At 39.3% G+C, this 144,179-nt stretch overlaps 5 protein-coding genes and 5 non-coding genes across 12 annotated transcripts in view; 4 read left to right on the top strand and 6 right to left on the bottom strand.

Moving 5' to 3' along the window:
* LOC140922346 (uncharacterized) overlaps positions 1-1,128 on the bottom strand; it is a 21,264-nt gene extending 20,136 nt beyond the window's left edge. Inside the window, exon 1 of the mRNA XM_073372336.1 lies at positions 648-1,128. Within this exon, the coding sequence (XP_073228437.1) occupies positions 648-1,128 (481 nt within the window). The remainder of the gene's footprint in view (positions 1-647) is intronic.
* Positions 1,129-37,025: 35,897 nt separating this feature from the next.
* On the bottom strand, positions 37,026-37,098 carry Trnav-cac (transfer RNA valine (anticodon CAC)). The gene has a single exon. It is a non-coding gene; the product is annotated as a tRNA-Val (tRNA).
* A 1,767-nt stretch (positions 37,099-38,865) lies between these two features.
* Positions 38,866-38,938, top strand: Trnav-aac (transfer RNA valine (anticodon AAC)). Its single transcript has one exon. It is a non-coding gene; the product is annotated as a tRNA-Val (tRNA).
* Positions 38,939-40,231: 1,293 nt separating this feature from the next.
* On the top strand, positions 40,232-40,303 carry Trnad-guc (transfer RNA aspartic acid (anticodon GUC)). The gene has a single exon. It is a non-coding gene; the product is annotated as a tRNA-Asp (tRNA).
* Positions 40,304-40,885: 582 nt separating this feature from the next.
* Positions 40,886-40,958, bottom strand: Trnav-aac (transfer RNA valine (anticodon AAC)). Its single transcript has one exon. It is a non-coding gene; the product is annotated as a tRNA-Val (tRNA).
* A 7,731-nt stretch (positions 40,959-48,689) lies between these two features.
* On the top strand, positions 48,690-94,563 carry LOC140922344 (uncharacterized). Its single transcript, XM_073372335.1, has 32 exons — positions 48,690-48,871; positions 59,212-59,324; positions 60,775-61,044; positions 63,632-64,030; positions 65,646-65,921; positions 66,390-66,794; positions 67,349-67,615; positions 68,694-68,829; positions 69,387-69,492; positions 69,934-70,048; positions 70,795-70,953; positions 71,352-71,525; positions 72,740-72,919; positions 73,305-73,475; positions 76,392-76,574; positions 76,848-77,216; positions 77,872-77,887; positions 80,392-80,794; positions 81,273-81,578; positions 82,339-82,574; positions 83,352-83,622; positions 84,534-84,668; positions 85,437-85,568; positions 86,344-86,773; positions 86,863-87,123; positions 88,627-89,016; positions 89,446-89,585; positions 89,983-90,142; positions 91,014-91,142; positions 91,874-92,125; positions 93,552-93,770; positions 94,162-94,563. Exons 1-32 carry the CDS (start codon positions 48,690-48,692, stop codon positions 94,284-94,286), a joined length of 7,110 nt encoding a protein of 2,369 aa, XP_073228436.1. The 3' UTR covers positions 94,287-94,563.
* Positions 94,564-96,543: 1,980 nt separating this feature from the next.
* On the bottom strand, positions 96,544-109,420 carry LOC140922235 (nuclear transcription factor Y subunit beta-like). Of its 3 annotated transcripts, none has more exons than XM_073372218.1 (9): positions 109,263-109,420; positions 108,508-108,968; positions 102,347-102,420; positions 100,368-100,433; positions 100,023-100,090; positions 99,239-99,368; positions 98,548-98,644; positions 97,652-97,731; positions 96,544-97,119 (listed from the first exon to the last, which is right to left on the bottom strand). In XM_073372218.1, exons 2-9 carry the CDS (start codon positions 108,944-108,946, stop codon positions 97,093-97,095), a joined length of 981 nt encoding a protein of 326 aa, XP_073228319.1. In that variant the 5' UTR covers positions 108,947-108,968; positions 109,263-109,420; the 3' UTR covers positions 96,544-97,092. The 3 variants fall into 3 exon arrangements, with proteins under 3 accessions (XP_073228319.1, XP_073228321.1, XP_073228320.1); XM_073372220.1 differs by having other exon boundaries at positions 97,652-97,728; XM_073372219.1 differs by lacking the exon at positions 109,263-109,420 and having other exon boundaries at positions 108,508-109,211.
* Positions 109,421-113,316: 3,896 nt separating this feature from the next.
* LOC140922835 (uncharacterized) lies at positions 113,317-119,720 on the bottom strand. Its single transcript, XM_073372862.1, has 4 exons — positions 119,605-119,720; positions 118,408-118,513; positions 114,991-115,172; positions 113,317-113,777 (listed from the first exon to the last, which is right to left on the bottom strand). Exons 1-4 carry the CDS (start codon positions 119,650-119,652, stop codon positions 113,685-113,687), a joined length of 429 nt encoding a protein of 142 aa, XP_073228963.1. The 5' UTR covers positions 119,653-119,720; the 3' UTR covers positions 113,317-113,684.
* Positions 119,721-121,468: 1,748 nt separating this feature from the next.
* LOC140922343 (uncharacterized) lies at positions 121,469-123,085 on the bottom strand. Its single transcript, XM_073372334.1, has one exon. It carries the CDS (start codon positions 123,068-123,070, stop codon positions 121,469-121,471), a length of 1,602 nt encoding a protein of 533 aa, XP_073228435.1. The 5' UTR covers positions 123,071-123,085.
* Positions 123,086-138,817: 15,732 nt separating this feature from the next.
* Positions 138,818-138,890, top strand: Trnav-aac (transfer RNA valine (anticodon AAC)). Its single transcript has one exon. It is a non-coding gene; the product is annotated as a tRNA-Val (tRNA).
* Positions 138,891-144,179: the final 5,289 nt, after the last annotated feature.

Here is a 144,179-nt window from a genome sequence, read left to right as displayed (position 1 = left end):
TAAGTGTTTGTAGAAGTAACTCATTGCATATTTGCTCTCACCCTTGACACCATTCAAAAGTGTTGTAAACATGTAGCGGTCGTATTTGACTTCATTTTTGACTAGTATCAAAGGTGTGGTCACAGCCACTACTCTTTTGACTTTATCTTTGACGTGCGTCAAAGGTAAAGTCAAAGTTACCAGCATATTTGACAACGCCTTTGATAAGGGTTAAAGGAATAGCAAAGCATTGATGCATTTGCCTTGATCTTTGACGCACGTCAAAGGAGAAGTCAAAGTTGTTACCAATTTGACTTCACCTTTACCGAGGTCAAAGGAGTAAGCACAGAGGTTATATATTTGGCGACATCTTTGACGCGCGTCAAAGGTGACGTCAAAGCCAATACCATATTTGATTTAACTTTTGACGCGTGTCAAAAGTGTCGTAAATCCAATTTTTCGTCCCGTGTTAGCTATGTCATTGATCCAATTGGTCACCTTTTCGCTGACATATTCCTCTAAATACTCCCTTGATCCTATTGCCGCCCCAAGGTGTTTCTGCCCTTGTACTGTTACGTTAATGGACGTGTCCTTGAAGGGTCCCCTGACACTTTCTTCCTTAGCTGGTTTTACGATGATCCAGCATTTCCTGTCGTTCGGAAAATAACCAAAATCCGGACCAAGGGTGCTAAGGGCATCCCACCACGTCCTAATTTCCATAATGGAGCCAGCTCCACTAGCATCATCTGGAAACCAACATTGCTTCACACTGGACGCTGCTTGTAGACTCGTAATTAAAGGCTGGATGCTTAAGGCATATTGACCCATAGCAAGCGGATCGCCCTGTGTTGTTCCTTCTGCTGATACGATCTCTTTCCCACCAATGACAAATAGCCGAGATGGCTGTCTGTAGGTATCAATAGCGTAAATTGCTATTATAGGACACAGAATCCGGATGTTCTGCAGTGCAGCTGCTCCGTTGAGTGCGTTGAATGCATTAGAGGCGTCGACGAAAAGTACGTAGTCAGTGTCATCTGATCCAAATATAGTATGCATAGCGTGTATTGCAGCCTCGCTTCCGGACTTTTGTCCAGCACACAGCTGGAGTGAGCCGCTGGCATCGACAACATCCTTCTTAACAACACTCATTACACACTTTCAACAAATTCTCCTTAAAACTTCTCCGACTCCTACTGGTCTAACAACACCTTCGCCTTTATCCAGTGGAATCAGACGGTTAGCTACCAGGGGCTCTATGGTCATAGGATCAATGTATTGTGTACACAGAGTCCTCGTCATTGTTGCTATTGCCTCACACAGCCTTGTCGATGACTGTTTAAAGGACTTGCAAGCAAGGATTCTTCTGAAGCCATTCGCGTCAACCCCAGACGGGCATCCTGCTCTTTTTGTTCTCAAGGCAGCTTGCCTGACCATCTCCCCGTTAATCTCTGTATACACGGATTCCGGATACTGGTCATCAATTAGCCTGAAAAGCAGTGAACCTAATTTAGCTGATTATGGATTGGGATGTTTCTGTTTAAACTGCGACATGACCTCATCTGTTAAAGACAGCACACCACCACTAGTTGTTTCACTCAGGAAATGCGGGGCTGAGTTGATTTGACCTTCCAGTACAAGCTTAGCAAAAACCTTAGATCTATCGGGCGGTTCCGACTCCTTGAGTTTTCGGATACGACCTTGAATAATTCTACCTTCGCGTAATAACTTATTAATTTCACCTTGCCTCCAAAGTATTAGGCGCTTAGACAAGACATCTTGATGATCTTTTGCCTTAGACTTCGGGCTTGGTTTTTGGAGTCCTACAGCGAGAAGCACAAAAGCTGCTTTCAGGGATATGTGCTGATTGTCGGAACCACTATTCCAGTCATTAATATGCAAAGTCACTTGATCAATAAAATCCCTTCCTATTTTCCCATACGGTACAAGAAATAACAATAATAATGATAATAATAATAATAATAATAATAATAATAATAATAATGTGAGAAACTATAGGCCAATAACATGTTTACCTATAATATGGAAAGTACTCACGGGGATCATAGCAGAGGATTTGTACCAATATCTCCACCAGAGCTCATTGTTACCAGATGAGCAGAAAGGTTGCCGAAAGGAGAGCAGAGGAACAAAGGACCAACTGGTTATAGATGGGGCAATACTTCGTGACTGCAAGCAGAGGAAAACCAACTTAGCAATAGCTTGGATCGATTATAAGAAGGCGTATGATTCTGTTCCCCATTCCTGGATATTAGAATCACTTGATCATGTAGGGGCTGCAGATAATATCAAGCGGCTAATGAGGGAAAACATGGAGTCCTGGAAAACACAACTAACAGCATGTGGTAAGGACCTTGGTGAAGTGTCCATCAGGAGAGGAATATTCCAGGGGGATTCCTTATCCCCTTTGTTATTTGTGATTGCAATGCTACCTCTCAGCAGTGTACTGAACGATTCAGGAGCAGGCTACCAACTCATTAAGGAAGAGGGCAAGATAACCCATTTATTGTTTATGGACGACCTGAAATTATATGGAAGAAATGAGAAGGAAATTAACTCACTTGTACATACTGTCCGGGTGTTCAGCAGTGACATTGGTATGGATTTTGGAATCGAGAAGTGCGCAACGATGGTAATGAAAAGAGGCAGGCTGGATAAGTCAGAGGGCATAAGATTGCCTGATGGAAGAATTATCCGAGGTATTGGAGATGATGTTGAAGGTTATAAATATCTGGGGGTGTTGGAGGCCGATGACATTATGCAGGACGAAGTGAAGAGAAGTATGAAGAAGGAGTACATTAGGAGAGTGAAGAAAACTTTGTCCTCAAAGCTAAATGCTGGTAATGTCATAAAGGCTATTAACAGCTGGGCTGTATCTCTACTTCGGTACAGTGGGGGGATTGTAAATTGGACAAAGAGTGAGCTTGCTGAATTGGATCGTAAGACCAGGAAACTATTAACCATCCATGGCGCTCTTCACCCCAGGTCCAATGTAAGCCGCTTGTACCTACCAAGAAGAGAAGAAGGGCGTGGACTAATTAGTGTTGAGGATGCCATTAATATTGAAGAAAGAAATATCAATGTCTTCGTCTGCCAGAGCCAGGAACGGTTGTTGAAAGCTGCATGGAAGAGGAAGAATGTCAATGAAATTGAAACGCCAAAGGAATATAAGGAAAAGATGAAAAGGAAAAGAACTGAGGACTGGTCTGGAAAGCAGCTGCATGGGCAGTCCAAGAGAGAGACAGATGACCTATCTGGTGTGTCTTGGGAGTGGATAAGAACTGGTGAACTGAAGAAGGAGACAGAAGGGCTTATTTTTGCCGCGCAAGATCAGGCACTAAGAACAAACGTCGTAAAAGCCAGAATCGAAAACCAAAATGTATCATCCACATGCAGAGTGTGTGGTAGCCACGATGAAACTGTGCAGCATATTTTGTGTAGTTGCCCCAAGCTTGCGCAGACAGAATATAAAAAGAGGCATGATGTTGTTGGGCGGGTCATCGATTGGGAGGTGTGCAAGGAATATGGAGTTAAGTGCAGTGACAAATGGTATGAGCATTCCCCCAAAAGCGCAGAAGAGAATGAGGAGGTTAAACTGTTGTGGGACTTTACCATCCAAACAGACCGTGAAATTTATCACAGGAGGCCAGACATTTTAATTCAGAAAAAGAAGGCAAAGGAAACAATCATTGTGGACATAGCTGTTCCCGGGGATAGTAATACTCTGCAGAAAGAAACTGAGAAGTGTGAAAAGTACCAAGACCTGGCAAGAGAGATTCAAAGGATCTGGAAATCAAGGACAAAAGTGGTGCCAGTGGTTGTAGGTGCATTGGGGTCAGTGTCAAAGAAGCTGGTAGGCCACTTGGAGCAACTAGGAATTAAAAACCGAACAAGAACGATGCAAAAGTCGGCACTCCTCGGATCGGCACATATCCTCAGAAAGGTGCTGGAATTCTGAGGTCTCGGGATGAGACTTGACTGGATATTTCTCCCCAGGGAAAATCCCTGTGCTAAATTTTACATAATAATAATAATAATAATAATAATAATAATAATAATAATAATAATAATAATATGAGAATGATCCTAATTTGATCTCAATTCCACAGTTCTTATAGGATTTATTTCATACACACCCATCACAGTAATAATAATAATAATAATAATAATAATAATAATAATAACAATAATAATGATAATGAACGAGATGCAGTTATATTTAAATGACCAAATATATATATATTTTTTGAAAATACTGGCACTCACTGGATACGCCTCAATTTCTCTCGTATTAAGAAAAATCCGTCCGTCCGTCTTACCGTCCTTCTGTCTACCTGTCCGTCCTCACCACAACACCTCACCTCAACTGATCGCAGGCTCAACTCCAAATGGATTTTTTTGGAAGTTTATTGACTGCAGCAAATTATAAATTTATCAACGGAAGCTTCGCTTTCAGCATTGGTTAAATCTGTAATATATAGATTTAGCCAGGGCTAAATGCGAAACTCCAATTAATAAATTCATAATTTAAATCAAACAATTAACTGGTATTCCACAATTTATTTAACTTCAGAGCACATTCATGTGGCGTTTGAGGGAAAGAATAAGTGATTTTAGAGAAAAATAATTTGCCAACAGCCCGAGAGTGAAACAAATGTTACATCGAGTTGATAGCCTTATATGTACATCCAAAACATGGTAATCATCTTCGATCACATTTAAGAGCCATAATGGCTGTTGATCACCATAGATAAATTCGGCCTTGGAAAAAAAAAAAAAGAAAAAGAAAAAGAAAACAAACTGAAATTTTTTGGCTTTCGAGAATTTTACTTTACAAAATCTTGCCAACAAATCTGGGTATATCATTTGTACATCCTTTTATATCATTTGTACATCACAGCTGAGGTGAAACAGTACTATGAGGCACTGTTTTTATCATACAGACCACAGACAGATATTTCACAATTTTGCAATACAAAATACAATTTGCACTAATTCAATGTTCAGGACGATCGAAGCACGCTTGGGCTTTCGGCTAAACCGTTTAAAAGAATTTCCAAAATCACCTATACGGCCAGTAGGTTCTCACTTTTGCAGTGAGAGCTGTAGTCGAGTGTTTGAATAAAGAAACACTAAAAAGAATTTATTATGTTTATTTTTTTTATTTAACGGTTTTATCGATGTGTAATCTTCAAAAGCGTTTGATACTCGCGGCATTTTGAGTACTCCTGCAAGCGATGTTCACTCAACGACTGAAGACAAACGGCACAGCGATTAAAATTACACGAGAGACTACTAACAAACAATAGAAGAAATATAATTCTGTGAAACATATGGAGAGACAACGATTTTCTTTCAAGAAGTCAAGTATAAAGTGTCTCTAAAAATCCCGAGTCTTAAAGCTTATGTTCATGTTTTAAGCCGGCTTCCCGGTGTTTGCTTTTTTCAAAGATGAACCTAAGGCAAGAAAATCGCTCAAAGCTTTCTTTTACAGGCAGAATTATATCTAAATATTCTTTGGAACCTTTTCTTTTTATTTCTGGTGAGAACTAAAAAGCCACATAAACTACGCTCGACTTCATTAAATTAGATATACATAAAAAAAAAAGAAACAAACATCAAATACAATAATTACTCAGGCTTACCATTCGAGATGCAGCTCCTGAAAGGTATCAAGTAAGGCCAAAAGTATCGCTTCAGACTTTTCAACCCTCTTACGCATCAAGCAAGGTGAAAAACGAAAACAATGCCATCCGAAATCGGATTTCCGACTTTGACAAGTGACGTATTTCTCAACCAAGAACCCAATAAACAAACTAGCCATGAATAACAGAAGACTCCTGATAGCAGCTGAATTTCATCTTGTACATCCAGTGGAAAGAGACAGTTAAAAACATCTCAATTTGATACAAAACTCTGTCAGCTTCAGCTGTCAAAGTAAACAAGATTCAAGATGCTGCATATATTTTTCCGCATGAACTTACCTGTCAAATTTTGAACGATCAGAGCTTAAAAATTAAACGTAGGGCCTGACCAACGCGTGACCATGGTGAGCAAAGTCAAAAGCAACTATCTTCGTTGCCGGTAATAGCTGGCTGAATTTTCGCGTCCGAGGTTAGTTTGAAATCAAAATTTTAATTGTGCGGACATAAAAACAACATATTTCATATGAATTTTTAAAAAAAATTAAACTTGAGCCTGCCATCATTGGACAACTAGTAACTTGTCAGCGGATAAGTACTTGACCTCGATGGGTCGGCACCTGAGCCCGCGATACGGTCAAGTGATACTGGTTAGAGGATACCCTGTTTTAACAGCCGTCAATCACAATATTGATGTCCAATATGTGTGCATTAGCAGTTTTCCTGTGCTCCCAAACTAGCTAGAAAGCATGAGATTGAACATTGATCACGATCTATTAAAACAATTAAATGGTCAGTGGACAGCTTCCAAATAAATCACGTCGCCTCGATGAGCTGACACATGAGGTCGGTCAGTGAGACAATCTCACGTGAGTTGACACATGAGATCGGTCAGTTGCTATCCTGTTTTGACGGCGGTCAATTGACCATATTGTGAATGTCAAATATAAAAGATGTGGATTTGCCAAGACGCGCCTGGGACACCCTTCCCTTCCTTTGATAGTCTCCCCTACCCCACCCGTACAATTTTTAGACGCGTACGTACGTACGTATGCTCGGTAAATAACGTGACAACCAAACGAAAAGAGGTTGGCTATATTCTATGAGAATGGGGCTCTGTCCCAGTCCCGCTCCGCGCGGTTGGGAGCCCCGCTATTACACTAGAAGTACCTTGAGTATTTGTTTCACACAGCATCCCAGTAAATCCGGACGGACAACTACATGTGTAATTAATCGACGCCACTGTGCAAGTACCGCCATTTCTACAGGGGTCGGACAAACATGGATCTGGAATGAGAAGCTGTCTTATTAAAAATTTAAAATTATTTCGGTGCAGTTGAAACTAAATACACCGTATAAATAAATGACGCCGCATGGAATGGCTTAGCTTGGACTGCATGAAAAGGAGGCTTTTGTAGGCTGCCCATAACAGTTCATAACAATGGTGTCTTCGAGTACCTAAATGCAATTCGAACAGCGTGATTCTTAAAGAACACCATATCCCAGGAGCTTCTGTGGCTGGAAGATATCCGTCATCATCATAAAAACAAAAAAGACCTTAAGGCCTGGTTATTCGCTTAAGGGTGTAAAAATGAGCGATGAGCTAGTGTACTAATACGTAAGTGTTAGGTCACATCAAACTCATAGTTGTACTAATTCGTAAGTGTTAGGTCACACCAAACTCATAGTTGTACTAATTCGTAAGTGTTAGGTCACATCAAACTCATAGTTGTACTAATTCGTAAGTGTTAGGTCACATCAAACTCATAGTTATACTATATACATACTGAGAAATACTCCATTGCATTGCAAATGTCAGCTAGAAGTATATATTGAAAGGAAGAGAAAAGATGCTAGATGCTAGGCTGAGAAACATGATAGCACCTTTTGCTTTCCCAGTGAAATCACCTCTGCATAAATTACATACTAATGACTTGTCACTACCCAAATCTGGGTAGTCGCTTCATTCTCGTTGAGGCAACATCCCTGGCGGCACGACCAATCAGAAGCAGCTGGAAGCACTATTTATCTCTAGGTAGTGTGGTGGCATTGCCAAATGTCAGCTGTTTTCTCAATCTCAAGCTGGCTAAGGCCAGTTTTATGGCCACCAACCCCCTCCCCCCCCCCCCCCCCCGCAGCCGAGCAAAACTTCACGAGAAATTATATGTGTAAAAAGGTGACCCCTTTGCCCGAGCCAAGAGCAGCCAAGAGCTAACAACAGCGCTAGCGCATACTCCGATTAGTGTTGTAAGAAAACGAAGGAAAATTTCGCTCGTGTGGGTTACCCTTGTGCAAAGGACAAGTTTTGTCCACAAAAACGAGGCTTTAGAAGGATCGAGCCTCTCCTCTTTAGGAAGAGATAGGGCTAAGATGCCAGCTTGTCGCAGCTACTACCTGGGAAAGTAAAAGAAATCTCTATTTTCATGTGGTTCGATACATGAGGGTAACACTCACTCTTCTTTCCATAGATTTCGACTCTAAGACAGGGCCGATCGATCCAAGTGAGTGGATAAAATCGCAGATATCTTGCAGATACCGGTCTTGGGAGAAGGTGTTGGTGGTCAATGGTGTGGTGGTCACCAACCCTTTGGAAAACCTTTGAGACAAAACGAACAAAGTTTAATGTTTTCAAACCTTCACTGTTCGTACGGAAATGCTTCATGAGTAAACAAATCCATTCATGTTCCTAAGTCGAATAAGCATCACGTATTCGACTTAATATACTGTGTTTAAATAATAGGCATGAACCTACTTTTGTTCCACTATTGCAAAGTCTTCTGGGAAGGAGTGATATGACTGAATTGAAGTGGAGAAGGAAGGGGAGTGGGGTAATTAAAAAAAAAAAAAAAATTGCTGCTAGAAAGAGTTAGTTTTCCTCCAAACTCTTTAGTATGTACGATTTGCACGCCAAATGTCTGTGAGCCAGAACTAGAACATTTTTTTACGTACAAATTGTACAGTGATTTCGGCAGGATATTAAGTAAAGACGTTTTTGAGCGACGCACGTCAACCGGAGGTGAAGCATTTTCCCTTTTAATATGCCCTGACGCTACCAAATTTCTATTCTTGAGTGTCTTTTTCGCTTATAGAGATGATTTGGACATTTGGGCAACATCACTTACCAAGATTGCAAGAAGTCCACTTCCGTTTGGGATTCGTCGCTCAAAAACGTCGTTTCTTAAGCTCCCTACAACTTGCATACTTACGTTACAGTTCAGTGATTTTGAATCACTGAAGAGTTAGCGCTTATCTCTCGACAACATAAATCAACCAATGATCACTTTCATTATTAATTCAAGGCATTTCTCCGCTTCTGAATGGCTCAAAAACTCACGAGAAATTTTTCATAATCAACTAGCGTTGACCAAATTTGGAAGACGTTTAAGATAAGTGGAAAAGAACGTCAATAGTACAGCAATAATTGCTAGTAAAATGGACTGACTGCCGAGAAGCCTTGGGGACGAGGTTGCGTGTTTTGATACGGCAGTACAAAATAGCTGAACTACTGCCTAAAGCTTTGCAAGAACAGCAAGAATATAACTCGACGGGCAGCATCTGTCATTTGGAGAATATCCTCAAAACGGGACATCCCTTTATCTCCCGAACAGAGAAACAGGCAAGAGCCCATTTTACAGTTATAGGTGGAAACGAGGCTGGAGTTGACCTTGCTTTGGTACAACCCTTCCTGTTTTATTATGTAAATCACACTTTTTTTACACTAACTGGCATTTTTAAGCACAATTAACATTTTAACATTAAGAAAGGAAGGAGGTTCACGGTATAAAAAGAAGGTCAACCTCAGCCTCACGTTTTCTCAAAAGCTGTAGGATACTAATCTAACAACTGCAAAATGGTCTATAGAAGACGAGAGCCTAACATTGATCGAAGTAAGCATTTTAGCTTGTTTTAAACTAAGAATTATTTTGAATGAATAATAAAGACTATTATTAGATTTGGCTTTCGTATCATCTAAAGAATTGTGAAGATCTCGGAGGATGTTATCCGCCTTGGCCTAAACACACGCGGCCTAGACGTAGTGTGTGTCAATATATTAATATTCACATGGACAAAATGGGATGAGTCGCCGAAACTCCCATGAACTAAAACAGCCCAAACTGCGGTCAAAATATAACAAAACAAAGCTAAGATGAACGTCTCCTTCTAATTCCTGGCCGGTTAAAGTGACATTTTGTTCAGTTTTACAATCGTAAGTACTATCCACTAAAAAAGAATTAAAGGCTAGCTAAAAAACAAACGGACCATCTCCACGAGCCTTAACGCGCCTTCACGCGAAGCGCTATAAATTCGAGAGTAATCGACGTATCCACTCCAAATTGCCATCGACTAATCAGCAGGTAACGTGTGCTCCCGCTTCGTGCTCGCTGGCTCCACAAAACCCATCGCAACTGCACAATAATCGCTCGCTCATCAACAAACACTCTTGATCTTTACGCTTCGATGTGACCACAAACTACCGGGATTAATACGCGACGTGGATATTCAAGTTTAGCGACCGCGTCCGTGCAACAATGCAGCATGCACTTGCTATGGGAGGCACATCCCACGTTGTCCATTTGAATATTAATATATTGACTTACACTACGTCTGGGCCGACTGTGATCACACTCAGCCTCATCCAATCATTGTTAATCCTTAGTTTTCAGACAACCAATCAACATAACCAAGACAGTTATCAAATCTCTAGAGATTCTCCCTCAAAAACCCGTGTGAAAAACCTCCATGGACATGGAATTCCGTGGAGGATTAGGACATCAATTTCCATGGAATTCCATGGAAATTTCTCCATAGATTTCCATGGAAAACATTAGGACACCAATTTCCGTGGAATGCCATGGAAATTTCTACATCTATATTTTTCATGGAGGATTAGGATATTTTCCATGGAATTCCGTGGAAAAGCTCCATGCAATAGAAACTACTCCATCGATTATTCCATGGATCTCCAGGGAGTTTCAGGGAATTCACAGGAATTAGACATTTAAAATATCCAGTGAATCAAATGGAATACATAACAGATTTTGGTCCACTGCAATTTATTTAATCAACATAAGGACCGCATAAATCTCTTTTTAAAGATATCAATCAAAAGTTAACATTCTTTCGGCGGAAACTTTGACATACTCTAGCTTAACAAGTTAATTTTTACTTGTGCCTTAGATACATGCAGTTTAGAATGCAGCAATCACATTGAAGTAGCTTATATGAAAAATCTAGATTTAATATATAGCAAGGAATCTTGGCCTGGTGTTTAAGAAAAGTAACAGGCGAACAGATGTATAATTCAGAGAAAAAAAATAAGCTAATACTTGAATGCACAAATCGTCAGTATGTAACACTTAAACATGGCTTTATTTAATGCGACGAAAAAGGGAAGTGCTACTTATTTTCCTCGATCAGAACCACTACGGTATTTAGTTATAGCAAAGTCCTACCTAATCCTTGGGGAAAAAACGCCGTCAGCCACAATTATAATTTATCAGTCTCTTGTATAGTTTTTACGCAGCAGGCATAAAAGTTCTAAATGTGATATTTCTTCTTAATACATCGAAGAAGTCCATTGAAGTACAGTCTTCTAATTCTAATTCTGCTAGAATTAGTAATTATTCTAAAGGATTCCGAAGGCAATTTGCAGGAAAGACCACATTCATATCTGTATGGACAAAAAAGATGGAAACTACATATTAAAATCGATAAACTGCACCCAAAAACATACCCTTCTAAATCTAGCAGAGGCAATCGAGCGGACGAATTCAGTTGAGCAACCAAACACGAGTTGTGTACATGTTAAGCTTACCTTCCTCTTTAATGTGCGATCCAGCTGAGTCATTGTTTAATCGAAGTTAATTTGAAAGAAGCCAAATGTAAGCAACCTCACAAGTGATATTTTGCGTTGAAAAGAACATCCTTTTCGGATGCATTCATTGCAAAGACAATCCGTTTACACAACACTGTCGTACTGCAGAGAAGTCGGCCTAAAGATTTGAACCAAGAAGACTGATCTTCTACGCATTTCTATATTGGTTCAAAAGCCCCACGTGATCGCGTAAGTCACAAAGCAGAGTGGCCTGGAAGCCAGTTCAAGCACCAAACATGGCGTCAACTCGACTGAGCTGAACAACGTCTGCGCATGTGCAGAGACGGGAGAGGTCTGGGATCTAAACTAGTATTGTTTGCAAAAGGATTTTCAAAACATCCTCACATTTTGGTGATTTTTAAGATGGATTCTGAATATTTAAGGTTCCCATTTAAACTAAAGGTAGATTATTTCATACTTTATCCAATTCTCGTTTCTACCTTTGTAATTTTTCTTCCACTTTTTTTCTATGAACAAAAGAAGACGCACGAACCAATTGTCCCTGCTATAAATAGTATAGTTTGCAAAAGGATTTTCAAAACATCCTCACATTTTTCCGATTTTTAAGGTGAAAGTACAGACTATCAACATGTTATCAGTTTTAAGAAATAGTCCGGTCATCATATCAGTGTCAGCATTAAGGGTACAATTTTTTTATCTTTGTCAGTTTCCTTGAATGATCGTCTTATTTTTATATATAGCTATTTCTCTTGTTATATCTCGCTTGGTTTCATTATAAGAACTGTAAGAACACACTTTCGAATTCCATTCTTTCTTCCACACTTGTTTCCCTTTATGACTCTTTCTTAGCTCAGCTCAAAAGAGCCATTATAAGTTTTTGGATATGGCAACAGGCAAAATTAATGTTGAAAAGAGTAAATGGGTAAGTAATACAGTCGATGCCTGCTGGTATCAATGACTTGAAGTTCTCTAAAAAAGCTTCATTACAGGAAAAAGAACAATCTGACTCTTTATAAACTTTCATTTATTTTTCTTTTCGAAGTCTAGATCTTCATCCCTTGATTCTTCTGCTTCATTCAAACCTGTCATAAATGGAAAACTTATAGTTAATACCAATACTCACATAGAGCTGAGCCAACTTGTGATTGTTTCTCAAACCTTCAACAGCTTTAAAATTTAAAAGGTTATTCATTAATAAGCTTAAATGTGCAAATAAATTTTAGACAAACTTAACCGAATAAATACTGATTCTACACCTTGACCAGCCCCTCTAAGCCGGCTGGAGCTTTATGTACAAAAAAGCTTCTTTGATCGAATTAAGATTTGTAACTAAGTTTATGACTTTCATGACTTCTTGTGTCTGTGGTATCTTCGCGCTCAAAGCCGGCTTTCTTGCCACCAAGAAACGGTCAACAACTATTATCGCTCGGCTACATTTCAAATATTTGCTCCTCCTCAACCAGAATAGAGTAATGTTTTAGTAAATGGTTTACGTACCATCGAAGAAAAGTCGCCCAAACTCCAGCACATTGCTCTTTTTTTTAATTTCTCAGTCATCTTTCTGCAAACGTACTGACAATATGCACCAAAACAATGAAAAACCTCGCCGGGACGTTCAAAAACATTTTCCTTGATCCCTGGATTACGTACCATTTCTTTCCATGAGTTGAATTTCTAAGGTATTCGTAGAATTTCTCCTTCGTTGGCATTCACAAATATGAGTTTAACAGATGGTCGAAGATAGAATAGTCTCAGATGCAAGAATTTCACTTTGCAAAAGTGCTTGGCGCACGGGCTAGTCAAGTAAACAAGTGATGTCACGGACATGCGTAGAACGTTATTCAGCCTGTCCGCGTCAACTCACGGCACGATCGTGGAGATGTCTGTCTTTAAAGGCTTTAAATTGTGGTCCCTTTCAGAGTTAATTGTACTATTCCGACGCTGTCGAAGAGTAAAGCAGTGAGAGGAAAATATTGCATTGTTCTCCCAGGTGAGGGAACCTTTGAAAAAGGGCAGCAGGCCTATTCATAGTCTGCTACACAGCCCTTCTTAGTGTCGTCACGCAACGCTCCTCCCCACTAAAAACGGCTGTGTGGCAGACTAGCCTATCCACGGATGCGGCAAAAAAAACTCTAATATTGCTTGTGTAGGTTCGCCGGAATACTCCATGCAAAGCAATCTCATCACTCAGGTTGGACTCGAGTAATAGGGAAAATCTTAACTCTCAACCAAAGACACTTTGATACCGAGAAGAGTTATGTGCCTGGTGGGATCATTTTCTACTGGCTATTTAAGTACGGGACCCATACATCGTCTTGTATTTACTATTCATACGGGATTCTGACTAAACTGATTAGGGATATTAAAGCACTGACTTGAAACGGTTAGCTTCTAATTAGGGTTACGGTTGTTGTTATATGAATAAAATCAAACTCCACCTAGCAGCGAGTTAATACTCCGCGGTAGCGTGGTAAGGCTACGAACTATGGATTCTACGCCGCGGGATCGGTTCTCGATCTTGCCACATCGAATTTTTCTTCTTTTCAAAATTTGCCACTGAAATTTTTTCCTTAAAAATGGAACGGTGGTTGAAGAGACTTACACTTTCATGGAAATTTGTTGATCAGAAATTTTAAGAGACTTAGAAATTTCATGTAATATATCAAACATGAGATGCAGTGTTTCATCACCAGATGAAACACCGAGAAGAGAGTTGAAAATACGACGCGCAGCGGAGTATTTTTGACGAACTTCGAGGTGTTTCATCTGGTGATGAAACACTGTGTCGAATGTTTGATATTTCTTCTCAAACAAAATCATTTTTGAAGGAGAAATTAAGGATGCAAATACTAAGCAGTGTTTCATCCGATTTCCAAACACTCATTAAACATTAATTTCCTTTGTATTTTCTTAATGAATTATTAATGAGTTTGAGAAATCAATTTCAAGTAGAGACTTGATCCCGTATGTCATAGCAAATACACGTCGGTGGCCCGGTCCTGTACGAATAGCCACTGTGTCAATATAATGAAGCAACTGCATGTTGTTAATAACAGTGATCTTCTCATATTTTAAATCCAACAGTGATTTTAAAAGATAAATGGCTGACAACCCCACTTAAAATTAATTTTCTATATTTATTTATTTTTAACAGGATCATTTTTTTGTTAAGCACACAGAACATTCCTCTTTATAGTTAGCAAGAAAATATCTTACACTGGAACTTTCAGCATCGGTGAAGAATACTTTTGCATTGTCTGTGTAATTTAAACTAAACGCACTATTCTGCTTTTAGAAAGCTTCCAAATGTTTCATGTTTTTCTATCCAATAATAGTGCAGACTTGAACATGTAGTTAACAAGTTGATGAGTTGCTTGATTACTGAATTTCTATGGATTTTCTCATACAAACTGCATGGTATTCTATCGAACTCTATGGACACGTTATGGCATTCCATGGAACTCCATCGGTACTTCAGGGAACCCCATGGCATTCCATGGAACTCTACGATATTCCATGAAATTCCATGGACCTCCATCAATACTTCATAGACTGACTCCGTGGAACTCCATGGCATTCCATGGAACTCCATGGTATTCCATGGAACTCCATGGATCCTCCCTGGATACTCCATGGAAGTTTCATGGAATTCCATCGATTTCCATGGAATTCCATGGATTTCGCTGATGAGATGATGGAATTCCATGGAGGTATTTCACACGGGAAAGGTCTAAGCATCCCTGCTATATTACTATAATGCTCCTGCATGAATGTAAAAAGTAAATCTAATAGGAGAACATTATCATCCAATTTAACCATGTTTCCGTGTCGTTTGAATAGATCAGCTTGAAGGCCAGGTAGAAACCTGATTTGACGGCCGCATCCCACCCTGGGTGAAACACCACATATTGTACAGTGAATTCGGCAGGAAATAGAACTTGCCCGACTTTGTCACGGCTCAGTAACTTTGTGTCACAGAAGAGTTTGCGCTTATTCCCGTTCGACACGAATCAGCCAATAAACAGTATTCCTAGATTTCAGTCAAGTAATAAAAAAGCAAGACATTCACCAAATCTCTCAAGATTCCCCCCAAAATGCCTAAAATATTATTTCGATACTACTGGCATTCCTGTATAAATATCAGCAAAATAAATCAAATTAGGGAGCATTACCATCTTAGAGCCATTCGTATCCCGATACCATCTCCATTGTTCCGTGTCGTTAGAATACAACAGCTTGAAGGTAGTAACCTGGTATGATGGCCTCGTCCCACCCTGGGTGGCAACACCGCAAATTTCAAATATTTCCCCCAGGTCAAGTTGAAGCCACCCAACCGAGTTGTTCCTTGAACACCAGCCATGCCCATCGGTTAGGTTAAGTCGACCATATCTAGCCCTTGAGTTATCGCTCTCAACTGAATAGCTTAACATCTGTGTATCAGGAAAGACGTTTCTATCGGCAACACCAATACCATCGTTGAAGCAAATAGTCGCTGAGTGAAGAAAATGTAATAATTTAGGCTTTATGCTTTACCGGATCACCCTCGGGCCAGCACAAAACTGGCAATACATCTGATAGGGTTGTCCACACATAAAATGGTAATTTGAAAGCGGTATCTGTAACAGAGCTTAAGGCTGCGCCACGCCGATCATAAAAACGGATAGGTTTCTGTGCTACTACTCGTGGCAGTGTGATCAAGGGCTCGCACCAGTCCGGTCTGTCTTTTACGTTGACATAACAACTTTCCGTAGTAATTAACGATAGAATACGAAAAATGATCAGCCAAGTAAATATTGGACGACAGCACCAGGTTCTTACCTAACCCGAAAGTAATCGTTAGGATTTAAGTAGAGCTTTGCTTGTAGGCTTGGCTCAATTTCAGTAACCCCTACTAACTCTTACAGATTAACCTGCAAAAGAATTTGTGCTGGTTCCCTTGGGAACTCCAGCTTAAGACAAGGACTAATTACTTTCTTATACCTTTTCTACGTGCATTATCTTTCAGTTGAACTTCAAGAAACAGCTGATTTATGGAAGCATATAATAAAGGCGTTTTTTCACGTAACGATTTAAAACGACGAACGTACCAGATAAGTGTCTGACGGTGTGGAATATCTAAACATATCATTCCTGTTGATGAATTATACCTATGGGAGATTTGTTTATTTACTTATCACTGCCTCAAAAAAGTGTTATTGCTATAAATCATGATACGCTTTAAGGTTTAGTTTGTTTATCCATTCTAGTGCAATATTGAATCACCCTTTACAGCCCCATAGCCTCACCTAAAGAATTTGCTGGGGCGACTGTAGAATTTTCTCCCGGTGAACCTGTGGAAATAATATACAAAACTTGCCCCAGTAAGGAGAGAGTCAAGAAATTGACATTTGTACCGAGACCAATTACTTCAAGGCACACCGCGGTCACGTGGGCGTTTTGGTCTCGCTCAGAGACTACCTCGTGAAATGTCATTAATTAGATCTAGGCAGTTATTTGTGGGATAAAAGGAGTTGCATGTTTAGAACAATCCCTCCTTAAACTCCTAGCAGTCTTGCGAACATCAGCTAGAGCTTAGATCTCGAAATTCTTTAGCCAGGTTTAAAAGACAAGCGTTTGGGTATGGCATCGTTAATTTTTATAATCTAAATGGAATTGCGTAGGGCACCGGTGCCCAAAATTTAGGGGTGACGAGACCATGTGAATAGGTGGGCTGGTGCCCGTTTTTAGCGGTGCCGTGTTCAGATGTTCTCTTCTCGCTGAGAATTGTGGATCGCTGAGATCAAGATGGGTCAAGTTCTCTCAGCAAACTAGACAGCAAAGTAACGTGGTCTGATCAGTCAACAAAGGCACTTATCCCGGAGTAATTAATCGATGAATATCGGTATCGATAAAATCGGATGCAATCAAGTACTTTTTATCGATTGATAACGGAAATCGGTGGAAATCGATAAACTAAATTGCCGTGTCAAATCGATATTATCGATTTTTCATGATTTTAACGATTTATAACGGAATTCCGCCATTGTTGTTTTTTGGCATGACTTAGACAGTAGAACTGAGAAAACACATCCACGAGTAACAGCTGATCAACAAACATGAAAATGAGAAATGTGGAAACTATTGCACACACAAGTTTCTCTCTAAAACTTTTCGTTTAGTAGATAATAACAAAAACCGTTCGGTTTTAAAATTACATGCAGTTCTCGCAGACGAGAAATACAATGTTAGTAAGGATTTCCTAACCTGAATTTCAGACATCCCCTCGAGCCAAAGGGATGTTTGAAATTCATGGCTTTCCCTAGATAGATTTTCACCGTTTCCGCAATCAATCGAGAAAAATCGATTGCTAACGATTTTTATCGATTTCGACTGTTATCTATTGGCTACTCCGGGATGTAACTACACCAGGAACCGCACCGACGTTATTTATGATATAGGGCGGCTGGTCTAAATCGTGAAAACTGGGTGCCTACAAACCAGAAGAAGATTTAAACCTGGTTTTGAAGAAAAGATAGATTTTTCGGATTTTTTTTTTAAGTGATAATTGTTTGATCCTTTGACTGCAACTCAGTTGTCAACAAATTTACTGTGGCATGAAATCAGTTTTCATTTTTGGATCAACAGATATAGCTTCCGATATAAATCGATGAAATCGGTAAAAATCAACGAGTGTGTCATCGATTTATATCGATTGATCGATACAGTCGGTATCAATCAAAGCGGATTTACCGATTTTTATCGATTGATATACCGATTTGTATTGATTCTACGGGCACTTATTGATCTAAGCGAGGAATCCATCCAGAATATGCGAAGACGTCAATAGACACCTCGAGGATGTAAAACGTTACAGCGTGGCTTGCATAAACAATTTTGCACTTTTTACTAGCTTTGTTACTAAAAATAGGGAGTGAGCAGGTTTACTTACCCCCTTTTCTCTTATATTGCCATAGCAAAAGGGTTACGATACATCCAAAATCTCGTCTAATTAACAGTTCGGGTGTATCTCGAATGCTGAATATCTCAAAAAAGAGATCTAAAAATCTCATTTTTCCCTAAAAATCTGACTTTCACCGAAAAATCCTAAACGTTTAACTCACAAATATCATGAGGTTGAAATATCCTTATCACGTCAGTAAAAACACCTAAAAGTTCTCGTGGACAGCGCTGTTTAGCACGGGCATTACAACTAGCGTCTTTTTTCCGTGACGTCTGTGGAAATCAATAATTGTGGGATCTAAATAGAATTGAATGGTAAAACCTGTGCATGAAATAAGCCATGAGGCCTATTTGCTCTGTCACTGATTCATACTACCAATAGCTTAATAAATGAATGTGTTCTTTGCAATTAACGCCAGCAGAAATATCATTTATCTAATTTCAATCTCTTTTTTTTTACCAATTTTACTGATTTGTTCAGCTCTAAAAGTTCTAAAATTCTTAAAATTTGCATGCTTAATTAATAATTCACCGTAATATCTCCAGCCTTTCATAAAATCTTCTTAACGTCTAAAAAATCTCATAAGAAACCCGGAGTTTTGCAGCTAGGCCTATTCACATCTGATGTCCGCCTTCTTCAAAGCGGTTGAACTGATGATAATTAATTTAGAGGTGTTGACGTCGATTTCAGAAGTGCCCATTAAAAAAACAACAACAACAACACAGAAAATGTCAATTTTGTCATATAAACGAGCAAATGACAGGCCAAAAGTTTTGGCACCGGTGCCCCCTGGGGTACCGCGCCCAAAACTCTTTTTGAGTAAACCGGGCTCCTTCCACCACCCCGGCTGCCTCTTTCCAGTCTTTACAGTTCTTGTTTTCACTAGCGACGGAGTCGGAGTCGGAGTCGGAGTCGGGATCAGAAGCGTAGATCTTATGATCTAGTGAAAACAGTGTTCCGATTCCGCTTATGACTCCGTCGCTTACGTAACGTTCATGGTCTAGTGAAAACCAGATGGTAGGAGTCGAAAGCAGAAGCAGAAAAAACAGAAACCGATCACAGAGCGTGGGAACGTGCATTGTGATTGGTTTATCCTTCCGCTTCTGCTTCCGACTCCGACAATCTGGTTTTCACTAGATCATAAGTGTAATGTAAAGATGAGGTCGGAAGAAACGTTGTTATTCTTCTGACTCCGATTCCGTCGCGCTCATAACTCCGCTAACGACTCCCATTTTTGATTTTCACTGGGTCATAATCCCTCTTTCGACTCCGCTTAAGAATTCGACTTCAACTCCCTCGCCAGTGGAAACCAGCCTTCAGCGGGCGTTTTATCTGTCCCCATCTTTGTCGAATGTATTCTTATGAAGTGTTTACCGTCACATGGGCACGCTAGCGCATTTTAGACATTTCTATTAAAAGTTACTTGTGTAGAAAATTATGCCAACATCGTTGTACCGTGAATTTTTTATTCGAAAAGCAGAGCTTGCTGCAGACACGCAACACATATTTCATTCTTTCTTGAATTTAGTTGGACGCGCAAAAAAGTATTTTTCCCATCTTCAAAGAAGTTTATTTCCTTCATATGCTTTATAATCTGATTAATGACTTTGATCATTTTCGTGTAATATTGAATACACTTAACCTGAAGAACTTGATCTTGCGGTTGTGGAGGTTCCTGTTGAGACAAAATTAGCAGAATCATTTCTTTTCTTTTTAGCTTTTTAAATATGTTTTGAGCGTTTTTAATAATTTTGTTGCAATGTTGCATTAAGCTCTAAAAATACTTATAATGAATCACCTGAAGAAGTAGCGGTTGGGAAAATTCCACTTGAGGAACCTTTGTCAAACATAAAACTATATATTTTTCACAATAGAGAACTATTCTCTCTTTAAATTGTTTTATCTACAAAATATATACTTTTTGATGCAGTTTTTAAAACGATGAATAAAAGTTTTTTGTCATTCGGTTTCAATGTTAAAAAGCGTGGACAATCTTACACCTCACCTGAGGAACTTGCCGGGGCGGCTGTGGAAGTTTCTGTTGAGAAACCGATGAACGTTAGTATATTCACTTCTTTCTAACTTAAGAGGTACTCTAAGTTTGACATTTTTTTCTAATTTTTGAAAAGGTTCCATTTGCCCTTTTTATTCAGATCAATGTTCAAAAACTTAAATGTAAATCTAAAATCCCAGAAACTCACTTGAAGAACTTCCTGGGGAGCTTGTGGAAGACCCTGTTGAGGAATCTGTGAAAGATAAGTATATTTACTTCTATCTGCCTTTAAGGATGTACTTGTGATATAGTTGATAATCAAGTAAAGGTTTTGTTCTTTATGCTGCAATAATTTTTGATAACTGACATGGCTAGAGCCAGAGACAACAAGTAAAAATATCCCACGATGATACAAATTAAACCGTTCAATAAGAGATTAACCGTTATAATTCCACTCGAGGGGTATAAAATAAACCTTACTATTATTCAATTCTCCGTTGCTGATTGGCTAAATTCTCACGGATAATTCATCATAACCAGCCACTGTTGACCAAATTTGGAAGAAGTTTACGAGATGCAAAAAATGACGTCAATTCCACACCATAATTGCCAGAAAACTGGAAGAAAGGGTTCTATTTTTTCTTTTTATCATTCGGATCCATTGTTAAAAAGCGTGGACAATCTTAAAGCTTCACCTGAGTATATTGCTGGGGCGCCTGTGGAAGTTTCTGTTGAGAAACCGATGAACGTTAGTGTATTTACTTCTTTCTATCTAAGAGAATTACCCTAAGTTTTAAATTTTTTTAATATTTGAAAAGGTTAATTCCTTTCGTCCTTTTTATTCAATGTTTAAAATCTTAAATCTTAATCTGAAATCTCAGAAACTCACCTGAAGAACTTCCTGGGGAGCTTGTGGAAGACCCTGTTGAGGAATCTGTGAAAGATAGTATAGTTACTCATATCTGCCTTTAAGGATGTACTTGTCATATACCGTCACATTCCGAAAATAAGCCCCGGGGCTTATATTTTTCAAAGGCCCTTTTTGAGGGGCTTATCTATGGAGGGAAATTTGCGTTTCAAAATCGATTAAGCTAGCCTTATAGTTGGAAGGAAATTGACCGTTTTTGCTTTATTTTGTAATTAGTTTGTATTTGAGGGCAATTTCCAAGTGCAAGCCCCCGGGGGGCTTATATTCAGGGAAGCGATTAAACGGAGGGTGCTTAGGGGGCTTATATTTGGAGGGGCTTATACATGAAGGGGCTTATTTTCGGAATTTTACGGTAGTTGATAACCAAGTAAAGGTTCCGTTCTTTATGCTGCAATAATTTTTAATAACTTGCTAGAGACGAGGAGTTAAAATATCCCACGATAATACAAACTAAACCAAACTCCAGGGGACTAACATAAACCTTACTTAATTATTCATTTCTCCGTTTCTGTTCATTTTCATTTTTTATTCAGTGATAAGAATCTCAAATCTAAATCTAAAATCTCGGAAACTCACCTGAAGAATTTGCTGGGGCCCCTGTTGAAGAACCTGCTAAAAAATCTGTGAAAAATATGTATATTTACTTAATATTTGTAAGTTAAAGGACGACTGTATAACTTGTATTTGTTGATGATCAGTTAAAGGCTTGGTTTTCTACTGCATTGTCTTATACGTCTGTCTTATACTTACTTCACTTGATCTTAAAGGGGTATTTTTGATACAGTTTGTTATTCGTTAAAACTAGTCAATGTATGCGATTACAAATGCCGATACTCTATGGAAAGGTTTTATACATCGGAGTCAGTGCTTACTAAAGCCAGGACTCAGGTAAATAAGGGAAAGTTCACTGAATTAATTTCAATTTGCATTATTGATATGCATTTGATGATAGGCCGACTTGCAAGATAGAAATGCTAAAAGGTTTAATCTCTTATAATAAGTTTCTTAAGCCTTAATGACATCACTGCTGTTGTTAAAGGTTATTTATATGCTAGCCAACTTGTTGATTTTATCAAACACCTTACTTTTTGAGTATTTTCGGCCTAATATATCTAGCCGGATTATTGATAACGTTACCGCCAAATGGACCTTTTGCGTCTAACTATTTTTTTTTTTCGGCCAAAGTAGCCATTAGTGCAACTACTGTTTTTTTTGTTTGTTTCTTTTTTTTTCTCTTCTCCTCCTTTCCTACTCCTCGCTCTTTCTTTTTCTCCTTTCTTTTTCCTTTGTTACCGTGATTTTGGAGCTTCTTAGAGTTAACAAACATTCCTTTTTGACGCCTTTTCACTCAAATAACTGCAAATTTCGTTAGGTTGGTTTTCAAAAAATCAGTTACATGTACTTTGAAGGAAATTTGGATTCTGCCAATAAATTTAAAAAATATATGACGTTATAATGACGCCAGATGACGTCATTGTGTCAATCACGTTATACACAGAAATTTCTGAAGGCTGCATTTTTTCGATCATGAGCCCCAAATTCGGTGTCAAGCGCAACACCCAAGTGAAAATTACAGCCAAATACGCAAAATACAGTTGACGGGAAAGATCATATTTCATAGGGGATATCATCTCACCTAGTGGTGTGAATAAGATAAGGCTAATAAAACCCAAGCAAGCCTTAAATATGTCCATGCATCACCCTTTTTTATCAATGCTGTTGTTGTTGTTGTTGTTTTTTTTTAACATTTCGTTGCCGTGGGGGATCGCTTCACGGCTTCAACCTCAGAAGAGTTCGCCAACATTTCACAAAGCAAGCGAGTTGGAAAAATTGCGATAAAGAATAAAACAACGCGAATACACTTTTAAGCGACGATTTCACCGCTGTAGCCGTCGTGGTATCTTAAACTCTCTGACTTGAAGCATTAACGGGTGGTGAAAAAAAGTTAGTTCCGATCACAGTACTAGAACCTTCCGTAGTTTTTGCTGTAGTCCCTATTATCATTATCATTTTTATTATCATTATCATTTTCATGATCGCTATTACCATCGCCATCAATATCACTGTCATTGTCACTGTCACTATCATTATCGTTATCATTATCATTATCATTATCGTTATCATCATAAATACCGTAAAATTCTGAAAATAAGCCCCTAGGCTTATATTTTTCAAAGGCCCTTTTTGAGGGGCTTATTTTTGGAGAGGCTTATATTTGGAGGGGCTTATCTACGGAGGGAAATTTGCGTTTACAAATCGATTGGGCTAGCCTTATAGTTGGAAGTAGATTTACCGTTTTTCTGTTGTTTTACTTTGTATTTGAGGGCAATGTTCCAAGTACAAGCCCCCGGGGGGCTTATATTTGGAGGGGCGATTTAACGGAGGCTTTTTTACGTCACCGGTTTGGGGGCTTATATTTGGAGGGGCTTATACATGGAAGGGCTTATTTTCGGAATTTTACGGTATATACTCACCACTGACACACGTTTTTTGATAACCATTATCTGTTAACACACAGCTCTGCCCATTAGGACAGTTTCCGTCCATACATGGGCTCGGTTCTGCAACATTGAAAATTAAAAACTACAGTTAAACAGGCTTATTTTGGCCATACCTCTGACAACTATATTAACTTGAGCGCCCGTTTGAATTGGAATAAGGTGTATGACAATCTCTGGAATTCATCTGATGCGAAGACACTTTAACCCATTGACGCCCGAGACTTTTTACGGTTTCGAGTGCTTTTTTTTTGTCTATAGAAACAATCTATAGGATTTAGTGACTCCTTATTTGGGGTTACCATGGAAAGTGGTACACAGCCATTTTTCACTTTTAATAGCTCCCTGCCTGATGAGCATCATTAAGCGTGACGGTAGCTAAGAGTCGTTTGCTCGTGGAAAAACGGCCGCTCCGAAACGAAGTAGCTTTAGGACTCGACTACTGATGACTCTCGCATATTTTGGAACTTGCGACCATTGAAGATCACAATAAGCGCGAAATTTCCGTGAGCTGTGGACTTGTTGACAGAAGTGGGGGTGCGAACGCTAACAACAATTCTGGTCATTTTCCAGGATGCAATGCAGTCTAGCCTCCCACGCAGAAATTCTAAGGGCTTTGTCACGTGCTCCTTGCCCACGAAAGTCTGCTGAAACGAGCAGTCAGTTTCCTTCGTTGGCATTGACTGATTATGACGCGAAAGCAAATCATTTACTGTAAGGGAAATCGACACTCGTAGGTCATCCGTGTAACATTTTTCGCGATAAGCCTCTCCCCAAAATATTCATCAGTATTAATTTGACTTTGTAGCCAGACCTAGTCGGGTGAGAAAACGCCGCTCGCATATGCTTACAATTTCAAATCAGCTGACTTTGAGAGCCTCAAGCTGCAGATTATACAGAGCTCAGCTATTGCGAATAGCGTTTCTTGTAACTAGGGTGTTGATGCTTGCTCGTCTAGCTGAAATCCGCCCTTTTGGATATTATTTAAGCTGAGAGTCAGGGACTCAAATACCCCACCTTGACAAGGAGATTCAACATCATCTGAAAAGGAAAGAATCCGCTAGATGTGCCGCCAAGAGGCACAACAGCGCTTTTTACCTTACTGATAAAAATAGGACCATGGTTTCTGTTTGATCCGTCCGTATCTACGAACGGAAGTGGTTGCTTGTTTCAGCAGACGTTCGAGGCGAAGGAAAGCGTGACGAAGCCCTAAGAACGTTTGCCAAGAGCAGGGTGTCCAGCGACATGGTTGTTCAAAAAAATAGGAAAATAGGAAACTCAGGATTGAGAAAATGGGAGAAAAATAGGGAAATCAATGGTACTTTCGTCGACAAAGATAGCCTCCCTGTACCTCGCCAGGGTTATAATAAAGGCTACGAGTCCTCAGCTTCTACGTTCACAAACTTTAGATCAACTTTCAAGGCTTAGAAGGAGTGAAAATGATCAGTAACGTTTAGTTTATTGGCCCAGTTACACTGTAATGAGAATGATATGCTTGCATTGACTATAGGTCAAGCGTGGTTCTATAACCAAAGGTGATCTTATGCAAACTAGTTCCCTTCAAGTGGGTAGCCAATCATTGAAAAGCTTCGAAGAGTGAAATTTCTTACGATTGCGTTGTCATTGACGGATCATATCGAACAAGGACAAAAAAGTCCTATATGGAAATCTTTCCTTCCATTAATCTGCAATGAGTAGCTGGTTGAGAACATGCTCGTTTAAGTCAAAAGACCACATAGTTTTAAGCCTTGGTCACGTGACCTCCATTTTTCTTTAAGTAAAAGCAAATGGCGTGTTATAGCCCCTATTCATACTTGTTGAAAACTGGGATCAATTTAGGTTTCTAGGAAACTGCCCACCTACCCCTCCCGTAAGCCATTATTTTGCCCTAGGTGAGAAGTAAGTGTTTATGTCAGCTTAGGGGAGGGGTAGGTGGGCAGTTTCCCAGAAACCTAAATTGATTCAAAAACTGTTATCCCGCCTTTTACGTTGAGATAAGCAGTACTTCTAGGTGACCTAGGCTAAGAAACAGATGCGCCTTTGCTATTCTATCCCCCACTCCACCCCGGCGTTACCCTGCGAGCAGAGGCTACATTTTCGCTTTGTGAGCTGGCGTACGAAAAGTAGCCTCTGCCGACAACCGTTCAAATCCGCCCTGAAATCTGGACGAATAAATGAAAAAAACGGGCTTTTTCCTGTTCTTTACTGGTTTAGCGCATTGCGTGAGTCTTGCGTAGCAGATCAGGGTTGTCGTTACTTTTTTTTATTCCCGCAAAACTCGCGCCATTTGACGACGGACCTGACGATTAATTTTGCTTGGGAATTGCGTGACGAATTTCGCGCATGCACGATAGAAAATTGAACGGTTGTAGGCAGAGGCTACTTTTCGCACGCCAGCTCACACAGCGAAAATGTAGCCTCTGCTGGCAGGGTACCCTCGCGTTATCTCCCAGGGAGCTGGTCTCTGCATTTATAGGGTATGTCAGTAATTCTCAATAGAGAGACAACGTCATGATTATGATCAAGATCATCATTATGATTATGATTACACTTAATTGGTAAATGCTTACCTCTACCGTTCGTACAGTAACGCCAAGTAAGGTCACAGTTATTTCTTACTTTTTGAAGTTGATACAGGTAAAATGAACCACAGTTTACGACACTTATCTCTTTTCGGCGGTAACATAGTTCTGATGGATTTTGAATACACAGTTGTAAGTTAACCACACCATCACTAGGTACGGGATGGTTTTCTATAAGGTAACCTTGGACTTTTCCACCGCATCTATATCTAGGTGGAGCATTCACTCGGAGGGCGTTCCCCGCGTTGCCAGTTATTTTGTACCATTTTGACCAATCATTACCAATCTCAGAGTCTCTTGAGTCGCACTTATCCGTGGAAGAATTGTAATTGATTGTGCGATCCCCAGAGCTCAACTCTTTGATCTCGATGCTATCCTGGCAAGGATTGTTTCCTAAAAGTAACATAAAGACAAAAGTTAGTGTATTGAGCGCTAGCCATGCAGTGGATCTTTACGGAATATGCAATTCAGGATGTCACGCAAGGTGACTCCACGAGACCTATCGAGCGCGAGCAAAAACACCTAGAGATCAGTACTGGACACCGATGCGGCCAATTTAATGAAAAATTACTGGTGGCCTTTAGGTTTTCTCCATTGTGAATTCTTGGTAAATATCCTTTTTATAGATTTCAAATGATTAAGTAATAGCTTCTCTCTTTTTTAATTTCTTAGTATTTTCTTTTTATGCCGAGATTTGTACATCTTTTAGCCTAGGTCCTCTTTAATAAAATATATTAGCTAAATAAAGAGGTCTTCCCCTTTACGAAAACACAAATCAATCAGTTATCAATCAAAAAAGAAGAAATTGCAAATTTATAAAAGATTAGGAAACTACTTTAACATCTCACGTTTGTGTTATCGAGTTTGCTGCAAATGCGCAGTGTTATCGAGTTTGTTACGAATGCGCAGGCAATTAAATCAAAACTAGGGATAAAATTGTGGCAAATCGTATTTCAGAATTTCTTATATACAATACGAGTCTTTGTCATCATCGACAACGACGGACGAACAACGACGAGTCGTTATCGCAAACTGGGTAGGCAGATCTGTCATTTCGGTCTGTGAAAAGAGTTGCCAAAATGGCTGACAGAGGCATTTTATGGTTGTGAAAAAATTTGAAAAAAGGTTCTGGTTTTTTTAATTACTATTATTATTTATTTATTATTTCCTTTTAAAGACATTGCATTTAAGCAGTAAAAAAGTAAAAAGGATGCAAAGCCCTGAGCCAATATGTCAAAGGAGTACAATTTGTTCATAGAAGGTATTCGACATTAGGGGGAACCTTTTCAGTCAAAGATGATCTCTCTTCGCATAAAACTTTGCTGCCCAGCCCCCTCCTCCTCACTGGTGGGGCGGGGGGGACGAATAGTTGCCTACTGAAACAAAGGCAGTGCAACAACGTTTAAACGGGTTTTGCGAACACGGCCGGATCTTAGTTATCCTACTGACCGTGAATAGACATGCGACGATACCTAGTGTTGTTTATCACGCTCCATTTAAGTTTGCAGAGATTCTGATTTTGAAACGACTGAAGCTGTTAATATGACAGTTTTGGACAGAATATGCTGCCAATTGCCTTTCTTCAGTTCTTGCTTAGCGTCCTCCATTATTCATGGATTTTTGACGAAAATTATAAAAATCCGAATCATAATGTTCGCTTTCGCTCCTAATGCTAAGCTGCGATTAAGGCCAGTCCGGGCCATAAGCATTTTTGGATACTCGATGACGTCATCAATAACGGCTTCTGGTGCAAGCTTTACTACTCTTATTTAAGCCTTAGCGGATTTAGTCCCCAGTTATATTCCTTGGAACCTTGCAAAAATAAAAGCAAAGAGTGACTAAATACAACAAGCGAATAGGTGATAGCTTCGTTTGTGACAAAACATGCCAGTCCAAACATGCCAGATGAACTATCATCTATTGACACTCTATTGTAAACATCTTTCATTGAAACGGATCGTCCATCCGAACATTAATCGGCGTCCATCAACTTCAGAAAAAGAGAGCTTTAGAAGCTAACTGCTGTTCATCGTAGCTACGGAACCTTGCCTTAAACTCGACACCATCATTCTTGTGACTGTCATCTGAGTGAAATTCAATATCGTCATCTTCATTTTCACTTCCATCATCGCCTGAAGGGGGTGGGGGGGGGGGGGGGGTTGGCGTCCGGTTCGTCATTGATACCATAGCCCCTGTTGAACTGGCAAGCTGGTTTCATAACAAGTGGATGGTAAAGTTTCTGCCTTCGCCATAGCTGTTACCTGGCTCACGGGCCTCCGCTTGACTGCTCTCCCGTAAACTCTTGCGAATTACGTCAGCTTCTGGCAGTCGCCTAAGCTCATCTCGCGAACGGTAAGGATTCCATTAAAGGCATTTCTTGAACTGGATGATGTAGCGGATACCAACTCCGAGGATGTGAATTAAACGAATAAAGCACTCCAAACAAACCGCCACCAAACACGCAAAATCCGAAAACCGCGTGATAAAGTTGTAATATTGGGCAACAGCGCGATGGTTTCTTAACCGTAAACCGCCACACAAATTCGACTGTCACCGCTAACCGACACTCAGAATTGGCTAAAACCGCCAAACCGCCAGAGTATAATAGACCCTCACTTAAAGGCCCTTTCCTGTGCTTTTTGTTTCGGACAGGAATTGACCTCTGAAGATTTCAATAAGTACCCTATGTACACAATCTTGGTGCGACTCACGTAAGGTTGCGGCAACGTTTTGACTTTACGTTTTGCTGGCATTCAAAACAAGCCTTGGTCCTCTGATATACTTCATTTACTGATCAGAGAACATCGCGCTCAGCAATGTGGTCAGGGTAAAATTGGTGGCATTTACTCGATATATGTGGGTTCATTTGTTTTTTACTTCTGCTTCGAGAGGTTTTAGAGAGGTTTTATAGTCAGGTCTTCCTCCCTCCTGAAAAACTGTACAAAATTCCAATACCAAATTCCTAATGGATCGATGTCGAAAATGTTTCTAATTAGTAGCAACGGCCGTGTCAGTTTTGTCAGTTCCGAGTGAAACTCTCAAGTGTCATTCTCTCCTGAGATAAAGTTATTTTGATTTCTTTGTTTTTAATTGAACACACATCTATATCAATATCTTAATCCCTTGTTAGGGCCCTAAATTTTTAGTCTAAGGTAAATTTCACCGATCAAGGTTTCGGAAGAAGGAGAATTCAGTTTCGAAGGCGTAGCCTTGCAAAGGCTAGTTTTACTCAGTTCTCGGTCTGAAGAAAGAAGCTTTTGTACTCAGTGTTCTGCGAAATGCTGCACAAATAATCACTAAAAACTGGTAGTGAAACTGTGTTTTCTTAATTAGAAACTCGGGCAAATTATGCATATTGGCACTAGAAATAGAGCCATTTTTTTTCTACTATCATGCTTTTTTATGGTCGTGTCAACTTTTATGTAGTATGTAGCCTGCGAGCAAGCTCTCCTTTTTGGGCAAGCGAAGTGAGCCTCGCGAGAACGCGCGAGCAGGGGCCGAGGAAAGGAGAGCTTGCAACGATCTCTCATAAATTTTCATTTCCACCCCAGAAACCCCGGGACTCCACAAAGCGTGAAAACTGTCACCGCAGACGTGCCGCAGATTAGAAAAGTGACAACGGCCTGTAGAGTAAGTTTAGACAGTCGAGGGCGTCTAGAATTATTTATTTATAAATCGCTTTCACAACAGCATCAAAGCAATGTTTTAATCACTGATATGTTTTTTTTCACGGGGACATCGAACTTCAACGTGTACACTCGAATAAGAACTCACTACTTTGATTCTTGTTTCGTTTACATTTGAAAAGTCGTCCATACTGCATTGTAGAAGACTACTCCCCATCGCAATCACCAACAAAAACATCAGATATTTGTTCGTCTGGAACTGGAGAATAGCGTTTTTCTGCACTGGTTCTCTTAAGTTTTACTCCAGTTGCTTCCAACTCTTTCTCTTTTCCTTCTTTACGGTCAAGTACATGTTTCTGAATTTTTCTACCCAGTAGAATTCAATCGAGCGAAGAAACCGACGGTGGAAGACAGCGCTTGACTCACTCTTCACTTTCACGCTCCCGGTTTTCAGTACCAAACAAGGCGCTTGACACAAACGAATACAACTGATGAAGGGTTTTCATTTTCCTTCCACAAGAACTACAAACTCGGTCCGACTTATCCTCGGCTCGTAATATTCTCTTTGCGAGAATTACATCAAACGAGCCCGTCTACTTTGAGGGCTGAAACAAGTTCTCGGTACCAATCTGATCCCCCTGAGAACCAAATTTGACACACAGACGAAGCGGGTGCCCGCTTGGCCTGTTATCAATCAACTTTGATTTCGGGAACGTCATTTTTCAGCCAATGGTATTTCCCTTCGTCTGGGCGAAGTACAAATGAAATTTTATGAGAGATCGTTGCAAGCTCTCCTTTCCTTTGCCCCCTCGCGGCTTCGCCGCTCGCTCGCGCGTTCTCGCGAGACTCGCTTCACTCGCCGAAATAGGAGAGCTTGCTGGCAGGCTATGTAGCATGAATATCAACATTTGAATATTTCCACATGAAAAGGAAAAATAAAACAAACAAGAGCTTGCTGGCAGGCTATGTAGCATGAATATCAACATTTGAATATTTCCACATGAAAAGGAAAAATAAAACAAACAAAAGGGATAAAGTCTCTTGTTTACTGAATCGTCCTTATGCGACCATAGAAAGGTGATCCCGTTGAAATAAATAGCGTCGTAAATAAAGTCAGAAGCAATGAGTTAGTTTGACTAAAGATAAGAAATATATATCTAGCCGGAGTTTTGAAATGGACCTCTTCCGTCAATCTAAAAGAGTGTTCCTCGCTCTTTGGTTTTCCCCTTTCTTTCCCCTGACTGGTGTGATTTTCGAGCTGGTTGGGAGCAAAAAACCTGCCCTTGGACCCTTTTTCACTCAAATAACTGCAAATTTCGTCAGGTTCATTTTCGTAAAAACGAATAGATAAATACATTATAAAGCTATGGATAAATACCTCCTTCATCACCTCCACCTCCACCTTGGCATTTGTAGGCGGGAATAAGACAGAGTAATGCCAATATAAACTGTTCGGAAGAAATAATCACCTCTGATTAACCAAGGGAATAGAAAAAAAAAAAAGAAAACAAAATAAAGAGGACATTTCAAAGGCGCACCTGAAACGTGACCATGTTGGTTTCTACCTCATTTTAACGCGCAATGCTGTTAAGGAAGGTCGACGTTCAATAATTCATTAACTTTACAATAGTTCAAGGGTTACCATTAACGATAGACGTCAAAGTTATTGTTCTTGTTATGTTATCGGTGTTGTTAATAATTAATTGATTGATAATATTCCCTCCTGATCCGTGACATTGGGTGGGATGTAATTTAGTTAGATTACAGTCATTACTTGATCTTCTAAATTAAGGTCAATTTTATCGTACCAAAACAACAATGCCATTAGAATGATGTTTACTAGTCAGCACAGCGCTTATTAATTAAACACTAGGGTTTGTTTTTAGAAACGGTAAACTACGACACTCTATAATCATGATAATTAAATATTCTAAAGACGTTTCTTTCAAAAAGCTAAGGTATAACCTTTTTTATGAAAAATCATGAGTGAAAGCAAATACACAAGCAAGACTATTCCAAATAAGAAAGTTAGTTTTGTTTGGTTTTGTTGGGCCGATTTGTCAACTGTATTTCGTAATCTCATCTGGAAAGTTCTGGCTTATTTTTCCCAGCAAAGGTGCCGATGAAATAAAGTAAAATAAACTTTTTATAACAAAAAAACAATTCTACTAATTCGTGATAAATATTTAAAACGACACCAAATAAAAGAAAACAAAAGAAGAAACGTCCAGCGTCTTTTATTTCAGTGCTTTAGGCTCTTTTGACATGATATATAAAAAAATTGAGAGGGTTTCATGAAGTAACAGGTGACAGCGTAGTGTTTGTCAAGTGGTGGCATAAATAACTGAGTTCGTAAACAATACCAAATTGTCTCTTCAGTCAAGCGTATTAATAGGGACAATTATTCAATTTCCAACCTCGGATAAGGCATTTCTAGAGTTCTGATCGGTTCACTCTATCTCGGTTATCAGCTCATGTACCTTAGTATGACCTTATATAGAAAACAACGAAATTTTTCTCGGACAAAGCGGCAAAGTAGATTTCGCGAGCTTTCTACCGACGAAACAACAGAAAAAAACACAAAACAAAAACAGAAAATGCCATACCGGCAGCGACAAAAAAAGCCAAACTTTGCTTTGAAATTATTTCATGAAATTATTTCATTTCATATTTCATGACGGCCCCACTGAAAACCACCTTTCAGTCATGATCAGTGGTTTTGAGAATTAAATTTGTGTTGTTACAAGCCCAAGTCGACTGTTTTGGTTCCCTCCGGTTATTCTTTTGTTGCCGTTGAAGCGAAAGCCTAGATATATAACAAAACACTTAATGTCAGGTCCCTCGGGAAACCAGTTAGTTTTGTTTACCCTCGAGTCCTGATGTTTCCCTCGACTTCGTCTCGGGAAATATCAGGACTCTCGGGAAAACAAAACTAACTATTTCCCTCGGGATCTGACATTAAGTTTATATTATCCATGCACTGGGGTTAACCCTTTGATGGACAATAGCATCCTACTAGGGAGGGGGTAGCAATGCCCCTGGGAGCTTCGCGCTAATGAGCCCCATCACCATAATAAAATTTAAGGTTTTGAGTTCAATGCTAATTAATTTCGGCGGAGTACAATGCCGGATAACTGCAAAGTGGACACAACTTAGCCTCTGTGGAGGGTGCACAAGTATGTCGACTTCGCCTATCTTTTGTTAAACACATTATACGGCCAGTCATGAATTAAGCTTCAGTATCGGTCACGTAAACTTAGGGACTTGTCAGAAATTAGCAGGGGGGAGGAGCGGGGGTGGAAACAGAGGGAGAGTCACAACTTTTTGAGACTGCATAAAAGGGAGGGGTCATGAAAAATGGGCCGTTAAAAGGGGGAGGGTTATGCAAACATGTGTCCGTGATCATGTAGAGGTTCACCCACAGAAGAAAAAAAGAAGTTCTTTATTTTGTATAAAAAACCTGGGAGAAATAGGAGAGTTGAGTGATCAGCTGTCAGAATCAGAGTCGGACTCTTAATGCAAGCAATCAAACAAGGAAAAAGGAAACAAACGAACAAACACAACGAAACAACTAAAAAAAGACCGTCTTGTTTCCAGCCAGACTAACTGAACTGGCGACCTTCCGCGTGTTGGGCGGACGTGATAAATTTACCACTACACTACGGAAACTGCTGTGGAAATACTGAACCAATTACTTCTTTAACTAATATCGAACATTACCAGCTAAGTACCGACTGTGAGTTAATCCTTGTATGCCCAGTGCTCAAAGAAAAGTTTGTAACGAAATTCAGGAAAGTAAGTACAGCACTAGGCTGTCACAGCCGTTCATTAAAAATGGTGGTGTAGCAGACAAGTATAGTACCACTGCATGAGAATATTTTCATCCATTCAGAAACAAGTGCATAACGATTGCTGTGCATGAACTGTTCGGCTTCAGGGTTCTCCAAACCGGAGCTTAGAAACAACAACAACAACAACAACAACAAAGGTAGAAAACGTTTTCTTCTAAAGTGTCTGCATCTAACTGCAAATGAAAGCTTGGTCTTTAAGGCAAAGTTTGAAAGCTCTTGATTATGTGGAGAGTGATTATTAGGTACGTAAAAACAAAGAAAAAGGGAAAATCAGGTGTATTGCAAAACACTGACAAAAATAGACACTGAGGCTTGTGGCTAAGGCTACCAGTGGTAGCCTTAGCCACAAGCCGTTGGCAACTTTCTGGCAACTTTTTCGATTTGAATCAACTCTCTGGCAACTTTTGTAAGCCTTGTTCCTTTTAAGAAAATTTCAGTTGCATAATGTTATAGATAACATTTTATAACGAGCAAATTAAACCTTAACGGCAACAACACCGAAACTGAACAGAGCCTGCTCAAGTAAGGTTGAATGCAATTTTTCCATGATATCAAGAGAAAGACTATGAGAAAAACATTGTTATAGGGGAGACTGAAATTGTTCTGTTTGCCTTTGACAATATTTGTCTTTGTGAAATGATTAGTACTGTGATTTTCAGGAAAACGAAAGACATGACTTAGCTATACATTTGAATGTCACCCGCAGTAGTTGCGTTCCAGAAAAAAAAATAGAAAAAAATAAAAGGGAGTAGCTTTAAATTGCATTATTGTACTTTACCAGCGGCACTTGTCATGTAAAAGTGTTTGTTTTTAGGAACGATAAACCACGGGGACACTCTATGTAATCATGTTAATTTAATATTCTAAACACGCTTCTGAAAGCTAAGTTATAAACTTTCTATAAAAGAGCATATGTAAAAGCAGTATACTCAAGCTAAAACATTTCAAATAAGAAAGTTTTTTGGTTTGATTTTTTTGCCCCGATTTGTCAACTGTATGGTTCTTGATCTCATCTAGAAAATTGTCATTCAACTTATTTTTTCTAATAAGGGTGCTAATAAAATAAAGAAAAATAAACTATTTATTATAAAAAATAATTCGAATACATCATAATAAATAATTAAAACGACGCCGAATAAAAGGAAAGAAAAGATGAAATGTCCAGCATCTTTTGTTTGAGTACTTGAGGCTCTTTCCACATGATATAAAGATAAATGGAGAGGAAATCGCGAAGTAAGAGGTCATGGTGTAGTGCCCGGCGTAGTGCTTCTGGTGCTTGCCGACTGGTGGCATAAATGACCGAGTTACCGCATTGTCTCTTCACCCAAGTGTGTAAATGGGGACATGGCCATATCCTAGGGATAACCCTTTGGTTTGGAGGACAAGAGCATCCTGCAAGGAAAGGAGTAGCAATGCCCCAGGGGGCTTCACTCCACCCCTTCGGCCTAATGAGCCCCGAAAACTTAATAAAATTTAACCCTCAGACACGAGTATTGATAATTTTCTGCGCTTGGCACGTAAAATAACACATGGATAAGTATACTTTGCATCGCTTTATCCGCAAGATACATTTTCATTGTTGAGACAAGTTGAAAAAAAGAACATGATGTCACATCTCGAAACCATAGTAACTGACCATCACTAAACTAGTCTTGATCGGGCTGATCTTAGCCCGAGTAATCTTAAATGTCTCACTACTAAAATCGCTAACCCCGCTCAAAGCCTTCCGTCGTGTCTACCTGGTACAGACCACCACAATTATCTCCTGACCTCTTTTCAGTCTTTGAAAGAATTATTGACAAAATTGACGCAGAAAACCTGGAGCTATATCTTATGGGTGACTTAAATTGTAATTTATTATCTAAGGTTGTCAGTAACAACTCTTCTTACGTTTTAAATATCATCGATATTTATGATCTGACTCAACTTATTTTAGAAATAACTCGAGTCACGCAAGATTTCAGTACCCTGATCAATTTATGCCTAACAAATTCCTCAGATAAGATCGATATCAAAGTCAGGTGTTATTAATATTGGTATAAGTGATCACTCTGCTAGTATCGACCTATATAATTCTGTTATTCCTACCGTAGCCCAAATATCCGAAAAAATGAACTATGACCAAACATATCACTATCTGAATGAAAATGGTTTATTAAACAGCGGCCAACACTGGAGAGAAACGATAGCTGGTGTGTCAGTATTGATAGAGGTCTTCCTAATGGTGTAGTCGTTGTTGATTTGAAGGCCTTCGACTCTATTGACCACGAGATAATTCTTAATAAACTTAAAAAGTACGGCGTTGATCAAGACGCCCTGGAATGGTTTAAATCTTACCTAACTAACGGGAAGCAAAGGTAATGTAAACAATCATCTATCTAGCGCGAGCTCTCTAAATTGTGGCGTACCTCAAAGGTCAATAATCGGTCCTCTTCTTTTCTTGATCTATGTAAATGATCTACCGAATTGTTTGAATGCGGGATCTCCTAGAATGTATGCCAACGACACTAATGTCACATTTCCTGCAGCTACTATACCTGACCTTGTTCCCAAATCAATAGTGACCTGAAATATATCTCAATATCGCCAAAACAGAGTTTATGGTTATTAGCTCCAGGCATACACTACAGTCCCTAAATGACTACACAATGAACATTCATATAGACGGCGTCAAAACAAACCGAAAAAAATCAAAGCAGATCTCTCGGACTTACCATTAATGAAAATCTCTCGTGGAAGACCCACATTCATGACATCTTTCAACAAGTATCCTCTGGTATCCGTGCTCTTAAGTGGGTTAGTCAATTTGTTTCAATGCGAACAGCAATTAAAATATACAGTGGTCTTATCGAGTCACACGTCGATTATTGCAGCGCTGTATGGGATGTTGCAAGGTCGCAACAAGTTAGCCTCATAAAGGGTACACAAGAATGCTGACTTTGCCCATCTTTCCTTACAAAAACACATTACACGGCCAGTCATGAATCAAGCTTCAGTATCTCACTAAATGCGAGTACCCGTTTTGCTGTCATGGAAAGAAGACGTGAAGTATGGAGAAAAAGCAACCAAACAAACAAACAGGAAAAAATAAAACAAACGAAAGGAAAAACAAAGAAAAAACAACTAAAGCTTTGTTTCCGGCCAGAATTGAACTGGTGAACTTCCGCGTGTGGGGCGGACGTGATAACCACTACACTACGGAAACCACTGTTAACAAATTCTCTACTGTTTATTTGTTTTATTTGATTTGAATCTATGTAAGATAAAACAGGCGCCGGATGAATAAGGATATATAAGGCTAGCGGGGTATTGCGCAAATTTGCGAAGGAAAAACATATTTCACAAAGCGTCAAAATAACAATAGGAAGATTTGCGTGGCGGTAATAATGGACCGAGTAATGTAGCCTCAAGAATAGACCATTTTTCAATGTTCAGTTACAGTGGAACCCCGTTAATGCGACCACCGTTGGGCCATAAAATCCTGGCCGTAATAACGAGGTTGTCGCATTAGCGGGGTCTTCAAAATAATAAAATGACTCAATGGTTTTTACGTTTGGTTTGAAAGAATATGGCCGTAATAACGAGGTGGTCTTATAAACGGGGTGGTCGTAAGGCGGGGTTCCACTGTAGTAACCTAGCCTTCAATTGAGCGTGAGGCCGAGGTTGACCTTGTTCTGATACAAACCTCTTTTGTCTTCTTATTCTTATGGAAATTAGACTTGCAAAATACAACTTTGCATAAGAACAACAAGGTCTCGAAATAATACATCACTCTCCTAAGATGCGCCATTTTCAAGCACACAATGTACACGTATTTTTCAAACCAAAAAAAAATGGTTCCCATTCACCAAATTTCAAACTTAAGACTTATTCCGTTAAGGAAAAGCCCGGCAATCTTTGATCCTTTCGTCGAGCGTGAAAATGTAAAAGGCGGTTAAAAATGTTCTGAATATCACTTTTAAAATTGGGCTTCACACTAAAAAATATCGATTTTTCCGTATTTTTGGATTTACAAAGATATTTCTTACACTTGCTTGATTTCCTTCCTTTTAGCAGAGCGTCCGCGCCCGCGAAGCTCGCGCAACGGACCCCTATACGTAAAAGAAAATGAACCCTATCGATCCAAAAAATAAGAAGTCCAAATCAAAGCTGGTCATAACGACGTATATATATATTACTTTTTCAGAACAATATTTCGGCTGGCCATACATGACAAAATCACACAATCACACACGAGTTTCGCGGCACTGACAAGACTACCACAACTACGCATAATCTTCTGACGTTTAACACAAGCCAAAGATCATCGAATAACTTGGGAAAAACTCAGCCTATTGGCAGATACACACCCCTGGACTTTTCTCTTACACTCGTCTTATTCAAGTTCCCAGATTTAGATTTACACGGTCGGCAGAGCAACGTAGATCCTGACTTCACACCAGAAAAAAAACTAAGTCTTACATGGCCTGGGGCGAAGTTCACCGGCAATTTTGCTCTCGCCTAATTCATTTGACTCCTAAGAGCCTGTTCCCGACGCCAAAAACTTAGTGTTCACCTTAGAAAAGCGAAAAATATCGTATCTTTCTGTCTTCTTGTGGCTTAAATCATACAAAGTGCTTATTTATTTGTTACTTTTCATGTAAAGCACAAGAAAATGCCATTTTTCGTGTTTTTAACCAGATTTCTAATTCTTGCTAAAAACCAAAATGGCAGCCATTATTGGTGACGTCAAAGGCCTCCAGCAGTGCCACAAACTCTAAACTATACCTCACCTTGTTAAGAAGGATCAAAGGTTTTCCACTAAAGGTAAAATCGTTTCAAAATACTGCAACATATCAAAAACTCCGGGGAGGGGTTCCATCCACCCTCCCCCACACCCCCCTTGTATCACAGTAGGGCTATGAATTTGCGTGTACGTCCGAGGGATAAGATACCGATTATTCCTCGAACTTTACCCTTGTTATATACGGTAGTTTCCGTGATGTAGTGGTTATCACGTCCGCCTAACACGCGGAAGGTCGCCAGTTCAAATCTGGCTGGAAACATTTTACTTTTTTCTTTCCTTGAAACAAATAAGCGGAGAAAGTAGTTCACTTACGGTGAGAGCATGAGTTTAGACTAAAGAAAGTTAAATTTTTATGTAATATAGTTGAATAACTTACTTTGAAGTAGTCTTTTGTCGTTTGTAGTCATTTCTGGCGATCGACTTCTGAAAAAAAACAAAGCATATTTCCAGGCTTTCTACAAGAAAAGTACGGGAAGAAATGGCCAGAAACGACGAAAGAATGCCTCACTGTAACTTTTATTTGGTGGAAACCCATGTTTCTTTAGCCCTTGGTGAGAGCCGAACTAAGAGAGACCAGGAGCCAAGAAAAGACAAATGGTATTTCGCTATTGAAGTCTGGGCTTGTGCATGGACTATAGAAAACATGCATAAGGCTTCAGCTAAATTAAAGTTAAATTTATATTTAATATGTAACGTGAGCGTGGTCAAAAAATTACGCTAGAGAAGATTTGAAAGATAAATTTTAAGTACAACCTTATTTCGGAATGCGATCTATCAAACGCACCCTTCATATCAAACGTCAGGGTTAAAATTAAAAAAAAAAAAGAAAGAAAGAAAAAGGTTTTCATACATTTATCTAAATCCGAGAAACAAAAGAATCTCAACGGCGGCGAATCGAACCCCGGTCTCCCGTGTGACAGGCGGGGATACTCACCACTATACTACCGAGGAATTGAGATGGGATATATAATGGGGAAACGCCCCATCTAATTTTAAAATGAACTATGTCTTAACTATGACCGCGAAACTTACCCCTTTTTCCCATAATGTTGGAACAATTTACCGCAGATGTTTGACAGGAAACTTTTACCACTACACTTTAACTATAAGTTTCTGTCTTCGAGTTTCGATGGTCAGAATGAAGAAGAATTGAAACTTAAACATTTTGTATAACAGTCATAGTCTCTTGTTTAACTCCTGAATTATCAGAAATGACCCAAAACAAATGACACTTTCGTTTAGCTTTGATATAATCATTTGATATCCTTTTTTTAAGAGTTTCGGATATGAACAAAGATAACTGAGAATGCTGAGTTGTTAATTCCTATTCAGACCGGGCTTGTTTTGCTCCCTGCGACCCGGGGATAGAGGGAGGGAGGGAGGGGGGGGGGTTGATAGTGTCAAAAAACCCGTTGTAAATTGTTCCACTTTCTCTAGGAAAAGGGGTAAGTTCAGCGGTCATAGTTAAGACGATCTTCAAGTTATTTTACTTTAAAGTGAGATGGTGCGTTTCCCCATTCATAACCCTAAGCCTAAAATTAACGCATTCAATTCCTCGGTAGTATAGTGGTGAGTATCCCCGCCTGTCACGCGGGAGACCGGGGTTCGATTCCCCGCCGGGGAGATTCTTTTGGTTTTCGGATTAAGATGAATGCTTGAAATGCTTTTTTTTTTAACCTTGAACGTTTGATTTGAAGGGTGCGTTTGATTCATCGTATTCTAGAATAAGAATACGAAAATGCGTAATTTTTTCAGCACGTAAACTCTACATACAAGATTATCAAATAAAAATTTAACTTTAATTTAGTCCAAGCCCAATGCCTGTTTTCCTATAGCCCATGCACAGGCCCAGACTTCAATAGCGAAATACCAGTTTGTCTCTCCTGGGCTCCTGGTCTCCCTTAGTTCGGCTTTCACCATGAGCTATAGGAAACATGAGTTTCGACTAAATAAAGGTTACATTGAAGCAGTCTCTTGTCGTTTCTGGTCATTTCTGCCGTGTATTTATTGTGCTGTAGCCTGGAAACATGCTTTGTTTTGATTCAGAAGTCGATCTGCAGAAATGATTAGAAGCGACAAAAGACTACTTCAAAGTAAGTAATTCAACTTTATTAAATTAAAATTTAACTGTTATTTAGTCAAAACCCATCCCCTCATGGTTGAGTAATTTGTACTGAATTTGCCTAATTTAAAGCAAAAAGTAAAGTGTTTCCGGCCAGATTTGAACTAGCGACCTTTTGCGTGTTAGGCGGACGTGATAACCACTACACTACGGAAACCATGTGAAAATACGCGTAATGCTTGGGATCTAAAAGAGTGAAACCTAGATTTAAGGTGGCTCGATACAGTTTTTCATGGTAAATGCCTTCCAAGTTTGAGCATAAACTACGTCGCTATAGACGAAGATTTAAAAAAACTGCCACCACAGTTGTATTAGATAGAGTTGAAAATTTGTTATGATCAGGGTTGCAACTTCATCGGAGTTGACAGCATTATTTCTCGGCACTGGGAGCTGTTTTTCCAAAATTATTCACGGGAGCTTTTTCCTTCATAAAGTTTAAGGGAAATCTGCAAAAGCGTGATCGAGATATTTTGGGATAAAGTTTTCATGGTTTGAAACAGTAAAAAATGGACAATCTTAATGTTTGGCCGTTATCTGTAGAAAATCTTTTTAAAAACGTGTGTGAAAGATCATGGAGTTAGCTCCAGCCGATTGCTAGAAAGAAGGGTTTGATTAGTATGTATCGAAGCGCTTTTGTTCACGGTTTTCTATAAACATTTTGGTCTTCTTTAACGAATTAGCAAATAATTTTTAAACCGCTCCATAGATTTTTTTCAAAAAATTAGGATTCTTGAGATCAACCTTCCTTTTACATGACCTTTTAGTTTCAGGATTATTGATATATTGCAAGGCAGTAAAATAAGGGCTACAATGCGTTAATTTTTTATCGGAAGTTTCGTCATTACAAGTGAAAGCCTATCATTATTCAAGGTATTGTCTCCAAGTTTCATTTTCACGGGAATAGCAGTAACTAACAATGCATTTGAAATATGCAAAATTGCTAGCTTTGTTGTGCACGAAAATATGAAACTTGGAGACAATACCCTGAATAATGAGAGGCTCTCACTTGAAAACACAAAATTTTTGACCAAATATTAACGAATTGTAGCCTTTATTTTACTTCGTTACAATGAATCAATAATCTTAAAACTAAAAGGTCATATAAAAGGAACGTTAATCTCAAGAATCTTATTTTTTTTTTTTAAATATATATATATATATATCGAGCGGTTTAAAACTATTTGCTAATTTATAGAGGTGGGGGGCGGGGGTGGGGGGCTTGGAGGAATTGTTATACAAAACAAAGCTGCGTAAGGGTAAACTTGTTTAAGTGCACTAAGCATAGAGCTAGCGCAAATTAGTTGTTGGGCCGCAGTAAGAAAACATTGGTTGAGGTCATACTAGAGAAAGTTTACTATAGTAAACTCAACTTTACCATGGTAAACGGCGCCGTAAGTGTGACCGGTATTTTTCAGTTTACTATGGTAAACTCTACCCTGGTTAATTTCCATGACTACCGCGGAAAGAACAAAGATGACCCATCACCGATAACCATCTGGTTACCAAAAAAAATAGGTGGGTATATCTCTAGTCTATCTAAACTTTGTTTGTTTTGTTGACAGTTTGTCATGATTTTTGAGGAAAGTAGTTTCAAAGAGGGTCGCATAACAGAATAGCTTTAGAACATCGGTGATTGCTTTTTCCACAGTGCTTCAAGGTTTCTGTTTCTGTACATTTCTTCAAACCATTCTTGGGGTCGAGGTAAACCTACGCTTGCCTTCGCAATGCCGCTCTTTCTCTAAGCGGTCTCTAAGAGTACGTCTTCGATGGGTAATCAATGAACCTGTCAGTAAAATATCTTCACTAACTTCGTATTCGAAACCAAGGTAGGTAATAAGGGAGCGCATTCTTCTTGCTCGTCTGAGCAGCAGAATTAAAAGCAAAATGCTCACAACAGAAAACAATCCTCTCTCACATTGAATCATCTTTGTACACTTGTGAGGGTCACGCTCAGGAAGTTACAGTTCAGTAATTTCAATTTAGTCAGCTCTCATAGCACTGTCATCATTTGTTTTACTTTTCACTCTCACGTTACCGATCACGCGAGAAAACACGCCTGGAAAGTTTCAAATGCCTTTTTAAGTGGACCCGTCAGGTTTACAACGGTAAAGAAGACGTTACGAGACTTATCATAGTAAAGCCCTTTTTACCATAGTAAAGTCTCTTGTGTGATCTCAACCATTGTTATTGTCTTATGAAATACCTGCAGTCCCAATGTACTGACAGTATTTAGTTCCTTCCTTTGGGGTGTTAGCTTACGGGTGGGCCTGGGCACTCCAGATTTCAAATAACAGGGATGATCGAGTTTGAATTTTTATATTCCAGTAGTTTTTTTTTTTTTTTTTTTTTCTTTTAATAGAAAACATCACCAAGACCACCAAGTATTCTTTGTGTCTGTGGCTTGATTGAAGTAGGGATTTGACTGTAGCTGTGACTCAGTAGGGGTATATATAAAGCCTTTAATGAAATACCAAGGAGCCGATCATGAATCCCCGTGCGTGGGAGGCGAAAGTAAAGGTAGTTTTAGGCGCGAGAGGAACGCGAAAAGCGCGCGAGGACGGAGGGAAGGAAACGCTTGCCAGGAGACCATTGTATTTCTCGTTTTTAACATCCACCAGGCGAATGTTAAAATCCTGATTGGTCAGTCTTCAAAACATATCAATCACAGCCTTACGTGTGGAATTAATCGTTAGAATTAGAAACTGAAGATATCAATTTCAGTTTGAAAGATGGGTATAGAAGAAGACAGTTAAAGGAACCGTATGAAGGAAAATATCTGTCAGCTGGGTGAGTTACTGACTGGTTTTCGGAAGTCTCATCTCCCAATGGCTACTTTTATTCACAAGAAGAAAGAAAAGAAACATCATGCTGCCAGCTGTGGCTTGTTATCTTCTGTTTAACCTCAAACGCCTACCACGCAAGCTACGCTTTATCAACGACCAAGTTGTTTAAGGCGCCTTTTTGGTCTTGCTGGTTATAGACGTTATAAAGCCGCCAAGAACCTACTTTAATAATTGATTGCAGAACTCTTGTAGATCTTCGAAGTTCAGCTCTTCTTTTGTATGCTCCGCTGGATCCAATTCGAGAGCCAGCAAAGTGATTTAAATTTTTCTGAGACAAACATTGCCTGCAAGTTGCGACGTCCACCATGTTTCCTTCAGCAAACGACGTAATAGATTTATGCTGGATTTTATATAACAAGCCACGCATCAATGCAACTTTCTTCTTCCAACGGACGACCGCATTTGGACTTTTTTCTTATAGTGTGTACCTCCATTTCAGATTTCTTGTTTTAGGAAAACCAAAGCTAAAATAACTGTATCGCTGCCAGTCTTATTTGACAGCCAGTCATTGCAGTTCCGTTATTTTTGCATACATAATTAGTAAGCGGGACGGCGAAAACAATGGTTTCCTGGCAGGCGTTTACTTCCCTCCCTCCTCGCGCGCCCCGGCCCCTCGCGTTTCTCTCGCGCCTAAAACTCCCGTTCCCTTCCCTTTCAAACGCTTGCCACGCAGGCTACTCCTGATGAGGCTGACAAAATCTGGAAACTAGGGCAACTATGCGACCAGGAAGAGCCCAGTTTGTCATTTTACACAGGATTATTCATTTAAAAGCTAGACTAGCTTTTGCTGTTATTGGGCATTGAAAAATAAAAATTATAAATACTGATTGATCAATATAATAAAATAATGAATGGATGATCAGAAATGAAATGAAAAATCAAGTTATCACGACTTAAAAACTCGTGTGGAAATACAAACTTCCTCTAAGGAATCGCTTCAACCCAGGACTGCGTTAAAAACAAAGTAGCTCGTGAATGCAGCCGTTTCTCCTTTCTCCTTGCCGCTTGGGACGTTTCGCCAGGAGAAACGTCTGCGCCTCAGAGACAGAAATTCCATATTCTGTACTGATGATGTAAATCAATGTTGACCTGATAAATCCGGTAGTCATGGGGTTCCAAATGTAAATTTCTTTGATTTTATGTTGCTCCTTGTCGATTAATTATGGTAATTCAAAGTTTTGTGTTCTACTCAGATTCCTTTTTAAAGGCGAATCTTTGCTGACGTCAATTTTTACATTTTTTCTCATTAGCATACGACTTGACTCATGGACGCCGTGGCCTTATATATGAAATGAATGCAAAAGTCGAAAGAGCTGATTAAGTTGAGCAATTTGTGCAATTTTCAGCTCTTTGCAAGCAATATTGAAGGAAATATCACCCTTCAAAACCTGCGAAATTGCTTTGTGGCAAAAAAGTTAATGAGCTATACATTCTTTCAAAAATTTCGATTTTTCAGAAGAGAATTTTTCCGAAACCATCCGGTGCATTGGGCTCAAATTTTCAGAGAGAAATGAAACTGTTATACCCTTTCAATATTCAGAGTTTTTATTTTATTAGTGTCATCTGATAGTGATAAGTATATGTTAATGAGGCAAAAAGTGTAAACAAAGACTCGCCTATATTCTGCAGAAATATTGACCTTTTTGAAATAGGTTCAACACGTTTTCGACCCTGACCTTTGGGGCCTTTTGCCTTTGTCTGTCATTCGTAAACAATAGCTAAAACAATATAACTACTAGGTCGACCAATCAGAGCTCCTGACCAGATTCCGGACAGATTGTACGTCATCAGTATGGAATTTCTGTCGTTGAAGTGCAGACGTTCCTTCTAGCGAAACGTATCCAGCGGCGAACAACAAAATTTACAAAATTAACGATTTTTCGCGATGGCCTTGCGAAAACTGCAAATTAACGATTTTTCACGAAAGAACTTTAAAACTTGTCCCTCACAGCGTTGGATCCATGGTGAGGTACTGTAACCCTAACCCTGACCAACGCCCAACCCAACCCTCCCCCCCCCCCCCCCCCCCCCATCACACCTGACGCTTGTTTGCGACTGAAATTCTTACAGGAACGTATTTCACTTTTTAGTGAAATCCAGCTGGTGTTCTATTATCAATACCGCGTTCTGATTGGTTGAGCAACTACTAGGCAATATGTTATGGCCCACTAGTAGCGAAAAGCGCCCGCTTTGAAGTTGAACCTGAAGTTGTTTCCTCTCGATATTTTGACCCACTAGTTGGATTTTACTAAAACAATTATTCCTCTCGCTCTCGTTGCCTCTGAGTCAATAGCCCATGATCGATGAGGCCAAAGGCCGAATGGGCTATTGACTCAGAGCCCATTTGGGCTCGAGAAATAATTGTTAATTTACTAGCTGATATTTTTAATGAAGCGCGCGTTGCATTTTGCCACTAAACAGTGTAATAGGGGGGTCGGTAGGCAACGCGCGAATTTTACCTCTTGCCAAAATGCTGTTTGTTACAATGGTGGGTAGATTATGCTCTCGAGGGTTGGGTTTTAACGGAGCAAATCTGACTTTTTCCGCTTATTTCATAATGGCAGGTCGTTACACGCATATTCATTTTCTGCGAGGAGCAAAGAGAAACGGCTGCATTCGCAGGTTAGAAACAAGGCGGGATCAGTCAGACTATGCACCAGATAAGAAAAAACTGAAACCGCCTATTCAAAAGAGCGTGCTTCTGAACAGGGCCTGGATTAAAGGATCTGTGTCGCAGCGAAATTTATAAAACGGCAAACATGAAGAACTGCAAGCGCAATTACACATGGAAATTGCATGGAACAAATAAAAAAAGTACCGGTCAAAACAAAAAAGATTACAAAAGAAACTTGAAGAAGATTAAAACGAATTACAATTGCGGTTTTTGAAACTTGTTAGCCTAACAGTTTTTCAAAGTTCGATTTTGTTGTTAGTAACGGAATGCTTTGGGAGACACTAGTATTTGACTGATAAGAAGCTATGTATCAACAAGTAAATTCCTCTTTTACGTTAAGTTCCCCGCCCTTGCATGATGAAAAGTGAACCAGAATTTTGAAAGTACAGCAATTAAAAGCCTAGTTTGATCGACCCCGAATAAACTACGACCGACAACCGTGACACATCCATTAAGACGAAATATTAGCCAACAATTTCAACATTTAGTTTATTCGTTTTCCAAAAATCAGTTGAAAAACAACTTCACCTTGATCTGATGGAAATGATTACATTTCTTACCTTGTGCGCCCATAAAATGGAGAGTTTGACTTCCAGAACTCAATGTGACTGTAAAAGCTCAACTAGGGTAAGGTTGAACAAGGTACGCTCGTGATTTGTTCATCCCGGCTGACGACTTGTACTTTTTCATTGAATTAAATTGGCCACAAATCTTGAAAAACTCCTCTTATGGTCGGCTTGACGCGGACAAAGAATTATTGAGCAATAAATAGTTTATTAGCTTTCCTTACCCACTGTCACTTCAGATTGAAAAAGCTGGCAGGTTTTTATCACATTAAACTTTAGCCCATAAGAACAAAAGAAAACTTGATCTTGCTCATTTAATTCTGCTGTTCGAAAATCTAGATTTATGCCACGCAGAGAGTGTTTTTTTTTCATGAAATTATGATTGCTACATGCTAAGTTGTTGTTGTTGTTGTTATTACTTCTGTGTTGAATTAGTTGCAAATATTGTAGTGAAAGGCGAAGAGGATAATAAAAAAAACCTGTCAAATAAAAAAAATGTTTGTCAATAATTTAAAGACGTCAGAGGTATAGTTTCAACCAAACTATCCACCTATAGTTTCAACAAAACAACCTTTGTTTAAACGGAAACAAAACCTCTGTTTTCTACTAGTAGTCAGTAGATATCCACAGGTTCGAGGAATTTCACAGGTTAGTTTCAAAAATTGTCTTTATTTTTGAATGACCTTACATACACCGATAATGGCATTCCACGGACGTTTCTTGCTTTAATGAATATCAAATAAGGAAGTGTAGAATATTAATACTAATCGGTATTCTCACTGGAGTCCACAAGTAGATAGGTAAATACTTTTCAGTTGACATATTCAATTAGCCGTTGGAAATACGCTAGCATTAACACCGACAATCTTTAGCATAAAGTAAAGGCGCCCACCTTTAAAGATGTGTCTGCCAAAACTCTTTTTCGAGAGGACTGGAACAATTTTACCTAACCTCCTCTTACCTCTAACCCTAAACTTTTTGCGTCATGGTTCGATGTCCAGGGACGTATTTAGAATTTAAGGTCCAAAACGTGGAGAGGATTAAAAAGCATTCTTCAAGTCGCCACCAAAAATCATTTTGCATATGATTTTTTGAAATATTTTGGCACCTCAGCCAACAACAAACAGGTTCCAGTTTCGTTTCCGTAGATAATACTTTCAATGATAACTTTAACATAACGCCTCAAATTCAGATGATTGGAATGCCCTGTCATGCAAGCTCAGAGATAAGTTAACATACGAATTAACTCTATATCTCTAAATATAATTCTTGAACTTTACGATGATACCTTAGCTTACCTTATTCAGACCAGGATTTTTTGGATTTCTATAAGTGTTTGTAAAATGTGATATTTTCAATGAAACTGTTGACTGTTTGAAGATGCGATACTTTAAGAAGTTTATTCGTCAGAAAATCAATTACTTAGCTTTATCGAGGGTCCACAATAGGTTTGGCGGGATGCGGGATTGGGCTATTTTTCGCGGTGATGCTCGGGATGGGGGCTAAAAACCGAAGCGAGCTGCGGGAATTTTAATAACCAGCGGGAGCGGGATTTCCCGTTTTTATGGGGATGGGATCCGAGAATCGCAAGGGAAAAATATTGGGATACGAGAATTTAGTTTAGTCTTAACAAAAAATTTATTAGCGTTGACTGAAAAAAAAAGTGGTTCTTTAGTGTGTATACCGCCTTTGTAGTCAAGCTATGAGTGTCACGGATTTGACCTTTTCTGCTTTTGCCTGGACGGACCTCTCGGACCTGGACGATTCTTTGGACTGAGGGTTTGTTAAGTAAGTCTGGCCACGGTATGGCCACACCAGCACTACTGATGGAAGTGGACAATGACGACAATGTGTTAGACATCATAAATTGTGTGACTCTGTATTACGAAAAAGGTGCCAGTGGGAATGCGTTTCTTCCGAAAGAAAAATTTAGAGCGCCTGTTTCAAGGCAAGTGAAGACCTTGAAAGTCGTAAAAGAAACAGTCAGGTGAGTCAACCTGAGTTTAAGAGTTCAAGAGAACTCAAGAGAGGTCTGAGATTCAACGACCTCAATATCCTTGTATACAGTGTATACGGTAACCTGGGATATCAATGGACTTTGTGCCCTGCACTTCAGTCGTCAAAGGGTAGCCACTTTGGACGGAGAAGCAAACTTCCTGCTTGGAAGTGTCTCCGCATTTGGTCGTGCTATTCGATTCAATAACAGGTTTATATTTTCATAAAAGAGACCATTTTCTCAGTCTTTACAACCTGTGTGTTTATATACATTTTCCTACACTCCACATAAACAAATGACAGAATTGGCTTCATCGCTTGATGGAAACTAGCAGCAAAGCAGTCGAATCATCGTGAGACAGACAGATTATAAACATCCATTTACCTAACTCCAAAAATGCAGGGGTTCGTAAAATATCGAAGTAAAAATGTACCGATGCGCGGACGAAAAAATAAGCAAAACAGAAAATAAAGTTACGGTCGCTTATCGTGATGTTGAGAACCTTGACCATCAAAACTGACAATTGTTAGAGGGTAAGTCTTGTATAACGTCTATTTCAATAATCAAGCAAAAATCTCGTAAAAAAATGGGGCGGGATCGGGATTCAGGCGTAAAATAGAGTGGGATGCCGGGATTCAGAAGAAAAAAAGGCGGGAAAGCGGGATTTGAGAACCCCTATTGTGGACCCTCTTTATCCTGAAATTTGATTTGTCGGGAATGATGGAGGCCAGAAACATTCACTAAGTATTGACTTCATGTCATGTACATGAAATAAACACACACACCAAACACTTAGTTCAAAAACACAATGATTTGCTGTAATTGAAAAGAAGCTATTTGGTCCTTAAACGAAGAAAAAAAAAAGGAGACAAGAAAGAAAAGCTAACAGAATCACTACACTTGACAGTAAAAATAGCAAGAAGGTCGAATTATAACATTGGTCTCGGAAAACTTCGTGTAAACAAAATCACCGGCGGCCGAAACCACAAAGCGGCTCTAAATAAAAAACCTACCGACTCTCCGCAATGATTCTTCATTCGCAGTTCAATTTAGCATTTCAGTTTTGAAGACAAGGACAATTTTGCTTAATTAGTTTAAGATAAAGATTAAGCTTATCGAAATGTTTGAACTAAACGAAAGAATGTCGGGGATGCGATCCGCTGAATATCAAGCGACAATCCCGCTAAATTTTTCATAATTATACATAATTATGTGAACGTTTAGACAATCAACCAATCAAAATCACTACCCGGTTTTCGGGTAGTGAGTGACGTCACTGGACGGCATTAACGGCCGGTCGATTCAGACGTTGTTGAGAGGAGTAAACGACTCGAAGCAATCGGATGAATTTCAGGCTAAATTGGCCCTAGCTTGAACGGTTTTGGAGTTATTCTGCTTTTAGCGAGGAAGGGCCTCCCGCTCGCTAACAGCCAACCCCTGTCTGAATAGGTTTAACACGCATGCCATGGGGACTCCCATGTTAACATGTTAACTCTTCTACTCTGCAGACGTGCTTTTAGAATACATTTTAAAAAGTGACCTTTACAGCCTCCTGGTTACCAAATTGGCCTACTAGCTAGCGTTTGATGAGGTCAAACTGTGACTCCTTGTGCAAGCGACCAACCTAACCTTAAAGGTCAAGGTGTTTTTGAAGCCCTCCGTCTGTTTCTCAACTAAAAACACAATCATCGATTTCACTAATTCCAGGAATCCCAATGTTTGAGTCAACCTGGCTCAATCGCTTTGGCATTTCTGCAACACTCGCTCCGCATCCCTTTACCCGACCGTCAATTTCCAACGCTCTCTTCAGTTTAGAAGCTATAAGAATGTCGGTCTTCAATGTCTCTGCTAAATAGTGTCTTTCGGCATCTGCTTTGTCATTGTCTTTCGATTCCACATATCTTTCCATGTTAAAGCTCGCTGGAGTCATAGCCGAGTACCTTTTGCCACTGTCGTTTCCCATGCTGAGAATCCCAGTCAGAAGAAAAACTTCCGTGCTCAAATTTCATCTACTGAAAATGTCTTAATACGAGACGCCATCTTGGCTCCGGTCGCAAAACAGTGAATAGCCAAGGATATCCGAGTTACGGGAGCCAATCAAAACGCGCGAAAATTGCTATTCACTAATTTGCTAAATACTAATGTTAGTTGCACTAATGCTGATAGCCTTCCTTGCGTTGCGCACGCGGAATCTTTTGGGTCGTTCAAGGCTCTTTAAAATTTACTAACTAGTCGCGCGCTCAGCGCGCCTATCGCGTGGATTGCACAGCCAGGCGAAAACTCGAGTTGGAAATGTTTCTATATATCTCTTGGATGTCCGCAGTTGGCGTCATCCAGTATGACGTCAAGTTGCATTTCAGGGTTACCAGGGAACACGACTTCAAGTACGAATGATCGCAAATTTCATGCTGCACTATAATACTTTATTCATTCTGTCAAATGATGTCACTATCGGTGAATCGCAACCAGTTTCACAGGCAAATGAAAGAGAACAGCAAACACAAAAACGTTCTAATCAACAAGTGGCTGGAAATCCTCGCCGAGGGAGATTTACCACCGAAGGAAACTCCACTCCAGCGAGAAGAACGGTCCGTTCTTTTGACAGTTGTTGCGGCCGTTTGTGTGATCAAAAAATGCTTTTGTCGATAAGGTTCGACGATGGCAAAAGTATTTTTCAGAGAATATTGAAGCAATATGGGGCAGTAGCTTCAAATAAATAAATAAAGGACGAAAATTGAGATAAAAGAACATGTGTCACTGAGTCTCACTTAGCAGACGATCTTACGGCTTAGGTCGAGGGATATGTTTGTTCGTCGGAAGTGCCTTTCAGTTTGGCTTTTATCGTCAAAATCTTGCTTTGCGCAAGCCATGACACATCGCTCGGGCCGTTGAACCCGATGGTGAATGTTTTTTTTTTTTTTTTTTTTCTGGAAATAATGCAAACAAGCTTCAAAATAGGCGATTAAGCTAATTTTTGATCAAATGTATTTTTAAATTCATGATAAATAAAGCTCCGCCAGCTTCTAACAGGATATGTCAGGCAGAGTTTCACAGGAAAATGCTCAAATATAATAAACTATCGGTGAGGAAAACACGTTTGGTAACGTGGCGTAGTGGTCTAGGAATCTACCTTATGTGCTGATGGTCCGATGTTCGACTCTCGCTGAAGCAATTTTTATTAGTTACATTTTTTCCCTTTTGCTCTTTCTTCTGGCCCGTTATCAGCGTCGCGAGGTCACTGCGATAAACGTATTTCTAGTTATAGCCATATTTGTGTAGTTATAGGTAGATATAGTTCTATCCAGTCTTGCGGTGAAAACTCTGGCTTCTTATTGTAACGTTCTACGAAAAGGCGTCTCTTTCAAATGTTGATTACAGACAAACAATATTATTGCTTGATGAAGTATGTAGCAAGCGATTGTTAAATGTAACTTGCCCTTGCATGATAAATAAATTGACAGCTCGATGCCGAAACAATTACTGTCTTTCCTTTTATCTTCCCCGTAATCCCTTATCTAACTTATTTGATGAATTTTATTTTTAGAAGCAAATATAAAAATATTGTTACTAATATCGTAAAAATCTCCAGTTTAATTATTTTAGAGGAACACAAGCTCAAGTATAAAAGATAATCCTAAGAGCGATAATTAGCTACATCTAACACATTCGTACCTCAAACCTACAAAATACAAATTCACTGAATAAACCAGGGAAGTGAAAAGACGGATATAAATTCAAGTGCTGCCTCACATACTATGTCAAGTATCGTAAAGGGTATGTAAAGGTTCACCGTTTTGCGTGAGTCGTGGGGACGTACATGTAAATTCACAGCTGCACATAAGCAGAATGCACAGAATAGTTTTTGAAAGTTGCCGTATCTCATTGACTTACCTGATGTATGACTCTTGTCCTTGTAAAAAAAAAATATAAACCATATTCGATTTTGAATATCGTGGAAATCTCCTTTTAATAATTTTCACCATTTTTTAGTGGAATAAATTACGCAACTATTAGAATTTTGTGAGACAAGGCTTGATTTTTAGCATAGATGAATGCCATTTGTTAATTGTCGTTTACAGTGATTTTTAACGGATACCAACAATTGTCTTCAAAAAAAGGCTTGAATTTTGAACTACGCCTACTTCAGCGTATTAATTGTCAAATTATTACCTAGTAAAAATTGCAAAAATTATAAAAATTGTCTACTGTTGTCATTTGCAAAATCAATTAACTCAACTTTAGTCATATTTAGTTTGTGCAAAAAACGTTTCACCAAACACCTAGCAGGGGCTTATTAGAGCGGTTTTCACTTGACTGTCGTAAAACCAAAACCAAAGTCAATACACTAGCCAACCAAAGGGCGTAGTAAAACCAAAACCAAAACCAAAACCAAAACCAATCCCTTTCGACAGTCAAGTGAGAACCGCTCTAAAAAGATCAAGTTTTGCTATCACTTAATTTAATGGATAGTTCACACAAACCGACTTGAAGTTACAAATCCCAGGAAAGCTCTGTCGCAGCTTTGTTTGATTGGTTCGTTAGCCTTCATGGATTAACGTCTTTAAATAAAAAATCTTATATAATTCCCCGTCCAACTCGATTGGCGAATCTTAGATTTAGATGCAATTAAAACCATATTTCTGCTTATAATGGAGAAATCCTTCCATTAACGACGATCAGGACCTTGAAAAAGATTAATTTGCCGCCATTTGTGCTGTATTCATCAATACCTGCTAGAAAAGTAATCCTTGAAAGCACATAAAAGCGAGTCATAGATTGTCGCCCCAACAGTTAGTTGTGCCATAGCTACAAAAAATAAACTTGATCAAGCCAAGCTAAAGAAAAGATATGAATTCAAGTTCAGCCTCAGACGCGGCGAGGACTGTTCATGGATGTGATCAGGCCATCTTGTAAGGATCTCTGGATCATACTACCCCGGAGGCCTACGCCTGGCTTGTCTTCATAACCGTCAACAGCATCATTATTTCTCCTATTACATTTGCTCTAAATGCCCTGATCATAATCGCTGTGAAAACCAAGCACCGAGTAAAAACCAAGTCTAATTTAGCGATCGCCTGTTTGTCCTCTACTGATGGGATAATGGGAGTGATTGGCCAACCTCTTTTTGTCTCTTGGGTGACCGCAGAACTGCAAGGAAACACCTCTAGTACGTACTGTATAAGAACACTGTTATCAAGAATCGCTTTAAGGGTATTAGGTATTGCATCACTCTCTCACCTGGCCATGATGAACGTAGAGAGGTATATTGCCATTAAACATCCCCTGCAGTACGAAACCATCGTCACCGAGAATCGCCTCACTTTTTTGTCCGTTCTCCTGTGGATTACAGTCATTCTATTAACAGTGCCTTTATCTTTCGCTGATAATAACCTTTATCTTACTGTTGACAATAGTACCATGTTTTTATGCATGGCCATTATCTTCTACTGTCAAATCGTGCTTTACTACGAAACACGTTGGCATCAAAAAGAAATCGCTGCCCAGCAAGTATCGTTGGAAGCCAGAGAGAAATTCTTAAAGGAGAAAAAAGCTTTTAAACTGACAACAACAGTACTTATCTTTTTAATACTGTGTTATTTACCTTTAATATTAGCACGAACGCTAATATCAAAGTCTGTCATCAAATCAGTCAATTTAGCATACATCGCCCTTTTTGCAGGCATAATTGTGGCAATTTTCAACTCGATCTTAAACCCAATTATATACTGTGTAAGAATAAGACAGTTTCGTGTTGCGTTTATTCAACTGGTGTTTAGGAAAAGCAATACGCAAGCTGAAAACATGGAAAAACGAGTTTTTGGAAGATTGAATCGGGTGATGCCGCATCAGGAGGTCTAGGCGGAGGGGTCTTAGGAATAGAAAAGAGGTGCAACGATTTTCTACAGGAGTGTTGGATGTAGAATTTAAGCTTATTGTCCTAGAAGAACAGAGTATGGTTGTGATATTTTAATCAGTGTAATTCATTTTACATAGTTGATCGGTACTCATTGTAAAGGACTGAATGTGCTTCAAATAGCGTCTTCAATGGATGTCAAAACATCGCGTTGTATTATACAGTTAATGTAAGTCAGTCTTTGGGAAACATCATGACTTGAGATAAAAAAAAAAAAACAGCTGGTTTCCCGTGGGGCCTTATACTAAGGGCCAGTTATTTAAAGGGACACGGTCAGCTATGGGACCGCGCTGACCTTGACGCTACTTTTGTCAGTTTGAAAAGAGTTTATCTACATCTAGAAATGCGCTTCAATCTTGCCTGGTGTTTCATTCTATTCTCGATCTTTTATAGAAAACCTCTTGTTTAGCATAATTCATAGCAATTCATCCTATGACATTATTGGCCCCACTGGGATTTCGCCCAGAAAGCTAAATGCCGGGGAGGCACTCTACTAACTCGCGCATGTATTAAGGAAAGCGACTTACAGTTGAAATATACAGTCAGTATGACAGAAAAAATCTCGATTTGCTTGAACAGGGGCCGCAAGGAATCGGTAAGTAATGATAGCGTTTCTATTGTTTGCACCCGCAAGTACGAAGCGGTTAGGATGACGTAAAGACAGAAAATCCCGAAGGGACCGCTTAGACTGGACCGCTTAGACCGGACCGGAAAAATCCCGAAGGGACCGAATCTAGTTTGGTCTGAGAACGCGATTTTATTGTTTGAAGACATAATTGTGTTAAAACACAGACAAACCCCAATTCCATTCAAAATCCATTTGAAATTGACAGAGGACCTGTTCAAGCATCAATAACCAGCAATTTAACTATTTATCGGAGTTCTTCACACTACATGTTCGAATGAACTTCATTTTGTCTACAGACAAAACGCTTGAAAACTATTGCCAAGTAATGGAACATTCATAAAGAATTTTGAACACGGAAAACGTGTTTTCCACTTCGCCAGAATAAGGTAAAATTCCCTTTTCTACCTGTAAGGCAGATTTAATCTTAGTTTATAAGCATTGTTCTTCGAAGAGTGACGGTCAAAAGAGGAATTCAAAGCAGTTGTGTAAGGGAGACGAGCGAACACGCAAAAACAACCACTGAAAGAATGAAAGAAATTAGATAATTGAAAACTTATAGACTGGCAAAAAAGAGGAGAGAAAATTTTAATAATATTATTTTCTATATTTAATAATTAATGTTGAAGGCATAAATGTTGCCGTTCTCTCCAGTTAATACTGTTTGTGGAGGCCCTCGAGCAACACAATGAACTTCGCGGCCCAAATTATGTTATGTGAGGGAGAAAATACACCTATCTCAGTCCATACATAGCCTAGCCTCCCACGCAGGGGTTTTTAGGGGAGCTCGTATTTCTTCCCTCCCCCTTGTGGGGAGGGACGAAATACAGGTTCCCCTAAAACGCCTGCGTGGGAGGCTAAACATAGCCATGCACGTTTAACTTCCCATTTTTAGTGCTCCGAATCAAAACTTTCCAGTAGCAGAATCTCGTGCCTTTTGTTCTTATTTACACATGGCAGTTTAATACGTAAATACAATTGTACACGATATGTAGCTGAAGGCCATTTGCTCGTTCGATAGGATTAATGCGGATAGCACGTGAAGCTGTGCTACGTAGGTCTTCTTCCTAATTGAGCTGCTGTTCTAGACTTTCGAAAATCAAAAGTAGTTAATGAAAACCAAAGTAAGCTTATAAAACTAGAATAGAGATAGTCTTGTCGTCCTGACCGGTACCGACAGTCTTAGATGCTTGCTTGAGTTAGTTTCTCTTAGTGCAGCTTCTTTGGTGTCTGGCTGATCCTGCGAATATTTTTTAAGCAGCAGGGCCGGCTGACGGTATGCGAAGTGTCCGAGACAACGGTCATGTCAACGAACTCTCTCAGCATGGCGCTTCTCTTCCTATTCGTTCCTCAGCTAGCTTCCGTTGTCTTGTGACCACCCTTTAAAGTTCTTTCGAAAGCCCTGTGACCACTTTACTCAAACGAGCAATTATCGTGATGGTTGATAACAAAGACTTTTCGGTGTAAGGTAAGAATGCTTCGAAGTGAGCAACTGGCTTACTCCCTTTATTGATTGACCAGAAAAAGCAATTCTAGCAAGCTAAGAAAAAGGAACTGAAATTCTTTTGAAGTGTTGACTTAAGGATCGAGCAAACGAACAGATGGCTTTCGCAATCTGGTTCCTAGAGTCTGCGATACTCCTATCCAGCCGAACAGGTAATGGATGCTCTGGACAAATCCAAAACCTTACCCAATAATCCTATATACAGTTTGATTGCGCCTGGCTGGAGCTGTTTATGTACAACAGTTCTGTGCAAAATTAATGAAAGCGAAATTCGCCAAATTTCGTCTTTTGTTCTCGCGAAAACTCGATGAAAGTTCGCCACTGGCGAAATTTCGCCAGAATGAAAATTCGCATTGGCGAAATTTCGCGGGTGGGAATTTTCTTTGTCAATTAAAGCGATGATGGATGGGGTGTGATTAGACCCTTTGTTCTGATCGTTACCAGGTATTGCAAATCTAGCCAACAAGGTTATAGGGCGGTGTCAGGGTTAAGTAGGTATATTGAGGTATTTACCCCAGTAATTCTTCCTTCTCTCCCTGGTCATCAACCTCGGTCAGATCACGAGCAAAATCTTTTCAGGCAAGTACTTCCTTTGTTTGTATTCTCTTTAATTTCTTTTTTCTTAATACCACAAATCCTTGTACTAATTCTGGGTCACTCTTTCATTTGCCGTCTGCACGATTTTCTTCGGCGTAATCTTAATACGCCCATTGCAAAACATTAAAGTTTAGAAGGCGATCTGCTCATAAAAAGGCATGTGATTGGAGAAAGAACGGTTTCGAAAACTAGGGAGTATGATTCATGTGTAGTGGAGGAATTCGCTCCCAGTGTTGATTTCAGTCGCACGTAAGGCTTTGGAGGTGAGATTTTGCATCTATTTAATACGGCTCTTAATAGAGGTCACCGTGAAATTTTTTATGTAATTCAAGAGCGTACCGTTTTCTTAATTATACCGAGTATAGAATTTGGCTCTCAAAGATAAAATTTAAACCCGTTTTCAGTAATCCTCGTCTCTATAACCTCTACGAACCACTGAGAACATCAGATTGAGAGGCGGAACATTACAAACGTCCGTGCAAGTGTTTCAAGCAAAAATCACCGTCGTGAGTTTAAAGTTATTTTTGCGGCGTATTTTTCCTTCCCTTGGACAGTGTTTGGTTGTGTTTTTTTAGTCACAGACCGGAACTTCACGGAGGATGAGCCTTTTGCTTTTTGTGGCACTGGCAAGTTTTCTACCGCGAAAAAAGCTTAATCGTTTGCCAACTGCAGAACGTCCAGAACTTTGAATATTATAACTTATGCTTACCGTTTGTCATGGTTTGTGTTACTACGAGTGTATGACTCAATCACTGCCCGCAGGCAATTAAAGCAGCAACTTTTTAAGTCATCACAGAAATTTCCAAAAGGGTAAGCTAGTGTTCGATAATTATTTGTTAAACAACTTACTACTATGACGCGGGTACAGTAGCTTACAGTCTAAACCTAAAAGAGCGGACAGAGTACGTGCGCGCGTGAAAGCATTATTAATTGTTGCAAATGCCTCGATCTTTTGGGTCTGGCAACTAATCGCTTAGTCCATTCGCCACGTCTAGTCTTCGATGAAGGAAGATAAAGATTTACATGTGATTAAACAAGGATGTTTCATTTTATATTTATTCTGTATTTAGCACTTTTAGCTAACTGCAGAAATATTAGAAAGGAAAGGAAGCGAGACGTTCAAAACAAAATTATAAATTCTCTGGTGCTGATTATATTTTCGCAACTTCAGATCATGAGAAACTGCGCGGGCCCCATGTTGGCTCCTTAACTCCTAAGGCCAACACGGAATCTAACAGGAGGGCCTGTTTCCATTCAATTACGGACAGTTCCCATCCGGGTTTCCAAAGTATAAGGACCTTCCTCCGTCTAACTCTATTACAACTTCATAACGGCAGACCCTTGGCTCGTGCCGATCCTTGGCTCGTGCCGATCCTTGGCTCGTGTCCCTTTGGTATGTGTTTTCTGGGCTGAATTGTTCAAAGCTGGGTTTACCCAGGGTTATGCCAAATTTGAAACCAGATATGCAACGCGTATAAAGCGAATTCAGTTTCTTCTAATTAAGTGAACTTAATTTAGGAACAGAGAAAATTAACTGAGAAAATGCTTTTGAACAAAAGAAAAAGTAAGAAACCGTGATGAAAACTTAACGCTCTCTTAAAGCTAATCGACCTTTTGAACAACTAAAACTAGGCAGAGGAGTTTTGACTGCATAAACTAATGTAAACGATGTTCTTCAACCATTTCTTTAGGTTATCGGCTGCCGACTCCGTCATTTCCGGCTCGCAGTACATAGCCATGATGGATGAATTCAGAGTCAGAAGTACCTGGCTAACTCTGGTGCTCATTAACCTATTTACTTTAGGTTGGTAACTATAATCAAAAATTAAATAGTTATTGACCAGACGAAGAGTAAAAGGAAAAAAAATACCTGCAAATAAAAAACTAAAAAAATTGCTGTAAAATCAGGTAGGAATCCTCATGATCAGCTCGGGATAGTTAAGTAATGAAATGTTCTTATAGTAAAGAAAGCGTCATTCTTTGGACACATTTAGTAATGGAAAGAAATCGAGAAGGCTAGTTTCACAAGGAACAAAGTTGAGAAACCCTAGGGGTTGCCCCCAAGCTACAGTGATTAGCTGCAACTGCCGAATTAAAAAAAAAAACGGTTTAGCTCAAACATTCTAACCACATTGCAATGCCAGGGAGACAACCAGTTAGTAATAAAAATTACACCCTGCGAGCAGAGTCTTCTTCGATCTTCGTAGATAACTTATCTAGGAAGATCGAAGGAGACTCTGCTCGCAGGGTCCACCATAAAAATCATTATTCATTCAAAACATTTGTCCGTTTCTGATTGGCTAAAATCCCATGCATAATTTATCATAACCAACTTCTGTCGACCAAATTTGGAAGAATTTTGCGTTATCTGAAAAATGACATCAACTGTGCAGCATGCCAAATGCCAGATTATTGAACAGATAACCGAGAAGACCTGGGGACGAGGTTGAGTTCTTTTGGTAATGAGTACAAAATGGAGGAACCGCCATTTCAGTCGTTTCACAAGGAAGAAATAGGCGAACTATAAGCTAAAGTAATGGCTATTTGGAGAAGATTTGCAGTACTAAAAGACCGTTTATCTCTTAAACTTGCCGATAAACGTATTAACAGGCAACTGAAGATGAACTTAGTAGGGATGGAGGTAACCATGGTTTAGCTTGTTTTTAAGCTAGGAATAATTTTGAATGGACAATAAAACAATTATTGAATTCGGCTTTCGTACCATATGAAGAATTATTGAGATCTCTGAGGATGTTATCCGCCGAGGTCGATTAACATCCTCCGATATCTCCATAATTCTTCAGATGATACACAACCTCATCCAATAATTGTTAAATGACTGTCTTACATTCTTTTTTAGCTTGTGAGGAATTGTAGAACTAATAGGTAGATTGAAAGATGAATAGACAGACAGACAGACAGTGAAATTGGTTGATTGATTGATTGATTGATTGATTAATTGATTGAATGAAAACGGTAATTTCATAATGACAAAAACTCTTTACATCACACTCTTATTTTTAAAAACAGAAACAAATACTTTCATTGAAAGTACTATAAAAAAATTTACTTACCAAAAAAATCAGTTTTTTATAAATTAGTCCAACAGACAGAGAAACAGACAGATCATAGGATAGACTAACCGACCGAACGAGTGACAGATACATGGTAGATATATTGGTAGGATCAACTGATTGATTGATTAATTGGTTGATTTTGATTGACTAATCCTTTTATTTATCCACTTTCTTTAGTATCTTCTCAAGCTTTCTACAATGGCGCCACACAATATCAACAGCCGCTCTACATGGAAACAAAAGAATATGGTCCCCAACAACATTCCCAGCTTTACTACAATAACAACTACAATGGAGGCCCAGAGCAAAATGAACTGCATCAATCGAGCACGCCTGAACCAGGGGGTCCTCAATTTATCTTCGCCCCACAATCAGATCCCAGACCGCCGCAGAAGGTGAATAATGGAAGTGATGCGTCTCAGTCGGATCTGCTTGTTACACCTAAAGGTACGTTTGCACTGCAAGATCCTACCTTGCTATGTTTCTAAACTACAATAACTAAGAGTGGAATTTACTCTTTAACTAACTGTAGATAAAATGATTTAGTATTTGACTTGAAAAAAAGATTAAGCCTGCAGGAACTACACCTGTTTTCTCGGAAAAGAAAAGGGGGAGTGCGTGTGAAATTGCAGAGTATCTTTATAGCGGTTTTTACGCTTAAAATATCCGCAAGTTCTAATTCATGTAAGTGTAGATCTAATGGCTAATATTTGTGATTAATATTTGTAACTGATTTTAGTCTCCTGTGCAGTATTTGCTTTTAGAGGACTGTTTATTTTGTCCATTAGGCTGCGTGCAAACGGGCGCAACATCTCCCAACGTTGTTGCGCCAACAATGCTGGGAGTTGTTGCATGCGTGTTGGCAGTGGTGTGCAAAAGGATGCAACAACTCCCATCAACGTTGGAACCTGCAGTGCATCGTGGGAAGGATACAACCCATAAGTCTTTGTAAACCGTTCGTAATGCGCGTGCGTGGCCCCAAAAATGTTGGAAGAGCTGTGCAAATGGAAACATTGTTGCGCTACGCTTAGGCGATCACGGAACAAAAGAAATGTTGGGAGTTGTTGTCTGAAAAGTTTGGCTGGGTGCAAACGGACGCAACATTGTTGACCAACAACTCCCAACATTGTTGGATGTTAAATGTTGCGTCCGTTTGCACACCCTGTTGCATGTTGTTGGATGTTGTTGCGTGTTGTTGCGCAAAGTTTGAAACCGGTCAAACTTTTCAGCCAACAACTCCCAACATTTCTTTTGTTCCGTGATCGCCGAAGCGTAGGGCAACAATGTTGGATCCGTTTGCATAGCTCTTCCAACATTGTTGGAGCTGCGCACGCTCATTACGCATGGTTTACAAAGACTTATGGGTTGTATCCTTCCCACGATGCACTGCAGGTCCCAACATTGTTGGGAGTTGTTGCATCCGTTTGCACGCAGCCTTAGTTGAGAAAACATCAATTGAAGGACCAACGGTCATCTTTTTATACGTTATAGATTACTCTTGGAATTGCATGACCATGAGCTTTGAAAAGACATGGAATGTGAGTTCACGCACGCATCTCTAAAACAAAACGAACTCAAAGACCGACTCTAGTGTATAGGTTTAGCCAAACCTAAGAGCGAAGCTTCCGTTAATGTACTTATGAATTCATTTCAGGCACGATGTTAAAAGTCTCTAACTTAGACCCAGTGATACTCAATTTGCGAAATTCACGAATGACGAGTGAAATTTGATTGGTTACATAACAGACGCTTTCTACAGCTGATGACCTACATGAGTAAAGGTTCATTTGTTAATATTAATCATATTTGTTTTTCCCCAACGCATGTGCCTGTTCCTTTCAGTAAATAAAAGAAGACCTCTGCATGATAATAATATCACAAAACTTTCTACTGAGCTGCATGCACAAATGGAAAATGCTTTACCGAGATTGTCATTGTTTTCAAGCAACAAAGGTAGAATAATCCCTAGAAATTTTTAGAAATGAAGTTATATTGCAAATACCTTAATCGTGAATAGCAGATACCTTTATTTATTTATTTATTTATGTATTTATTTATTTTATTTTATTGTTGTTCTGAGGAATGGATTGAAAGGCTTAAATGTTTCATGGCCGTGAATAGGAAATCCTTGGCCACAAACAGGGCCCTAATTTGGTATCCTAGATTGCTCTAAGTAATGTGTCTATCTATTGACTGGCTGTAAACAGATTTATGAGCCCTCGCACTCGCCATGTCTCCTGCGTAAGTGATGGACAGAAATATTTGCGACATAAGTTTACCCCTGCCTTAGCCTGCAATATGCGCTGACGTATTCTCGCCTCTTCTCTCCGTACATGACAACCTGAAATACGTCTACTTTCAAAGGCTACTAACTTCCCTTGCCTCTCCAGCGAGCAAGCGCGTCACCTAACGCATACTGAAACGTATTTTCTAATTTCCGGAGCCTGGTTACTCGTAGGTAGTTACGTTTCATTAACTCGAGGCTTAGCCAAATTTTAAATACTGATATTTTACTCCGAGATCATTATGATACCTATACTACTAGATGATAGAAATTTGATTTGTGATTTTTTTGCTCTGCAAATTTGATTTGAAATTTGCTCTCGATTTGCAATTTGATCTGCAATTTCATTGGCTTAGAGCACTGGTATTTCAGCTTAATTTGAAATACTTACATGTGAAAATTACAAACCTTTTGTGGGCAGTAGTATAAACAAATAATAGCATGATTTGTACGTGATATCTGGCATGAATACCACGTGTGATATTTCAAAATTGTCTCAAATTTCACTCGCCTGATGGCTCGTGGAATTGCGTATTACAATTTCGAAATATCACTAGTGGTATTTATGCCAAATATCACTACAAATCATGTTATTACCTATACTAAAAAATTGATACTCTCAACAATGTTTAGGTAGCTAGATGCAATAATGGATTTAAACATTTAATCTTCAATTAGCACTAATCAGCCTTTTAAGAACCGGGCTATGAATAAATTCCTAATCTATTGTATATTAATCTTTTCTTTTAGAACCCATACTCCATTTTAGCTTTAGCAATGTAAACGGTAAATTTGTCATTGACGAATCGAAAAATGGCATTGAAGGAGTGCTTGAGGGTCAGGTAACCATGCAGCATTTGGGCCCCGTTTGTGGATTTGGTCTCTATTTTAAAAATGGTGACCTGAACGTAAGCCCCGCTAAGCTCGGCAAGCTGATAAAGAAGGAGATGAGTCTGATCACCTGGGTCAAAATAGAAACCTTGAGTCATACCAACGTCATCTACGCATGCGTGGGAGGCGGTGTTGCTCAGCGGCTAGAGGTTAATGCCAAATATGGTTCTTCTAATGGGTACATCCGTTGGCTGTATGCTCTTGAAGGCGGAGCAGGAAATATATTTAATGTTCAGACGGAGGCGGTCATTATACCAGGTACTGTTATCAATTTTTCACCATTCAAGATTTAACCTCAGCTTTGCCGCTGTTCTGCTTTCCTTTCTAATGTTTCATTTCGTAAGAGTTTTTAATCATCGTGTTATTAAATCAATGATGTGGATGAAAAATTTTTAGCTCAGTGTCTGAAACTGCAATCGGTTGGTAGTAATTGCGTCATGATTTGAAAACTGCACTATTAATATTTGGCATTACTGTCATGGAAGGAAAGTATGGAAAGAAAATGAATAAAATAAAACAGACAAAATCGTAATTTCATAAATTTTCAACCAAAGAAAATTCTAGATTACGAGAAAACCTTGAGAAGCTTTACATCCCAGCTCTTTGGTATTGCAGTATACTGGCGAGTGAATGTACCTTAATACGCTCAAATCATTCTGTAATCATGCACAATTGACTGATTAAGTTGTTTTACCTTGAAGTTTAGTTTTAGAGTGAACCCAAAAATGTTTTATTCGTTCTAGTATATATCTAGCCGGATTTATGAAAACCGTACCATCGGACAACAGGAGTCCACACACCTTAAACTGACTCAACTAAAGTAAATATCGCCAAGAAACTCAGCTCTTACCCATGGTTCTCATAAGGTGACTCTTCCTGATTAGCAAAAGAAACATTCAAGTCCATCAAAAAGACAGTCTGGACTTGTCCATACACTCTAGCTGCTTAAAGGCCCTGAATGACGGAGGACGCTTGAGACTTAAGCAAGTTCTAAGCAGAGAATTCAAGGTTAAATGACCCCCCCTGACTTCTTACCCCCCCCCCCCCTAGCCTAGCACGTGCTTGAGGGGAATGCTTTCATTGGCTAATGGGCCTCAAACGTTACAAGAATTTGACATGACAAACTAAAGGCAGACATGACTAGTGCACTGACTCTCCCAGACCAGGACTAACGGAAGGTACAACGCTTTTGCAGCACCCTCCCCCCCCCCTAGGGATTGACATGGAGGCCCCTTTCCAACCCATGGCGAGTTAGCTCAGGGACTGAACTTGCCAATGATACCAACCAGGACAGCAAGCCCCCTATGTTTTTTCTCACCGCAGTGACCAGAAAGCTGGCTATCGCCAGCTTTCTGTGCGAATATTCTGGTCCATTTTGAGGTATGTTTTCGAAAATTCGGCTAGATATAAAAGAGTGCTTTTGAAATAGGTATGTGTTGGTACGGCAATCATAAAAGGCAGATTTACAATTGTGGAGAGAACTCACACGAAACGCTTTTATAAAGGTGGAAAATCTGAAAAGTCAATAGTATATTTAAAAAAAATCAAAAATATGTGCAGTGAATGTGTACTTTTTCAATGCAACACTTCATGGACAAACATAAAAAAGAAAAGGATACGGGGAAACTCAAAGGCAGGTTCCTAAACGTACGATAAGATGGTCGATAGACAGAGGATGGAAGATAGACAGAGGCAAAAATAAAAAAGGGGAAAAGGACACGGGAAATTCGGAGACGTAAGATAAGATAGTCAAGACAGATGCAACCTAGAAGATACCGATAAATATCAAGAAACTAGTTTCTGTCAGATTCATTTAGCCCTGAAAGTACCTGTGAGATCTACTACACTGACCACGCTTATAAAAACATTTCAGGTTCTTGGACCCACATTGGCGCCGTTTATGATGGAAGCAAAGGAAAACTGAAAATATTTGTCAACGGCCAAAAGGTCTTAACAACGGATCAAGTTGGCAAGGTGAACCAAATATCGTGGGGCCAGAAAGTGATGATAGGAAGGTACCTTGATTCCTCAGGTGGTGATACAGGAATGTACCTTCAAGGGTACCTAGATGAGTTTTATATTTTCGACGAAGTAAGAGACGAGTCTCAAGTAAAGAAATTGATGGAAAAGTGTGAATATCCAATAGATAGTAAGTTGATTTGATTTGATTTATGTTTAACTTATTGTTAACAGGCAAAAAAATCTGGCTCGATTTATATATTGTTTAATCAATATTTACACACCCCTAATTTTAGGTAAAGGTGTGTGCTACTAGATTTCATTTGATGGTCACTTCTGATGCATTTCATGATCATGGATTAAAAGCTCGATCTCGTAAATTGAGTCATCAGATCATTAGAGATTGCTACAAACGCTTTGGACGAGATGATTATTACGGAATGTGACGTATTCCTAAACCAATCCGAGCAAAAGCCTCTATGATCACCTGAGTAGTTAAACCGTTTCCTAAAATTAATTGCGATCTTTTTCATCAGTGTCATGATCAAGTTCTTATAAAAACTGAAATCAATCAAAATCAGAAATGGGGTTTCATTCATCATCGCTTTAGTGACGTAATTATCCCTTAGTCTAAGCGAGTATGTTTCTTCGCCACCAGGCTCCGGACCGGCCGTCTACTTAACATTTGATAACATTCAAGGAATGAAAATTATTGGAAACTCCGCGATGGGCATTGACGGAACAATTGTAGGACAAATGACGCCGAATACATACAGTCGTAATTGCCGTAAGGGCATAGAGATGGTAAAAGGACAAGGTTATATTGAGTTAGATGGAATTAAACTTGACAGTGAAAGCAAGGATGCCATGTCCATCTCTGTTTGGATTCGTCTTGTGAGCAATGAGCGCAGAAATACCATATATGGAAGTGTCGGAAATAAGGGTTCACATCATCTCAGTGTAAAGTCGATTGGCTCACCAAACGCAGTAGTCCACTGGCTGCATACCTCATCTAATGGAAAGGTTATTTTTGACATTACTACTGAGCCTGCTGTGCCTGCAGGTCAGTTAAGCCTTTTCTACCTACAACGTACTATATATTCGGCCTTTAAAGCTCCTGGTTTTATACAGCTTTCACGTAATCATAATGAACGCTCTTTATAATTTCGTTTTAACAAATTCAATATTAATACCTTACTGTATCCTGCTCATTGTATTAACGCTTTCATACAAAATACGAATTATAAGAATTAACTGGCCATGCAAATTACATTTTCATAACCCTAAAACCACCTCTGCGGTATAACTTTTCAATTTGACGTCAGTTGAGTTGACGGAAGGGAACCTGGCCACTGTGTAGACATTTTAGGTCTTATCGTCATTCATCTAAGAAAATGAAACAAGATGTATTATTGAGTCTCCCATTTCGAATACGGTGTGTGTTCGGGATTTTTGCTTTATTTTTCATTTCTTTTCTTTTTTTCTCATCCATAGTCCATCAGTTGAACTTAGTTATTATTATTATTATTATTATTATTATTATTATTATCATTATTATTATTATTATTATCATTATTATTATTATTATTATTATTATTATTATTATTATTTTAATAGGTATCTGGACTCACTTAGCTGTTGTTTACAATGGAGGACTGGGAAAAGTGAAAATATTTGTCGACAGTGTTAAGATTTTTACTTCAACAAAGAACATAGTCAAACAGGCGCACGTGCCATGGAGTGCAACGGTGACTGTTGGAAAACTTCCTGGAAAGGATGCAGAATTTTTCTCTGGAGTGATGGACGAATTCTACATTTTTACAACTCCACTATGGCATACTGAAGTTGAAGCCTTAATGTCCAAGTGCGAGTTTCCAAGTGACAGTAAGTACATATGTTCTTATAACTTAGCCCCTTTGGCTTGCTCGATGCTCCAGGCACGCTCCATCAACCCTTTTTGTTTTATTAGTTAAAGTAGTGTTAGTTATAACATAAAGGACTTTTAGCGATTGGGAAGGCAGGAGATTGTTCATGAATTTGAATAAGTTTTCACCCCAAGCTACAACTCCATAACTTTTCATGTACCAGCATTTTTGGAAGAAAAGGTAACCTTTCATTAAACCACCACTGTAAATGATACTTCTTTCGCATACCTATACTAACGAACCCTATACCTTAACTGGTCTCTTGGAATAAGGCTGATAAACGATCTCTCAGGAGAACATCGCGCTTCACCCTAAAATATGTTGAACACTTTTATTTGTTCAACAGTTCATCATGTTGCGGTAGGCCCTTTTAAATACGGGAATACAGACTTATTTGCCCTTTCATGAGCTGTAACTCTTGAAATCCTCCTTTACCTTTAGTTGTTCTTTTCCCTAGAATCCTCTTTATACCAAAAGGCTTGATTAAGGTGCCTTTGTAATCTAGAGACTGCCCGTATTAGCCATTATGGGGAAGCCCTTCCCAGGATACCGGTACGAACGTATAAGTTTGAAATTCCTATGAAGCCCATGGAAATAGAACAATACTGCAGTCGCTAACGTGGCAAGCACTAACTTTACAAGAGCTTTGTTACCAGAAAAATTTCACCTAAAGACAACTCCTAGCTGCGGTACCAACACATCCCAAGGAAGGGTTTTGAATGGCAAAGATTGGTAATCCAAATATAAGGCTAATCCAAAGAAAACGCGAGCCAAGTAGACATAAGCACAAATGCAAACAAATGGTAAATCTAGAACCAAAACAGTAAAACTTTATCGGTGAAATTCCTGGCGTCCTTAGAAACGACAAGCTCTAAACGCGAACGAGCAACAGAATGCAAATGCCAATGTAAAGCTACAAGCTACTGAGTCCTACGCACTCATGTGGGAATGTTTATTTATGAAAAAATTTGGAAAAATTTGCTTAAAGCGCTAATAAATACCATCTAAGAGCTGAGATTTATTTATTTCCATCATAGGGATTTTGTATTATGTCGACGTTACTACTGGCTCTGTGACTAAATCTGGAACTCCATCCCGTGTGTTTTTGAAATTGATTGGAGAGACAGGAGAACATGGAGAAGTGGAACTGGGAACGAAGTTTACGAAAGGAAGGTTTGTCGGAAAATGCGCCATATGATATTTCCCCTTTAAAAACCCATTAATGATTTATAAAGAAAAAACATGAGAAATTAAGACAGAAATCGTCAGGAAATTGTATGAGTAATTTCAATTTTCAGTGGACAAAAACCTTATATCAGAATAATGTAAACAATATCGCATTCTTTTTACATTTTTGAAGGGCTGTAGATAGATGTTATCAGTTATCTGTAATTGTAATAACACCGAAGAAAATTTCTTACGAGAACCTGAGAAAATAACAGTCAAATTTCAAAAACTGACATCCCATGAAAAATATTCTTTGGTGTTATTAGAGATAACTAAGTATTCCATTGGATGAAATTTAAACAAACAATTTTACATTTTTCATAACTCTATTATCAGATTTAAGAACATTACGATATTGCTTCGTCTGCAGTACGGTACAAAACTTATCTTTTCCTTTCTTGTCTGTTTTCCATGAAGCATTAAGCCGAATTATGAAAGATATCTTCCAGATTCTTCTACTTCAATGGGAGGGCTGTCTCAGATGGTAATTTTTTTCGTTTTAGCACGATGCCCTTTAACGTTTACTCTCCAAACATTGGGAACCCATTAAAGATCAGTATTCGAAAGGATACTAAAGGACTGATATCGACAGATTGGTTCTTAGAGAAGGTGAGAAGCAAATCTTTCCGAATTTATCCGCTATAAATACTAATGCAGAGCCGAAAACGCATAAATTCCTTTTCGAACCTTAGTAAAGTGTACTTGCATTTTCCCGGGATAAACGAAGGATTACCCAAACTAGTTGTATATAAATGAAATGTCATTCGAATGCTGAACATGGAAAACGGAAGGTAGCAAAGGGTTTGTAAACTCTCAACTATGACTAGTTAATTAAAGGCTGCGAGGAAAAATGATAAGTGTCTTTTCATGGACGTCCAGAAGTAAAGAACTCCTGTAAACAGTATCACAGCAACTGCATATTATAATTACTATAATTACTCGATTACGTCTTCCTTCAAACAAGAAATTGTTTTCTTCTCAAATTTACTTATAATAAGCGAATTAACTAAAGAATAGAATTACTCAAATAGGTACCTCTTGATTTCACAGGTTGTCGTTACTGTAGATGATCGTACAAATGGACCGAGTTTCATTTTCAAGTGCAATTGTTGGATTGGGAAAAGCAAAGACGACCTCCAGAAGTATCTCATCCCAGAAAAACATGGTCAGTTGAAGCTTCAAAGATCGAAGGGTTGAATGGACTAAGTTCCGTTGTAATGAGCCAACCTCGTTCCCAGGGTTCTCTGAAGCAAAAGAGAGAACCCTGGGAACGAGGGTGGTCGTGATTTTTAATTAATAAACTTTCTTTTTTAATCAGGGCTCTCCTTTAGCTCAAGTGGCGTTTACGCATTCTGCTGTCTCGTTGTTGCTTTCATAAGGCTGCATTGGTTCTAAATTATAGAAAACTTATCGTATTTATTAGATTAAACGGCACGGCGTTTATTAAATTTTTAGCGTTTCCGGTGCGGCGTTTATTCAGGGCGGCGTTTATTTTGACATCACTTTTTTTTTGAAATCACTGACAACAGTTACTGTAAATCGTTTGTAAATATTATGTAAATAATTTAACGGTTTCAATGTCTCTCTTATTTTGTTGACATATAATCGTAAATGTCTGGATGGTGTAAATTACCAAGTTGTACCGAGTTTTTTCTTATTACCCTCGTGTAAACGCGGCATTTTTCTGATGAGGCGCGGCGTTTATTCGAGGGCGGTGTTTATTGGTAGTTTTGCTTCCATCTGCGGCGTTTAATTGAATAAATACGGCAAGTGTCGAGTAAAAGAAGCAAGGCTGATTTTACAGTCGGGAATATATGTTTTGTTACCCATATTTCGGAAGGCTCGACCTTCGGACTTAAGTGGCTGCCTCTACGAGACTCCATTTGCTAATGATAGCCGTTTTCTTTGTAGTGGATGGTAATTGGTCGCCCTGGAGTCAGTGGAGTGGCTGCGGAGCTAGACTGTGTGGTGGAAATAAGAAAGTTCGAACCAGATCATGCACAAATCCCAACCCGTCTGGTGGTGGAAAAAAGTGTATTGGACAGTCATTTGAAGAAGGAACCTGTCAAAGTACGATTTAAATTTAATCATGAATTAAAAACTTAGGCTGAATAAAGAAATATTTTCTTGGGATTTTGAATTTTACAAAGGCCTGCGAAGCATCAGTATTTCGCACTCTACTCCGTGTATTATTTTGCGCTTCTAAAAGTACAAAGTTAAACAAATTGTTTCCTAGAGGCAAGTGACAAATTTACACCAGATTTTTGCTTCAACTCAGTGGTATTTTTTGACCATCAATGCATTTTTTGTGTCGTTTGAATGATATACTATCGCCGTTCCCTGGCCAGTTTCAGAAACGAAAAAATCTTCTTGATCTGGAAACCAAGTTCAAAGTCCTTTTCTGACCTAATATTCATCATAAATTTCAGAAGATGTTATTTTTTTCCTTTGCCTCAATGTTGTTTTAGTTGATGGTGGTTGGGGTGCCTGGGGAAGTTGGACTCCCTGTAGTAAGACGTGTGGTGGTGCCACAGTGACAAGAGAGAGAAAATGTGATAACCCAGCACCTCAGAATGAAGGAAAACCATGTGATTCAAAGGACGCCAAGGAGACCAAAAACGACTGTAATCAACCTTGCGAAAGTAGGTTGCTGTAAACTGAAACAAAAAAAAGGGGGTTTTAAGAGCACCTAAGAAGACTGACTTTGAAATTTATCGGTCAAAGTGCTCAAAGCGGATGCCAAATATCGATGTAGCCATGGAAGGAAACATGTCAGAGAGACGCTTGTTTGCTTAAGGCAGCAATGGAATTCCAATCGTAGTTAGTTTCAAAAAGGGATGATTTGCATTCACTTCGTAATAAAGGACATGCATTAAAGAAAAAACTTACGGCTATCAATACACTAGCTATTAGCAGACCTAAAATCTGAGACATGTTCACGAACACTTTCAATAGCCTTCGGGAAGGTGCTTCAATTATAGTGTTTTGAATCTCTGAAATCTTACCCTTTAAATCAATTTCCCAGAACTTAATCTGTTTTCCCTCTTCGTTCTGTATTTATAAAAGTATTGCAAAGTGCTAGGAAATGTAAGGGCTATTAGCTCTTGTTTCTTAGTTTTGTAAGAATGAGAAGTCCCATTATTAATTTTAGCAGCAATACTACGCTGAGGAATTCGGAAAAGGCTGTCCACTGCGCAATTTCTGATCTAATATCATAGGTGACGAATTACTCATTAATTTTGGCGCAAAATTTCAGCTTTAATTTGTAATTTCACATGTGAAATTACCAAATTGCCATGGCAACCTGCTGTACGTCTCCGTTTCAAGATGGCGAGGAAGTTTTAAAATGTCATGAATGAAAATGTCGGGGCATAAAAAGACGCTTTAGAAAACCTGAACACACGAAAGAGCACATCAAGAAGGATTCTTAGAGGTATGTTGTGAAAAAATTCTGAAAACTTAAGCCAAATTTTAGCTCTAAACGTTTGAGATGGTGGAGTTCACGATCGATCCATACGATCCAGGATAAACAAGTCAAAAATCCTCGATTGCTAACGTAATTCGTCACCCATGATATTAATAGGTAATTAAATGGTATACCCTTGAAATTAGGGAATAATTTCACTTGCGTTTTGTCCAAATTCTAATAATTTCCCTCGCCTAAAGGCTCGTGAAATTATAAGGATTTGGACAAAACCTGCGTGAAATTATTCCCTAATTTCACTCGTCACCATTTGATTACACATACATATACCAGTGTACATGCCTATATACTGCCACACACTTAACAACAGTGAAAGACGTAATAATATATCAGTGTTAGTATAAAAGGGTGGCAATATTCTTTCCTTCCCAGCTGGTCCGGTCAATGGCCAGTGGTCAGACTGGTCAGACTGGTCTGCCTGTGCAAAGTCATGTGGAGGAAGCAAAGTGACTCGCACAAGGAGTTGCAACAATCCTCCTCCCCAGAGAGGTGGAGAGGAATGTCCAGGAAAGGATACAGACACTCCATTTGACTGTGAATCTCCTTGCCCGGGTAAGTCATTATGTTGTATATAATGTTATAACTCAAATCTTTCCTGCATAATTTCTTTTTCTTTAAGTATAGTGTCGGTTTATTTACAAAAAAACAACAACAACTTTCTGAAAAATTAATTAAATTAACACTGGTTCCCAGATCCATCTTTTTTCTTTCAAATTTTCATCGATGAGAACATATATTTTGAGTTATGTACATCCACTGCAAAGTATTGCTATACTTTATGAATTTTCCACGTATTCCTATCTGTAGTTACCTTACGTTTTTGGGCCTGCAAACGTAAATGTATGACATACTTAAAACTCTGGCTTACATTCTCTTTCAATTTTATAAATGTTCTTCTCTAAGGCAATATGTTTTTGAGTTGTTACTTTATTTTTAGTTGAAGGAAATTGGGGCCAATGGGAGTCTTGGACAGTGTGTAGCGCAACCTGTGGGCCTGGAACAAAGGTTAGAACACGCGAGTGTGATAGCCCTGCGCCAAAATATGGTGGAGAATGCACGGGTAACGGTCAGGAGACAGCACCATGTACAATAAGACCTTGTCCTATCAGTAAGTATAATCAGCGTAACAGCAGAGGGAGTCAGTCTGGGAACTGTTGAGACCACCTTGGTAATCCCCAGAAAATGGAGGCTATGACAATGAAAAAAACCAGATTTTGTACCCTGTGAAAATTGATAATGTAATAATCAACCCATATAATTGAACACATATTACGTAAATCATGTTATGTTCATAGTCTGGTATCATAGGAGGCGGAGCGTTTTGAAACGTTGTGGGGCTCATCTTTCACTCAGCCATACGCATACCCCTACTCAGATTTTCCAAAACGGCCCTTGCGTTGTTCGTTGGCATAAGCAAACCTCTTAACAATCTTCACAGTGTCTAGTGTGTCCGTAATCGACTTCTGACAATGCATCGGTCAGCTTAGTTCTTGAGTCGTCTGAGGGCAGGTGCACTCTGAAGTCGCCGCCTTCGCCGACTTCACAGGTATTGTTAAATACATCCATCTGTTTTTCGGTACCAAAACGTGGGAAACTCCGGGCCCTAAAGCGTTTCTTATTTTTAGACACATTTTAGAGTACTTTTTCTCACCAAAACAGAAGCTCCGCTCCATTCATGAGCGCATTATAAATAAAAGATTTGAATATAAGGTCAAAAATACCATTTTCAGGGGTTTTGGTTTTCTCACTGGTTTGTGGGACCTGTGAGATATTCTAAATTCGCGCCAAAATCGTTCAAAAAAAGTAATAATATAAAACTGGTTAGTGAAAACGCCGTGACACGAGTGCATGGAAGTTTCTCGCTACGAGTTATGGGCTTCTAGTATTTGTGAAAGGTTTACAGAGTTAAACATTTAATAAAATACAAAATAATAATTTTTATTGACTCTCCCAAAGGGCTATTCTGAAGTACTTCTGCATGAGAAATTTCTGCAATTTGATTGGCTTAGAGCAGTGGTATTTCAGCTTAATTTGAAATACCTAAATGTGAAAATTACAAACCTTTTGCGGGTAGTAGTATAAACAAATAATAGCATGATTTGTACGTGATATTTGGCAAAAATACCACTCATGATATATCAAAATTGTCTCAAATTTCACACGCGTAACGGGTCGTGAAATTTCGTATAACAATTTCGAAATATCACTCGTGATATTTATGCCAAATATCACTACAAATCATGCTATTACCTAGACTAATTTACAATCTTGGTACAAACCTAAAAGCTTAAACTATGTGCGTACAATTACGTTATCTCTTTGGAGATCTAAACTAAATCAAATATTAACTATTTAACTCATGGGGTCTGGGCTTAAAGGTACATAGTGACGGGCTATTTCTAGTGTCTGCGGTCAGAGAGTTCCAGGCACTTACAGCGCGATAGTAAAATGATCGTTGCGTGGTAACTGTTCTGCATAGAGGGAGATTTAGATTGTCCCTTTTCCTCGTGTTGTAGTGGTGTGTATCTGATCGCTTGCTGAGTTTACTACTCAAGTACAACGGAGCGAGGTCATTTTGTATAGTTTCGTGCTATCACGGATTAATAGCTGATCATTGATGGAGGGCCACCCTAATTCACGAAGAACAGGCGAGATGTGATCAATTTCAATTAATTTCAATTATTTCAACTTGTAGATTACATACTCTACTCCCGATTAAGCAGTTCTTAGATTAAACTTGGATGATCAGTTGCTCCAGGTTATGGATAGCAAGAAAGTCTTATTAGATATGTCTAAAGCATTTGATAGTATTCGACACGACATCTTTTTATCCAAGCTACAATATCTCGATTTTTCCCAGGGTGCGTTGGATTGGTTTCAGAGTTACCTTTCTAACCTACAACAGTGCGTTCGAATTGGTGACGCAGTTTCTAAAGTACTCCCACTTGAGTTCGGAGTTCCGCAAGGCTCTATTTTAGGTCCGGTTTTGTTTACAATCTATGTTAACGACCTCCTTTCAGTTCCTAAACGTTGTCTATCTGCCTCCTATGTTGATGACTGTAAATTGTATTTGTCCTTTTCACCTGCCGAATTACTCACGTCCATCCTCGCCTTAAACGAAGATCTTACGAGAATATCTCAGTGGTGCTGTAAAAAGTCTCTTTTGATTAATCCGGACAAAACTAAGGTTCTAGCTGTTGGATTACCACAACTTTTAAAGAAACTGTCATCATTCAGTATAACACTTTTTGACAAGGAAATAACACCTGTGCCTGTCGTTAAGGACTTGGGTGTTCTTCTCGACACACGCCTCAGTTATAACCAACATATCACTGAGACTGCCTCGAAATGCCTTTTTAAATTGTACCAAATTAACAGAATCAAGCATCTCCTGGATAGGAAAACACTTTTGTTAGTAATAAATTCATTTGTCTTTAGTAAACTCCAATATTGTTCAACTGTCTGGAGTAATACCAGCAGCAGCAATATTGACAAGTTACAAAAAGTCCAAAACTTTGCTGGACGAATTATTCTGGGACTAAGAAAGTATGACCATATTTCGGATGGGCTGCGATCGTTGAAATGGCTTCCTATTAGAGAGAAACTCATTCTAAATGACGCTACTATGATGCACAAATGTTCTGATCACGTTCTCAAATCCACAATAGACAAACTCGATCATCTGGTGCTTTGGATATACCTTTATGTCGCCTGTCAACAGGGCAGCGCTCCTTTGCTTTCAGAGGAGCAAAACTCTGGAACTCCTTGAATGATAATATTAAGTCATTAAAATGCCCCAGGAATTTTAGGCGTCATCTTGCAAATGTTTTACTAAGTTGATATATTTTTTGTAATTATAATATTATTGTACTTACATTCTTAATTAATTTATATAAATTTGTATTTTTTATTCTATTGAGCTGAAAAGCCTACTTAGGGAGCATCAATAAATGTACATGTATGTATGTATGACATCGACGTAAGGAGTTCTTACACTAAAATCGTGATACATCTTCCCTTTCAGATGTAGTAAATGGAGCTTGGGGTCAGTGGGGTCCTTGGAGTGCATGCTCCGAAACAGAATTCTGCAACAGAGGAGCCCAAGTTCGCACTCGTTTGTGTGACAGTCCCGCCCCTCAAGACGGTGGAGAGCTTTGCCCAGGGACTGGGTCCGAAAGCCAGGAATGTCCAAAAACAAATTGCAAAGGTACGCATTTTTTCTCTCAAAATTTGAAATTTTCCTACGTACGTATCCAGAAATGGTCTATTTTACCAGCTCCAGGGTTCTAAAAAGCCTCCGTGCAGATATACACGGTGTGGTTAAGGACAATTTTTTTGTTTTTTTTCATTTTAATGCTTTTTATAACTATGTCATCTGTCACTTGCAACAAATTCACACACTCCTGGTTGCAGCAAACTGACATTACACGTAGGATCAGCTTTATTGTCTTTTTCTCGGGAAATTTTCCTTTTCTTTCAGAAATCCCAGAAAACTTGGACCCTACAAAACTCGTTGATCCATACTCTTTTATAAGTCTCATGTGCAACTCAACACATGCTGAGCTGATCAGCGATTCACTCAAGAACGAACTAGTCGCAGCTGTATTCGTTAATGTTCCTAAACTCGTTCCTAACTTGATGGGTGGCTACTTCGCGATTAAAAGTGATTCCAAGGACCTGGATGAGTTATGTTTTGAACCTAAAAATATGCTGACCATGGCACAGCTTGCTCAGCTTTATCCCAGTTTTCGATCAGCCAAGAGCCTGCCTTTCTTTACTGTTCCCGGCGACAAAGAACACGTGAAAGGAGTGAAGGTCAATTTAAGGAAAGATAAAGCCTTGAATGGGGGTAAGTCTGCTAGAAGAAATAATTTACCACCCAGTAAACGTCCCTAGGCCTGGGGAAAGAGATTAACCTTATGACATTTCTCGCTTACCTTCTCTTCAAACCATTTAGGAGATATTGATCAGAAATTTCCTGCGTGTCCCGCCTTGAGATTTTGAAAAGTCAAAAGATTGTTTCCACTATATTTGAGTATATTATGGCTCTTAAATGGTCTTGTTAAGCATGAGTTTATCCGTTGCCTAGAAACTCATCATAGCATCATCATCTTCGTCATCTTCATGTCGTCGTAATTATCATATCACGGCGATGGACAAGATGACCCGCTCAATTAATATGCCACCACAAGTACTTGTAGGCCATACCGACGGCAAAGTGAGATTCCAACATGTTCACGAGTTTCACAGGAGGGTCTGAAAATTTTCTCTTTCGCCTGAAATAAGTGAGTAGCATTCAGGTCGACCCTACAGAAAGTCAGGTGGAAGCTTTGAAATTTATTTAGAAACCCCAGCTGATAACCTGGGAAACCAACCTTTCCCAATCAAAGCCTGTTAGAGACAATTGACACAGCCTTTGTCCAAATCCAAACGTTTTTCAAAATCTAAATTGTTTAAATCCTACTATGTATCTTACTGAAGCCTCTGTTTCTCATCTTTTTTAGTTGAATTTCTTCTTGGGTCAGCATCTACCTACGCCCCAACAGACACAGTCTCACTTGAAAAAGCGATGTTTCTATATCAAGAGTCACCAGGCAATGAACGCATTGTGGCGCATGGTTTTAACAAAATCGGCAATGTGCTGTTTGCAGTGTATGCAGTCTCGGCTGGCGAGGGAGGCGAGGTAGCAATCGAAGGCACGAGCAGTCACGTAGTGTCCTCAGGTAGTAACGTGAACAGTCACCATTAATAGAATAAAATATATAAAGGATATTACACGGTGGCGCGAAGATATGAATTTTATTTTCTCGTGGCAAAAACAATATTTACTCACTCGCTGCGCTCGAAAACAAAATTCATATCTTCAAGCCGCCGTGTAATGTTCTTTTTATTATATAGACAAAAAGACATCGATAAAATAATAGACGGAAATTACCGAAATTACGTCATCGATAAACTCAAGTGTGAGATTATGGAAAATAAGCCACTCGGGTCCCGGATATAGTTTTTATGAATTTTGCGAGTGGTATATTTTCCAGTAAAACACTGGCGTCTATATAATAAAATAAAATATAAAACAAATTGATATATTTTATTGAGTCACAGCGAAAGTGCTTATTGACTAGCATGAATCTACCGAAATGGAGATAAACATACCTTCACAGGTAGCGAAAGCCGCTCAGAAAATTTCAAGACTCTAGAACGCAATACGTTGTTATATTCATTTAATATTTGGTGACAGCAGCGTAGAGGTTTTTCTTCTTTTTTTTTCCTCAAATTATGGCAAATGAGATTTAAGTGACAGCAGCCCTCTCTCCCTTCCTTCCTTTCTTGCTTGCTTGCCTCTATTCTTTGTTTGCTTTCTTCTTCCCTTTCTTCGTTCGTTCCTTCCTTCCTCCCTTCTTTCCTTCCTTCTTCCTTCCTTCAGTCCTTCCTTCCTTCTGTCCGTCCTTCCTTGCTTCCTTGCCTCCTTACTTCCTTTCTTCTTTGCTTCCTTTCCTCCTTTCTTCCTTCTTTCCTTCCTTCTTTCCTTCCTTCCTTCCTTCCCTCCTTCCTTCCTTCCCTCCTTCCATCCTTCCGTCCTTCCTAGCTTTCTTCCTTCCTTCCTTCTTTGCTTCCTTCCCTCCTATCTTCCTTCTTTCCTTCCTTCTTTCCTTCCTTCCTTCCACCCTTCCTTCCTTCCTTCCTTCCTTCCCTCCTTGCTTCCGTCCCCCCTTTCTTCTTTGCTTCCTTCCTTCTTACTTCCTTGCTCCCTGACTTCACTGTTCTTCCCTGCTTTCTTCCTTCCTCCTTTCGTTTTTCCTCCTTTTCTTCCTTCCTTCCTTCCTTCCTTCCTTCCTTCCTTGCTTCCGTCCTCCCTTTCTTCTTTGCTTGCTTCCTTCCTTACTTCCTTGCTCCCTGACTTCACTGTTCTTCCCTCCTTTCTTCCTTTCTCCTTTCGTTTTTCCTCCTTGTCTCCCTTCCGTCCTTCCTTCCTTGCTTCCGTCCTCCCTTTCTTCTTTGCTTTCTTCCTTCCTTCCTTCCTTGCTCCCTAAATTCACTGTTTCCGAGATGTCATTATCTTTTCTCTCGTCGTCTAACATCAATTTAGGGGTACAGGCAGCAAGGGGGACTGGACACCATTTTTTGGGTTCTAGCAACTCTGGGATTGTTTTAATTACAAATTTATTTCAGGTAGGATGGTTGTTTCCATAGGCAACCATAAGCCAATCACATATATATACTTTTTCCAAGACGTCATTATCTTTTCCCATACTTTTACTAGTCATAAAAACCATTACACTTTTCTTTTGTATACATAAGAATCTTGTTTTTCCGTCCCAAGCTGAATATTCTTACTAGCCGACGTTTTAGGCTGAGAATATTTTTGACGTATTATTTTGAGACATCACTATTTCATGCACTGTTTACCGACGTCAGCTGAGAACTGTTATTAACATTGAACATTTGGATTTAGTTAGTGCTATTTTTTCGTTTGTTGGCTAGTTTTGCCGTTCAGAGAAAGGAAAAATTTTATCAGTTAAGTTAAAAAGATATAATTGTTCTTTATTAACAGATTTTCAACACACAAAATTAAATCCTTTTCAAAATCTCAGCCTTGGGTCTATTCTTAAAATATTCTTAAAATTTCGAACATTTCAGCCTCGATATTGTTATAAAATATATTCTTATACAAAAAAGAGTGTATACCGTATACCGTCCTCACAATTTCTCTTTTTTTAATTTTAAATTTGTTTTCGTTTAGAGGAAATTGAGGCCGCCTTATCGCCGCATTCAGATGACTACTATATTCGTGTAGCGAGACACATAGATTCTAGGTTTACTTCCCATGTAAAGTCTGTGACAAAACGTGACAAAACGCCAACGGTCCATAGAATTAAAGGAGAAATGATCCATCGTGGTGGAAAGGTCCATAAATCTGTTATGCCAAGAACAATCAGTGCGAACAGGAAGCCACGATATGGACCAACGAGAATATACCAGCGCAACATGATACCTTTCACATCATTTAATCCCGTACAAAGTGACAGTGATAAAATCTCGGATACTGATGTCACAAGAGGGAACAGAAACCCTAGTGTTATGATTACCCGGACCCTCTACGGGGGGACGGTCAATCCGCAAAGGAGTGACTCAGTGGTGGGGAAAGTGGATCAAAAGGTTTTGGATTTGCTAAAGCGCGTGGGACTCGGTCTAGTTACGATATCAGACCTTTCCTTGAATATTAACGCCGACATGAAAGACGTGATTTTCCGAGTGAGTGGAAAAGCAGCGCCTAAAAAGATCGGTGGATGGTTTAATTTTGAGATTGTGCGCAAAAGCATTTTTGCTGTGGCTTTTACTGCGGAACAAGCTGGGTTTGAGGACTTTACTGAAAAGATGTTTAACACAAAACTAGCCTTGTTTAATGCTTTGGAACAAACCACGGTGAGTCATTTCTGAATTTCGATATTTTTAGCTGCAATTATTATATGGCGGAGTCCGCGTGAAGTGTGTCCCATGTTCTGATTGACTACCCAAGAAAGCAAGATGTAGCCAGCTCGCCAGCTTGAAATTTCCCGCGTTGGTCCCGCAAGAGAATTTATGTTTTTAGCCTTATAATAAATCCTTTATTGACCAAGCTTTTTCGGTCAAGATAGCTGGATATTTGCCTCTTTCGTATTTTTGCGTTTTCATTAGCCTTGACTTTGTCTCTCCCCATAAAAATTTCAAGTAATATACCGCCATCTTTTCCGACCGCTTGGCTAGTAAACATCAGTTCTCTGTAATGCGACGTAAAATCAATTAACCGGTATTTGAAAAACTAAAATCAAAGCTGCAGGATTTACATAGAGATGGTCTTAACTTGCGGATCCATCCATTACTCCGAACTCGCAGAAAATGTTTTGCTTCTTCTTTCTTTCAGTTTGGAATTTCTTTCGCACAAAAAGGGTTCAAGGTTACTCCCCAGACAAAATTCACGAAGGAGCCTTTACAATCGCTAATGAAAAAGGAAGTGCCGGATGGTCTGTTCTTTGCAGCGCAGACCAAGTTCGCGGCGAATTGTGGGAATGAAACCGTTTGCAAGTTTGGAAAGATTCTTATGGGGAAGAATTCGTGGTTGAAATTTCAAGGTGGAATTAACACGGCCGGTGTCAAAGTGGCAGCAGGAGTTTATGGCATTCCTATAAAAGGAGATTTAAAGTTTAACAAAGTTGAACTGTTCTTGGAGGTAAAAACGTTCCTGATGTAGTGGACCCATAACAATGACGAAGGCGATATTTATTAAGCAATTCTTAAAATAAAATTGGAAAGAGGACCCTAACTACTTACAGGTTCTACTTCAGGCAATAGATGACATTATTATACACTGTACTCACTATCTGTCTTTTCATTGGCTAAGAGCCTTCAGCTTATTTTTGAAATCAGCGCAACCTTCAGATTCGTTCACCAGGCCGATCAAACTCAACCTACAACCTACAGATTAGTTAGTTGTCTGCAAACAGATAACTGACTAATCTGTAGGTTGCGCGCGCAATGCATGATTTCCTATAACAATATCAATTCAGGTTCCTTGCGAGCGTGTGTTTGTTATTATTTTCTTCAAAACAAATTTATAATAAATTCGGTTTTTTGTGATATCCTAAATAATCAAGGTGTCGGTAAGTTTTATCAGCCTTTTCCGGATATCACAAAAACCTCATCCACTAATTGTTTAGTGTCTCTGAATTTAAATTTAAAAGGTCAGTAGCTTTCCGTTTCCACTTCCTGTTTTCCTTTTCATATTCAAAAATAAACTTTTATAGGACTATGCCGAGTTAAAAACAAAATTAAAGGAAGCATACAACAGCGTTACCGTCGTAACTGTCATTCTCTAAAATGTCTGTCGTTCTTAACTAGAAATCAACGTACGTGACGTAGATCAATGCGACGTTGTTCGGTGGTAGGTAACAAAAAAGTTTGCAGTTATAGCTATCGTTTTATTCATGCAGGTTAAATATGGCAGTGCTTCTGCAGTTCCTAATCTTGGGTTCGCGGTGGAGTTAGACGTACCTGTTAAAGGAGAGGTGAATGAAAAAGAGGAGGAAGTTCCAAGCACGTCTCTTCAGCTTGGAGGCAAACTATTCGTTACTGGCGGAGCCGAGATAGGCACAACATTATATATGAATGGAATGTGGAAAAAGGCATTTGGTTTAAAATATCTTAGTATTGGAAACATACAAATTGGGTGAGGACCTGACTATCGCTGTTTTTGTTTATTCCATAAAACTTTTAAATGCCATCCCTCCCACACTTCAGAAGACATACGAAAATCTCAGGCAGGTTTGTGGTTGTAAAAGGATAGACTGCCTGATTATATCATGGGCTATAGGAATCATGGGTTTCGACTAAATAAAGGTTATTTTCGAGTTCTGAATCAAAACAAAGCGTGTTTCCAGGAGTTTCTACAATTAAAGAAAGATACGGGCAGAATTGACCAGAAATGACAAAAGACTAGTACAATCATAATTTAACTTTATGGCACAAACATTTAGCCTTAGCTTTACTTAGTCGAAACTCATATTTCCTATAGCCCATGATTATAAAATACTACTAAGCCTGACGTAAGCATGTTTCGTCCCTGCCAAATGACTCATCAAGGCGGGCAAAAGAGATTTTTTGTCGAAAGGTGGTATCGAGGTTCAGTCATCATTACTAGGCAAAATACATACTAAATTTGTCACTATTTTGAAATAAGGTGATTGTCCTAACACAAATTTACTAAATTCACAAATCACTTATTAGCGCAGGAAAATTAAAAGCGCCCGCGAAAATAATCGTAACGTGTTTTGTTTAGGAAATTTTGATTTTCTAACTTCTCATTATTAGAACACAGTGGGAAATTTTAATAGCCGGTCTCATAGCGTAGCAATCAAATCCCAAATTGACTTGGGACACATATATAAATTAACTGAGAACGCGCAGGCCTTAGAGTGCGAAACTTATATACTTCTCCATTTCTTAGGTTCACAGTAACATTAGCTGCTGGTGTTCCCACTGAATTCACGTTTAACGGCCGCTTAGAGATTGGACACGACTGTGGGGCGGACGACTTTAAAGTTGAGGGTCGGTGTTTTGCGGGAGAAGCCTTAGTAGGAATAAGCGCTAATCCTGCTAAGCAGTATGTCTATGGCGAGCTTTCACCAGTAACGATAGGAAAAATATTGCGCATGCTCGGCTCTAAACTTCAGTTACCCCCAGCTGTGGAGCAGAGTGGATTTCCGAAAGGACTGACTGTAAGTACATGAAAATGTCACCATGCAAAAAGGTTTTTCTCCTGAACAGCTACATTGGCAAGACCGCAAGGTCTCTTTGTACCCGGATAAAAGAACCTTGAAACTTCTGCCGTTTTCTATCACTGCCGAGTACTAACCAGTCACAACAACAACCCACACAATCTACGATCCAATGAAAACGCTATCAGGTGCCACGCAGGGAGGCCATTGTTATCAAATAAAGAAAATCCTCTCTGAATATGGATAAGGGACTGGACTACCGGTAATTTACAATCCTCTTCCGGGGATACGCAACAACTTTTCTGTTACGCAACCTTACAGTACTTGGCTGATGAAGTTCGAGCGACTCGGACGAAGTATTCGTTTTTTGCCGGTCCCAAACTTATTTTCCCTGAGTCTTGGAATTTTCTATACTAAATATAAAGAGAATGGTTAAAGAACCTTTCACTATAATCCCATTTAAGCCTCACACTCAATTCCGTGCAGGAAGGGAATAAGGAGTAAATTGAAATACTATCGTGGAAAGTTGTTGCCCAACAGTATATACTTTATCTCTGCCTTATGGATGGAAAATTTTGACAAAATAAGTGACTGGCGGCATTGCCTCTTAATACTCTTTAATGTTTCCGATAAAAATACAGCTCTCCCTACAAGCGTTTTTATTATTATTATTATTATTTATTTTTCTTTCTTTCTTTCTTTTTTGTTTTTTTTGTTTTTCAGTTATAAGTCTAGAAACAATAAAGAAGTTTGTTCAAAATAAAATTAAAAAAATTCCATAGTTCAGCTAAAAGAGAAAATGTAGTAACATGCATTATAGATAAGGAATTCAGAAAACTATATCTAAACTATGTTTTCTGCCGTCAGTATGCTCAATCACATGCTCAACATGTCATTTTTGCTATCAACAGATTTCTGCGGCTTGGGCCAATCAAAAAGTCCCTTATGCTGGTGCAACAAAAGACATCAAGAAAGGCGTGTATATTAAGGGTACCATCAACATCCTAGGATTTGCACCTTCAGTGGAAATTCTACTGAGTGACGAGGTAAGGACCGGCTGAAAGAATGCACAATGTCATGACAAAGTGCAAAAAAATTAATAAATAAGAATAAAAGAGGAGGAAAACCAAGTTAAGCCTTCAGTTGCGTCCATTTTGATATCAATAATTCTTTCCTTGATTTCTTTAGTTGTCATTAAATAATATGTAAAATAGTGTGTAAACATTGTGTAAAACCCTGCTGAGAGGGATAGAATCGAGATTTATTTTTTAAGTGAATTGTTATTGTTGCTCATGCAAAAAAAGTGAAAAGAGGACATTTTGTCGGGAAAGAGGTAACAACTATCACCATTTCGATTAGTGAACTTGGACGAAGAAATAGCTTGATTACCCGAAGAATTAAAATCTATATTGTAAAGGTAAGGTCGTTACCTTACGACGCAAACGCAGATGACACCACATGTATGACCTCACAAATACCGGCCAGACTTTCTTCTACCGAACTATGGTGAGAGTTGTGGAGAGAAAGGCCATACGTGCACTATAGTCTCAACGGGATAATATTATGTTTTACAGGTATTTGTGGTTTCATGCATATATACATAGCCTCCTTTGCAGGATGCTTTAGGCTGTGCACTTAAGGACATAGACAGCACGAACTGGGCATGGGACTAGTGAGGGTGGAAATTTCTTACCTATCATATCCATAAAGATAGCGGCCTTCGAGCAAGGCTAGTTTACTGGAGGTACTGTCAAAAGCATTCATTGACTTTCTCATGAACTTACCTATTGATTCCTTTTTTTATGATGTTCCAGAAAATACACTTTGATCTGGAGCTAGACCCTGTCAAGCTACTGGGAGGTGTAGAAGTGTTTCGGTCATTGACGGACAAGAAAAAGGGTCCCAAGTTTTACCTTCATGCCAAAAGAAACCCTCTTGAAGCGGAAGTAAGAAAACTTTGGCATGCTAAAACTTAATATGCTTTGGGAATGTCTTAACCTCAGTGAACGTCTGGCAGTGAAGTGCAACATATTTTGCCTTTCATCTTTATATTACATGGCTTTAACGATAGTAGACGACTTAGACGTCTGAAGTGAGTCAAGGAGACGTCTTTAGTTCCAGTCGCTTAAATAATCTAACGTTTGATGCGTACTGGACGATAATGATTTCTTTGACTTCCCCTAGAATAAATAAAGTCGTTTATCGATGTTGCAGGGGAAAATATATTCAGGAAAAGCAATTAAACTACAGAGTCTGGAATAGGGCCGTCCTGATCCTGTAAGCGCGCTCCTTTGCACGACAGTTGCGCTTCCCGAACTTCTGTAATAGCTATCCCAAATGCCGTTTCCCTTCCACATACCGATTTTGGCGAATCCCGCTTCCCGGCTAGCGGTCAAATCCCATACACCGTCAAGAAATGTTGCGTTTTCCCGCATTCCGCACTAGATTTCGGTCAAATCCCGGATTCCTAGAATACACTTGCAGGGAACCGTTTCTATAAAGTCTCGGTCATCAAATATTCAAATCAAAATTTAAAGACCATGAGCGTTGGTTCTAGCGAACGAACCCGTCCATTTTGTTTTGTTAACTGATAGTTTTATCATGTTATTTTAAAAACTATTGAAACCGCTATCTTGAATGTAAACAGCAACACGGGACTTATGAGAAATGGGCCCCGGTCCCTGAAACCACGCCTTTAAATCTAATTACCTTTGTTGCTAGATATTCATCCAAGGAGCTGCAAACATCTTTGGGTTTGAGACTGGAATCAGCTTCAAGCTGACAAACGAACGTATAGAAACCGATCTAACTCTCAACCTGTTCAACGTTTTTAAAGCACAAGTATGGATCTCAGCGGGCTACGGAAACCCGTTTGCCGAGACAGGATTCCAAGCCAAGTTTATCATCGAAACTGGCTTTGAAGAACTATCAAACAAGACTGCGCAGCTGCTCATTAATGGCCTTCAAGCAGCAAGAAAAGCTTTGGAAAGAGCAAGGGCCACAGTAAAAGACGCCAAGGTAGCCTGCGAAAGGAACGCTAACAACGTGTGCGATATCTGTGAGAAAATTGCCTGTGACCAAATCTCAGAGGAATGTAAACGTGCCATGGATGATTTTAAACATTTCATCGGTAAAAAAGTGGACAAGTTTGGTAAGTGCAGCTTTTGGCTAATCCGCGACTACCATCTACTTTCATTCTACACCTGTAATACTATGATTATATACTGCATTCTATTGTAGGAAGAAAAATACGAAGTATTGGAGATAAATTCAAAACAGGCTTTACAGAGCAAAGAACCAAATGCTACATGGATTTGTTGGTAACCGGAATGAACTGTCACCATGGTAACAAGTACTCCAACTTTACAAATAGTTGTGACAGCCATCATCATAGAAACGGCTCTTCATTACGGACGGTTAGACGCAAGAGATTTGTTGGTAAACTATTGTGCGAGAAACTGGCAGAGAAGGCTTGTACAATAACTGCTGACTTGTGTAAAGGTAAGGTCTGCTCCACCCATCTTAGCCCGGATAGCAAGCGTTTCCGCGCGAGTTCGTCGAGAAAGTTGGGACGAGAGCAAAAAAAAAAAAAGCAATGACGGGGGAGGGGGAGGGGAGAGAAGGTCTGCTCCACTCATCTATACCCCATTGACTCCACCTTTAAAATACAGTTAGATAGTAATTAGTCAGACATGGGACTTAAAAAAAAAACTGAATGATTGAGAGTGACACCATTTTTTATGTAAATCTGGGTTTGTGTGTGAGTCATCGTTTGCTACGTTGCAAGCTGTTGTAAAATCATCAGAGGTTATGCGCTTTTGTTAGCACCTGCGTAACCTGAGAACACAGCCAAAATTTCGCGATGCCACCGCTGGTTTCCCGGCGAAATGACGTCTGAGAATAGGACTTTACGACACGACGGTGGATTGCAGGGAAAACGTCGCTTAAAAACAAATAATTTACGTCCTTCCAGTCTTTATCGCGATTACTCCCACCCATTTACTTCATAAAAAGTAGGCGAACTTTCCTGGAGTTGAATTCCTAGGATCAAGTTCAGAAAAGAGAAATAAAATTTCGTCATGCCTAGTTTACGTCCTCCATAAAATGTAAAATTAGGCAACTTCACTTCGTAGTCGTGCAAAAATGTCAAAGAAATGTACAAAAAAAGTGTTGTTGTTTTGCCTTCTAAACCTATTGTTTATTGTTATCGTTGCCATCGCGTCGTCGGATTGTAAAGTCCCCATTTAAATATCGAAGACGCGTGTTTTCAACTATCTGGGTATTTCTTCTGATTGGTTGAAACCTTGCTTTATCCAATCAGAAGCACTACCTAGATCTTACGTTTTGTACCACCCGATACATGGTAAAACGAGACCTGATGGACGTAAAATTGTATTCCACGAATATGCTGCTAAAGCTCATCAATCCAGAAAGTCTCTACTTCCTCACGAAATTCGTACTTTGGCACAGGACTGCAAAGCTTGGAGGTGCATGGAGGTCGGCTGTTGGCACCACTGGGAATCGCATTGAGTGCCTCCGCCGCGCAGCGAGAGTATGAAAATTCTGCGTTCTGCGTGCTCAGACGTCATTTGAAGGGGAAAGCAGCGGTGACCGTCACGAAATATTGAATGTTTTATTCAGTCTAGCACCTGCGTAGCGTAGCGACCGTTTGAGAGAAAACTGCATGGGTGCAAGAAAGAACAGAGCGCGCGAAGGAAGACACGAAAAAGAGTGATAGTTCCCTCTCCCCTCGCGTTTTTCCCTCACTTGTCCTGTTATTTCTTGCGCCAGTACTGCTTCCAAGTGCCTGCTAAGCTTTAGTTGCTCTTGTTGTCAATTACCTATTAACAAAATCTTTTAAAAAATATAAATCTCGATCGAGTTGAAAAACCTACCGCCATTAAACAAATGCCATTAATAGCTAAACTGCGCGTTCCGTTATTTGTTGTAGCCGAAACGTCATCAGCATCTCACCTGAGCGTCTCTTGGTTAATTTTCTCCTAGGTTCTTGTAACGTGGTCGGTCACATCACTAAAGGAATGTGCAAGACTCTAGACTTGGCCCACCACAGCCTTTACCTACTAGAAAAGAGCACTTACTGGGCCGAGAGAGCAGTGTTAGCTGCAGCTAAAAACATCCTAATAATTCACAAGTTGTCATTCGAGACCCACATTACGGCCTCACCTATAGACTCCTCGGTGGTTCTCGGAGCGGACATTACTATATTTGGCTCCAGAGGCCAGTTTAAGTTGGATTTCAACTTGGCAGATCCTCTAAAAAATGTCCATAAACTGGCGGATACGGCTCTTGTATTTTTTAAGAAATTATTTTCACCGCGGTTCTCTAAGACGATCTATGATGAGCCAAGTGAAGAAGCCGACTACGAAGTTTCAGGTCTGTGGAACTGTGTACCTCGCTTAATGATGTTTTGATGTCTTAAATGATTTATCTGGCTCTAGCTGTCTGCCTGAATCCAGACTTTTGCATCCAGGGTTTTTATTGAACTGTTTGTCTTTCCAATCGATGGACTGTCGCATCGAGTTCTGGCTTGACATAAGTCTCTCTGACTGACTGACTGACTGACTGACTGACTGACTGACTAGCGGACTGGTTTACAGTGGACTAATTGGCTGACTGGCTGACCAATTCCCTGTCGCACTGACGTTTACCTTTACTATGCCTTTCTGCCGATCAAATAGAATGAAAGTTTCCTAGATCAGGCAAACTTATATCTCATCTGCTATTCGTATCAATTCCAACTTCACAGAGTAGCTCATTTTGTCAAGTTTCTTATACAAACTTATGTGCCAATCTCTTGCTTAGGTGAATTCAGAATTCAGCAGAACAGCACTAAGGATTGTTTATCTGTCCCACCTGGCTCGAAAGCTGGTTCTCCTGTTATACTTGGGTCATGTGATGGACAAGTGTCAGAATGGATTTTCACATTGACAGGGGCACTTATGGTAAGGCCTTTCGTTTAATCACCAAAATATTATGTCATGATATTAATTAATATCAAACTCTTCTGAATCACCCTTGAGATAGATGCTATTTTAGAAATCATAAACTGCTTTGTCAGTGTGTATGAAAATCTTTAATGCCCTCCATTGCCCTGCAGATGAATCATTCAATCAATTAGCTGTTTACGTGTTTTGTTGAACTTAATATAAAAACCTTTACGAACTTTGATCTTAACGGATGTAAACCGGCGCAAGATCTGAGCACTAAGCGGCCAAACGAAAATTCCAAGATATATTCATTTTTCAATTCTTGATTCGTACCCCATGTAGCTCACTATTTCATGACGGAATAGCTTTCTTTCTCAATTTTCTTAACTAATTTTGACTTCAAATTTATCAGAATATAGACTCGGGTCTTTGTGTTGCAATGGGCAGAGAGCAAGACCAAGATCTATTGACCCAGGAAGTTTGCGATGTTACATCCGAAGAACAGAAGTTTACTTGCCAAGGAGACAAGATAGCGCCTGTAAAGAGCACTGGGTTATATGTTACAGGATCTGGTAAATACTGCAAATTCAACATTACTAAGAGATGAGATATCAATTATTGTTCTTCGCTCTGTAGGCTTCAATACTAAGTTCGCAAATTTCCCTCCACCACCACCAAAATGTACCAAATAATATCATGGTCATTATCAGTATCAGCATCACCAACAGCACCAGCATCAGGATCAGGCTAAAGAATTATGCAGATCCGTCGAGAAGGCTGTTATTGGCAGAGGTGGATAGCACCCTCAGTACCCTCCGAGATTTGCATAACTCTTCAGATCATACGAAAGCCGAATCCAATAGTTGTTTCATTACTCATTTAAAATTATTCATGCTTTAAAAAGTACATGCTTCCCAATGTCGATGTAAGTAATTGCCGTCTTTATTTGTCTGTTCCTCGGCAAATTGAGGATATAAAGGGATGTTTAGTCTAGCGGATATTCTTCAAATAGCTCAGTGGCGGATCCAGGGAAGGCCCCCCCCCCCCCCCCTCCCTTATCTCAGGGTCTGGACGACCGAGCCTTCTCTTATCTAAAGGTCTGGTTCCCTGCAGCAATTGTCAGACATTGAGTTGCGTGCTTTTTTGGCTGTTCTTGCTGTTTCAGGGAGAAGATTTGGCTATTTCGTCCTCGCAAAATGTACGAAGTTTTCTGTGATTTTCGTCCGCTGTACCAAAAAACTGAGCTAACGCAACTGAGTCTCGGTCGAGGCCCCTTTCTTCTGGCGATAGAATGTACTGTTGACGTCATTTAACCGGATATCTCAAACGTCCAAACTTGATCAATGCTAGCTTGTTATGAAGAATTAGCGGGGAGATTCAAGCCAATCAAAAATGGAGAAATATCTTAATTGAATTGTTTTTTTTTCTGTTAAAAATTTTCAGCCGGTGAAACAGGAATCGGTGAAGTCCAGGCGATGTTACTGAAGCACAACAACGACACACAAGACGAGCAGCAATGGGTTCTGCACGGTGATCCAAGAGCCCTCTCAGTTTGTGACAAGTTTGTTCCTGGTAGGTCCGGGGCGGCGCCGTTTATCTTACATTAGTTCTCGACGTCAAATTCACCGCATATTTTTACCTGGAAAGCCTCGTTTCAAATAGACTGGTTACTCGTAAGATACGCTTTTTTCGTTTACGGATAAGGGTAAATTACCCGTCAGTACCCAAAGCCGTAATTAATAAAATAAATATGGGTAGAACGGGGATGATATTACAGCTATGCCACAGCTGGAAAATCATGATTTCCCTTCATATACCTACCTGGCAAGCAAAGTTGTTCGCCTACCTGTACCCATAGAGAAAAACGATCAGTACCTGAAAATCTTTAAATCATTTAGTGTTCTGTTGTGGCTCCAGCAGCCATAAGCAATGTTATTTTATTTGCACTAGGAATAACCTTGTTTCTATGACGTTGTTTTTTCGGCCCAAAGTTACAAACGGGAACAAAAACAAACACTAAGACAACAACACAGATGGCCAAAACGAAGTCCCAAAGAAGAATAAAAAAAGAGGAAGAAGCAATTTAGAGAATTTTTAACTGGAATCTATGTTCGTTTTCACCTCGGTAATACAACGTTTTATAGCCCTCAAGTGATCAGCGTCACCTTTGATATACTGGGCCGGTTTTCACTGGGCCTTTGTCACTAATACTTTGATTTGTTATTGTTAAATATATTTTAGTTTCAGCTGTGTTAGAACAGTATAAATGCAGGTAAGCCATGCATTCATTGTTCCTGTTGCAGACGTTGCTTTCAACAAGCCTGCCCTTCAGTCTAGCCTTCTGGTCGTGGATGAGCTTGAAGGTGCTAAGGACGAGAAAGGGAACGCTGTGTTAATACCTGGCGTAGGTCCAGGGCTGGCAGTGGATGGGAACATGTCTAGTATACCCTCTATGGGCTCCTGCTCTATGACGACCCTTGAAGTTGACCCCTGGTGGAGAGTAGACTTACAGCGGGAGCATATCGTGACAGATGTCAATGTCGTTAGTTCGTCTGGTTAGTGTACAATTATTTTGCACTGGTTACAAGCAGTCATTTTTGAAAACAAATAAGACAAACAAATTGCGAATAACAAACCCATCTACTTGTTTGTTTTGTCTGTTTTATTTTCGTAAGTACAATGGTGACCATAGTGCTATAAATCGTCTCTAAGACATTGCCTTCGATTATCAGCCGCTGCTTGGAAAAAGCGCCCTGCTCCTCGCCCAAAATCACGACAGGGCTCCATCTGTGGAAAAATTAGACCTAACAATCAGATACAGTGGAACCTCTATTCAAGGGACACCCTCGGGGCCAAGGAAAGTGTCCCCTGAATAGAGGTGTCTCCTGAAGGGAGGTTGGACTGGGGTTTGTTCATAATAATTAACCTACAAATAAAATATATATATTTTTTCATTCTGCCTCGGAGTCTGTTGCAGTCAATACCGTAAAATTCCGATAAAAAGCCCCCCCCCCCCCCAACCCCAAACTCGTAACGCAAAAGACCCTCTGTTAAATCGCCCCTCCAAATATAAGCCCCCCACCCCCCCTCCTCGGGAGGAGGGGGCTTGCACTTGGAAACTGTTCTCATATACAAAGTAAAACAAAGCAAAAACGGTAACTTTCCTTCCAACTATAAGGCTAGCCCAATCGGTTTTGAAACGCAAATTTCCCTCCTTAGATAAGCCCCTCCGAATATAAGCCCCCTTTAAAAATAAGTTCCTCAAAAAGGGCCTTTAAAAGACATAAGCCCCGGGGCTTATTTTCGGAATTTTACGGTATTTCAAGCTGATATATAATACACCAAAAAATCATGATTAACTCATCTCTGCAAAATTCTGTGTTGAGATCCCACAATTTAAGTGAGATAGTTTATGATTTGAAAGCTATCGTCATTGTGACTAGCCCACTGAAAGTTATCAACGTTTTATGTGGCCAGTCACTTTTTGAGTGCTAATAGTTCCCTTAAGTGAAGGTTAAAGGCGGGTTTCGGGACCCAGAAAGAGTGTTCCTTTCCCCTGAATACAGGAGTTTTTTTAACAAAGAGGTAACAGATAAAGATTATGTGGACGTTTTTCCGGAACCAAATTTATGTCCCCCGAATAGAGGTGTCCCAAAGGGAAGGTTCCACTGTAAATATTTAAATTAATGAAGAATAAGTGCAATGATATATGGATAAACATAGATAGAGGTCGATGAAAACAGTAAGTTTAGACATTTCTTTTTGTCTATCAACATGTTGGCTCGATGTTGCCAGGTCCCTAAGCCCTATTTCTCGCGGCTTATTTGTTGTGGGCCACGAGGTCCAAGCAAACTTTATGAAGGCCTGAAGAAAAGGACTGACAAAGAAGAGAACGTTCCATGCTTCGGTGATGCAAACTATATTTAGAATGTACGATTGTAAATAAATAATTCACTGGGCAACACTTTTTTTTACTCGCAGGTCCTCAGTCTAGTCCTCTGTCTAATTTTGAAATTCGCGTCGGTATCCTGACAGACCACAAACAAAACCCAATGTGCGGTGACCGAGTGAGACAGCTTGCTGCTGGTGAGGTCTGGACACAAGAATGTAAACCGCCAATCGCTGGACGTCACGTGTCTGTTAGTATGGTGGGTAAAGGATATCTGGCTATATGTGAGGTGGCAGTCTTTGCCAGACTGGGTAAGTAAGCACACAATTAACAATGCTATATGCTGAATACGGGTCTCAAACATATGCAACCTCATCCACAAGGCTTAATTTTCCTTTCATATTTTCCAACGGAAAAGCCCTAGGGACAAGCAAGGTTGAATCATAAAGGTCGCGGAAAGCAGCCTCTTTACGAAGCTGAATTTGTAACTGGTCCAGGGGGGTTATTTGGGTTAATTTTTGCTAGGTATTTGCCGCAATAAATAAATGCAATTTACAATTATAACCCTCTTTAGCTTGTATGTTTTCTAATTCAGTCCACGTGATTTTAAACCCTATAGAACTGCTTCTCTGCCTTTCAAAGTTAGCGAAAAGCAAATTCTCTTGAAAGCATCATTCTAATTGTCCTTTTCTCTTTTTGCAGATAATCATGGGAAATGCAGCTCCGAGCTACACAGAAAAAGAGATGAGATTACCAACATGTCACCAGAAGACATAATGAAAATAATTGAGCCAAACTTGCGGGACACCGCGAGAAGTCACTTGTGAACGGCACGCGAGGGTGGACGCACGCTACTCAGTCGAGCGTTTTCTCGCAGGCTACCGAAAGGGCTCTTGAACTGATTACACGGAAGATATTCCTTACAGTAACAGTCTTTTGAAACGACCTGAAGAGTAGAGTCCGTCCCAGGATAATTTGAACAAACGTTTTATACTTTAAATGAAGGTTTTATTTCTATAGGTCATCTACATCTGTAAGCAATGAGATAAGTTTATTTAATATATCATTTTCTACCATAATGTAGTCTACTCTAATCTGCTGTACTCTCTACTAATAAAACTTTTCAGTATTGTTCACATGCTACCAGAGGCCCTAGCAGCCGAAAAGAAATAAAACCGTCAAATAATATAAATACACTAAAGTCCAATAATCCAAATTTCTAAGAAATATGTACACAAAATCTTGTTTCACTGGGTAAAATTCGATCAGACACTGGACCGAATTGCCCCTTGAAGAACACAACCATCAAGCTGTTTTTTAACCCTTTAAGTTCCAATATCCAGATACCAATTCTCCAAACTGATCTCCATACATTTCCTACAAGAATTCCTTGAGAGAATTGATTGTGACAAAAGATCAATGCACTTTCCCTTTAGTGATCATTTCAAGAATTCTCATAACCTTTTGATCATGTATGGATATTGTTAGTAGAAAATTGATGTTGGTCACTCTTGGGACCCAAAGGGTTACATGTTCTTAGAGAAGAAACGAAAGTTGTTCCGATGTCAAGAGAACAAAGGTGTTCATGCACTTGAGCGCTGTAAATCTCCGACAATCAAAGCTGTGAGCCCGAAAGCTTCCAACTAGGAAGTCTTGGGCACCGCCCACGGGAAGAGTTATTAGCTCAAAAGCTCAATGGGTGTCGCAAAAACCAGTTTTAATATTCTTATGATCATGACCTAACCAATGATATTGCAAGGATAATTTTAGTGTCGAGTACTGACAGTGATACAGATGGGACATTATCCAGTATAACAGCAATTTGATGCCTGCGCACAGACCTTTCCTATTATACTCAAAGAAACAAGAAGTGCAGGCTACAGTGAGTTTTTAGTCATCAATATCGGGAAAAGCTCCTCATACAATCTTTTGTCTGAATACAGCTCAGCCTTTGCTAAATGTAGAAGAGCCCAGCTCCTTTAAAAACTTCTTACGTGATTCACCTCTTACATTATGCCTGTACCAGGCTATTACCAGATTACAGTATGTATCTACATCAAGCTAACAAATTAAGACCACACTACACACTTGCAGATCCTAATGACGTAGTTAACACTACAGGGCTGTTTTTCTTGTAACTCTCAGCCAACTCCTTTGATCGCTGACAACATTGCCTGTGCAAATGTCCTCAATAGTGAGATACCATAATCGTAGTGTATTTCAGTCACATGTCTGCAATTTATTCATGTCAGGGATGTTGCTTCTGTCAGTGACTGTCAACTCTATTTTAGGGCGCTTTCCATTTGTCAGAACTGACTGGCCAGGACATTCCCCTCGTAATGAGAATTTTACTTTTACTCAAAGCTATCCAGCCAGATCAGTAAAATCCTGAATAGTACGCACGAAGGAAATCCTTTCTCATCAAAATCTCTTTGAAAAAGCCTATTTCATTTTCAGAATGACCGGTCCAGCCATGGTCTGGCCGGCCAGTCCTGACTTTTGGAAAGCGTTCTAAGATGGACACCTTTAGGACCAGCACTAAATGTATGTCTTAGAGAGATGTCTGTCTCTTAGAGTCAACTAAAAGGAGTAAAGAAAGGCAGGGACCACCTCTAGTCTGTCTTGTAGAGGTGTCCTTTAAAAGTGTGTTGACTCTATTGTTGTGGTGTCAACAACAGCGTGGTGTCCGCAAAATGAGAGTGCACTGTTTTGAGAGTCGACAAAACTAGGGAGGTTTACTTCAGTCTAGTGTTTGTAATAAATTTATTTTTGCTGGGGATGTAGCTTTTGTCCGTGTTGTGTCTGAGGTGTCTGTAATAGTGATATGTCAATGAAAGCCTTGAAATACATAATATAGCTGTATTGCTATCAAAAAGTGTCCAAAATGTAACAAAAACATCTAATTTTCAAATTAAAAAAATGCCGAGGAAAAGCGAACAAAGACTTATTGAAGTACATCGTTTTTATGACTAAACACAAACTTGGAATTTTAGATACTATCAAATTTTTCACCAAGGTTTCGTTTTTCACTTTTCACTGTTGAAAAAAGTTTCAAGCTTCCCTTTTAGGTTGGCATACAGGGAACATGAACCAGTATGTTATGAACCAGCTTATGATGTTCCTATTAAGGTTTCACCACAAGTTTACCCTGGATGCCAGAGGTCTTCTCACTCACTAGCAGCGAGAAGCATAAGGAGCAAAGTGCTCGTCAGTGAGTGTTTTATTCCCCTTGCCACTCAATTATATCACCCTCAAGGAGAAACCAACACTTCCACCACCTTGGACGCCAGAGTTCTTCTCAATCACCAGTGGCAAGAAGCATAAGGGGTGAAGTGCTTGTCAGTGAGAGTTTTCTTTGCCTTGCCTCTCAATTCTATCGCCCCCAAGGAGAAAGCAACACTTCCAGCACCCTGGGTATTAAAAATTTTTGTTTCTTTTTTTTAAATGCCTTTTACAGTGTATCACTTCACTTGTGCCCAGTCTCTTCTCTATCAATAATCCAAATAAATAACAATAAAGACTGGGAACAAGTTAAGTGACAAAACGCATTACATGTATGTGATAATATGTGTCCCACTTCAGGTATGTACATAGTATAACCATTTTGAATGATAAACTTGGATCTTTAACATCTCAAGGGAAATGTAATGGTTGCTGCATCTAAAAGAAATCCAAATAAAGAGTTGTAGTGAGAAGCAGATTAAGATAAACTCCTTAAAACATTTAATATAAGAAATCAAGGTTGTTGCCATTTTGATCAGAAAATATGAAAATCTACAGATAAGAAAATAATTTTAATAGTAAGGACAAATATTTGAAAGCTGTGGAATGGACCCTTTTTTTTTTCAACTTCTGATAGGGACCAGTTGGGGAATATCCATCCACACTGAGAATTAGTAAACTTGCTAGGTTTGAAAGTGATACTTAATACTTAAAGAAAACGAAGGTAATATCACAAAGTCACAAAATTACGTTTGTATGGTGGCGGGCACAAACTTGCTCTCCTTCCTCACAAAGCAAACACATGAAAAATTTCACCAATTTGTAGAACTATATCTTCGTTAGTTTTCAGCAAATCACCCTCAAACTGTGGTGGCAACTTCATGTCAAAAGTCAAAAGAACTGTGGAAGAGTCTACTGCAAACCTTTAAGGGGTACTATTTTTTACTTCAAGAAATGAACAAACACATACTGTAGTTTGATATGGTCCAGTGCTGTAAATTGTTGTAGGAGGTTGTTCTGTGCCAATCATTGAAGGGTGAAGGTGAGCTGCTGAGACAAAGTAGAAACAACCCATTACAATGAATAGACATTCTTTGGAAGTATTGATAGGCAGGAATGAAGCCCCCATTAAGTAGATTTGACACTTGTCCCCAGGCAAGACTTGGTACATTTGAAAGCAAGAAGGTTGAGGGTATGGGCTTGATCCTGAAGAGCTAAAGGGAAAATAGGAGACTAAACAGTCTAATGAAGTGTGTGATTCAGGGAGAGTTTTAGCCCACGATCAAGCTCTCAATTTGGGAAATTCACAAGAAGTCATAAATGGAGAGCTTGCTTGTAGACTAGGACAGACAGTGAAAGAAATGATCAACTGTTACAGGAGTACAAGCTGCTTATTAAGTGACAGACTTGTATTTTTAACCATGAAGAAAGGTTACAGAAAAGTGTACTGTCTGTGCAAACAAAAGGGCTTGGTGCTAATACAGTGTATATCTCTTCATCTTGTATTGTTCCCTGACCTTTCTCTAAGGAACACTTTAGGCCCCTACCCCTTGGAATTTCTACACTTTTCTTAAGGGGGGGGGGGATGTAAGGTATGGATACTCCCTGGAGATTGCTGATTATTTTCCATACTGTTTATTGATCAATAAGAACAACAAAAGCAAACCAAACAAACAAAACAACAAGATGTCTTGGCCTTCTTAGACTTTGCCATCAGCCACTAATCATGCATGAATGATCCCTTTTCATGGCTTGTACATTGTAAAAAAATGTTGTTCAAATCTATAATATTAATTTGCTGCCATTTACCAACTACTTCTGTTAGCCTTGCCTAATACAACTATACACTCAAGGGGACTGTCTTACCAGTTGCAACCTGGAATTGATGGACAGCATGTTCATCATCCTCCATTTCTGCTGCTCTGTCCTCTGCCACAATAGCTGACTTCTCTCCTTTGATTGACTATTTGATGTCAATAAATAAAATCAATTGCATGATTAAATTTATGATGATAATAATAATAATAATAATAATAATAATAATAATAATAATAATAATAACAACAACAACAATAATAATAATGATAATAATGTTGGTTTTTAAGGGAAAAACCCTGCACCAATGTAAAGAAAAAGAAAAATTCCCTCAAATAAGCACCCATATCACCCATGCTCTAACTAATATTGTGTTATCCACTGAATAAGCACTAATGTCAAACAAGCGCCCCTCTCGAACAAGCAACCCCCAGTCCCCCATCACTTTCTTTAATAATAGGGATACTAGCAAAACTTGTTTCTCTTACCACTTTATTTATAACCCTTAAGAGCAAATAATAATTATAAAACTGACTTTCTTTGAACCCTGAATTTGAAAGTTTTTGTCTCCTTTCACTTTGACCACTTCTAGGTGTGAGAAGATTAAAACCGTAATCATTTTACAGAGAGTGTACTAGAAATTAAACACTGGCCAATATTTCAGCTCAGCAGCTTCTCTCCAAAAAGGAAGGGTTGGAAATTTAACAAAAGGGAAATACACATAAGCTAAATAGGGTCTTACCTCTCTATACTTTTGAAGATAAAGCTTCAAGGGCTCAACATAATTATCAAATCCTAATGTTTGCATTGCAAACAAAATATCTTCACCATTGATTGTCTTGCGCTTTTCTTGGTGACACCGTTCACTTGCTCTGTTTTTGAAAGTTAAGAACTAAAACATGATAGAATACGTATAAAGTTAACTGAAAGCTTAAGACGTAACAGCAAAAATCACAGATAAAAACGACGTTTCGACCGATCTTCAGTCATTTTCAGGTACATAAAAAGTTAAAAGAATATTATTAGCATATACCGGTATGTGTGAAAGATGTAAAAATACATTAAGAACTATACAAAATGTTTGAAAATGTAAAAGAATGAAGAAAAAGCATGCAGAGAAACAACAAAAATAGGATCTCACTAAAACAGCTATTTAAAAGCTTTTGCATGAAGTGAGTCTGATTGTACATTGAGGCAAGGTCTCAGTTCATTAATTAAAAACATTTCAAACACAAGGCAGTCAAATTTGCTTTTTACACTTCTTTAAAATGCTAAAATTTATTTACTAAAATCTTTAGGTGCTGAAGAATGTTTAACATGAAAAGTGCTAGCCCATGGATGAACTTAGTCTTACTCTGAATTAAATCATGCCATTTAAACAAAGGCATCAGGCTGAAATAATCATTCCATGCAAGAGAAGGTATGTTTGTTAACACTAGGGATAGCAGATTCAGTATTAAGATTTACTTTATGACATTGAAGACAACAGAAAAAGACAGATGATTTCCAAATGTTTGCAAGGATACTCGCTAGTTATGAAGCTGATAAACTCTGATACACATTCTTGAACACATTCTTTGGCATCTTTTGCTATCTAAATATAGAAATCACAAATGCACAACAGTTACAGAAATAACACTGGAGTTCTAAAAGTGATCACATCAAAAATTAACTTTTTGAAGGGATTTGTTGGGAAATTTGGAAAGACCAACATCTGAAAGGCCTACTTCCTCCTGGGTGTCACATGTCTAAATAAAGAATTTGATTTGACTTGATTTGCACCTAGTTATTTATCTATTTATGACAAATTACACATAACAAGAACACCATTGCAAGTATTACAGAATTTGTAAGTATTAAATTCAAGTTACCTTTCCTGTCTTGGGAATAGATTTTTTCATTATTCGGGCCACATTTGCTATCGGCAAGAATCGATCCTGTGGAGAATACAACATTAATTAACCTTAGTGGCAATAATTGAAGTCAAATTGTGTTAAAACACACCAAACGTTTCAACCTGAATGAAACTTTATCATCAATAACACTGTCAGTGCACTATAAATTTTGTTATCTTTGGGACCAAAAAAGGGGTAAGAAAATATACCCCCCCCCCCATAACCCAAATGTACATGTACTAAGCAAATATGTTTATTATCATTCTTTGCTACAGTAGTTTTCAACGGATCACTTTTAAACTTGGCAACTTCACTGATTTCAAGACATTCTTTGCAGACAGATTTTCACTAACTGGTCCCAGTCAAGAACTGAAAACACCATGGAACAATCTCTTACAAGAGGGGTAATGGGCAGGGTCAAAACCAAGGCTCGAAATTAACTTTTTTGTTCGGGGGCCAGCTGGTGACTAACGGAAAATTTTGGTCACCAGATCGCAAATTTTAGTTGCCAACTTTTTTTATATATAACTTACACGAGGACACGATTTTATACGTTACTTTGCATCCAAGAAAAGTCACAACTGAAGTCTGAGCGAAAACAATTAGAAACAACATGAGTAACACTTAGTTACAAAGCTACCGTTGTTCTCAGGTGATATGTCTCTGGTCCGAAGGTGATGGTTGTCTCCATAGTCATTTTCAATGAAGCGAAGCATAAAACAGGGCTTCTGATATTTCGCGGAAAAAAAAGCAAAATTTCGTGGGATTTTTAGGGGCAAATTCGAGGAAAAATCGGCCGATTTCGCGGGATTTTCGCGGGAGAAAAGTCAAAATTCGCAGAAAAATCGGCCGATTTCGCGGGGTTTTAGCGGAAAAAAGTCAAATTGCGAAGGATTTTCGGGGGCAAATTTTTAGAAAAATCGGCCGATTTCATGGGAAATTTTGGGGGGAAACTTCGCCAAGAAACAATCAGTAAAAAAAATTGGCAAATTTCGCTAAAATCGATCAATTTTGCGTCGATATTTAACAGGGATAATCATTTGCTCTTTCGACAACAGTTCGCTCGAGAAATGAGCTAATGCTAAAGCTATTAACATTATGGTTAGTGCCCAGTTTTTCGCAACGTTCATCTAAAAACGCCTGGTAGTTTTGGGACGTTGCTTACTCGTTGCAGTGATAGTTTCAAGATAAATTTGGACGTTTGGGGTGAATAAAACAGGTCTAATAGCCAAGATAAGTATTAAATATGTTTTGCCGACATGTATTTGGAAATATTTCTGGCGGATTTCGCGCTTTTTTGGAAACTTCGCGGGATTTCGCAGAAATACCTGAATTTTGCAGATCCGCGACCTCGCGAAATATCAGAACCCCTTATAAAACGTTTTATGTCCGTGGTTTTCATTCTGAGACAAACACGGGTCCTTGAGTATTTTCCCTTTGCTACTTCTACGAAATGCCGTTCTTTATTTTCGACTTGCTTTCCTCAACGCCTTTTGCTGCGCCTGCGATCCCAGTTTTGGAAGAAGCCACTGAAACAATATGGCGCGCCATGAACGCAATATCGACGTGTCGAAGTACATTCAATTTTTACGATTATCTTGTAATATTCAGACATTATTTTACTGGGGACGGAAAGGTGAGTTGTATACTAGCCACCATATCCGATTGATTTCCTAACATAAAGATTTAAAAACAAAAGTTGTGTCGTGGTTTTCTTTAGTCATCGGACAAAACGCGACTCTCCAGCTGGCGAGCAGTTCTGCAAATTTAGTTGCCAGTGCTCAATTTTTGGTTGCATTTTGACCAGTGAGTCGCAATTTCGAGCCCTGAAAACAAAGAACACTTCATCCTATTCTGGAACAACTCAACACAAGTACAAAATACAACAGTGATTCCTTGCTTTCATTTTACAGTTTGAATTTTAAGAAACAAAAACTAGATGTACAATCATGTACCTGCTCTCGAAGGATGTCATCTCTTTCCTTTTCTTCCCCATCTACATCACCATGGACACCAGCATCCTCATTTCCTGGAAAAAAAGAGGGGGAGTGTGATGACAAGGTTAAAGAATTACATTGTAAACATTCACAACTCAAAAAAGTACAAAATAATCTGTTCTATTTTACTGATCTTGCCCACTTCAGTATACATCTTGAGTTGAAGCTAAATATCACCTTTTTGTCCGTGTATAAAATTCAAATGTGTGACAGGGTTGTGCTCTAACAGTGTGTCCAGTGGCTCATTGCATTCTACTCCTCCCTCCGCCCCCAACCCTTATCTTGCTCACTCAGGTAGCTAATCAGATCCCAGGCTTTGCTTCACTTTACCTACTTACAGATTCAGCTATTACTAATAAAATTACAAAATGTGACTATCATGACTGCTTAGAAAAAGTATATCACACTAAACAAAAAAATTCAAAATTTGGTGAAGTTTAACATTCAATTTTTTGTTCAGTTAGATTAATCGGCTGAAACCCACAGCATAGTCAATCATTTTCAATAGTACACGTTTATCATGTCCTCTTCAGAAATACATGAACTTACAATACTTACATAAAATTATTTAAAAAATGAACTAAACAAAGAGCAAGGCAATCAAAAATAGTAATTTCCACAACCAACTTGTAGAAGGGTATATTGCATAAACTTCACACTTAAAATCAGGATCATCAAAGGTTTCAGGGTTTACTGTATACAGCATATTTTTTATTTTTTAATCTGGTACATACAGTAAGCAACAAGCACAGAATGACTTCAGCTAGATTAGCTTTTTACCTATTTTCTGTACAGCTTTACACCTTACATAAGAGGGTATAAAAATAAAGCTCTTGTCTTGTACACCTGTATGCTGTGTTTCTTTTAGGTTTGGTTGGGGGAAACCTGGAGGTAGTTTTAGGTACACTGGCCAAAATAATTACTATCCCCATGGCTGAGTTACCTGTAAAATAGACATTATTTCTTTATTGCTCCACAAGGAAATAATCTATAAAATGTAAAATAGTTATGCAGCAGCAAAGCCACCACAAAGGACTGGAAATATTATTTTTCCTTTCACCGTCTGTACAACAACAAAGATCACCACAAACGAATGGAAACATAATTTTTCAAATGGTTTATGTCCACAAAACCTTCCTATCAACATGCATCAGCAAATGCCTCAAACTAACTCCAAGCAGAGTTGTAATCTCAAAAACCCAAAGCTGAAGGGCTCTCTTCGAATCACAGACAGGTTTCTACAAAGATTCTACACACAATCAATGCCACAAAACATTCCTCAAGACTGATTGGGAAGCTTTAGGGAATTTCTGGCAACCATTGGACAAGGCAAAAATTCTCTTATTTCAGAGAATAATCCCTAAGAATGTAATTTCTATTAGAAGATGATTGGAAGTGTGCAAAGAGTTCTGTGAATTATTGGTGAACCAAGACAAATTCATCAAACACAACAGCCAATCACCTAAGTTTTGTTTCACCTTGCAGTACAACTCCTACATACGATAGAATTAACGCACCCACAAGCCATTCATAAACAACTACGACTAACCTTTAACAAAAGGATATGGGTTAAACGGTGGAGGAAAATTGGGTTCGTAGGGTAACAGCGGATAACCACCTCCGTATCCTAAATTCATGTTCATGGTAAACTTTTCAAATTCTTTACCTTTCCCTTTTCTTTTTAAAATTTAATAATCCAATCTTAATTACACAATTAAGCCCCCGAAAAATGTATCACTGAGATTTTATCTGATCTAAAGAAATGAGTCCTTTCAATAAAAGAATTCTGATTGGATCAACAGTGATGAAACACACTTGTTCTGAGGACAATTTAGTTATCTTTTGTGTTTAATAAATTATTCAAATAACTGCTGGATATAAAGTGATAATTTCCCAAAGACCTTACATAAACTCCTAAAATGTTTTATCTTTCCTTTCATTGAACTCTGTTAAGAACTGAGAGTTGTAATGCCACAATCAAGAACTTGCTTTAAAAATAAATACTATCAAGTAGACTGATTTTGGCGCATTTATAGAGAACTCAAATATTTTTTTAACATGTCACTGCACATGTATATACTGTAATGGGACTTACAAAATATTTATTTAATCCATTCTTAGAAATATCATACAGGAAAATAATTACCATACACAAAAGAAGCACATTAAATTTTTATCAAGAAATAATAGGTCACAAAAGAAAAAGAAATTAATTATTAATTTTATTATAACAAAAATGTCTACTGAAAACATATACTAAAGAAGGCTGTCTCTTAGGTGTACATTAAGAATGTTTTTGCACACCTATTTAAAATTTACCAGAGAGCAATATTTACTTGATCATTCCTAAAAAATAGAAACTAACAGTGTTTCTTGTTCAGAATCACTACTATGAAAGTCCAGCAAAAAATAGTATTTTTAGTTTTGAATTATGCTTCCTGATTTTTTTATGATTACCATTAATGAACAACAAAAACAGAAAAACTGGAAAACAGACTGGATAGAAATATGCACAAAACAGTTCTCTTCTCTTTCTACTGGCAGCTACTCTGAAGTTATCTAATGGTATTTAAATTTGGTTGCCACCATCACTGCATACAAATTAATAGACGTTGATTCTTGAATAAGGAAACAGATTAGTTACCGGTTACTGGTTTCCAAGCTTGTGAAAAGCAACACTCCCCTACAGTTTTCCTTTCAAAAAAATAGCTAACTAACTAAATAAATAAACTCTCTTCAAACTTTCAATTTTCAAGAAATTCATAATGTAAGTTGATAATAAAATGTCATGCACACAAATTGCGAGGTTTCAATCATATGGACACAATATGTACAGGATTCATCCAGAGACTCAACAAGTTGGAACTACATACAGTGATGTATAATACCTTAAATAGCAAAACACCATTTTAAGGCTACACAATAGCAGTTTCAATGTGAAAGTGAGTTGAAGGAAACTACTAGCATTAAGCTAGAACTGAACTTCTAATGTAGAATGAGTTTACTGGGAGCAAGAGTTCAATAATAATGTAAACTTGAAATACACTATAATTATGAAGTCTAGCAGAGCAAGATTTAAATGGCAGTGACTTCACCCAAATACATGTAAGTAGAGTATACACCAAAACAATAAAATATTCACTGACTATGAAGCAAATTATCTGACTACGGTGCATCCTTTGCCCACAAAGGTAAAAAGGATTCTTTATTTGATCGAGACAAGTTATTTTTCAAATTTAAATTAGGGAAAGTCAGATGAGTCGCTCGAAATAGTCACAATATTGAGCTATTAAAAATTTCAAATGCATGTGATAGTTCTTTTTGGGGTGTGAACAGTTCAGTGATTTGGGGTAGCATAATTGGCACAAACAAAATAACAAGTGTATAAAATTTTATGACCTCTACTCCATACAGTGTACAAAGCACTATCTGAAAACTCTGATGAGGGTGTTTTGCAGGATTGTCAATTGTAGAAAAACAGCCAAAAGGGAAAAGTATTATATGACATTGACTCTCTCTTCATAATAAAGTAAGCCAAGATATCAGACTAGACTGATTGTTTAAAACAGGGGCCATTAAAGCAAGCAATAACATAGAGGAACCAAAATTGCTTCATAAAGTCCAATACAACCTGGGCTAGCTTTTTAACAGGAACTTTTCAAATAATTATAGTATGTGTAAGCATCTGATCATTTAATAAATTGCCCTACTGCACAAACATACATGTAATAATAATACAGTCTACTCTCTCTTAACGGAGACCTCTATAAGACAGGACACCTCTGTAAAATGGACACCTAGAATTGGTCCCTGCCTTTGTTTATTCCCTTTATTTGACTCTTTATAAGACGGACACCTCTCTAAGACTGACACTCAGTGCCGGTCTCAAAGGTGTTCGTCTTGGCGAGAGTTGACTGTAATTAACAACAAACTACAGTGTAGATTAGACACATTCCAGAGTACTTTATTACTGGGGTAAGGCAGGCCATCTGATATTATGCGATGGTGCAATTTCACATAAGAGACCTCAAATCGCATCTGATCCCACAAGTTGAGGAAAATTGCATAATTCATAAAAAGAAATGCTAAATTCGAGTAAAATAAATAATAAATTCTAACTTTAATCACACATTATCCCAATCTTAATGTCATTTAAGGTGATTTACCACTAAAGAAAGCCTTGCAAGACATCTGAAACCTTCGATCACGGTATCTGGGCAGCCATTTTGATTTCAGAGACAAGCAGTGTGGTCAGTGGTGTAACGGCATCATGTAATAGTAAACTAGTGTCCTTTTTCTTTCTTTTTTATTTGTTTTCTTTTCCAGGTAAAAAAAAATTGGACAAATTTAACTATTTTGTTTTAAAATAGGTGTTGTATTATTCTTTTACATTCAAATTGCCTGTTAAACAACATTGAAGTGACTTTTCTCTTTTGAAACTGGTAAAACAATGTTAATTAGCCCTGAAAAAATTGCATAATTTATTGCATAATAGTCCTATCTTATCGCACAATCTACCCTGAAAATATCGCACAATTTCTGATTTTTTATCGCACTCTATCAGATGGGATGGTAAGGGGTGAGGGAAGGAGGGGGTAGGGAGTCTTGGGCTACCATGACATCCTTAGGTGCCCATGGTTAAATTTTAGGCTTTAGATACATGTGGGTATTTTGGAGTCACGTAAGCCGATGGATGTGTGTTGAGTGTGCTCTGCAAGGTTTTCCTTCTTCTTCTTTCTTAAAAAAAATGTTCTAAATATTGCCTTCCTGGATTTTGATAGTGTGTTTCGTTTACATGTTTCATCCTGACATATATTGTGCCTGAGTCTATTGCCAACATAAAAAGAGAAAACAAACCAACTCAAGTCTCAAGTTCCTACACTGACGTAAATTTCTTGCCTCAGAAGATAATTGTGTTGAAGTCCCGACCTTATTAAGCTGTTTAACACATTATCTTAGTCTCTCTTAGTAATCATTATTTAACAACTTTGTTTTAAGTTAGTTTATTCTATTTATTGTATTGTATTCATTGTTGTGTAGTCCATCTAAAAGATGATCCTTGTATTGTAAATATGTCCCTCCCCCAACCTCAATTACAGTGCAGTTCATACGACATTTGCAGGTAAAAAATAATGTAATTAGTTATATATTGAGTTTTAATAACATTGGTTGTTGTCATTGTAGTCAACCTGAAAGATGATATGCCAGTCTTAACAGGCACTGTTAAATAATGCACAATAAAGCACAGTTCGGCAAACATACTGAAGCTTGCCAATGGAGGCCACATGCACTGTTTACAAAATTAAATGCTGTGCACCAATTCCTATTCCCCACCCCCCCCCCCCCCCACTCTATCTTATTTCACCTTTTACAAAAAGTGATGTTGATGTGGTCAGACCAGATATCTACTTGCTCCATTCGTTCAAAAGTTGAATACAGTGAAACCTGTATTAATAGACAAACAACCGCAGGACCTTCACTGGTGTCTGTTTAAGAGAGGTGTACACTAAAATTTAGTGTACTTAAAATATAATGTACATGTATGGGGAGAAACGTTTGAAATATAAAAAGCTACTTGTCTGCTTAATACAGGGTGTCTGCTTAATATAGGGTACTGCTACCTGGATAAACCTAAATCCAGTGGAAAAATTCCTAATACTTTCCTGCATAGCGATTTATCCGGTAGATAGTACTATCAACCTTTTAGGCCCAAATGGATAGATCAACATCCAGAGGAAAGGGCACTAACTGCAATACCCACTGTACTGGATAGAGATTAATAGTCAGAGGATAGTAGGTCAAGATCGTCTTGAGTTAAATACAGTCGCAAAGTTCTGCCCTAACAGATTGCCCTTAATCATCCTTACAATTAAATTGTCCTCAAAGACCTCTTGGAGGAACTTGCTTTTATATCGATATCCCAACTACTAGTAAACAAAAGGCGTGTAGTGCTCTCAATGAAACTTACATGATCAACACGAGTCCTGAAATCTACAATGTCAAGTACACGTTTTGTTCATCTCAATCTATGACCAGTTTAACTGAGTTCAACAAAGTAATTAAAGTGCTAATTTGCATGAGACAGTGACGCACTGCGAACAACAGAATGTCAAACTTACCTTCGTGTTCCTCGTGAAGAACATATTGCGCCGGTATGGGTCCTGGTAAGCCGTACTCCGCGGGCATGGCTGTTACAACTTGGTGAGAGCCATCGTCTGTCCTTTCCACCGCGGATGGAGCGCTTGCAAGACTCCCATCTACAACGCCAACTTCATCAGTAGCAGGGACAACAGCGACTTGCACTCCACCTGGGACGTTCGTAATAGAAAGGTGCCCTCGATCGTCACCCAAACCAACGTGAGTTTCGTTTTGTACTTCGGGTCGGTTATCCATGACTTGTTGTACTCCTCTAATACTGACTTGTTCAGCGCCATGGCCGTTCGTGCTCGCCTGGGCGTATGTTACTAGCCCAGTCTGTGGATAACCGCTAGCTTGGCCGCTGTCGGGCTGCGCTAGTCCATCTGCGTTTTCATTTCTCGCTTCCTCAACACCTTCCATCTGGCTCTGGACTGACAACTCACTAACGCCATTTCAGGAACAAAAAGAAGAAGTAAGTGTGCAATCGGTCGCTAGACGTCCTAGATGCCCCCTAAAATGTCGCCTTCAAAACAATGCAAGCCCACGGGGCCTACAATTGCGAAAAACACCCGGAAAAATCGATGTAAACAACTCGAGGAGAAAATGGAGTAGACAAAACGAAGGCGCGAGACTCGAGCAGTGAATTATCAAAACGATTCGAAAACTTCCGAGTAAAAAATGGGCAATCTCAAAGGCAACAAATATTATTGGTGGAGGGCGTGAAGGTAAAACAAACCTTTCTCGATTTTTTGTTGGCTGGCCGGTGTTTCGTTTGAGTTAGAACAGCCAACGAAAACGCGAGTTACAGATCGCATACGAGTGGCTACCGCGTCCTCTTCTTCACCACTCACAAACGAGCTCCAAGGGCACAACTTCCACACGCAGAGATCACACGTCAATCAAAACTACCATCTGCCACAACAAGCCAATCAGAAAGTAAGAAATACAAACCATTGTTGTATTTAGCCAATAGGAGTAGACGTTGAAATATAACACTAGCTAGGTTTGCATAAATTATACATCTTTTATTTTTATTTCTGTTTTATATTATATCTCCGAAACAGTTCAGCAATAAGAAACAGCCATTAAAATAATTTTCAGATACATCGCTTTTCGAAAGAACATCAAAAGATTCTAAAACTGTCTGTTTTGAAAAAGGATTAATTTGAAAATTTCGTTGAAACCACTTCTTCCCTCAAAAGTTTGTTTTTATTCTCTCATATTTGCCGACAATGAATTATGCATGAAGTTTGAGGGATTTACATCGAAAACGCAAAAACCTTCGTCTTTATACTACATTCGCTTCGCAATAATTTTCATCGCCGGCAATATTTTTAACGGTATTTTCTTTATATATTAAATCACTTTTTATTCATTCATTCGTAAATTCCAAAACTGCTACTAGCAATAACCATTTTTTCCATTGAAAAACTGACAAAGTGAAAGGACACAAGACAATTTTTAATATGCAAGTTCATCGTTTACAGCTGTCTCAATTATAAAAATAAAAAAAAAGATAAGATGTTTAATCGCTGTGACTTTCCAAAATTAAATATTAATACAAAATGTAATTTGCATAAAGAAGATAAAACAAAGTATAATAGTAATAAAAAAGAATGCGCACCTGTATATAGAAAGTCATATATATATATATATTTTTATGTTTTATTTCATTTTATTTTATTTTTCTACGCTTATTTCCTTAGAAAGTTTGGAGCTATGGCAGGGTGTCCACATGAATCCAAACATTTTTGACACCGCATTTATATATATTTTTACATACATACTTCGGTTAGCGGATTCTCTGGTTTCGCGTGGACGGAACTTCGATTCGTGTAAAACATTTCAAAAATATTCAGGTTCATGTGGATGGGGCCTCAGCCACGACAAGTGATGGGACGCAAAAATTATCAGCGTGATTCGTGATCGGGCCCAAATTAGTCGCCTGAGGACTGATTTTGCCTAGCGGCGTGATGCGTGATTTACCGTATATCACAACGCGTGACGCGTGATTTTCCTTTGAAATTTCCGTGATGCTTAATTGATGGTTTTCACAGTGACGTCATCAGATTGCGAAGTCAAAAAAGCGAGGTTTTACGAATTCTTATTTACACTAGGTTGAAGATTAATAGGAAATAAATCTTTGTACAAGTTTCTAGCCCCGAAGCATGTTTCGTTTCGAAAATACAGCAGTTTGAACTTCCGAGTTTTCACAGTGCGTGACACCAAAATAGGAGTGCTATCTCCTTGAAAAAAGTCTCTTCGCTTGATTTTCAGCAGTTTAACCATTTCAAGTATTAGAAGATATGTTTATGTGCACGTATGCTAGTTCTCGAGTGAAAAGGAGGAGCTTTTATACAAAAAGTGAACTCCGGATGTTTTTGTTGATTTCCGGCGGCCATATTGGTGGACAGTTTCTGTCCACCAATATGGCGTTTCCATACAAAGCTCTACAAAGGTGCGTGAAATGTTTCGGCAACTAACTCAGAAACTGTGGGCCACAAAGACCTGAGATTTGGACAAATTGATTATATACTAGTCTTTTATAACATTTCATTTTCTTGGCTTCTTCCACTGGACGGTTTCAAATGTATTTTTTTGTGCCGTGTTTATTGCGTGACAGTGAAAACGAAGAATACCATTTGAAACTAGAAGCAGAGACATTATTAAAAATAGATAGTTATGACAACTTCTTGCCCTTTTTTCTCGTTCCTAATTCCTCGACCTCTGATTGATGGTGATAGAATACTTGTTAATGTAGTTAATGTTTTATTTTATTTTTCTTTGATGCGTTGCCAGTTCAAGAGCCCGCGCGGGGGCAAGCGGCGAGGCCCTAATCTGCACTGAGATTTTACCGTTTTCCGGCGCGTGGGCCTGAAGACCAAAAAAGGACGACCGCTCCCGGTCTAAAGGTTGGCCCAAATATCGCCATTTTCCTTCCAAGTCGTCGAAAGCCAAACACATAATTTAAAATTGAGGTCTGGGTTTTCTGTGATTCCAATGTGCTTTTAGGGTTTTAAACATACCGGTAACCAAACAATCGTGACTTTGCTCCTTTAGAGTTCTTAGACCTACTGATGTAGCATACGCGGTAGACTGTTGACAGTCCCCTATATCGTCAGCATCCAGCGCTTACCGGTACGGGCGCGGGCAGCCATCTTGGTTTCATATCACCGACGGGGCGGGCGTTGGGTTTATAGTGTAACGCAAGGCGCTCGATCTTACATTATGAACAGTCTACATCCTACATGCGCGGGACCTGTGTGGAACACAGTGGGTGGGGACCTAACAGGAACACAAGAACTCTTGGTGTATCTTGGGGGCGGGGCAGGGGAGTAGGGGGATCCGTAGCCCCCCTAAACAGAAGTTAGGGTGCAAAGTTCCCCACGTTTTGGTGCTGAAAAACACTGTTAGGAGGGGTACACAAACTCTTACCGATGTATTTGATATTACTCGCGACATCGGCGGCTTTCTGCCCTCTGACGACTCAATGGAACGCTCCATCAACCTCGTCCCTCGGGCTTTTCCCATTTTTTTCAGAAAAAAAGCGCTGGGGACGAGGTTAAAGCACCATGAAGCACAACTACCTATTGACATCCTGTGACTAATCGATCACGGACACACTAGACACTGTGAAGATTACAAAGCGGTTTGCTTGTTCTAAACTACGCAAGGGTCAATTTGGAAAATTTAAGTATGGGTATCACTATGCCACGGCCGAGTAAAAGACGAACCCCTGTCCTACGATGTAAGAAAAGGAAGCGCTTTCGTTTTATTCCTGAGTGCAATCACGCACAGGAAAGTCATGCATGTCAATTTTATGGGTTAATTATCATTATTTTATTACTATTATTATTTTTTTTTTTTGCGGGACCATAGCCTCCACGCGGACTTCCTTTGGGGTTCGTTTGTCACGCATTCATTTCGAGAAATGAATGCGCGACAAACGAACCCCAAAGGACGTCTGAGGGGAGGCTAGCAGGACCACGGTTTGTTGACATCCAATAAATTTTGCTACCATGACAACGTGACGTAACGAGTTCTCCTCTCTATGCTCATGGGCGACTGAGAAGCTCTTGGAACAGAAAACAGGAATGGATAAGAAAAAAATAAATAAACAACAGAAACAATGGGCCCTATTCCTGAAACACCAGAGCTTCTAGCCAGGAAAAAAAATGAAATTAGAGGTTGACAGCAGATGCACATGGAGGGAAGGGAAGGGGGAGGAGGTGGTGTTAAAAAAAATGACTGACATGTGAGGTGCAATACGATCGGAGTTAGTTTGACATTTTCAATTCAAGTGAAATTGGTTAGACTGAAACAGTGAAAAATAAAGTCTTAAAAGGAAATGAAAGAATGAGAATTTTAAAATATTTTGATTTTTTCATGGTGCTGATGCAATTTTTTGAAAGAAAAAATATCATAAAATTATCACATTTCTGGTTTTTAAAATTTTTAAAATGTCACCTTAAGGAAATTATCATAATCCCGAAGCAAGCTCCATTTCTTAATTAATGGTACTTTTAGTCATGAAAGACAAGAGGTTGACAAGACCTTTAATAATAGATTATTTTGATAACAGTAATTTGCTCACATACGTATTCTGATATGAATTTTGTCAAACCTCTGTGTCACTTTATTTTCCACCTGAATTTAAGCTACAAGGACATCAAAGGGGAGATGAAGACTGTCAACCATCAACCTATGACCTATTGTGGTTTTGCTCTTCAAAGAACATCACTAACCATCATACCCCCACCCCCCACCGCCCTTAGACTTATGGCATGTAATTTCGAATAAATAATATAATTTTATTCTCAATAATGCCTCCCATTTCCTCTTTGGATGGGATCTTTTTACATAGAGCCTTTTTTATCTAAGGAGCTGACACAGGAGCCTTGCTTTACAATTATTGCAGTTTAAAAAGACAACTAATAGAATCTCCTGGTGTCTCTTCAAAGTCGTTTACAAAAAATATATTTAATATTACTTATCAAGGAGTGCTAAATGCTCCAATCTGTGGTCAGAAAATCTGGTTCTCATAAATAATAGACATGACATCAGAATGGACTCCAATGTACCAAATTCTTGCATATCTCGCCTCGCCTCCAGAGAGGCACTGTTTATGCAGCTGGAACTGATCACAGAAAGAACATGACTACTGGCTAACTTCAGAAGACTCCTTTATGTGTATTGATGCTAATCTTTCCACATCATCCAGGCTGAGGGACCATATCCAAGACTTGAAGTCCTGTTTGCAATGTAAAGAAGGCCATCAAATTAATCAGGATGGCATTTGACAAGCTCACTAAATTAAAGTTTTAAACAATATCATAGTTGTGCTTTCAAAAAACTCATGCTACATGTACATTAATCCCACATAAATAATGACCCAGGGTGTTTTCTGGTTTAAAGAGCACCTGTCCATAAAAATCAAACATATTGCAGCACGGGTGGAAAATTCAACTTGTTTCATATTTTAATGTTGGATAGGCTAGGGTATAACTAAAATCACTTTCTGTTGGTTTTTTGGGGGGGTTTTGTCTTTTTTTGCAGTGAAATAGGCTTGTATTTTGACAGAGAAAAATGGAATAGCCAAAATGCGTTAAAGTTGTCATATGGGAGGCTCAATTGTTACGCACGTTTTAGAGCCTTTTTAGTCAGAATAACTGAGATCTCTCACATGCTGATTGTATGAGAGCTATGGTTTATACAGCAAAGATGTGATGATGGCACAACTTCGTTTCCCCTGGAAATGGATTTTTTCACCAGAAATGGATGTCAATAAAACTGTCAGTGTTATCATAAAACAAACAAACAAACAAACAAACAAATAGACAACAGTCTTCTATACTGGTCTGTTCTCTCCAAAGAAACTATGTCAAAATGTTCAAAACATTACAATGAAACCACTTGCTTGCAGCTGGTGGTTCCATCTGACACTTGAGTTTTGAACATTTTGTCATCTTTTAATAGTCCACATAAATTAAGAAGAGTACAGACCAAGGAAAACAGCAGTTGGTTTGTTAAATGGCCGGTTAACTATGGCATTCACCAGGTTAAAATTAATTTAAGTCACTTCCAGTTCCAGTTACATGTATGTCAATTTGGACAGAGTGTTACAATGACTTGTGATTGTAAAAAGAGTACATTATTCTTATGAGGTGGATTAAAAGGGAAGTGTCTTTGAGACATTATTTTACATTTTTCGGGGGGTCAAATGTGCAAATATCAATACAGATTTAACCAATTCCAACACTCAAAATATTCAGATAAGTCAATACCATATAGAAGAATAAAGTTAAATTATTTGCATCTAAACTGATAAAAAATGGAACTGGAAGTCCATTAATATAATGAGAGTTATAATACAATAAAAACTAAGGTACATGTATTTGGGCTGTAAGTTGAGAAATGACTACACTTGCAAGCACTCCAAGAATAATGAGAAACATGCCACAAACCTCCTTGAATTTAGAAATGACTCGTTCAGTATCCTGTGCGCTAAAATGACTTCTAAGGAAATTTCTCAGTAGCCCAAAGAAGTCATTATCGGTATCACTGCTAGCTCCATCCCCAAGCTTTTTAATAGAAAGATGAATTTTGCTGCCATCCACAATCTGATATTCACGTAAATGTGACGAGTCTAAGAATAAAAAAAATATAATAATAAAATTAATTTTTTTAGCCTTTAAGTCAACAGTGATTTATTTAGCAATTTAAGAAAGCCGTGAATTCATCAGAGAGCAGCTGCTGAAGACCCAAGTCTAAAGGCTATATTTCAGGTAGCCTGCCCCAAGCTCTCTAAGTGATGGTGAAATTTGTAAGTTACCAACCCCATGTAGTGGGGAAAATGGAAACTGGAAAGGAGGTGTACCCACTTTAATTTTGTGGCAATGATCTAAAAAACACTGACTTGAGGTAAGTTCTGGTGGCCATGCTCCATAAACTGATACACCATACACTAGCTTAAGCATCACCAGCAGGGCACACGGAGCGAATTTTCAAGTGGGGGAGGGGGGGGGGGGGGGGGTGGGCTAACACGCAATGCAAACACGCAAGTGTGAGCAAACTAGGGGGGGCCTGGAAAATTTCAAATTTAAGTCTTCTGAAATGGCTATAAATTCATCTAAAACTGCCAAAAGTAATAATTTGTAATTATTTCATCGGCACTTAAAACACTAAGTTACAACCTGGGGCCTGTTTCTCGAAAATCCTGATAACTTTACGGGCCCAAAATCAAATATTCAAACCGAAATATAAAGAATAAGAGCGCGGGTCCTGGCTAGAAAACTTCTCCATTTTGTTTCATTAACTGACAGTTTTATCATGTTAGATGCAAAACTATTCAAACCTCGATCTTTAATGTAAACGGAGACGGCTTACCCGGCCCGTTAATTATCGGGACTTTCGAGAAATGGGCCCCTGCCCCCCACGTTAGACCAAAATTTTATGAATAGACTTTGAAGCTAAACCCAACACACACAACAAGCTCGGAAATTTTTAACTCAGATTCTTTGAAGGTACCAAAGTTGCTTTTTGATTGTCATTAAGAGCTACAAACTCATTGGCAACAGCTACAAGACAAAGTTTGTCTGTTCTCTATTTGTAGGTGTCCAGTATTGTCAGATTACTAAACCTTATTTGTGTGGTAAGTGACAGATCTGGGTAACCAAAGTAAAAAAAAATCATTTTACCATTTGAAAAAGTCGGGGGGAGGGGCTAAAACTCCCCTGCCCCACCACCTGTGCAGTCCCTGACCAGGGAGATGAATAGTTTGTCCATCTCTAGTTGGTTATAAACCTCCTTCCTGAGGATTCTTAAAATACATAGACATTTGTTTCTGTGATCAGCATTTTTGACATAGACAGACTGTACAGAAAACCTACAATTATTATTCTTCTCAAAAGGAACTGCTAAAAATGATGGCAAGTTCTGGGAATTGTGAAATATTCTGTATTTCTCACCATGCAATATAAAGCGCCCATACTTTGGCTTTTTCTAGAGGACAAACAATCTAGCTTTGACAAGGACAACGTATGTTGACTCTATAGTTTGTTTTAGCACCGTATTTCACCCTAGCAGAATGGCAGCATGCAAAGAAAGTTGTGTCCGATAGCCCAGGGCTAGTGGATTTTGCGATTCGACTGGTAATTTCTGTTCTTATCTTAGCTTGCTCAACAAGCAAGCGAAGTTTTTTTGGGAATCCAACTTAAGGATGGACCATAATCTTATTTTCGGGAACGTGAAGGCATGCATGAAGAGTTGACTCCCCAACACTAACAAACAGTTCTATTATTATTGCATTCCCAGTACTTATTTGTAGCTGGGCAAGCTCTTGTAGCCAGGCAATCTAATCCTGAATAACATAAGATTTTATAGAGTTAAGGGCAAATGAAACAATTCCAAAGAATTATTAACTAATTTTTGAGAAAAGAAATAATTAAAAGTAAACTTTTTTGTGCTATATTTGTGTTTCTTGTGTATTTTTTTAGTGACCTGGGCTGGTCTTGCGATCGTGCCTTTATAATATTCATTATAACAAATACAACCTGGGCACAAATTTAAATAAGTCCAAGTAAAATATGTAATTTTTTTTCTTCAATAGACAGCATGATGAGGCGATTTTTGCATTATGCAATTTATCCTAGCCGTATTACCAAGCGCTATCACATATGCCTGACGTCACTACTCAAACTGTTTCAGTTTGATAATCAAACTTTATCAAACTCAATCAAACTTAATCGAACGATACAGTTTGATAAGTTTGGTAACGGAATATAACCAAACCAAAAATGTGTGTCAGAGTTCAATTACATTTGATTCTGAACTCAATCTCAATAGAAAATAATCAAATATTCTAAACCATCACTCAAAATAGACTAGAATACTTTGAAGAGTCAATTTATCAGCAAAGCAGCAAGTAAACTCAAAAGTCTGAGTTAATGAAGATTCACTGCCAGACTTTGGCACTTTTTCTTTTTTGCTTTGAACTTTATCCTTGTAGTGAAATATTTCCGTTGATACTCTCTGGATTTCAAGTGATCTGCTACGATCTCTAAACAATTTGAGCAAGTTAAGTTTTGTTAGCCCAAACATGTTAGCAAAATGACTTTAGGCGAAAAGCAACAGGACATTTATACCAAACTGACTTGTTAACAAAATGGCTGGTCACCTGTATAATGCCCCATTCTTAATCGAATATATGCAACCTTTGACCATCTATTTATTTTTATAACTCAAACTCAATCAAAATTTGACTGGGTTCGATTATTTGCTAATTTTTGTTTTGTTTTGTTTTCACACTATGGCTGTGTTCGATTACCGAACTCAATCAAATGGTTAGGTTCAATTAAGTTTGATTAATAAGGCCCAGTTCAGACACCGAACTTTTCATGAGTCGAACCTAATACATTGAATGAATTACATGAAAAGTTTGATGTCTGAATCAATGAGGAAGGAATGCCTATTTCAATTTGGAATGGCTCAGCCATTCATCCCGCCTAGCCCAGCCGGGAATTTCTATAATTTCAATTTGGAGCAACTTTGGAACACCTTGATTCAGATGCTGAACACGTTGTGCGCCAAACCTAATGCAAAAATTATTATACCGTATTTTGAAGGCAGTTTAGTTCGGCTGGAATTTAGCCTGCGTAAAAGGCGCTTGGAAGTAGTGGGCGTAAGAAAGAAGGGGCGCGCGAGAGGGAGACACGCGAGGGGAGAGGGAGAGCCTGCCCTGAAGGCCCATGAATTAAGTTTGGTTCATGAAATGTTCGGCGTCTGAACCGGGCCTAACGCTCGATTAGGTTTGACTAGTTACATTAAGTATATGGGATGCCTTTGAACCAATGTGAAATAGTCATAATGTAGTCTATAATTACCTGCTAAGGTTTTTCCCTTGAAAACTAACCTCTGCTGAACAGCAGGGATTCCAAGTTTCTCAGACACAAGATTTTTAACCAATGAGATCGGATCATTTTCAGAAACCTGTGTAAGTAAGTGAGTAAGTAATTTTATTTAACCACATATCGCATATGAGCGATAGCTCGTTTAAATGCAAATGTGCCATAAAAATTACAACGTGATAATTTACATAATGTACATGTACAAGTGATAAATAAAAATAAGAAATAGAGAAATTAAATCAACTAAAAAATAATAATAATTTAAAAAGAGAAAATATTGGTAATCAGATTGTCTATTTACAAAATACACAGTTGCAGTCATACGATGAAGACAACTGTATGTTTTGTAAGTTTTTCCTAAAAATAGAGAGGGACTCCGACATCCTTATTTTGTCTGGTAGATTGTTCCATTGTTTGCCAGCCTGGTACATGAAAGAATGTTGCATATAAGATGAGGTCGCTTCGCAGTAAAAACATTTCCCGAATGTAGTTCGGTGCCTGGATATAAATGCTGTTGTATACGAGTATCAGTGCTTGTTCTATGCGTCGATGTTCCAAGCTTTTGATATGTACAGTTTTAAGTAGCTCTTCATAAGCAGTCGATTTAGAGTAGTTAAGAAGAGTCCTAAGAGCAAATGCGTTGGTTGACTCCAGTTTTGCAGACAAACCTTTACTTAGATCTATGAACAATGGTGATGTGTATTCAAAGTGAGGCAGAATAAATGATTTGTACAGTTTAATCATAGTATCTGAGGGTATAATTTTACGAATTTGCGACGAAGAATTGAAACTTTTGTGTTCACTTTCCGGCAAATTTCTTTAATATGTGCTTTAAAAGAGAGTGAATTGTCGATAATTACACCAAGGAGCTTGATCTGTGGAACGTAATCCAGTTCATTGCTGTCAATAACAGAGGGCGTTGGTACAGTTGCTCTATTGAAGACGATGGATTGAGATTTACTATGGTTAATCGCCAGGAAGTTCTTACAAAACCAGGAAATATATTGAAATATATTGAAAATATCTTGAAAAGAAAAAAAAAGACAAACAAACAACGGGGTAGTGAAAGAACTTCCAAAGCCGGTTTTGGTTTCGATCGGAACGCATGAATCGCCAGAATCGGAAGGGATGCACTCATTCGCCTCCTCATTATCTAATTCATAAATTCCTTACCTCTAGTCTAATTTCTTGGCCATTCAATTTCTTCACAGATATCTGCATTATACAGAGAAGAAAGAAGACAATCAAATCGTTTCTAAGAACTGCAACAATCAAGTCGAAAATCGTAAAGCGGCCCGGTTACCAAGCAATTCAAGTCATGCAAGAGCCTCTTGTTTCCAGTTTTCCTTCGGCGTTTCAAAACTGAAAACCCTGGGGACGAAACGTGTATTCAAGCAAGTCTTAAGGTGGCTCTGCGGGTTTTTTCAAGGGGTTTTTCAAGGTCAATACCTACCACGTTTGGGTATAAACTACGTCGCCACTAACAAAGATTTGGAAAAAATACTACCACAGCTGTATTAGATAAAGACGAAAGTTTGTTATATTATGATCAAGGTTGCAATTGCATTGGAGTTGTCATAGCAAAGAAATGACGCCATCACCTATTTTCAAAAGTAGGTTCATAGTAGTCAGTCAATCAGCCTCATTACCTAGCAGTAACCTGACTCCTGACGAACTGAAAGCACCTAAGAGCAGATGTCTGTAAAAATCGAGCAAACGGCGGCCACGGTCAAAAATTAAAATTCGCTCATATCTTGTCCATAGTAAGGTATTAGCAAGTAACTAAATGTGGTGTAGTTTGTTTTTGAAAAGACCGCTTCGATTAGGAGAAAATCGACAAAATCAGTTTTCGAGGTCGGCGACTGGAAAACAACCAAATTTTGAGGCAAAATGAGGCGTTCTCAAAACTTCGCTCGCACGCCAAAAGGAAGCAACTGGGGTAAAATATTCACCGATCAATCAATTTGTTAAGGGTTTTACTGCTAGTTTGGTGGTGATTTCTTATCTTAGCGATAATCTGGAAAATAAACAATTTTAATTTAGTTTGGGTTCTTTTTCAACTGACCGTATTTTAAATTTAGGCTGAAAGTTGCGTTTTAAATTTTAGGCATGTGCTACACCTTGGTTTTACCTGAAACTCAAGCTATAAGCTATTTAAACATTGTGCTGAAACATATGTAAGAACTGGCTTGGGTAATTTAATTTGAGCTTCAAACGAACTTTCTGAAGTTGAATAAATTTCGCCTGAAATATGAGACTTTTTCATGATCGTCGGTTTGTTGTTGCTCGACAAGTCACAAAAGCTTGACGCCCTTGGACAGAACCTTTACTCGCAATTGCACTTGTTCAAAGCGTTGTATTAGAATATTTATTACCCCAATGTGTCCTTCTTTTCTGAGTAACTTTAAGCCACTTTTTATACCTCATTTGGTGTTATTCTCAACTGATCACTCTGTGCCGGATCGGCTGGCAACCCACGATCGCAACTCGGGAAAACAAGAGAATTATTTCAAAACCTCCGACTGAACTTAGCATATCTTTCTTTATCCTACCTTAATACTCCTTGCATTTGAAAAATCCTAGACCTTAAAACAGCTGAAATCTTGATAGACCTCTCTTAATAACTGCCAGGCAGGTGTGCTCTTCATGCTTCACACCTTTTTGTGTTACGTGACAGATCAAAATCATTCGCACCTGGAGGGGGTAGGGAAACCGATGCGCGAAAACGAAGCCAAAACTTGTAATATTTCTTAAAATAAGACGGTTTGTCAATCGTCAAAGATCTTGCTATTTTAAGTTCAGTGCTCTAGGTTGCAAAGTCTTCGATATCACAGTTCAATTAAAGACAGAAATAAACTGTCCACAACAAAAACACTTTGAGTGAATCGGGTTTTCACTGCTCACAACTGGGTCATTGCTCGCTGAATGTATGGCCACTATGCCAGGTCAAGTTCGTGCTTCTTTCTTCACATGCAAGCCTTCCGGGTTTCCCCCGCAAATGCTGTTACAATGCCTTTTTAACCAAAACCGATCTTAATTATTTCTGACAAGTGCAGTTTTTTCCAAAGGCGATCAGCTTGTCAATGTAAGGGGCTTTTCTCTTTACTTTGATGTCCGTTGTTGGTATATCAAAGTGTTCACAGATATCCTTAAGCATTTGAATTGCAAAGATTGATAGCTTTGAATTTGCAATTAGTTCGCAGATGTTATACCTGTCATAGCATATTGGATGAGTAAGGGCAACCTCTTGAAGAACTTCACTTCTCAACTCGTCAAAGGCTTTCTCATTTTCAACGTTCTGGTTTTCTTCAAAGTCGCTTTCCGTCATTTCGTCATCTTCAAGTTTGCGCTTTGAGGACAGTCTTGAAAAGAAACTTGAAACTTGCTGACTCGTCAGAAATTCAGAACTGCTAAAAAGGCGGTTTCCATTACTGTCTCTAGCAGTCATCATTGACTTGGATACCGAGGCTGCATCTGCTTTCTGGCCGGTTGACTCGCCAATACGAAATTTACTGGATAAGTAGTCTCTCTGCTTCTCTATGAATCCTGTCCGCTTTACGTGACTAGACTTAAGGGCCCAACCCATAGGTAAAAAAGGCTGATTCGAGAGGTTTAGCTGCCTTCTCACTTGCTCAATCTGTGGTACACTACCAGACTGACCTCGTAGCCTCTCTGCGTAACCAAGCGCTGCTCTGTCAAGGAGTGTCTCATGCTCCAAAGCACGTTCGTGTTTTCCGAGGTCCAGATGGTGCTGTAAAGAAGAAAATCTTTGATAAACTTTCATGCATCCTTCCTCGGGACAGGAAAATGTATGAACAGCGGGTGAGGTCTCAGTCACAGTCTCTTCTTCGGTATCTGAGCATTGCTGGGAATTATCTGAGCAAGGTTGACGCCTGGATTTAACTTTGATAAAGTGTGCATTCGGAATTGTTGTGGCTGTATCCTCATCACATTTCACGAGATCTGGAATCTGCACCAACTGTGGAATACCGAGGTCCTCGAGACGTATGCACTTACCAGGCCCTATTCCATACGCTCTCCAGACGGTCAGGCTTCCGTTGTTGTATACAATATTGGAAATCAAACCCACTCCTGCAATCTTTACATTCAAGGACGGTGCTGGGTCTTGCGCTGAGATGCATAATGAAACGTCAACTCCAGGAACACCTCCCGATGACTGGATAGCGTCTACCATTTCCTTGGCAGTCTCGATGTTAGATCCTTGATTAAGGTGGATTTTCATGTGTGACTTAATTGAAGCCGCCTTTCTATCACATGGGCCTTTACCACCCTGTGCGTCTGAAAAGTCCAAGCGTTTCACAGTCACTCCACTAGCACAGCCTTTAAAGCTGGCCCCCACTATCGTAGCCCCGCAGTGGTAACAGCCGGCATTGTCCTGTCTGTAGAAGACAGTTTTCAGATGAGGCAGCTGTGACTTTAGCTTTCCAATAACATCCTTCATAATGGAAAGCACCACACAGCTGTCTTGGTTGCAGGTTTGGTAAACATGCACAAATGTCATCATCTCCAATTCGTGGTTTTCCGCTCGTCGAGTAGCTACAGTAATGTGCCAAGGCATACCCCGCTTTGCAAACCAATCACTTTGGCTTTCTCTAAACTTTCTTGGCAAGAACTTCATGGCCCAGTCCTGAACCAGGAGTACGGAATTTTCATCGAGAGCATCAATCACCTCTATTCGGGCTTCATCCTGATTCACACAGCGGAGCAGGTGAGCTTTCCAAGCCCAGATGTTTTGCTTAGCTTGCCCTTGAATGAAGTTCACCTCTTCTACCACGTCACTAGAGACGTTGTTATCAGACATCTTTTCGATTGCGTCATGTATTTCAGCAAGAACTGAAGAAACTAGGTAACAGCGATCACAGGTTTCTAGATGATCGTGTGGGCAAATGATCTGATAATCCTTGTCCCTAGGGTCGCTTAGTGCATAAGCTCTGCAATGATCTGGAATGTTGGATTGCTTAGAAACATGCACCTGTAAAGACATTAATAAACAAAATTACTTACCCTAGATCAAATGTTACGGTTAAGGTGACTCGCTGGTTTTGCACTGGACATCTTTCACTTGGCATAACAAGACACCCGCTGTGAAAGAGAGCTTACAGTGGCAATAAAATGAATTCGATCAAAGAGAAAAGAAATCCATTAAAGTTTTTTCCAAGGTTTTCATCCACCTTCCACGTTCTTGCCATTTTGAAGCTCGCCCCAGTCCTCGCTTAAAGACGGAAGGAATTCAGGTGATGAGCCCTTTGCAGCTCTACCTCAAAAACGAACAAAGTGCCCCTTACCGGTCTTTCCAACGACATTTTTCGTTAGCCGTAGGTTGAACAAAGTAAAATTCTGTGCACTATCGCAAGCTTTATTGAAAAGAAGCCTGCTTACTTGTTGACTTTTGTTATGCGCACAGTTCATTTGCCTATATATTCATATTCGTCAGCATGTTACAGTTAAAATGAGCACGGTAACTTCCACTTTTTAAGACGTATTCTTACCTTATTACAACAGTGATCTAAGTTTTATGGAAAATCCATGCATGTTATGTTCAGTTCTTTTTTTAATACTAGGGAATCACCTTAACCGGTTCTGCGCAATTGAAGTATTAGCATTAAGCAAAAATGCAACTCGACTTTTTTTTAACCAAACGATCACCTCAACTGGTTCTGCGCACAGTTTTATTTCACTAGGCTATTTTTACATTTCTCCTAAATTGAAACTGCGTAGGAACGACAAATCGCATTAAGCTAAAGTGAAAGTCTGCACGCGCGAGCTTTTTCAACTAGCACCAATTAAGCACATAAAAACATTGCTGCTTGAATCATCACCAAAATCCTCTCCTGCTTGTTCCCCAGAGAATCTTGGGTAAGTGACTCAAAGACATTTTTGGTATCTTTGACTGGCACAATCGCTAGCTTCAGCTTGTTAATTGTGAAGTCTAGTGTTATTGCGATTTTTCTTATATACACAGACTAAAGTCATTTTGAAGTTTACCTTAAAGTCGCCCTTTAGATAACGCTTTGCGGACTTAAGTTGCTCCTTTTGTTTCCTTGCCCAAGTCATTCCCATAAATGAATCGCCCAATCTATTTACTACGTCATGGAGATCGTCGAAGGCTTGACTGCCAGCACAACTTATATAATCTAGACCCTGTAGAGACTTTCTCACAGAGGCAGAACAGACATTGAGAATTCTCAAGAGTGTACTTCGGCTCAGTGTTGTAAAGCTACTTTCGTGTCTTGGATGACTGAAGTGATAGTGCTACACCTCTACCCTCGACCAGGATATGCTTCCTTGCTTCACTGAATTGATACCTCGTCAGATTGGGAATCCATTTCTTAAGTGTCTTGAATGAAACCTTGTCTACCATTATAGACAATATTTGTCTCCTGGTTTGCCAGTTACTCGCATTCCTGTAGCACTCAACCAACGCCTCCATAAGCACTTCATCTACAGGCTCACGCTGGTTACCACTAGGGTTTTCATCGGAAGATTTGGATGCAACAAGTGATTTCCAAAGCTGTCCACTCTGATTTGGTGCTACTTCTTCTAGTACAGCATCAACTGCTTGATTTGCTTTGCGTAAGTGACGACGCCTCGTTCGTTCACTAGCCTCCTCCCATTGCGTCGTCAAAGGAAATCTCACCGGACTTATGTCTCGGGTTTCTAGAAAGGTGTTTAGCATTTCAAGTGGTTTACACTCCCGTTCGACATGTTCATTTGCCTCGTTCGGCGAGTAGATACTTGTTGCTGGGGTCTGTAGTTCAAGGTAGGGGAAGGACGGTGGTGTGCTTTCTGCCACTTGACCTACTGTGTCACTTGTTTGATCCTGCGGACGAATTGATGGATTGATTGATTAGACTGTTGACCCACGTTATAAAAAGACATGTTAGTCTTGTAGATTAAGTACAGATAATAATATGAATCAAGTGATCAATCAAACAAAAAAGCAGAATGAATTAATTCAATCCTCTTTTCATATTAATGGAAGATACAATTCGCTCTGCATATCATATACTTTATATACGTATTTGGTATGTAAAATTGGAGGTATCATAAAGTGATAAGTCTTTGAGAGTTAGAGTTGTTTTGACTATAATACAGCTTAGCTTGTGTTGAAATTATAAAAGGAGCGGGGGAGGTAGGGGCACCCTGCGAACAGAGCCTCCTTTTGCCTTCTTGATCGAGAAGGAGACAAGGAAGGTCTGCCTAAATCCCGTCAAACCTTTGAAGTCACCAAAGCCCAAACTTCTGAACTAATCAATCTTGTTTTCTCTTGTAAAACGTTTTTTTTTTCGAGTGAGAGCACCTGTTTTTTGATAAGCCGATCGTCATAACTAAGCCCGCTGTAGCAAGCGCACAGCTTTTAGACTTGGATTCGAAACTAAATCCTGGCAACATTCCGCGCATGCTCAACAAAAGATCTTACTCGATTCTTGCAGAGTCTTTCTTGAGTACTCCAAAATCGAGCAAGCGAGAGAAAAGCTCTGCTGGCAGGATGAGGAAGAGGTTGAAAGTGCTACTATTTGCTTGCGGAATTGACAATAGTTTCCACGTATTCTGTAAATGCAAAAAAGAACCTTGTTCCCATCATGGTCCATCTTTGAGAGGGATTGGGAACGAGGCTGCTCAACCCCTTTCCTAGGAAAAAGTGACTTGGAGACAGTTACCAGTTAGCCTGTGTGCCAAATGCATAAAGGGGTGGAAGGGAAGAGAGATACTTAACAATCCTCGCTTCCCTTTTTTTCCTGACTTCAACACAACTTTCGACGTCTCTCACGTATCTACATTGTTCCGTCTGTGTGACATTAATTTGTAGGTCAAGAAAGATTATCCTACCAAAGACATCTCCGCCATTTGAAATGTTACTTCGCAATCGTCAAACGCAACTTCTGCAGTTTTTTCTGTGTCAGGTTTCCAGTTCCCAGCCAACATTTTTCTGCAGTTAGGGCATACCCCTAAGAGATTACAAATATCAGTAAGCACACTATTTTAATTAGGATTGCACATTCAAGTAAAAAAAAAAAAAACGATCTCTTGAACATTATTTTTTTGACATTGCCCGAAGTTTAAAACCGAACAGGAGTATTAACACCTTTTTTAAAAAAAATCAGCGAAAATGAATTCTCAGATAAAATGAAATCAATTTGATTAATTTCAGCTAAATTATTTTCCTTTGTAAAGATGATTTTTAAGTAACTTTTTTTTGAAGAAGTACATCAGCGTTAGTTCTTTTATTTTTTAGAGTTACAAAAGGGATACAAACCTGACCCAACAGGAAGAAATATCCCACTCTGTTGCAGCACTGTTTGTGAACCTGCTTTGCTTAGACCTCTATCCGCTTTTGGCTTTTTGCTCACGTCCTTACTATGACCTGATAATATTGATGGTATTCTGCATTTGTCCGGAACTCGGCGTGTCCATCCAATACCCAGCGATGCCCGATGAGCTGGACATATGGTCATTTGGTCAATATTTCGTGGAGAGGAAAAGATGGATGCCCTCGCCAGAATAAGATCAATTTCATCAACTATGCCATGAAACGCAAACATTTCTCTATGCCCGTTAATATCTCGCTGACAACCAAGTAGAGGAATGCATCCCGTTGCTTTGTTTCTGTCTCTCCTATCATGACCACAGTGGCCTCCCACAATCGATACAAACGAACAACCACTTTCCATGATAGTTTTTCGACGGATTGCAACTAACTGGTTTTAAATTCTCTTAACTTTTATATTTAAACAGGTGTCAAAAACTGATGGCGTCGTAAAATTAAATTAAGTACAGTAAACAGCTAGCGGATGACTTTTCGAAACATTTCAGTTGTAATGAAAAAAAAAATATATTACAAACATTTAATAAATTTATATACAATTTTGTATCTTTTGTTCCTTAACAGTATATTAATCCTATCACCTAGATTGAATTATTTTTCGATGTGACGCAACGTTATAACCACTGGATCCCTTATCTGTTTATCTCCTCGTTAATTAGTTTGGGAAGCCTGTGTTTATCCTTCAGGTGCCGCTGTCACACAACTCCTCTGATCACGTTTTAAGACCAAAGGTATATCGGCAGCCCGAAAGTTCGCTATCAAAATTGCAGTTTTTGTGAGACCTAAAATATTTCAATGGCAATGGATGTGAAATTTCGATCGACTGAAAAGAAAGCCGGACTGCAATACTGTGAATATAATAGTTCTGTCTGGGGTTACTTTCTAGCAACACGATTCTCGACTTGGGGACTGACAATCAGCAGAAAACAAGATGCCAGTTAACCAGAACGGGAAAAGCATCGAGGTAAAAAAATGTTCAGTACAGATTTCTTAAATGTAAGTGGAATTGTGAGTTAACTTTCTAGTGGAGGCGTAAAGCTTTCGTGACTTGTTGAGCAATAACAAAGCGACGATCCCGCGATCATTGCAAAGTCTCATATTTCAGGCGAAATTTATTCAACTTCAGAAGGCTCGTTTGAAGCTCAAATTAAATTACCCAAGCCAGCTCTTACATATGTTTTAGCACAATGTTTAAATAGCTTATAGCTTGAGTTTCAGGTAAAACCAAGGTGTAGCACATGCCTATAATTTAAAACGCAAGTTACAGCCTAAATCTAAACTTCGATCAGTTGAAAAAGTATCCAAACTAAAATAAAATTGTTTATCTTCCAGATTATCGCTAAGATAAGAAATCACCACCAAACTAGCAGTAAAACCCTTTACAACTTGATTTATTGGTGAATATTTTACCCCGCTTGCTTCCTTTTGGCTGGCGAGCGAAGTTTTGACAACGCCTCATTTTGCCTCAATGTTTGATGGTTTTCAAGTCACCGACCTCGAAAACTGATTTTGTCGATTTTCTCCCAATCGAAGCGGTCTTTTCAAAAACAAACTACACCACGTTTAGTTACTTGCTAATACCTTACTATGGACAAGATATGAGCGAAAACGATTTTTTGACTGTGGCCGCGAAATTTCGATTTTGCTCGATTTTTACAGACAGTTGCTCTTAAAGGACTGAAGACAGACGAGAACATAGTCATACTGCCCGAAGACAAAGGACGGGTGACTGTCGTTATGGACAGGACAGACTACAACAACAAAATGGACTTGCTTGTTAATCAACAACAAACAGACGTACGAAGTACTTAAACGAGACCTGACACCCACACTGCAACGCAAACTTAACAAAAAACTGCTTACACTGAAGAAAACCGACAAGATCGACTTTCGACGCTACAACAGACTGAGCGGAGGTGCAGTGTTCCCCAGCCACCCAAGCTGTGTGGACTACCAAAACTACACAAACCCGATATACCTATACCCTACATACATCAAATTGACTGGGACTCTGCGACATGTATAACGTCTTCTACAGACTACTATCAACGACTTACTTTAGAAAGCAGGTTTACTAACTTAGAACAAACGCCTCTGAATCGTAGCCAACAGTTACCAGCATCGTACAAACGACTTATTGACGAGATCAAGCAAAACTAACTACGAGAGATCGACTGGAGAACTGACAATTTAACTAGCTAACAATAGAAGACTGTTAACTGTGACAATAGACGGATCGAAACGCACCAATTACCGATTACGAGTAGTTCATAGCCAATAACATAACGGCTTAACTGACAGACGACGAATAACATCGCGAATAATTGACCAATCAGATCAATATCCATAGTATAATACCGTCAACTGACGTGACACAACTCACTTTGACTCTGAAGATGACTACCGCACAGGTTGTCGAAACGTCAGTCACTGTCAACAACGACAGTCCTATTCAGGACTATGTTCACCCGGACGATTAAACTCAACCTACTTTGTGAAATGATTTCTGGGTTCAAACATTTCACACTGAAATTACCTAATTTACTTGCAGCCGTATTTCTCGGTACAGGTAACTGTTCTTCCAAAATCGTTCACGGGACCATTTTCCTCCAATAGCCTCCTCGAAGTTCGTGAAGTTTATCAAGTGAAATCTATGAGAACATTATCGAAATATTTTAGGATGAGGTTTTTATGGTTATCAATACGGTAAAAACTGGACAATCATGATGTTCTGCCGTTATTTATAGAAAACGCAACGCTTTTGAAATGCAATTTCACCTTAATTTAGTTTCAGTCTTTTTGGGCAAGATCATGGAGAAAGTTTTAGCCGATTGCTAGAGGGAAGTATTTGATTAGTAATGAGGCGCTCTTGTTAGCTGTCTTATAAACATTTTGTTCTTCTTAAACAAATATGCGAATAATTTTGAAACTGCTCGATCATTTGATTAACCGCCCTGAATCGACAAGCCGTTAATGCCGTCCAGGGACGTCACTACCCAAAAACTGGGTAGTAACTTCGATTAGTTGATTGCCCAAACATTCGCATAATTATGTATAACAATGATTGAGTGTATGCAGTGGCTCATCAGCAAACTCGCCAGCGCGTGCGAAAACTTGGGCCTCACAATCATCCTTACGAAAACCAAACCAGTGTGAGTGTCCAGGATGTCAGCAAAGCCCCTGAACTTCAAACTCGGCGACCACACTTTCGATGTAGTCGCCGAATTCACCTCGGTTTCACCATCTCCAAGAACTTGAGCCTTGACTCAGAAATCTCCCGAAGAATCGGCAAAGCCACCGGCACCATGTCCAATTTGACTAAGAAAGCTCGGGATAACAAATACCTGACTTGGAACACCAAAATGCACAACTACCACGCATGCGTTCTCAGCAGTTTGATGGCACCCGCTTTGCAAGACTAGACAAAAAAAAATCTTTATCGTAAACGTCCCAAAGATAGCTCAGACTACTTTATGATGTCGATTTTCATGGTGAAAGTGGAAGAGCGGATGAAAGTTGAATATTTGTGTCTATGATACGATTGTTTTGTTCAGTAATACGAGTTTCTGTTTGTCTTCATTATTCAGAAAGGGTAAGACAATGCGGAGGTCATGGGTAGGCTGGAGTGTTTAGAGAACTCCCAAAGGCTTAATGCTTAGTCATGGCACCCTATCTTAAGGATTATTTTGACCTACTTTTTATATTAGCTTCCAGCACTGATAATTAGAAAACTAAGCCGGTGACCCCTACTTTTTTTGGACGACAACTTTTGGCATTAAGCCTGGTTCTCATATGCCGCTGAGCATAGCTGCCGATACTGCTTGCAGGAGACTGTCGGGAAAATCGTTTTCAATTTTCTTTCGTCGATCAGGCTTGTAAGGACGGTACACAGAAGCTTTGACGTAAACATGATCCAAACGACGAAATGTAGCCAAGAAGATAAAGTGTGGTTAATTGTAATAGTATTCTAAATTATTATTTTTGGTGTTGTGCTAGCACTTAGAGAGTCATTTCTTTTTTGATCCCTGTCACGATCAATCGCCGTACAAATGCAAGTATTCCTTTTGAAACTTACGCAAGCGGAGAAATTATTGTCGTCCTGAAAACATATAGTTAAAACAGGATTTTACATGGAGTTAGATAAACGCGATTTGTTTTGAGGCCAAAAGTAACCTCGGACAAAAGTATGAAAACTTGCATAAAAATAACTGAGCGCCGCCATTTTATTTTTCACCAAAGTGGAGTGGGACGGGCGCGCGCGTTGGACTCTCCACACGAGAAAACCAATACGAGCCACCTTAAGCAGGACTCCCATGTTCGATAAGGACAAGGCTTTGGATTACTTGTTCATCCTGAAGATAGTAGCTAGAGAGACGAGTCATTTCAGGTCAGGGCTTTTTCAACACGGTTCTACAGGCTATGCACGCTAGGATCAGGGTGCCAGATTCTCTATCAGCTCCAACAATATCTTCAGGCGCTCCTTGGTGATAAAGATCATGAAATGGTTCTGGATATTTCGTTGCTAAAGTTAACAAAGCAATGAAAGTGGCGATTCCTAGACTCTTTGGTGCCAGGGGCCGTGGGCGTGTTGATCAGTCCTCAGTTCGATGCTTCGCTTGCAATCAGTTGGGGCATTACCAAACCTATTGCCCTTATCATCGGCAATCAGGAAGTCCAGCGAAGAAAGCAAGGTTTAGCAGAGGGTTGCACGAGCAAATGAGGATGTGAGGAGAAGGAATGGAGTGGTTTTTGGATGGCCGACGAAAATTGTGTTCCTTGTAATCTTTATTTTGCATTATTGAATGTTCATGGCTGGTGAAATTGTTATCTGTAGTCTCTTGTTTCATTTCATTTTTGCGTGTTTTCTTCGGGTTAGTTTATTCTAATAGCTCTCCATCGGATTGATCTGGGTGAGTGACTCTTGTTGGTATACAGCATTTCTCGGTAGCCACCAGATGTTCCGCTCTCAGACGTGCTCCCTACTGGTCGGGAACCCCCGTACCATAAGATTTCCCTGTCTCTTTTATCATTTTGTCGGACCATTAGTTAACGTCCCATTAATTTTACAAATCTCTTCATTTATATGATGGCACTTAAGAGAAAGCGCTTGTCATCCAATGCAAGGATTTCGGAAAAAGCACATCGATGGGTAAAGTTTCGGAAACAGGCTAAGGGGATCAAGCCGAGCCCGTAAACAACTTGGGTGGATACAAACTGGGTTCCTGGAGAGGAAGGAACAACAGCGCCTGTCGTCAGGTGTGGATCCGAACTGAACACCTAAGATACAAGATCCTGTTCATTTCCAGGTTGGTGCCTTACACCGCAACATTAGGGCTTGAGAGAATGCTCTCGAGAGCCACCCCCTAGCGGAGCGAATTAGCAGGTGCATACGAGACAAGGTGGACATCCTGGTATTCAGTCAACCATTTACAGGCATGTATAAGCGTAACAGACATTCCGCAGAGTTGCCCCAACTACATCAACTTGCCCCCCGCCACACCCCGGTTTGCAAAGTAATTGGTCAGCCTCTAAATGTGATGTCCGTAGTTCTTTCCATAATCTTTACTGGCGACCAGCTTACAGATTATTTAGAAACAAAACCAAACATAATTTAATTTAAAAACAAAACAAGCCAAAAACAAATACAAGGGTTAAAAATATAAAGGTCAGTTTAAAAAACGAGGTATATAAAAATAAAGGTAAATTAAAAAAACCATAAGTGAAATCTAAGTAAGAAATTCGACGCAAGCAGTTCTGAACATGTCAAAGAGAAACCAAAAAAAAACATTTCTTACATATTTACACAACGGCCCGTAAAAACAAGTTATTCCGGTGCCCCCTCTGCTACTAATGTTAGTTTGATTATAACCTTAAAATATTGTCTCTCTAAGTTCGGCTCTCACGGTTGTGGACTTTATGGTTTTGCGATCTTCTGTATCTGCCTTATTCCAACAAAGAGTATCATGGACTTTTTTCTTACACTTGTCTTATTCAAGTTCCCGGATTTAGAGTCACACGGTCGGCAGAGCAGCGTAGATCCTGGGTCAAAGTTCACCAGCAATTTTGCTCTCGCCTAATTCATCTCCTAAGAGCCTGTTTCCGAGGCCAAAGACTTAGTGGTCACCTTAGAAAAGCGGCTTTCTGTCTTCTTGTGACTAAAATCATGCGGAGTGCTTATTTAGGTCTTATGTTTCATATAAAGCAAAAAAAACACAAAAAACATTTTTGTTTAGGGCCAATCATCGTGTAGAAAGCTAATTGCGTGATCTGTTTGTTGGCGCCTAGTTTGATGCGCGGAGAGATGACAACTACTAGGATTTGGAGTAAATATGCCACCAGCGTGACGGTTTAATAAATGATAAACATTGAATATACAGAAACTGTAACTTGTTAGATCTCAAACATCAAAGGTGGGGGAAAAAAACCCGCCATAAGCCACAAACCTGTGGCCACCCCACCGGCCAACAAACAGATCACGCGAAAAGCGATTACTGGCAAATAAATGCAAAAGGACGTCGCAGCCCATGCTTGAACGACATGTACAAATAGGACTATCGTATAGAAAAGCAGCGGCCTACAGCCCATGTCTGAGCAGACCTATGCTTTGTAAAATCGTAACGTTAAACTCAGATCCAAGCGCGGATAGTTTAGCCACCCGTGAACAAGACAGTTAGTCCGCAGCCCATGTCTGAACAAACCTTTGCCTTGCAACGTGTGGCTTCATACGGTGTACTGAGTTAACACTAAGCGTTAAGCAAATGATTGATAGCCCTAATCTAGCAAGAATAGCAGCCCATGACTGAACTATTCTAGAGTATCTAGAAAGGATAAATTCGCGTGCCCATGAAATAGCAGCCCTTGTCTGAACTAGATCAGGGACGTCAAAATTAGCAGCTTAAATCGTTTTGGGCATTAGCCGACAAAGCACCTGAACGGAGGTACGATTTAAACGCATCAGATTGCCAGCGACCAAGTCTGCGAATTTGGGAATCAGAGAAACCTTGCTCGGAAGCGTGAGTTGCGGCTCCAATACGGAAACTATGGCCTTTGTAACGGCTCGTGTCTAAACCACAAAAACCAAGGCAACGTTTTAATGCAGTATTGAACGAGCTGATGGTGACCGGGCGCAGATCACTTTCACAAAATAGAGGACCAGGAGCAGCGCCTGTCATGCCACAGTAATCAAGTAGTGTTTGGACTGGGCAAACTAACACAGAATTTTCTCTTGCGATTAGGATTTCAAAGGCTTTATTCGCTGTGTTGTGTTTGAATTTGCGTATTGTCAACTTGGCCATACTTATGCGCCCGTTTGATGATATAAAACAAAGATCGTCATATTGCAGAACATCCCCGCCCGAATCCACATTCCTGGCCGCTAGCTCTCCGATGCGAAAGAAACCATAAAAAGCCGTCGTAAACATTGCAGCATATCACTTCCTTTGTGCCGCCGAGGAATGAGTCGAACTCAGCGAACTTACTAACTGGTGAAGTAATGGACGCGATATTGGCAGTCGGATATCGGAAACTGTATTTCGGCTAGTTGCCGTCAACAGCTTTTGTATCAAAAAGGATTTCGTTGGGTCACCAATACCCCTAAGACGGTGAACATAGCCGATGGCCGCGACATATGAGTGAATAGTAGAAACGGCAATTTTTTTGGAGCTAAGGTACGAAATGAATAAGGCTAAGGCGTCAATTGACACAGGGATTAGGTGGGTTTCGCAAGCACTGTAGAATCTAGCATGAAACTGCCGATAACACGTCCACGCACGCTGATACGCTTTTTGAGATCCGGCTGTTAGACTAGAATTGAGAAGTTCGTTCAAGTGAGCGACCAGTTCCTGGGCTGAAGGTTCTCGGGAACTGGCGTTGGGAATTCGTCCATTCGAGGGGATATTGCCTTGAACCGCTCTATCTGAAAACGGGAGATTAAGTCGGCGCGCTCGTTAAGCTTCCCTGGAAGATGACGAGCCGTAAGGAAAATATTGAATTTAAGAGTAGTTAACACCATATCCCTGATGAGAATCATAACTATCTTATGTTTAGACGTCTGCTTATTGATTATGTCCACTAAGGCAGCGTTATCGGTCACGAACGTCACACACTTATCCGTCAACTGATCCCCCCATATATGTAACGCAATTACGATAATACCGTGATGTTCAGTGATTGCCAAGACTCGGGCCAACTACCATAAAACCAATGTGTTTTAAATAAAGCCCCGTATCCTTTAGAACTGGCTGCATCTGAAGTAATTTCATATCGTGAAGCGGGCATTCTTTCATCCAGAAAAAATGTGCGACCATTGTATTGCTCCAAGAACGATAGCCAAACCATTAAATCACTTTTGGCGTCTTTGTTTAAACGGATTTTAAAATGGGGCCTTCGAATTCCTCTCGTAAGATCGATTAGCCTCAGTAAGAAGGCTCTACCCGGCAAAACCACTGAACATGTAAAGTTTAAGAGGCCAATTAATGACTGAAGTTCGCGTAGCGTGACTTTACGCCGCTTATAAAAATCCAGCAGCATCGTGCGACATTTCTCGAGTTTGTCCTCCGGCAATCGAGCTTCCATGCGAATAGAATCTAGAGTAATCCCGCCAAAAGGCAATTCGGTCTCGGGTCCTACTGTTTTCTCGGGCGCAATGGGAACGCCTAAGTAGTTACAAAGTGAAATGAACCGTGACAGTAGATTTTCGCAAGACTGCTTACTTTTGGCTATTAACAAAAAGTCATCCAAAACGTGTATTATCTCGTCGGCCTGAAAGATTTGCTTGGCGGCCCACTCGAGTGCCGTACTAAATCGCTCAAAAATGGCGCACGATGACCTACAGCCCATCGGGAGGCAGCGATCGAGGTAATAATTCCCTTGCCACTTCATCCCCAGTAACGGATAGTCCCCCGGATGAATAGGAATAATTCTAAAGGCAGATTTGATATCAGTTTTAGCGAGATAACAGCCAACTCCTAAACGTTTTACAAACACTATTGCATCTTGAATGGACGCATAGCGTACCGAAGAAAAGTCTACCGGAATTCCCGAATTAACCGAATTCTCATGCGGATATGACAAATGTTGTATAAGTGGAAACTCATTGGGTGCTTTCTTAGGGACGATTCCTAATGGTGACACGACAAAATTATCGAACGGCGGGGCGCTAAATGGGCCTGCAACCCTACCGGCTTCAATTTCCTTGTGTAATTTATCCGTTACGATGTTTGGTTGATCGTTGGCACTAAGCAAATTTGGAGATTCGAAGCTTGATCTTAAATTAGAGTAATGAATATGAAACCCATATGAGAAGCCTTGTATCAAAAAGTTTTTTAATAAGGGGTCCTAATCACGCAGAACTGAAGTGAGACGGTCAATTCTTACGGGGGTGACTGGATTGCTGTCTAGTAGACGCGCTAGCCGCTGTTGTTCCACTAGGCTTAATGCTCGAGGTTGGTGGCTCCCCTCCCTCTGAACAATTTCTGGCTGCGTGCTTACCTCCACATCGGGAGCAGATGTGGGTAAAGGAACATCTGGAACAGAACCTCCCGTTATTAAAGTTAAAGCATGTTCCTTTAACGAGAGGGATTTGTCGTGATTTTCCGACTCGCCCGGCGGGAAAGTTACCCCTCTGGGGACGAAAAGGCAAGTTAACTGAAGTGGCTTCGAGCCATAACTCCCACTGGACTTCCTCCCAAGGGTACCTATCGGGGGCGGACTGGCGCAAATATCTAAATTGCTCATCATAGTAAGCCCAGTTTCCGTTTTTGTTTGCAATGGCACGAACGGTCTCACAATATTTTAGCAAAGCGGCCGTGTCCCCCGCGAACTTCTGGCAATAAATGGCCATAAACGTGTGGAACGCCGTGACCCACTGCTGAATACTATTCAATTTACGTGGGGCGCTAGCTGGCTGTAATGTAATCTGCGGCTTATTGCCATTGCCTGTAGCCGAAAGCCCAAGAGCAAAACGCTCTTGTGGAACCGCGGTTTGGAGCAGTGCTCCAAGGTGTACAAATTCGTTAGCCCAAATTTTGGATTTTATTTTGTCGCTAACTGCACTTCCAAGGGGGATGGCGACGCTTGAAAAAAGGGGTGTGGTTGGCATACTCTGCACGTTAGGTGATACAATATTACCTCCAGAAGTCCCGGCAATAGCTTGCGTCGCTTGCACAACAGAATCCTGGACTATCGAGGCTGTAGTAGGCGCGTGGGCGCACACCACGGTCGACGTTGATGCTGCGTTAGTTGACGTTGTTACTGACGGTGGTAGTCGTAGCGCGTCCTGGACGGCCTTTTGGACAGCCAGAGAAAGGGCACTGGACAGCGCTGTAACATGTACTTGCATCGTGCCGTCTTGTTGATTAGAGGTACTATTTGACAAGCTGCTCGACGTGCTAGCGGTACTGGTTGCCATGCTGTTCACTGTAGAGGCTGAAGGGCCAGAACGTCTCGGACGCTTACTTCGTGGAGGCATACTTGTAAAGAATAGAGAGTGTTAATTTATCCAAACGTATTAATGGTCTCGTGTAACTCGTAATCTGTAGTTGTATCGCAATAACTGCCACAGGTCAAATAAATGCGGTATTAAAATTAAGAATTGTCATTAGATCGTACGCTCGTATCCTCAAATACATACAAATAGCTTGGGACTCCGAGTGCTATGGCACACAACGCAGGCGGCCCACTCATTTGGAGACAAAGCATAAAATCGACCGTGACCGGCCAAACAAGGCTCAAGGACAAACAATACGTTGTGAGTACAATGGCGAATTACACTACCAAGTACCAACGCAAAAAGAATATTTAACTTGGCGGTATGTCCAATAAAGAGGAAATAATGAGCTATAGTACAGATCTAAGACTCTAACTTTGTACATCATTAAACACTTTAAGTGATTGGATCAAAGCCCCCCTCAAACTTCGATAAAGTTTAAACTGTCCACGTTGGTTCAGATGAACTCCATCGTGCAATAAGAATAACTGTGTTGTCCTCCAAAATCCCCTGTCTCTCCAGTAAAATGCAAATGGAAGGGGCTGTAGGACAACGCGTAAATAATCCGTCAACGTGCAAATGCGTACGTTTAAGTGCGCGTTCTCTCTTAGTATAGTTTGGCACACGCAAACCACGGTTACGCCGAATTGTTCATGTAAAAGCTTTGTTAGGTCCTCTAACTGTGAACCGACAGTTAGAGCAGAACGGATTGAACGATCACTGATATCGTTCGTACCCAACTGTAGAATAACAATGTCAGGCGAAAATTGTCGGACTATCTCCAAATCGTAGCGTATGACTTTGGCCACAGTTCGTCCCCCTACTCCATGCCAGCGCAGGTTCATAGGGGTGGTGACGTCAAAATCCTCCCGTAAAGCGTTTGTAGGCAGACGTACCAACTCATGCAAACGCCTGATGAAGGAGTGCCCCAAAATCAAAACCCGAGGTTCAGCCATAACTACACATCGAGAGAGAAAACTACACGTAAGCGCTACGCATGCTACGAAGAAATAACAAAGTAGCGTACTTGCCTTAGCACGGTGCGTAGAAATTGAGTCAAAGACTGACGATGTTCCTGCGTTGCTATCTGAACCAACAATGAATCACAAAGCATTGATTGCATGATTTGAGCCTGCAAGGAATTCTAAGTATTTCCCTATCTCCATCCCAGATGCAGATAAGACAAACAACCAGGAAATTAGCCCTTCACAAAAATGTCATTAAGCCATTAGCTTAATGGGTGTTTTCTCGCGGTTTTAACCTGAATTCTACTCTTGGTAAAAACCAAAATTGCGGCCATTATTGTTGACGTCACAGGCCTCCAGCAGCACCACCACCCCTAAAATATACATCATCTTGTTAAGAAGATCAAAGATTTTCCACTAAAGGTAAAATCATTTCAAAATACTGCAACATATCAAAAACTCCGGGAAGGGGTTCCATCCACTTCCCCCCCAACCCCCTTGTACCACAGTAGTTGTATGAATTTGCGTGTACCTCCGAGGGATGAGATACCGATTATTCCTCGAACCCTACCCTTATTATATACAGTAGTTTTCGTAGTGTAGTGGTTATCACGTCCGCCTAACACGCGGAAGGTCGCCAGTTCAATTCTGGTCGGAAACATTGCCGCTATTTTTTTTTTAGTTTTTTTTTTATATCAAACAAACAAAAAAGCAAGTTTTTTATTTCGGGTTGCCGGACTAACCGTATCAGATTTTTGAGTGTCTGTGAATGAGTGATTAAATTAATATTTTTGGAAGTTTTGATGTGTTTAAGTAAGTGATTTAACTTCGGATTTAATGAATATTTGGTGTTTTTGTAGTGGAGTTCTCACGCGCGCGAAGCACGAGCGGAGCTCCATGGGTAAAAAAAAAAAAATTGGTTACCTATGCATCCAAAAAAATTTTGGTAGTCGCTTGACCGTACGTCCTTCCACCCGTTCGCCCGTCCGTCCGCACCACAGATGGAAAACAAGGTGAAATCTTACGTTTTCTCGCTAGTGTGTGAGCCTGTAATCTGTGTTCAACTTGATAATAGACGTCCACATTATGGTCAACTGACAGCTGTCAAAACAGGGTATCCGCCGACCAGAATCACATGACCGTATCTCGGGCTCAGCTGTCAACCCATCGAGGTCACGTCTTTTGAGGTTTTCCGCTGACCAATTATAAGCTTTCAATTGATCGCAGGCTCAAGTTTATATTTTTCAGGCTATTCCTCAAAAGTCATGTGGTCCTTTTCTTAAGTTAAGTATGGACTTTGCAATGGTTCCAAGTTCATTAATTGCCTGAAGTAAGTTATAAATACATAAACAGAAGCTTCACTTTTAGCTCCGGCTAAATCTATACATTAATTTAGCTAAGAATGCCCATTATCATCATTGTCATCATCATCATCATTATCATTTATCTGCCTTGTTTAAATACAGTGCCCTTAAGCTTACAGCAACATCATTTGGCGAGGAGACCTCAGGAAACTGTCAGGCTTACAACAGAGTAACAGGGCTCGTTTTTGCATGAGCATGCTCGACCGGTGAACAAGCAATTTGCATGAAGGCTCACCACAGGGTCTGCCTTCATCAAAATGGCGCGTCTCAAAGCAGTATCATCGAGATTATTTTGCTCGTTGGTCTTGGAGAATGTGCTCGTGATTTAACAAAATGTGTACCCTGGGTTCCAGAGGATATTTTTCCCTTATCGATACTGATGGTTGGCGGCGAAGCCGTGTCAACGAGGCGCGAAGTGCCGAGGAGAAAGAGCTTTTAATATCAACCGGTTTATTTCATCTTAGGTATTTTGAGGACGGACCTCTAGAGCCAGGCTGCAAAATGGGTAGTTTGCATTAAAAAAAAACAAAAAAAAAAACAAAAAAAAAAAACCTCTAACATGGTCTCCACAAAAGCGAAGTGGACGGGCTTCAACATACCACGAGCTACTATCAGATTTTTATCTTCTCACTTGACCTGGATAATAGCGCGCGTATATGTAGTGCTTGCAGGATTGCGCTGACCTCATCAAAGTATAAACAAAGTGCCGATCGTTTGTTGATGGAAGTAAACACTTTCAATTTTCTTTGTTTTGAAATGGGAAAGGAACACATATAAAAAAAATATCATTGCTAAGCGAGTGGGTTCGAAGTGCGTAAAAGCCGGTGTTCAGTTCAGCAGTGAATTAATATATGTTCTACAATTTTCCCAGCAATTTTAAGCTACAAAACTAAGAGCACACGAGACGTAGATTAGTCACCTGGTGAGATGTTGGTGGTAGTCACTTTGTATGTCTCGAAAAATAAAAAAATAAAAAATATCAATGAGGCACAGTCAAAACTGCATTCAATAGGACCGAAATTAAAGTCAAATCTTGAGACCGATTTTGATGAAACAAAGGGTTAGGTTTCCCAAGAAGTACAGTAAACCTTTAATGCCTACCAAAAGTTAAAAATTATTACAGCACATAAGTTCTGGCTAAAAGCAAACTCATGTACAAGACGCGTTACAATGTTAGTTCCCGCAAAACAAGAACTTCTACAATTTTCCGGTAAACAAACTTTGTATCGCTAAAACACTTAAGGGAACACCTTTCTATTCCAACTGATAACGGCGTGGTATTCGCCCGCTGACCGTTATTAATCCACTCCCGAAATATGGCTAAATCAGCTATCCACAAATTATTGACAGAAATCCTCTACAGCATCGAGAAACTAATTTACATCCGATTTACAGACAAACACTAAATGAAGAACATTTTGCTCAATATCTACCCATCCGCAATACATTCTATGGCAAACTTTGCGGTTCTTGAACGGGAATCAAGGCACGAGACGAGCGCTAAACAACAACAAGCAGCCATGTTCGTGTCAGACATCCTTGAGAAACTTGCCCTTTCACCTCGTTCAGTGCATCAGTCTCCACTTTAAATCACCAGATCTTTATTTATTTTGTAAAACGAAGGTCTTTCCTAAGTTCCTGCTACCATTTGAATCTCAAGAAAGCATTTAAAGTAGAAAATTTGGTTCCTATGACTATGCACCACGGTCGCTGTCACTGGTCGCGTGCCGTTTATCAAGTCTAGGTGCGCATGCTCATGCAAAAAAGACCCCTGTTCAACAGAGGCCACCACTAATGCAAATAAATTTGCAAGTGAAATACGTGCTGCGCCTTTGCGGCTTAGCCACTTCAGGATGATTTTAATACAAACTCTAACAACTTTTTCTTAAAGCTAGAAAAGCTTTGTAAACAAGCAATAGTTGCTAGGAGAGAATTGAAAAGTTTCGGACCTAGGTAGAGAATTGTGAATTGCTTAAGATTAGAACGACAAGAGTGCGATCGATAATTGCTGGCTGTTCTAGTGCCATATGATAGTTTTATAATTTGAGAACTTGTTGCAAACTAATTAAGAAACATTGAACACCACAATTGATAACGATAATTACACATAAATTTGGTTACTTGGAATGTATTGATTTGAAAAATAACTAGAACTCCTAAGTGAGCTGAATATACTCGATAGTCTGAGTTGGTGATATCTCGCACAGCCCGCTTTTTGGAAATAATTTCTATTTAATTTAGATACATATGCAGACGACCAGGTGGTGTTACAGTAAGTGATAAAAGGATAAATTAGCACATAGTACAAAATTAGTTGAGTTTTTGAAGATAAATTAAAACGAGACCTGAATTTTATACTATCTGATTTAGCGATTTGTGTGCATACGAAGCTAATATGAAGTTTCCAGGTAAGATGCTCATCGAGATATGCACCAAGAAATTTTGTTGCATTGCTTTGTTTAAGAAACTGAATTCCAAAAAAGAGAAAAGTTGTAGTTTAGTTTCGTCTGCCTCGATTTAAAGACAATATAATTCTTTTTAATATTGACCGAGGGTTTATTACATTTTCGCCAAATATCAAAATTTTGCAATTCGTCATTTGGTACAGATTCTAAAGTGCAGTTGGGATCTAAAGTGAGAATAAAGGATACTGCTGTCGTCGGGAGAAAGGAGAGGCTGAGTTAATTTAGAAGCCTTAAAAAGATCGTTTATGTAAAGTGTAAAAAATAAAGGACCTAGAGTGGAACCTTGAGGGACACCACACTTAAAAGTCTGCAATGGGCCGAGAACAAGTTGGGTTGAATTGAACAGACTGTTGGCGGCAATTAAGAAAAATAGTTTTTAATCCACTGCAGAGCTGCACCACAAATACGGTAATGTTCCAACTTACCAAACAGGATTTGATGGTCAACAGTGTCAATGCCACTACAGTGGTTTCATGTTGACTGATTGTTTTATTTATAAGGTGAATTAACGCTAGTGATGCCGACACTGATAGCAATAAAATGTTTCGAATTTTTCAGCAAATTCTACTTCTAGGCGGTTGTAGTACATAACTTTAAAAAAAAATGTAAAAATAGGTATCGACGAAATTGATCTATAATTAATGAATAAAACAACGATGCTCTGCTTTGTAGACGGGAATCACTTTGGCAAGTTTCGATTTTTACGGGAAAATACCTTCAACTATAGAGAGAGATTTTACATAATATTGACCATAGGTGCAGAAATGAGGTGAAAGCAATGTTTTATCACATGCATTGGGATGTTTTCATAACCGGGGACTTTCCCAGAAGAGAACATGTTGCAAAATTAATGTTTTTCAGTTCCTCAGTACTCTTTTTGAGAACTTTATTGGGCAAGATCAGACAAAATAAATAATACATAAATGATAAAAAGAAAGAAAGAATTACTCCCCAAAAGTGAAGGGCACGAACGGGACACTTAGACTCATCCTGGGTGCCCACCCAAGGGAAACATAAAAAATTGAAATATATACAACAAAAATCTAGTTATAGTAGAAGAAAAATCTGAATGTAGGAAATTGTCTTGTAATTTTAGAGAAATCTAATTATAAAACAATCTAATTAGTAACTCATGGACATTCGCGTGAAATGAACCATGAGAATTAAGACCTTGTCCACATCAAAAATACTCATTAAAAGAGACAGATACGCGATTCTTCAAAATGATTTAAAACAGCCAAGAAAGGTAGAACTACTTGGGATAGCTACTTTGCGTATGTTGTTCCACAGTTTTACAATACGAACAAAATATGATCATGAAGCTTGAAAAGTCTGAAAAGTATTACAGGTGGGGACAGTAAGATAAGAGCCGGAAGAGTCAGGCCGCGGCGCGTACGTGGATGATTGTTTAAAAAAAAAAAACAACAACAACAACAACAAAAAACGTTAAGACGGAATCCATCAGCAAATTCAGTAATTTTAATTTACAGCGGACTAAAACATTGTACTAGAATAATTTAAACAATATCGCATTCTTTTTTTTTTTTTTGCACTTTTCAAGGACTATATAGATATAATTAGTTATCTGTGATAATTCCAAAGAAAATTTTTTATGAGAGAAATGTCAAATTTCATAAAATGACACCTTACGCATGCATGAAATGTTGAGAATTTTACCCATGCTGTTTTCACAATTCTTGTGAATTATTTGAAATTTATTTTCTCGGGCTCCCATGAGAAATGGTCTTTGGTGTTATTACAGGTAACTAATTATATCTATAGCCCTTTAAAAATGTAAAAAAATATGTGATATTGTTTATAGAGGATATTACACGGTGGCGCGAAGTGGCAAAACAACATTTTACCAACGAGCGCAGCGAGTGAGTAAAATATTATTTTTACCACGTGAAAATAAAATTCATATCTTCAAGCCGCCGTGTAATGGTCTTTATATTATATAGACAAAAAGACATCAATAAAATAATAGAGGGAAATGACCGAAATTACGTCATCAATAAACTCAGGTGTGAGATTATGGAAAATAAACCACTCAGATCCCGGATGTAGTTTTTATGAATTTTATGAGTGGTATATTTTCCAGTATAACACTCGTGTCTATAT

Source organism: Porites lutea, chromosome 13 (genome assembly GCF_958299795.1).
Source record: "Porites lutea chromosome 13, jaPorLute2.1, whole genome shotgun sequence".
Taxonomy (NCBI): domain Eukaryota; kingdom Metazoa; phylum Cnidaria; class Anthozoa; order Scleractinia; family Poritidae; genus Porites; species Porites lutea.
Note: the sequence above shows the minus strand (reverse complement) of the source record. Positions and strands in the feature narration are given on the sequence as shown.

Bases quoted from the DNA above. Each gene is read 5' to 3' on its own strand.
- LOC140922835 (XM_073372862.1), bottom strand. From the start codon at position 119,652: ATGCAGATATCTGTGAAGAAATTGAATGGCCAAGAAATTAGACTAGAG. The intron at 115,173-118,407 runs GTAATTATAGAC...TTTTATTCTTAG, and splicing joins CAAGGGAAAAACCTTAGCAG to ACTCGTCACATTTACGTGAA. The intron at 113,778-114,990 runs GTTTGTGGCATG...CATTGCAAACAG, and splicing joins TCATTTCTAAATTCAAGGAG to GACTTCAAGTCTTGGATATG.
- LOC140922343 (XM_073372334.1), bottom strand. From the start codon at position 123,070: ATGAAGTTCTTGCCAAGAAAGTTTAGAGAAAGCCAAAGTGATTGGTTT.
- LOC140922235 (XM_073372218.1), bottom strand. From the start codon at position 108,946: ATGGAAGGTGTTGAGGAAGCGAGAAATGAAAACGCAGATGGACTAGCG. The intron at 102,421-108,507 runs GTAAGTTTGACA...CTTTTTTTCCAG, and splicing joins TCTTCACGAGGAACACGAAG to GAAATGAGGATGCTGGTGTC. The intron at 100,091-100,367 runs GTAACTTGAATT...TTCTATATTTAG, and splicing joins CTATTCCCAAGACAGGAAAG to ATAGCAAAAGATGCCAAAGA.
- LOC140922344 (XM_073372335.1), top strand. From the start codon at position 48,690: ATGGCCACACCAGCACTACTGATGGAAGTGGACAATGACGACAATGTG. The intron at 65,922-66,389 runs GTAAGTTGATTT...CTTCGCCACCAG, and splicing joins GTGTGAATATCCAATAGATA to GCTCCGGACCGGCCGTCTAC. The intron at 82,575-83,351 runs GTGAGGACCTGA...TCCATTTCTTAG, and splicing joins ATTGGAAACATACAAATTGG to GTTCACAGTAACATTAGCTG.